General features: G+C 34.8%; 6 protein-coding genes and 1 long non-coding RNA gene across 7 annotated transcripts; 4 read left to right on the top strand and 3 right to left on the bottom strand.

Moving 5' to 3' along the window:
• The first annotated feature begins 23,634 nt into the window (after positions 1-23,634).
• On the top strand, positions 23,635-29,569 carry LOC138331398 (uncharacterized). Its single transcript, XR_011209690.1, has 3 exons — positions 23,635-23,807; positions 24,363-24,503; positions 25,881-29,569. It is a non-coding gene; the product is annotated as an uncharacterized lncRNA (long non-coding RNA).
• A 2,173-nt stretch (positions 29,570-31,742) lies between these two features.
• LOC138331397 (zinc finger protein 420-like) lies at positions 31,743-41,465 on the bottom strand. The gene is made up of 2 exons (XM_069278986.1): positions 41,358-41,465; positions 31,743-38,525 (listed from the first exon to the last, which is right to left on the bottom strand). The coding sequence occupies exon 2, from the start codon at positions 37,731-37,733 to the stop codon at positions 34,389-34,391; it is 3,345 nt and encodes a 1,114-aa protein (XP_069135087.1). The 5' UTR covers positions 37,734-38,525; positions 41,358-41,465; the 3' UTR covers positions 31,743-34,388.
• Positions 41,466-45,997: 4,532 nt separating this feature from the next.
• LOC138330518 (uncharacterized protein C1orf50 homolog) lies at positions 45,998-49,264 on the top strand. Its single transcript, XM_069278086.1, has 3 exons — positions 45,998-46,239; positions 48,617-48,732; positions 49,118-49,264. Exons 1-3 carry the CDS (start codon positions 46,209-46,211, stop codon positions 49,262-49,264), a joined length of 294 nt encoding a protein of 97 aa, XP_069134187.1. The 5' UTR covers positions 45,998-46,208.
• A 2,361-nt stretch (positions 49,265-51,625) lies between these two features.
• Positions 51,626-70,155, bottom strand: LOC138330517 (N-lysine methyltransferase setd6-like). The gene is made up of 8 exons (XM_069278085.1): positions 70,018-70,155; positions 62,551-62,822; positions 59,136-59,280; positions 58,191-58,338; positions 56,849-56,980; positions 56,241-56,472; positions 52,726-52,824; positions 51,626-51,793 (listed from the first exon to the last, which is right to left on the bottom strand). The coding sequence occupies exons 2-8, from the start codon at positions 62,686-62,688 to the stop codon at positions 51,626-51,628; spliced, it is 1,062 nt and encodes a 353-aa protein (XP_069134186.1). The 5' UTR covers positions 62,689-62,822; positions 70,018-70,155.
• Positions 62,772-79,699, top strand: LOC138331418 (WD repeat-containing protein 38-like). The gene is made up of 10 exons (XM_069279020.1): positions 62,772-63,065; positions 67,788-67,872; positions 69,247-69,391; positions 70,038-70,227; positions 70,712-70,820; positions 72,027-72,058; positions 72,365-72,464; positions 72,983-73,051; positions 73,745-73,837; positions 74,095-79,699. Exons 1-10 carry the CDS (start codon positions 62,944-62,946, stop codon positions 74,224-74,226), a joined length of 1,077 nt encoding a protein of 358 aa, XP_069135121.1. The 5' UTR covers positions 62,772-62,943; the 3' UTR covers positions 74,227-79,699.
• A 1,898-nt stretch (positions 79,700-81,597) lies between these two features.
• LOC138330826 (uncharacterized) lies at positions 81,598-85,730 on the top strand. Its single transcript, XM_069278334.1, has 2 exons — positions 81,598-81,730; positions 84,968-85,730. The coding sequence occupies exon 2, from the start codon at positions 84,976-84,978 to the stop codon at positions 85,708-85,710; it is 735 nt and encodes a 244-aa protein (XP_069134435.1). The 5' UTR covers positions 81,598-81,730; positions 84,968-84,975; the 3' UTR covers positions 85,711-85,730.
• A 1,001-nt stretch (positions 85,731-86,731) lies between these two features.
• Positions 86,732-97,927, bottom strand: LOC138331396 (uncharacterized). Its single transcript, XM_069278985.1, has 6 exons — positions 97,663-97,927; positions 96,456-96,608; positions 95,786-95,854; positions 95,064-95,258; positions 93,110-93,250; positions 86,732-88,679 (listed from the first exon to the last, which is right to left on the bottom strand). Exons 1-6 carry the CDS (start codon positions 97,819-97,821, stop codon positions 88,488-88,490), a joined length of 909 nt encoding a protein of 302 aa, XP_069135086.1. The 5' UTR covers positions 97,822-97,927; the 3' UTR covers positions 86,732-88,487.
• Between the last annotated feature and the right edge of the window lie 21,809 nt (positions 97,928-119,736).

Below are 119,736 nucleotides of genomic sequence, written 5' to 3'. Positions count from 1 at the left end.
ATATCGAAAATCTCGTATGGCGGTGTCGTCTTTTTCTTGGCTCATGACAAATGTATGTATTGTTAAGTAATTCTTTAATGGGTATTGGTTGTTATTTGAGTATTTTCATTTCCTTTCAGTGATATATCACCCTGAATAGAATTACGGTTACTGTTTGTGAATGCGCTTATTTATTTCCCACGGCAGTAAAAAAGGAGTACACTCTCATTCGGTTAAGTGAATGAATCTTTACCTCCGCATCAAAGAAGCGTCTCGCTTCGAGCGAAACAAAGTAAGGAACTGTCAATTTGCTTTCGTTTTGAAAGCCATAATGGTTGCAGGATAAACAGAATACACGGTTAGTATCTTACAATACAAGTTTTATTTTGGTGCTCGACACGGAAAGCCGAGATGACTCGGCAAAGCCTCGTCATCTCGGCTTTCCTAAGTCTCGCACCAAAATAAACCTTGTATTGTAAGATACTAACCGTGTATTCTCTATTTCTTTGCCTCTGTGTGTTGTCTAGTTCTCTATCTATGCGCGTATTTGCGAATGTATGATTTTGGCCATTTTTGATTACTGAAAAATGGCTGCCATATGACCCCCATGGGACATTAGTTGTCAATGGCAACAAGCATAAAATAAAACTAGACATCATACCGGTCCTGAAAAACCATGTTTCGAAAAAAAGGGTACATGGGAACCTATTTCTCCTCCCCCACTAGTAAGTATGACAGGCATCATAAACCTTAGACAATACTAAAGATGTTTTTTTCTTCTTACAAATGTTGCGGACCAATTAAAACACAAACTGAAGGCGGATGACTGCTCTATTGATATATATACTTCAGATCAACACGAAACATGATATAAGAATAACCCCAACAACCTAACAAGTCGATGACTCGAAGTCAAATTATTTTTCGTAGTGAATTATTTTCATTCTTACATTCTTACATTCTTAATGTTCTTCTCTACCAGTGTCTTACGCCTTTTCGACGATATTCATTTTCACGATTATATTCCTAATGTTCTACTGGACCTATGCCTGACGTCTTTTCGAGGATATTTATTTTCACGATTTACATTCCTAATGTTCTACTGTACCTATGCCTGACGTCTTTTCGAGGATATTTATTTTCACGATTTACATTCCTAATGTTCTACTGTACCTATGCCTGGGAACTTTTCGAGGATATTTATTTTCACGATTTACATTCCTAATGTTCTGCTGTACCTATGCCTGACGTCTTTTCACAGGTATTTATTTTGACGATTTACATTTCTAATATTCTTCTCTACCTGTATCTGACACCTTTTCGAGGATATTTATTTTCACGATTTACACCCCTAATATTTTATTGTACCTATGCCTGACGCCTTCTCGCGGGTATTCATTTTCCTAATGTTCTACTCTATCTATTCCTGAAGCCTTTTCGCGGGTATTGTTTCAGGAATTACATTTCTAATGTTCTAATCTACCAATGCCTGACATCTTTTCGAGGATATTTATTTTCACGATTTACATTCTTATGACCTACTCTACCTATGCCTGACGCCTTTTCGCGGATATTGTTTCAGGAAATACATTTCTAATGTTCTAATCTACCAATGCCTGACGCCTTTTCGCGGATATTGTTTCAGGAATTACATTTCTAATGTTCTAATCTACCTATGCCTGACGCCTTTTCGCGGATATTGTTTCAGGAATTACATTTCTAATGTTCTAATCTACCTATGCCTGACGCCTTTTCGCGGATATTGTTTCAGGAATTACATTTCTAATGTTCTAATCTACTAATGCCTGACGCCTTTTCGGGGAAATTTATTTTCACGGTTTTACATTTCTAATGTTCTACTGTACCCTTTTCTGACGCCTTTTCGCAGGTATTTGTTTCCACGATTTACATTCCTAATGTTCTACTGTTCCTATGCCTGGGAACTTTTCGAGGATATTTGTTTTCATCTTTTACATTCTTGATGTTTTACTGTACCTATGCCTGACGTTTTTTCGCAATTTGCATTCCTAATGTTCAACTGTACGTATGTATGACGCTTTTTTTGCGGGTATTTGTTTTCACGATTTACATTTTTAATGTTCTACTGCATCAGTGTATGACGCCTAAATTCCATTTGCATTTTTTTCACGATTAACATTCCAAATGTTCTACTGCGATTTCCTTTTGCCTGCGAAATTTAAAAGCCCGCATAGATAAGTTGGTTTACAGTATATGTAACCACAGTAATTTGGCTGTATAGACGTTTCTCTATATATATCAAATAAACAGTATTACATACATGTATATATAGAGAAAAATATATATGCAGTCAAACACCTGTGGTGTAATGTCTAATCCACTTATCATTCTCGTTATCCGCAACCAATATTTACGGGCACAGCTAGAATATGTATCTAGGTAGAAATTGTCGTCTATTGATCAATAGCAGTTTCGATTTAGTTCAAATACTCCACGGCGTGGATCGATTGGCAGATTTACATTTTCCAATTGCGATCTTTTTTTGTTTATGTCAAACAAAGGCTAAAAGTGTTATTTTGATGTGATGTGAATAGGTTCATTACGTGAAAAAATCACTTATCTTTAAAGAGGACACAAATATAGAATTTCTGATTATATGCATAACTCACTGAAACAACCTAAGACAGGACATGTTTTTAGGCCCAAGCATACACGGCAGAACGATTTAATAATAACAGTTCATCCGTACCGTTATACATTTTAGGCTAAAACATTGTGTGAACAAATGATTAAAGAAAACAAACATTTAGAAATAATAATTTTTTCTTTTAATTCGGGATATCAATTGACATATATCAGGGGTGTATATAACATCAGTGATAGTAACCTCTTAATTATCGATGGTGTCAGTACATTAATACATATATCCGTTGCTCGGGACTGATACTTTATACCCTTACCAAACAAAAAAGGGAATCTATGAGATCATAATTCTCCAATAACATCCGGTGGTGTAGTGATATGTACAATAAGTTTCGTGACGTCGTTCTGATTGTTGTCATGCCGTTTTGACGTAAAAATGTCGAATTTTACATCAGAAGACTTTCTAATGTCTCTTAATATCGGTAGATAAAACAGCGATTCCGTAAATGCAATTCAAATTACCACACATCTTTCTGACACAGTTATACTACCGGCTTCCAGTGCAACATTTACCGACTGCACTTATAACCGTATCAACTTCGGTCGTCGGCATCGGAAAGGATTACGTATTTCAATATATTAAAGATGATCCACCGCTGACAATAAAAAAGGAACAGACAAAATATATTTTTTCTTCAGTTACAAAAGCTACTTACTTTACACCATTACCACAATTGAAAAGTTTGAGCTTCTAATTTTTCTTCCAAATAGAAATATCAAAAATAATTAATTGCATCCCGTAAAAAATCCGTTTCACTATGTCTTATATGAAATGAAGTACTGATTGAGCATGCACCTGAGGCAAACTATTTTTTTCATATTATCTTTTATCTTAATTAACATATATATACCCTATTAAACACCAATTACTGTTCAAATGATGAGCATCATTTAGGATCTGCCGGCGGTGAATTATCTTTAATAAATTATACAATATATATATAACATAATTATAGTCAATGCAATGAATACTTATATAATAAGTGTTATTCAGTTTGTCAGCAATCCTGGGAGAATTTTAGGAACTATAAATCCCCCATGAAGGCATTTAAATGCTTGAATAAATATATCCTTATGCGTAAAATATCGTTAACACAAATTAACAATTAACATGTAATTTTTCATAATTCGTTTTCCTTTAAAAACAAAGTATATTACTCAATTTCATAAAACAAAATAAAAAAAACATACATTTAAATATGTTTGTATGTTAAGACGTGTATTTTCAAACAAATTTTTTTCTGCTATGGCAATATGGATTAAAATCGTTTACAGAAACTTATTATTGATAACTCAGTATCGACCGAGTTACCCTTACCTTCTTATCTGGTAGATCGACATTTCAGATGATCTCGATTTTCTTGCTTGATTACTCTTAGACGAACATGTTAGTGTATAACAACTGTACCATGTAATAACATTTATGAATATTTAATACTAAACGACCTCAAATGTGCTTCTAATTTGGAGAATTTTGTGATTCTAGAAAATCTAGTTCATAACCGCGCAGGTAACTTAGCCTGCTACATCCTGTAGTTTAATGGAAGATGGGAAATGTCCAGCTCACCCGTCAGATACTACTCAAACCTATCACATGGGTCTTTTTAGTTTTCCTGTTCTACACGGGTACGAAAGGTATGTTTATTACTTATTTTTACTTATAATTTTTATCATTTCAGAATAAGTAATTCTTTGATGATATGATTATTGGGCGACAGACCAAGCCTAGAAAAGAAATGCATATACATTACAATTGCATTACAAATGACAAGATAATAACATTTACAAACTAAAACTATTAAATACAAACATATATATAATTAATGCATATCTTATTTGTCCAGTGAGTGATAATACAAAGTAAATCTTCTGGTATCAATAGCGAATCTCTAAACGATATTATGAACGGATTTAATTCATCTTTACATCAACATTGAAGAACATTTCAAAAGAGTTTGAACGTGTTTAAGTAACTGATCATTGAAGATGAAGAATTAAAAATAGATTTACATTGTATTTCATTATCATAAAGCGGACAGCTGAGAAAGAAATGATGGCAGGCCTCTGCCAGATTACCTCGGCTATATGCATGGCTACATTTACTCACAATTGTTATATCATTTTCTTATCAATAATCGCTTATTTCATTCTTGATATTTTCGCTTCGTGGCATTGTAGCAGTTATTCATAAATGGATTATTTCGTTTGTTCCGCTTTTGGCCAACATTCCTCATTTTTATGGCAGCAATGCTATTTTGTCATCAATACTAGTTCGATATAAGACGACGCACAAATCTAAAACCTGATGCAACGATTACTGCATTATCAACTTAACTTTATATTTATTCATTATGGTCTGGTTGAGAGGGCACTTTTGCCTCATAGCATTGTCAAGGGATGGAATATACCATACCATCACGATACAATACAATGAGACAATAGTGCCCTCCCAACCAGGCCATAATGGGTTTAGTACATCACCCTCACAGGAGACTCGTTTTCATTTCAACGTAATAGAAGCACAAGGTACACCTCGCAACGCTATCTTCATTTTAACAACATGTTGTTACATTAAAATCACAACTTATAAATTGTCGCAGAAATCTGTTTTTCTTTAAAACGAGATACAGCTTTATGAAGATTCATAGAAGATCAATATAGAACATGGGTGAGCTGTCTTCTGTAGAAAAGCAACATTTGCTTCCGTCCCCGCACATATGCAATCTTGACGTCTTGATCGAAGCGCAACGTTTTAATGACGGCATGGAATGGTGACGTCACAATAGATTTACGTTCAATTTCGCGCCACTTCAATACCTATTGCAAATAGTACTTCTTTGTGTAGCCAATTACAATATGTTATTTTGTCATGTGATCTCCTAACGATACTTAAAATTATTGTAGTACATTTATCTGTAGCATGAGTTAAAAATGGATATTTTTATGTTATAGAGCTGGGGCATTTTTTTTTTATTAATTTCCAAAAATGATGTCTTATTTTATGAAAATGACAGTACCCATAAAAATGATGCGGCAAGGAGGCTACTGATAAATCAAATGTTTTTCGAAAGTAAGTTTAATCTTTCTTGAATTAAAGTTTTATGAATTATCTCACAATCGTGCCATTAATATCTACCAACGTTTAGTAACTATTTGATGATACAATAGGCATTTATCTTATACACTGTCTGTCTTAAGAAATGTATCGGATATATAACATTATTTAATTATCTCAATTGTTATATGATTTAATCTGTGGACTAAAACTTCCATTGGTTTAAAATTATATTGTTATCATCTCATAACCAAAAAAAATAGGATCACATTTTGAAATATTGCATCTGTTTGGCCATACAATGGCGTAGTGATATACAAAAGAAAGGAATCCCTAGAAATTTTTGAAATTTCAATGGATTAAATTAAACTTAAAACTTGTAATGGAATTTTAACACAAAATTTAATGGAATCTTAACACAAAATTTAATGGAATCTTAACACAAAATTTAATGGAATCTTAACACAAAATTTAATGGAATATTAACACAAAATTCAGAGTGTACTAGTGAAGCTTACTCTGTTTATGATGAGAGTTCAATCTGGATTTTGCGTTATACAATGTATCTTCATGATTTAAAAATCTATTCAATAAGACATGTTTTGAATAAGAAACAATTTAAGATAAATACATACCTGAGATATTTTATTATCCTAAAACCTTGATAATGAGTAGCGGCATATATTCGTTATTGATAGGAAATATCAGGTTTATTTTCAGGACTAGCCTATTTTCAAGTCCGTCATGAAAGACGTTATTGTTTTACAAATTCTTTATCTTTATATCGATTAACAAATATATTTCTTAGTCCTGTCATGCACTATTTAACATTAATTTTCATCTCGGATGCGCCCACATATTCAAGCATGACTTCAAACAGGTCACATACGTATGCCTGGCGGTCGGCGATGGATGGGTTAAAGGTTTATTTATTCACTCTGACACAAAATAGTATGTTAAAGGAGGTCACATGATTGAAATACATACATGATGCATGGCGTAAAGTAAAAAATAGAGTTCTTGAAGCAATATATACATGTACATGTACAATTGTTGAAAACTTAACAAGAACATTAAACTGGTAATGAATTACATGACTTGATATAGAGATTAATTTCAAATTAATTTACATAATTTGTCCAAGAATCTGCAATTTTTATATACGTTTTATCATTGAATATATTAAAATTGTCTTGCATTTTTTCTTGCCTGACTTGGATAAGTGTTTACTGGAATTAATTTGGAAAAAAAATAGTTTTTTTTAAAAGACCCCTTATTCGTATTCAAGCAATGATTTGAAAGATAAAATTCGTAACCAATAACCGATTTACAAAAAATATAAACATTAGTCTGTCACATAACGCAGAATATCAAATCCATCTTCCTGATTCGATATGTAGGTTAATTAAAGTGAACAATCGGGGCAAGGATGGCTAAAGTCGGTAAAAATGGCATATATGTGAATGTAACCAGTATAATTTCTTATGAATTTGGAAAAATAAAATCTCTTGTCGTCAGAAATCCACTCTGATCTGCGTACGAAGAAGAACTAAAATTTAAAGTATGGAAATTTCTAAAACGTCCTCTGCCTTTACTATATAAATCAAGGCTCACTATGTCCGTGGTTTTACATATTCCACGCTTATCTCAACTTTATTTCTCGCCTTCAATTTGCTTTTCAATATGCTTTCAAAATTAGGTTTGAACTTTTCATATTACTACTGCAGACAAGTTTACATTCGGTCAGAACTTGGGAAACAAGCATACGCAGTCGCCAATGTTTTACATTGCCGTCATGGCGTGCATCAATATGTGAGAACGTTATTGGAAGGCCAATAATTCTTTGAAAAAATATATTTGTGTGTAAAAAATATATATTTATGTGTGATTTTCGCATTTAGGACTGGTTTTCTTGATTTACAAACACACATTCTTTTTGCACAATTGTTTTTACGAATTTTGCATTCACTTTAACAAGATAGGAAAATATAGCAATAGTAGTAATTGAAACAGCGATGAAACTTTATACTTACATTCTAAGAGTCGGTTGGTAGATTACAGCACTCTACTGTTATCTACTGTAGGCCCTACCTGTGTTTGTACACACAGAGACCTGGCACGAAAATTTTTAACCAACAGTATACATTTATATATACTAAATTATATATTATTGTATCAAGGGTATGAACTTGGCGGTCGAGAAAAAAACGGACTTATTTTTTTAAAACCGTGATTATAATTTAATAAATGTGTTCTATACACCCTTGACGCATATCTTACCTTAAAGAGAATTAATTTATCTTTCCATCGAGTGCTTAATGAACAAAAAATGACCAAGTATTGACGAAGTTATGGCTTGATGAATCGGGAATTAACTAAAAAAATATGCTAGGTAATGACATTTCCCTGTCTGGTCGAAAATTGTCGTCTCGCCTACTAATGGGTACCTAAAAAATCCAAGCCAAAATCACAAAATCTACGCTTGTGGTGGTAAACAGTACCCATAACTGTGTTCATCCACAATCTCCTTTGGATGTGTCATGACCCGTACTTTGTAGAATCTCCATTTAAAGATGCTCCACCGCCGACAGAGCGTAAAGGATATTCATTATTTGAACAATAATTGGCGTTTAATCGTGTATATATATGCCTAATTAGCACAAAAAATGACATAAGAGATAATTTAGCTCGCCTTTGGTGCATGCGCAATCATTACTTCATTCCATATAGGATATAGTGCCATGGAATTTTCGGGAATTTTTTCGGGATGCAGCTCGTCACGGTATTGGTGTAAAGTAAGTACAACGTAATTAAGATAGGAATGTTTTTATAAATACACAAGTATTTGTAGTGTATATTTTTTTATTGCAGCTTTGGATTCGCGGAGATGTTCGTATGAAGTTTTCGAAGACTGCTTCCTACATCAAGATAGAATGGATAATTTTGATTGGACATACTCAGCGGTTGGTTGGTTGATTGTTTGGCCTAACGTCATATTAACAGTTCAGATCATTTAAGGCCTCTACTGTAGGCGATGTATGCTACGGGAGAGATTGTCTGTATGTATTGGGAGGCTGAGATGTATCCGTGGTATGTCTCTTTTGCTATAACGGAAACGTTTGTCACATTTAGTGATATCTCAATGAATCATGCGCCGAAGACACTGGCTAAGTATACCCCATCTGGTAACATTATACTGATAATGGGCAAACCAGTCGTCCCGCTCTCTTTATGTTGAGCACCACGCTGGAGGAGAAACTAAGAAAGTTGGGCAGTTATTCGTTGCTCAGAACTCCGAAACTTCATCGTTTTATTTATATTTGATAGCTCTATTCTACATAATTAAAATTCAACTTTAAAAAAATATGCATATATGATGCTCAATTCTGGATAAAGAAAGAAATGTAAATTAATCGTAAAAAATTACTGAAACATATCTGCTATTCATTCACAAGATTTATAGATAAAACCATGATATTCTTTAAAATCTCTAAATATATTGATGGTAAACATTATTGACTTTGACATGATGTATCATACCGCGCGTGTATCACAACTGTGCAAATATTTAAAATGTTCAGCAACTGATTTCCCTGTCAAAGGAGAGGGTCGGTGTGACTTGCTGTCAGTGTTATGAAGTAGGTATATGCCACTCAGATAACGGAGCATCTTTAAGAATGCTTCTTTGTCTCAGTCGGTAAAGCCGTAACCCGGAGACTCGGACTCCAATCTCGGTCGGGTCACTTCACTCGACAGGAGAATTATTTTACATGTTTTTCTTTTAATCATTTAGTTTGAAGACGGATCCATCTTTGCTGCAGAAGGGCAAAACTACGCCTATATCAATGGTACTGATAGAAAACCTAAGGACGCTGCAGTTCTTTACTCATATAATCAAGAAGGTGAGACAAATATTCTATATTTTGTACAATAATCGTACTAATTAATCGTGCAGCAGGTTTTAATTGCAAATATTTACAGTCAGTGGTGAATTGATAGTATAAACCTCGATGATTTAAACCAAAGGCTACTCAACTTTATTTCTCGATAGATTGAGTGTGTCACGTGCAATTTGGAGCCACGCGGATGGATATATGATGGTCCGCATCAGAAACTGTTAGTATCATACGGTCGAGGAACGTGTAGGCCTATCAAAATAGGTTTGAACACATATGTACATATAGTTGTGTACATACAACTGCAGAAAAGTTACATCGTTAATGTTACTACAGTCTCTCTTTTGGTACGTATGATAAATATACAATGTTGTACATGTACAGTAGTTCGCATACAATGTTTACATTCAGCAACGCTATGTTTATGGCGTGCCGAACGTTGCAAAAATTCAAGAAGTGGTGTAAAAGAAAAAAATTGTTTTGTAATTATATCGTTTTATATGTGTTCAATATGGTTTTAATTTGTGTGTAAAAACAATGAATGTTTTGTGTAATTTTTTTAAATATTTATATGTAAAAATAAAAAATCAGTTCAATAATTTCTGCCTCACATACAAAATATTTTTTTTACACACAAACCATTTTGTTCACACACAGATATCGAAAAAATTGAAATTTTGTTCAAAACAAATATAAAACAAAATATTTATATTTTTACACACAAAACCATTTTTTTCACACACAAATATTAAAAATAATGAACACATATTACGGTATATTACAAACACATTCTTTTTGCACAAATGTTTTTACTTATTGAATTTTGCAACGTTCGGCACGCCATATATGTTGTTCTTTACAAGATATACATCCTACATTGTATATAGGCCTATCTGTAACATGGAAAAGATACGATAGGAAAACCATAGTAGTAATTGAAACAGCGATGAAACTTTATACTTACATTCTAAGAGTCGGTAGATTACAGCACTCTACTGTTACTACTGTAGGCCTACCTGTGTTTGTACACACAGAGACCTGGCACGAAAATTTTTAACCAACAGTATACATATATATATATATATATATATTATTCTGTAATCTCGAAAAAACATTATTTTTTAAAACCGCTGACGCAAATGGACAATAATTTATCAGATTTTTGACGAAGTTATTGATGAAAGAAGGTGTTTGTCGTCTCGGCCTCTAATGGGATGACCGGAGCACAACTCTATATTCATTATTTGACACAATTAATTGGTGTTTAATCGTGTATATAGATGCCTAATTAGCACAAAAAATGACATAAGATATAATTTAGCTCGCCTTTGTGTGCATGCGCATATCATTACTTCATTCCATATAGCGATATAGTGCCACGGAATTTTTTCGGATGCAATTAATTATTTTTTCATATTTTTAACTTGAAGTAAAATAAGAAAGCTCAAACTTTTCAATGGTGGTAATGGTGTAAAGTAAGTAACATTTGTAACTAAAGAAAAATACTAAATCGTCTGTTCCTGTTTTTGATAGTGAAAAAATACCATTTGTCAGCGGTGGAGCATCTTTAAACATCGTGTAGCTCACTTACTTTAACCATCACCGCCATTTTCATTTTTTTTCTCGGAATGCTTCTTGTAACCATACTATGCGAACGCCTAAAATCAAACTTATTTGCACTGTGGAGTTTTTGACATCGGATAAATAGAACGTATTTTTATCCCCCGCCCAACGAAGTTGGCGGGGGATATACAAATGGGTTCCGTCCGTCCGTACGAATGGTTTCCGGAGCATAACTCTAAAACCAGTGGAGATATTTACACACGAAACTTCCGTACCATACACAGCATTGGTATTTCTACTTTCATGGTCTAGTAGTGTGCCTTTTGCTATTTTTTTACTGGAAACATTGCTGGTAACCAGGTTCGTTTCCGCAGCATTGGTTGAGATATATGCACGGAACTCCATAGACACATTAGTCTTATGGTCTAGTAGTGCCTTTTGCTATTTTAAGGTTTTCACTTTTTGTACTTTTTTCTGTAACCATGGAAACATTGCTGAAAATGGCAGATTTTTGTGTAAGAATCGTTTCCGGGAGCACAACTCTAAAACCAGCAGAGACATATATCCATGAAACTTCATAGACACATTGTTCTTATGGTCTAGTAGTGCCTTTTTGCTATTTTGAGGTTTTCACTTTTTGTGCTTTTTTTCTGTAACCATAGAAATATTGCTGAAAATATCATGTTTTTTGTAGCAGGTTCATTTCCGGAGCATAACTCTAAAACCAGCAGAGATATTTCCACGAAACTTCATAGACACATTCATTTTATGGTCTAGTAGTACCTTTTGCTATTTTTAGGTTTTCATTTTTTGCACTTTTTCCGTAACCATGGAAACATTGCTGAAAATATCATGGTAAATGGTAAATGTTACTTTGCAAAACTCCACCCATTTTTGTGTATAAAGTTTAATTTAAATGTCACGGCTGTATACCTGATTCAACAATTGCAGCCCCGCTCTACTTGAATTATATTCCATCTTTATTTAGCTCAACTTCCTTTTTCCTGTTTTTTTTTTCCATACACATAAGTCTCCACAATCAAACTTACTTCAGCTTTGATATCTCCATTAGCGGGGGATCTGAATGGGGAAACCCCAGATATATGCTTCATTATACGGAACTCATTTTAGTTGTATGCTCATTGATGAATTGGTGGGAATTCCCGCCACTTCGAGTGTCTGTTCCAAATGCCCGTCTGAACCAAACGATATAATTCAATTTTAACCTTATAAATGTCATAAACACTAAATTGGGTAAATATTGAGCTATGTAAATAAGAACTAAGACTGTAAATATAAGGATTAAAGTATCTTTCTGGTGGTTCTATCGAAGGATAAAGTTGAGTAGGGTATCGATATTTGTTTCATGTCCAAATATCGATACCCTACTCAACTTTTTCCTTCGATAGAACCACCAGAAAGATACTTTAATCCTTAAATAGTAATAAGGTCGCCTTCTAGCTTCGCGCTATGTTGAATTTCCCTGTAGCTAAGTCTTTAGAGCGAAGGACAGGTAAATCCGGAACTGCAAGTTCGAGTCCGGCTGGCGGCACATTTCTCTCTCCCTGTTACATTTGGTGTTGTAGACTACTCCAAGCGAAAGCTATACGGGATTGAGAGTCTTCTTTGAAGATATAACCTGGGTTGGTCTGTGTTCGAAGTCGAATTCGTTTGAATAGTGTAGCAGGTTTTATTGTAAACAGTAATACGGTCGCCTTCTAGTTTCTAGTTAGGGGGGAATCTCCCTTTAGCTCAGTCGATAGAGCGGCGGACCAGTACCTCATGGATCGCCGGTAGGAGTCCAGCTGCCTGTATACTACTCTCGCCCAGTTACAATTGATAGTGCGTTTTCTAAAACAACTTTACAGAATATATAAAATGGTATGTAAATGGTAGGCCACAGAGACCTAATTAAGCATTTCTCTTTTTAGCATAAAAAATAACTATTATGAGAAAGTGCGCAAAACTCACAATCCGGACGTAAATTTGTGGGAATGGGTGTAATAATTGACCAAGTAGATGGAAATCAGCGGTCCATGAAATTAATTATTCAGATGGTTTGGGCTGGAAACACACATGTCCGGATTATCGGGTATCACTTGTATTCCTGGCTTACCTTTCGCTGTATTTGTTTATATGTAGGGATTAATTTCTTCGCAACAGCTATGTTAATTTTACTAATATCAAATTATTTTAATTAGTTATTTTTAACAAGTATGTTTTATTTCAGTGAGCAGTTATAATTATTCCTGCATGACGTTCGCGTATTTCATACATGGAGTGAATATGGGATCTCTGAACGTCTTTGTTATGGACTACTTTGGAAACGATATCACACGTTGGTCCAAGTCGGGCAATCAGGGCAACAAATGGCACGGGACTGGGATAGATATACATATACCGCCAAACTTCAACATGCAACAGGACATACTATTTCACGCAGTAAGTTCAATCTTAAATTTAAAGATTAAATCTTGCTACTGCAATGGCAGCAAATGTGTAACATTGCTACCGCCATCACACCAAGTACAGTAACTTGGTGCCATCGTAACAACAAGCCGTCATGTAAAAAGTAGGAAATTCAAGAGTTTGTCCAAAATGAACATTGTCGGCTTTTCACTGTACTGTTTCGTGATTATTTTCTGTAATCGTTCAAATGGGCTTGTTTTCAAGACGATGAACACCGAAATTTGCAATTAAAGGCCGAATATTTCCATTTTGATCAAAACAACGACACCAGCAACGCCTCAGCACTAAAACAGTTATGCCCTTTCTAAAATACGTTCGCAAATTACAGTATTTAAAACTGGTTAATCGTCATACATCCCCACACCTCGTTGTAAATATTTTTAAAGCAATACTTTGTGTTATCCATGTGTATACATTAACTGTCATCGCTTGAATCTCACAATTTAAATAAACGTTTGAAATCAAACTTGTATTTGCATGTTTAAATAAAATATCTTCTAAAATATTGACTTCATTTTTAGAATACAATCTTAGATTGTGCTACAATATATGTAATGTATTTTCAGGTAATCGTTGAAGGTATTATTGGAGAGGACCAGATAGGAGTAACAGCTATAGACAATATCACACTGGCACCAGGACAATGCGGTAATATATAGATATAATTAAAATTAAAACTTCTAGACAGTTTTCATAAATTCTCACATGATATAAAAATTCAAAATTAAGACATTTCTGCTAGGATAAATCTGTTGATATACCTCTAATGTAACTAATGTAAGATCACATTTATACCCATCCTCGATACTCCATGGGTTCCGATCACTTACGATCTCTACACCCCTGGACTATCTCATAGAGAAACTGAAGGCAGCTCAGAGCAAAAAATCTGAACCAATCACAGGTAAGCTAAATTTTCCTTAGAAGACTACAGAGACAGCTACGTCCCACTTAAAAACCACACGATCAACCACATTGTACCTTTATATGGCTCTTTTGATGTGCATCTAAGGCTTAAATTACCTGTTCTTTTCTGTTGCCTCCAGTTTTCCTATGAAATAGTCCAGGGGTGTAGAGATCGTAATTGATCGGAACCCCTGGAGTATCGAGGATACTTTACACCGATCGAATCCCAGTATGATTCTTTGAAAAACAAACAATGGTGTTTCCGAAAGATCAAATTTTCAGATCTGTGGTGATCCGGCGCTTCATCCTTGAATACGTGAAAGGGACTTTTCTTATACAAGTATTGTACTTTCATATACATGTATATCTTTGCGTATTGTATACGTATTTTAATTACTATATAATGATAGAGTCTATACTTGTCCCTTGGTGAACCCAATAACATTTACAGCTACAAATACACCGTATTTAAATTCTTTGGAGTAAGATCGATTTGTCAGAGAAGGGTCGACAACTCTCATACACAATATGTATGCAAGACATTTAGACATAAATACTGTTATTAATTCTTCTGTTTATAACAGTATATTAGATTCGTTTAAACGCAAAACTTTGCCAGCAAATAAAACCATTAACACTCTTTCATATTTGAAAATCAAGGATAGCGATATTCTATCCGAGGGCATCCTCGATACTCCAGGGGTTACTATCACAGAGGTGATATCCAACCATGGACTGTCTCGGAGTAAAACAGAAGGCATCCTCGAAACTCCCGAGGTTCCGATCACTTACGATCTCTACCCCATTGGACTAGCTCATAGTATAACTGAAGGCATGTACATCAAAAGAGCCGTATGATGGTACACTGTGGTTGACTGTGTTGCTTTAAAGTTGGGCTTCGCTCTCTCTCATACCGTTATGCGATTTGTTTGTCAAAGGACCAAATAACCCGTATCTTCTGATGCCATCAGTTTTTCTATGAAATATTCCAGGGGTGGATATGACGACAGTAATGGTAACCCCTGGAGTACCGAGGATGATCCAAGGGTCACAAAATTGTAGTGATATCCGTGCTTTTCCGATAATTTCACAGCACTTTGTGATCCTGAGTCATAAACAGAAAATTTTAATCAGATTGAAATACGATTGACATTATCTTTCTTAGCTAAAGGTACGTGGGGAGAATGGGCCGGCTGGGGTCCGTGTTCGTCGACATGTGGCAACAGTTCGAGGACGAGGAGCCTGGCCTGCTCCGATATACCGGGTATGGGTGGTCCATATTGCTCAATTTCAGAAGCTCCATATGATCAACTTGAAACCTGCGCGACAGAACCTTGCCCAGGTAAGTACATATTTTAGGGCCATATTCTCCAGTTAAAAAATGTTCTTATCCGATACAAACAACTGTATACATTTAATTTGATCATGCATCCATTTTCAAATGTACAGTTCATATCCAGATAGTAATGGTCCATGTTCACTTCATATCAAACTATTTACGGTCCATGTACATTTCATATCCAACTATTTACGGTCCATGTACAATCAATATCCAACTAGTAATGGCCCATGTACACTTCATATCCAGATAGTAATAGTCTGTGTACACTTCATTTCCAGCTATTTACGGGTCTATGTACACTTCATATCCAGCTAATAATGATCCATGTACACTTCATTTCCATCTAGTTATTGTCCATGTACATTTCATATCCATCTATTAATTGTCCATGTACATTTCATATCCAGCTAGTAATGGCCCATGTACACTTCATATCCAGATAGTAATAGTCCATGTACACTTCATATCCAGCTATTTACGGTCCATGTACACTTCATATCCAGCTAATAATGATCCATGTACACTTCATTTCAATCTATTAATTGTCCATGTACATTTCATATCCAGCTAGTAACGGTCCATGTACACTTCATATCCAACTATTTACGGTCCATGTACACTTCATATCCAGCTAATAATGATCCATGTACACTTCATTTCCACCTAGTAATTGTCCATGTACATTTCATATCCAGCTAGTAATGGTCCATGTACACTTCATATCCAGCTAGTAATAGTCCATGTACAGTTCAAATCCAGCTGGTAATAGTCAATGTTCAGTTCATATCCAGCTAGTAATGGTCCGTGTACAGTTCATATCTAGCTATTTACGGTCCATGTACACTACATATCCAACTAGTAATGACCCCTGTACACTTCATATCCAGCTAGTAAGAGTCCATGTACCCTTCATTATCCAACTAATTTATGGTTCATGTACAGTTCATAAATTCATTCAGCTAGTTATGGTCTATGTCACACATAATATCAAATAGTCTGTACACTTCATTTCGCAAGTAACGGTCCATGTACACTTCATATCCAGTCTAGTAATAGCTCATGTACACTTCATATCCAGCTAGTAATGGTCCATGTACACTTCATATCCAACTAGTTATGGTCCATGTAACTAGATTAATATCCATCTAGTAATGATCATATGTAATAGTCCAACACTTCATATATCCAGCTAGTGTAATAGGTCCATGTACAACTTCATATCCAGCTAGTAATTGTTCAATTACACGTCAATCCAGCTAGTTAATGGTCATGTACGCACTTCATATCCAGCTAGTAATGGTCTATGTACACTTCATATCCAACTAGCAATGGTTCCATGTACAGCCATTATCCATGTAATTGATCCATTACACATTCGTATCCATCTAGTAATGATCCATGTACACTTCAATATCCAGTCTAATGATTCCATGTACACTTCATATCCATCTAAGTTATTGTCTGATGTACAGTTCATTTCCACCATATTTATGCTCCATAGCATGTTACTTCATATCCAGCTAGTAATGATCCGACCAATGTAATATCATATCCAGATAGTAATGATCCATGTACACTTCATATCCAACTATTTAATGGTCCATGTACACTTCATATCCAGATAGTAATTGACCCATGTACACTTCATATCCAGATAGTAATGATCCATGTACACTTCGTAATGATATCCAGCTAGTAATAGTCCATGTACAGTTCATATCCATATCAAGATAGCAATAGTCTGTGTACACTTCATTTCCAGCTAGTAACGGTCCATGTACACTTCATATCCATCTAGTAATGATCAATGTACACTTCATATCCAGCTAGTAATAGTCCATGTACACTTCATATCCAACTATTTATGGTTCATGTACAGTTCATATTCAGCTAGTTATGGTCTATGTGCACATCATATCAAGATAGCAATAATCTATGTACACTTCATACCCAGCTCGTAATAGTCCATGTACACTTCATATCCAGCTAGTAATTGTTCATGTACACATCATATCCAGCTAGTAACGGTCCATGTACACTTCATATCCATCTAGTAATGATCAATGTACACTTCATATCCAGCTAGTAATAGTCCATGTACACTTCATATCCAGCTAGTAATTGTTCATGTACACCTCATATCCAGCTAGTAATGGTCCATGTACACTTCATATCCAGCTAGTAATGGTTCATGTACACTTCATATCCAGCTAGTAATGGTCCATGTACACTTCATATCCAGCTAGTAATGGTTCATGTACACTTCATATCCAGCTAGTAATAGTTCATGTACACTTCATATCCAGCTAGTAATGGTCCATGTACACTTCATATCCAGCTAGTAACGGTCCATGTACACTTCATATCCATCTAGTAATGATCAATGTACACCTCAATATCCAGCTAGTAATGGTCCAAGTACACTTCATATCCAGCTGGTAATGGTTCATGTACAGTTCATATCTACCTAGTTATGGTCCATGTACACTTCATATCCAGATAGTAATGATCCATGTAGCCGTTGTATGATAAATAATCAACGTATCATTCAAGGTTCTCTCACCAATTTATTAGACATGTCTAACATCGACAGAGACACAGACTCGGAGTACGACTTCGACGGTTTGAGGGGCCATCTCACAATTCAAAACGATGTATTATTAACATACATTGTATCGTTGTACCTTTCTCTTACATATTCGCTAATTGCGGCGCATTTATACAAAATGTAGTAGCTACATTTAAAACTTTTGCAGCGTCTTAACGGAGAAGGTCTACAATAAATACAATGTATATATATAAATGTACACGTTTCCATGCAGGCTGAGTATTTATATGGAACTGTGCATGAAAGCACGAGGAACTATGTACAGACATAAATACAACATTTTGACACAGGACACTTACCAGAGAACCAGGTGCTCTTGGTTGGCTGGTCTGGTGCAGAATGACTGGGGAAAGGGTACGTGTGCGGGTAGACAGACGTTCGCGCATACGTCTTGCCACACATAATCTCTCACAGCCCGTGCAGCATACGCGCGCGCTGGCGACACCGTGTACCAAGTTCACCCGGTTACATACACTTCATATCCAGTTAGTAATGATCCATGTACATGTCCACTCAAACTAAGTATCAACTTCAGAACTTTTTCTAAATATGCCACTGATGGGTACGCTACTCTCCCTGAAACCCCAAAGCGTCAAAATGAAGTTGTAGCACTGCGACACCTGCTGGTTCACCGCAGCCGCATCTTTTCCATTTGCATAACAGGCAACCAATGATAAATCTCGTATCATTGATCAACCGATCGAGAAAATGACAGGTCACTTTAACAAATATGTTGTATTTGACATATCCAAAATGTCAAAGATTACCATATATGCGAGATATTTGTTCCTTAGTTCTGACAACAAGTTTAATAGTTCATGCTTGTACTTTTGATCGAAATGTATCTTTGCTAATCAATTTAAAAATTGTGAGACATGCAGAAACAACACACGTGTTCCTGTTTGGGGAGCAACGTATGCAAGTACATGATTTAGCTAGTCTAAAACATTTCATAATGTACTAAATAGTCAATATTTATAACCTTCGTGACTTTGCTAACATGTAAAAAGCGGGTTTTCACTGGTCGGCTGAAACTAGACGGAGCTAAACTAGCGGAAACTTCAATTGTGACGATGTGAGATCTGCGAAGGGTTTTGGTGAGGGTATCGTGCTGAATACACTAGGGTAGCAAATGTGAATATTTCCAGGTACGGTGGAGTCAATCAGATTCCAGTTTATATTATTCACTCCTGCTTCACCGACGAAAAATATAAATAGTCCACCCCCACTCGATGAAATGTAAATGTTATTCGTCAATAAACAAGGAGTATCCTCTATTGATTACATTGTTCAAGGTCACATTTGTGACATTTTGTCATCGGAGTATAATTTTATCATTTTTAATAATTTCAATTAATAAAGACCAATCAGGACACATCATTTACAGTTAGAATATCGTTTTGTGGGAATACATTGTACCTTTTTTAAATGTCAAACCAAACATATCATAATTCGTGCATTTTTGCTATTAAAGTTTTATGCATTGTGCAGAAATGTTTTACGCCATGTCTCTTACAGTCGTTCCCAATTGTACGCCGTGGAGTCCATGGGGCCAATGCTCAAAAACCTGTGGCTCCGCAAATGAGTTTCGAAAGCGTGTGTGCGATGGCTGGATTATAACAGTATGGCGTCACTGCTTCCTGACTCCATGTCCAAGTACGTAGAGCTTTACGCAATACGTTTCACTGTATCCATATAACTTTCAGGAAATCTCCTTTTGGGCAGATGATTTCACAGAGAGCTGAATGTTTCGGAGCCTGTTGTTTGGGTATTGAAAATGCAACCTTTCAAGTGTGTATTTTTGTCAGACAAGAGCATGCATCTACTGTAAGAGCAATTCGAGTAGCTCTAGACAAAAGTTGTTTTATACTGGCACGGCCTCGGGTTCTGTATACATGACGGAGATCGAAGAAGCCCTAGCATTATACCAACCATCCTCGATACTCCAGGGCTTCCGATTACTTACGATCTCTTTGTAAGTGATCGGAAGCCCTGGAGTATCGAGGATGTATACCCACTGATCATGACCATAGTGGGTATTTGCTATCAGGTCACAGTGATTCCAAATACCATAAGAATGGGTTTACTTCCGATATATCTGCATATTTCGAGTATTGAAAATTCCCTTCACATAATAATTTTGTACAATGGTTTACGACATTGTGTTGAAATTGTGAAGTGAAACTGCAAAATTGAAATTTAAAAAAATGAGAGAACGGTTTGTATTTTGGGCGGTAACCCATTTCATTTTTTAAATTTATACGTTTTTTTAAAACTTCCTTACGTACATGACAAAAACAGACTACATTTCGTAGATGGATCCAGGATTTCTACAGCTTCATTTCTTACCTTTTTGAAATACGTTTATGACATTTGCTTGATATTGTCAGTAACATGTTTCAGATATTGGTCAAAATGTTTTGAATTTTTTTTTATTAAAAGATGATGACTAGTTTCCAATGTAAATTACTTGTACAAGCTGTAGACACATATCGACATGGTTGTTTAGTTACAATTCTTTTATCGCATATTTTGCCAAAATTTACAAGCTGCACATCGATATGTGAGTCAACAGTAAAACCTAATTTAGCCCCGATACATACACACGTTTTATCAACTTAAATATGCTAAAATACACCAAAGAAGTGATATATGTGAATGTAAAATATCACTACTTTAATCAGGAGCTAATACCCTCAGGAGTTTGAGGTTATCGCGGTACAGCCAACTCACAATATCGCACACTCGCCATCTTTCTTAGTGAAAGTTGCTAGGCGATGTCTTGTTACCAGCAATATCAATTCTTTTAATACATAAAAATATTTACCAAATTATTAATTGTATTATGCTGATGTCAGACGGCTTCCTGTGTAATAATAATCTGCTTGGACCCTTTATTTTGATGCAATAAAATTAATTTTAATGTTAATAATTTATACTGTAAAGTGTATGACAATAAACAATGTCGTTACATGGTGATTTCTTGATGATAATGTTTGCTATAATATTAAGGGAAACAGATGATGATTTCTTTTTAAATTGCATTTAGGTTATGAGAGGTTATAATGCTAAGTGAGCTGTAAATTATGAAATACCACATCTTCGATATTCCAGGGGTTCCGATCACTTACGAGTCCAGGGGTGTAGAGATCGTAAGTGATCGGAACTCCTTGAATATCGAGGATGGAAATGCCAATGCAGACATTTTTTTCTGTGAATTTACTAGTAATCTTCAATATGCCCTTTCATATATGTTTATCAAGATTTTTCATAATTAAATCCGTGCTTAATTTGAAAGTATCGCTTTAATTTTCTAAAATTAACCGTACGTTATGATTTGGATAAATTTTCATATTTAAGTAAAAATTTCGTCTTGTAATACGGTTATCCATATAACATATTACGGTCAGCCGGTTTTGAAAACATGTTAAATATAACGGTCATCTCGGCTATATTTTTCTAGCGTCTCATGTGTTCAAATCATTTGTTTTCACAAATACAGTATCTGAAATTATGCATAGATACAAAAGGTACAGATGATTCTCTGGGTACCAATGGAAACACTTCGCTGTTATCATAAAACAACAAAATCAGCCAAAGATGGAAGCGATTATCTCCGACATCTATGTTTGATGACCGTAATATACCTTCCGGATGACTAGTGTATGATATTCCTTACGGATGACCGTAATATATATTACGGTCACCAGTGTGTGCACAGTAACCTGTGTCCGCATTTGTATCAGTATATGTGCATATCTATAAATTGGGTATAAATATTTTTTCGCTAAGTGATGATATAAATTGTATAATGTAAATTTGAATTTACTGGTTGAAAATAAAAACAAGTAATTATTCTGTGTGTAAAGCGCTAAACTAGCTTTTGCTTGATTTCAATGTAGATCTAATATTAATATATACCGCCCAAAATCACAATATAAAGAATAAATTAAAAATTAAAATATATAAATGAAAATTTATTTCAGAGCTTAACATTGAAAATTAAATGTCTACAAAATTAATGGTGAGCTATACATTGTATGTTTAAACAGAGATTACGTCACTGGTTTAAATATCAACAAAATAGAAAGTACTTGAAAATAAAACTCATGAAAAAAATCTTTTTAAAGCAAATTTTACGATTATTTGTAGTATTATGATTACACATGCTATAAAGTAAAAAAAAAATAACGCAGTAAAAATACTCAACTCCAAACAAAAGGTTGGCTATTGTCAAAGATTACGATAGGATGAAACATATCATTTTTAAAAGTCAGTCGCCTTTCCGATATACAACATACAAAAGAGAAAATAGACTGAATAATCGGCTTTACTGCCCAGTTTGTAGGGAAGACTACCCTATTAATGATCTCAGTTCCTTCCTGTATCCATCGGTCTATATCGCTGAAAAAAAAAACTTCGTTAAAGGTTTTTTTAACACTTTAGTAGATTAGAATAAAACAATGTGTTTATATCTGTTTTTCAATAAAATAAGAAAATGATATTTTTTGAAGTCGATGGAGGATGGGCATCATGGCGGACATGGAGCTCATGCGCAGTGGTCAACCAGGAAGTCATTCGATCAAGATGCCGAAAGTGTAACAACCCTACCCCACAACACGGAGGCACTCCTTGCCCCGGGGAGTCACTGCAGTCAGAGCAATGTCATGCGACAGTAGGTGAGTAAAGTTTTTCTTTTCTTTTATTCTGCAGGTGTGTACGTTTATTGTTAGGTATTTCGGTTATAAGGATACCAATTTTATTAAATGACAACATGAATTAATTAGTCAAAGAGGACGTGGGTGAATTTCGTTTCACGTGATCCCACTGTGCATCCTCTTATGTTGTTAATCCTATCGCTATTACTGTTTCGATTATTTCACTCAATGAAATCCACTAATTTCCAATAAGTGTTATCCAATGTTCGGCAAAACGCGTCGTCGTTAATTTTAATATATTCGCGAAAACATTTATTGGCGATAAATGACATTTGAGTATACATATATTATCATATGACCGTCATGTAATCGTATATCTTCTCTTTGTTACCTGTTACCTGTCCTCGAGGTTGTTTTGAATTTATAGGCTGACGCCTCTCTGACCCATCTCTTGAATGTCTTCCGGTTCCGGTTCGCCTTAGTAGCAGTTGGAGCAGAACTTTATTTTCTTCTTTTTTCAGAGATTGTTTAGTCATTGAACTCGTTCAGAGTACTGGCTGAAATAACACCCTCAGTCAGGTCGTTCCAAGTATTAATTGTTCTTTGGGTGAAGGATAGTTTCCTGATATTCAGCCTGCTGAACTCCTTGGTGCGTTTTTTGGAGTGACCTCTAGTTCTTGTTTGACTATTTTTGTCACATTGGTCAATATCATTTATGATTCTGAAGATTTCGATTATATCCATCCTTGCTCTTCTATATTGTCTTGTTTGTCCTAGCTCGATTAGTCTTTCAGTATAGGATATGTCTTTAATTGACTTCACAAATTTAGTTGCTCTTCGTTGGACATTTTCTATGGCCTGTGTGTCTTTTTTAAAGATAACAAACCATACCGGTGATGCATATTCTAGATGTGGCCTTACCAGCGATTTGTAAAGGACTAAGGAGCAGATCGCCTCGAAAACTTCTTTGCCCTATATTTACACCTTCAAGTAATTCATATTATATACAGACATATGTCTGTAAGGATCCAGCAGGAAACTACCGTTGACATTACTTCCGTGACCCATATATTTTAATTTTGTAATAACAGTTGATCCAATTATTTGGGAAACCGTTGTATTCGTGCTTGACCTCTCGAGCGAAAATACGCAAAAGTTTGTATCTCGCAAAATATGATATACTTTGCTTTCTCTACTTCTCTAGATGAATTTAAACGTAAACGGAAGCGATGTCGATGTCGACGAAGACAGGTCCCAGAGATCAAAAATCTGACCAAGGAGGAGTTAGCGACTGTCATGGAGGAAACAAAGAAAGAACTAACCGTCGATAAGAAGAAGACCGCGAGTAAGTTAACGTTTATGAACAGTATTGTTGACATTTTATTTCACATGTTTTTGAAAAGTGGGAAATCAATTTATACGTTTCATGCTTTTAAGATTTAATGCTGACATAATTATTTTTTCTGCTAAAATTATTGTTCATTTATGTAACTTTTACATGTATTAATTTTAGTATCAATATGAGTATCTATTCTTTGATAAAGCAAAACAAATATGTCTGTTTAGGGTTACCCGACCGACCCTAATGTTTTACCCCGACCCTGATATTTTTCCAATTTTCTACAAACAATATAAATTAAGTCGGGATTTCGATCTCAGACTCCGGTTCGGCCATTACTTTAGAGTGAAAGACACTGAAAAAAAATTTCGCGACCTACCGACCTTACTTTTTTTGCCAATTTAGCCCTAAACAGACAATTTTTTTTTGCCTAAATAATCACAATTATCTCAGGAAAAAACCCATCATGATGATGATAATAATGATAATCCATCTGTTTAAAAAAAACAACATAGTTACAACGAACCTACATGGACCAACTGCATTATAAGCATACGTTGTTACACTCTTAATACAGACATCTTATAGGAACAAATCGACAGGGAATGCAAACCACTACGTTATAGTCATGAATTTGTTAAAAACGTTATAATCATGAATTTATTAAAAACGTGTTTACTTACGTAAAAAGAAATAAATAATCAATAAATAGTTAAAAAAAACATAGATTACTATTGAAAGCCAAAATCATGCCTGACCAGTCGATATAAAAGTGTGCCTATAGCAATCTATACAATGTTTTTCAAACAGAATTTTAGTGAAGTCGGAGGAAACTAGTGATTGTCCCCGTCTATCTGTCTGTCTGTCTTGTCTTGTCTTGTCTGTCTGTCTGTCTTTTCTTGTCTTTTCTGTCTTATCTTGTCTTTTCTGTCTGTGTGTCTGTCTGTGTGTGTGTGTGTGTGTGTGTGTGTGTCTGTCTATCTGTATGCCTGTCTTGTCTTGTCTGTCTGTCTGTCTGTCTGTCTTTTCTTGTCTTTTCTGTCTGTTTGTCTGTCTCTCTGGATTTGGTTTCCGGATGATGACATAAGAACGAATTAATGGATTTTGCTCAAACTTCACACAATGGTAGCATATGTGAAAATAAAACTTGTGATTGAATTTGGGGTCAAAACGTCAACTACAAAGGTCACTGTCACTGAAAATAATTTCTGTCACAAGTTTTTGTTTCCGGACGATAACTTGAAACCGCCTCAACAGAATTTATTCAAACCTCATACAATAATAACATAATTAAGCAGCCACAAATTAGAAAATGTAATTGATGGCAGGGGACGTGTGCAATTCTTACTGTAATCTTGTTTACATAATATTATTATATTGTAGAGGCCATTAGAAAGAAGATCTCGGCCCCGGATGACCGGAAGTCGTCGGCAGCAATGGCGGGTGTCTTGGCATCCATTATGTTCGCGATTCCAGCTCTATTTATGGTGTGCGTGGATTTGATGAACATTCCCAAACGCCTGAATGAGATGAAAAGGAAGAAGAAAATAGCCCCAAGGCCGGGTTCGGACAAATAGAAGCAAAAATTCGCAAAACCATCGGAATCATTTCAAGGAATCAGAAATATTGAATCAATAAGATGGATAATGGCAAACCCAGGCCATTTTGTAATATCCATACTTATAATTAGAAACGTTAGAAACTGTATTATTCGCAAAAACATCGGAATCAGTTCAAGGAAATGAAAACATTGTTTGGCATTAATCCGAATCATCGGCAAATAGATAAGATAATGGTAAACACAAGCTATTTTGTAATATTCATACATATAATTAGACAATGTTTGAAACTGCATGAATCTCATATTTGATCATTTTAAATAATATCCGTCGTTTGGAAAATGATCAGTTAAACTTTGGGCTTACAAATTCAATGGTACATTGCCGTTTGGAAAACAAATCTGCCTCTTGTATGTTAGTTTATATCGAAACCATCGAAATCGCCTCTTGAAAAAAATATATTTCAAACCGTCAGTACGTTTGTAGTACTTTTGTTCTGGACGATGACTGGTTTGCTGAACTTAATCGAAATAAATCAAGTCTGCATCGGATAGAGGATAGTTCTCCGAAACTAAACTTTCGCGCATCATGTGTCTGTTCTAACTTTCTTATTAACTTGCACATAAGTTGTTTAAAAAGTCGATTTCAAAAGTCCAGATTTTCGTGAACGTAGTCATAGTTTCAAAAGACTATTTTAAATTGTGGAATTCCTTGATAAAACTTGATTTTAGTTTGATTACCATTGAAGAAAAAACGTTAATTCGTTTTGACCATTCTCATTCCAACTACGTTCTAGATACAGCTTCCCAAATCGAATTTCGATTTTCCTTATACAATTGTACATTTGTATATTGCGCACAAGTAAATGAGCGTTGTTTTTCTTAAGAGAATGGTTGTTTCAAACAAATGTTTCATATAATTATGAATTATTGATAAATGTGTACTGATATTAAAGTGAATAGTCGGGCAAAGAAAACCAGTCTGAATGCGTTCATTGGCCTTCCAAAAGTTCTCACATATTAATACGACGGCCAAGTTCTGCTTACGTTTCCCAGTTCTGACCACTGAAATAAATAAAGTTGAAAGCATTGAAAGCGAGGCTGCGTGTAAATGTAACCACGGACATAGTCAGCCGGGAGGACGTTTTAGGATTCCTATACTTTAAATTAATTTCTTCGTACGCAGACAGATTTTGGCGAGAGATTTTATTTTTCTATTTCATAAGAAATTATACTGGATACATTCACACCATTTTTACCGACTTTAGCCATCCTTGCCCGACTGTTCACTTTAAAAGTCCATTATCTTAAAAAAAAAGAAAAAAAAAAACACCAAAAGTTTCTTAAAATCAACATTTACATATGAAAATGCATTTTGATGGCCTAAGATGAGGTTACAACACTAAATAAATAAAAGATTCCCTCCGTAATCTTTGTATTAAAAGAGTGAAGCTTTGCCGTCTAGCGCAGTGATATTCAACTAAGACGTGGTAATTTGGACGACGGCGGGAACATAAAACGATTCGCGTTATAAAAATTAATATTTAATATATTTCAATTAACTTGTTCAGTTGAGTGTAGTATAAACGGCAAGCTTATGGTTTTCGCGACTATACAATTTCCAATTTCGTTTTACATTTCAATTTTTAAAAATTAAAAGCCGTTTTAGAAAAGTAGTGACCATTTAATGATGGAGGCTATTTGTTGACTTGTTGTTGTTAATTTTTAACGATTAAACATATGTAATGTCTAAGTGAATGTAAATGTGAATGGGATTAGAAAACCTTTTGGTTTTAATATGTCATATATACATTTTACATACTTATATTTACCACTCCATACATGTATATCTAAAGTGTTTCGTTTTCCATGCAATTTTTCGCGTACTTTTGTCTCATTCTTTACAATTAATCGTGTATTTAGTCCATTATGAATTGATGATTTCGTAATTTTGATTCTCTGGTCCAAAGTTCGCTGGGCTTAATTTTGATTCATGGCCCAAGGTTCGCTGGGCTTATTATAAATTTGTACGTACCACGTCCAACACACGTCATTTGTTTTTCATTTTCTGTCGTATGTTAGTTCGTCTTTTTCATATAAATACTTCTATTCATAAACTTCTCAATGGAGTTTGGCTATATCTGATCTTCAAATTTATTGATTTAAGAAATATTAATTTTTCTATCAATGAGATAAGTGATTAAGGGATTAAAGGTAAATAAATGTTTTATATGGATTAAAGGTTAAATACGAAATCGGAAAATTTTAGCAAATTACTTATGAAGTCTTAATTATATGCTTGATTATTTAACAGGAATATTGTATTAAAGAAGCTCCACTGCCGACAGACCATTTATGACATTCAACATTTGAACAATAACTTATAACTGTTATATACACAATGTGTATGTGTGTGTGTCTAATTTACAAGAATACATATGAAATCATTTATTTTGCTTTTGGTGCGTGCTCATTCCATGTAGGACATAGTGCCATGCTTTATTCGGGACGCAATTAATTATTTTTAATATTTTTATCTTGAAGTAAAATAAGAAACTTTTCAATGGTGGTTAAGGTGTATATAAGTAAATATTGTGTTCCTGTAGCATCTTTAATGTAGTCCACCATCTGTCACCATTTATCACGTGACCATTTAGTTCTATATGTGATATTTATCTTCATTCTGTGTTTATAAATTGTATAGCAAAAGCATATATTGTTATAAAACCTTTCAGGAATTATATATTAATATTTTCTTCTCTCAAATACATGGTCAATTATTTGTGTAGATAAATAAAGTTTCTGTTTAAAAATATAGATGGTATGCGTTATACATCGTAAGATAATAGTTGATATATTACAGTTATTGTAAATGAACATATTTTCACGAAGATTTAATTTCGCGATCTATTGTGTGGATTAACTTTAACTGGAATAGAAAAATTGTCGCTGAGATTTATTCCGGGATTTCTTATTGTACGCGAACTATGTGAAGAAATCGCTCTCTTAAAATGACTTGATTTACAGGGTAATCTGTTGCTATGAACAGACATTTATCGCAATGAAATTTCCGGTCGTTGTAATACTCGTCTTTGTCACGGTAAAATATCGAAAGACGTCGAATGGTTTTCCAAATACAAATTTATGAAATCACTTTTCTATGAGTCGGTCCAAAGGCGATTTGCGGAGTGTCCGAAAATCAACCCGTAGAGACCGAGCTCTCGATCCTAACTGATTACAAAATATGAGACATGATTCAAATCTGATTTGATTTAAATACGATTTTTTCCACAAGATACGCATAAAATAGTATAATTTTTGATAACTTTAGCTATAAGCAGGAACATGAATCTATTTTCAATATAACATTCAAATAAAAAATCTACATTAATTTGAAGGCCACATAAATAACTTGTTAATGAAGATGCAAATATTTAGATTTTTGTTTTAATATTTTTTAAACAAAATAAGCATGAAAAAAATTCCTGCGCATTATTCACGAGTGTGCACTATAGTAGACCAAACAAAACACACTAGCAATTTATATGCAGTGCTTTGTGGAGTCATGTAAGATCAGTTAGTTTGTATGTCACAGAAATGCAGATGGTTATATAAGGTCGCGGTGAACTATTTCGATAACCTTTTGCCTGTCGTCGTCCCTCTTCAGTTAACTTTTTCTTGAGAACATCATTAGTTGTCGAAAATATATAGCACTGAGCTTATTGATGAAACTTTATATACAGCTTAACATTGATAAAAAATTCGAACAAGTTCGAAAACTGAACTTTTTTGACAGTCATTTATAGTGCGTGTTGCTATTTCTTGGGTTGATCTGAAATTCCAGATGGTCGCCATCTTGAAAACACTATTGGAACTTCTTAAGCAAGTGCCACCAGTGCGATTTTGCTGAAAATTGTCCGAGATGATCCCAAGGTAATTCTGACACTGTGTTGTTGTTTTGGATCAGTTCAAAAGATGGCTACCAAAGATACCATCACATGTTATAATTTATCACTTCTAAAGTTCTTCAGTTCTAACGATTTATATGAGAAATTCTGATTGTTGTGTTCGACACCCAAACAGCCATTGCTTCGTTTGTCCAAAATCCAAGATGGGCAGATGCGGAAGTCACCATTTTTTTTTTAAATTAAAAACATATGAATAATTTAATTATTTCTTTTTTAACTACTGTTTGGTGAAAAATTATTATTTGTCGCCTTTCGTCCAAGTAATTATTACAGGTGCAATATCCAATCCCTGGTTTTCTTCCATTCACAACCCACCATCATCAGATGGTGGGCTATTCATGTAGCCATCGTCCGCCGTCCGCTCTACTGTCCGTTAAAGATGCTGCACCGCTGACAAATGGCATTTTTCACAATCAAGAACAGGAGGAGACGATTTAGTATTTTTCTTCAGTTACAAAAGTTACTTACTGAACACCATTACCGCCATTGAAAAGTTTGAGCTTCTAATTTTACTTCAAGTTAAAATATGAAAAATAATTAATTGCATCCCGAAAAAAATCCGTGGCACTATATCCTGTATGGAATTAAGTACTGATTGCGCATGCACCAAAGGCAAAAGAAATTACTCCATACTATTTTTTGTGCTAATTAGACATACATATACATGATTAAACACCAATTATTGTTCAAATGATGAATATCATTTTTGTTCTGTCGGCGGTGGAGCATCTTTAACAATTCCTGTTACTGCTATTTCTTAGAACGTACTGAAAGGATGCTCAGAACGTACCGAAGGGATCTGTCTGAAAATTCATATGTACCCCTAGGACCCTAGTTGTACATATTGCATTTTGGGAACGTTCGGTGAACAAGATGACCAAAAGGCAGCCATCCTGGATTTTGATAATTGAAGTTTGTTACCGCTATTTCTCAGAACATACTGAATGGATCTGTCTCAAATTTTATATGTAGGTGTCCCATCGACCTTATTTGTGCATAGCGCATTTTGAGACCGATCAGTCAACAAGTTTACCAACAAGTAGTCATCTTTGATTTTGATAAATGAAGATTAAGACCGCTCTTTCCCAGAAAGTATTGAAGGGATCTGTCTTTGATTTTATATGTAGGTACCCCTAGGAACCTAATTGTTTATATTGCATTTTGGCACCGATAAATCAACAGTGGAGCCATCTTGGGTTTTTGTCATTTGAAAATTATCACTATTTCTCAAAAAGTACAATGTACAGAAAGGATCTGTCTCAAAATTTATATGTTGGGTCCTGATCGGCCGTTCAGTGTAGGTTTGCATATTATATATATTGCAGGACAGATTTGAAGACAGATGGGCGTGAAGGCGTCATCTTTGAATTTGAAAATCCAAGGTGACGTCCTGTCGGCCGATTAATTCCAAATTGCAATATGCACAACTAGCTCCCAAGGGAACCTGCCTGTGCCATTTGAGACAGATCCCTTCAGTACTTTCTGAGATTTAGCGGTAACAAGAATTGTTAAAGGATCGGCCGATTAATTCCAAATTGCAATATGCACAACTAGCTCCCAAGGGAACCTGCCTGTGCCATTTGAGACAGATCCCTTCAGTACTTTCTGAGATTTAGCGGTAACAAGAATTGTTAAAGGACGGACGGACCACGGACGAAAGGCGATTTGAATAGCCCTCCATCTGATGATTAGGGCTAAAAATGCTTTTCAATGGTTTTGAAAAAAAAACAACAGCTTTTCATTGTTTGTTACTAAAATTACTTTTAATATAACAAAAAGCATGATATGTCTTAACAAAGTCTTTATACATAATATACATTCTTATACATAATCAAAATTCATACATGTTGATCCTCTTCTGAAATCCTCAGAATTGTATCAAACTTCAGTATGGTCTTTAATAAGTAACCAAAATAATATTTACCGATACCATGTATTTTAATATGAAGAAAACATACAAATAAAAAAAGGACAGTAAATTTAATTTCAGTGAACCCCCGGTAATCTGAATACTTGTGTTCTCGGTCTTAAGTGTCCAGATAGCGAATTTTCTGGACTGTCGGGTTCCATTTCCCCAAGTTAATGATAAAATCTGTTCCCTGATGATTCTGCCTGGATGTGAGTTTTCCACTGTCCAGATTACTGCGGGTCCACTATATCATTATCTAGTACATGGAAGAATACAAAGTTTTGAAGATCATGATCATTGCATTGTTTAAACAAGAGGCCCAAGACCTTAATGGTCATTTGACAAACTTGGCTTTAGTTAAAGATGCTCAACAGCCGACGAATGGTATTATTTCTCTTTCAAACGCAGGAGCACACAAAGTGTTTTGTTTCAGTTACAAAAGTTAGTTAATTTATACCATTACAGTTTGAGCTTCTTATTTCAAATCAAGAAAAAGTTATTAAAATCAATTGTGTTCCGAATAAAGTCCATGCTACTATGCCCTATATGGAATCAAGTATTTATTGCGCAATCATCAAATGTACTAAAATATGTAGTTTACACATATAAATAGGATTTTACATAGTTATTGATCAGATGATGAGTATCGTTTATATACTGTCGGCGGCGGAGCCGAGAGAAAAATAATTACTAGGTTTTTCAAAATGGTGACATTCAAAATCACCTTGAAATTCAGGCTGGCCTAAAAATAAAAAAAAACTTAGTCAAAACTAGTCAAAACTATCTCCAGATAGAATCATCTCAGAAAAGTTTCAGCTAAATTTGCACTGGCAGAGCTTGCACAGGATGGAGGTCAAATAGTTAAAAAAAGAGCAACATACTCTATCAAATAAACAAGAGATCCCAGAGGGATCTTGGCGCCCACTAAAGAAGGATCTATGTCTGACAACGAAAAGAGGGATGTTATCTCTACTTTTAAAACTTTTACTACATATGATATTTGAGAAAGATCTGTTCAGTACTTTCAGAGATGTATATAGTAGTATCAAACTCCAATCGTCCAAATCCAAAATGGCTACCTGTCAGCCATCTTGCTGACCAATCAATCCCAAAATACAATATGCACAACTAGACCCCTAGGGGAACCTGTACATGAAATTTGAGACAGATCCCTTCAGAACTTTTTGAGAAAAGGCGGTAACAAACTTTAACTATCAAAATCCAAGATGGCGGCCGGTCGGCCACCTTGTTGACCGATCAGTCCCAAAATGCAATGAGCCAAACTAAAGTCCTAGGGGAACCTGTACATGAAATTTGAGACAGATCCCTTAAGTACTTTCTAAGAAATAGCGGTAGCAAACTTCATCTATCAAAATCCAGGAAGGCGTCCTGTCGGCCATCATGTTCACCGATCGGTCTGACAATGCAATATACACAACTAGGACCCTGGGGGAACATGCATGCAGATCCCTTTTCTACTTTCTCAAAAGTAGCGGTAAATAGAAATGTTAACCGACGGAAGGACGGACCACGGACGAAAGGCGATTTAAATAGCACACCATCTGATGATGGTAGGCTAATGACAGTCAAAAATATTCAGTTTTCAAATTTTCTCAAAATCAAAATGTTATCGTTCTTAAAGATGCTCCACCGCTGACAAATGGTATTTTTTCACTATCAAAAAAAGGAGCAGACGAGTTAATAGTTTTCTTCAGTTACAAAAGTTACTTACTTTACACCATTACCACCATTGAAAAATTTGAGCTTCTAATTTTACTTCAAGTTAATAATAGAAAAAATAATAAATTGCATCCCGAAAAAAATTCCTTGGCACTATATCTCATATAGAATGAAGTAATGATTGCGCAGGCACCAAAGGCGAAATAAATTATTTTATGTTATTTTTTATGTTGATTAGGCATACATATACACGATTAAACACCAATTATTGTTCAAATGATGAAAATCATTTATGCTCTGTTGGCGGTGGAGCATCTTTAAGTTGCATACAAAGTTCCAATTAGCTCAGTACTATTTCATCATGTTCTCAAGAAAACGTTAACGGAAGAGGGTCGATGACAGACTAAAGGTTATCGCAATAGGTCACCGTGACCATATAAAACAAACATTTTTTATTTATGAAGTAAACATTTTGCATTTCTTTGACACAACGTAACTGATTTTGTATGACTCCTGTGAGGCACAGCTTATAGATCTAGTTAACCAAAATGATAGTGTTTTTAATAGGATTCATCTACTACCATATTTATGTTGGTATAGTGCATACCCGTATATACCGGGTAATGCACAGGCATGTTTTTCAAATGTTTCTAGCAAAACAATATTAACACAAATATCTCAATTTTTGCATCTGTATCAGAAGGTTATGTATGACCTTAAATCTGTGTTCTCAGAATATCTGCTTTCAAAAGCGTACTAAGTAACTTTTTTGAATTTCACATTAAAAAGTCTGTAGGTTCATTAAAGTTAATGATATTCCCAGACTCATTACCACAAATATCACTTTTCATAACAATTTTCTGTCCTGAATGTGTTCTAACATGTTTCTTTAAAGCAGCATTCCGTGTGAAGGCTTTACCACAGAAATCACACTTGTAAGGTCTCACTCCTGTGTGCATTCTGATATGCAAGTTCAGTGCATGTTTACTTACACCACGGTAATCACAATCTGTGCACTGATATGGCTTCACCTCAGCGTGTATTCTCATGTGTAATTTCAGATAAATCTTCAATTTAAATTCTTTCCCACACACACCACATTGGTAGGGCGTTTCCTTCGAGTGTCTTACGACATGTGCTTTCAGCTCAGGATTCGATAAAAACTTCTTATCACAAAAAATGCATTTAAATGTTTTCCCTACCGTATGTAACTTTTTGTGTAAGTTCAGTTCAGCAGAAGTTCGAAACGATTTGCCGCAGACATCACAAAGACAGGGCTTTACTCCCAAATGTATCCGGATATGTCTCTCACAAGATCCCTTCTCAACAAATGCCTTGCCACAGAACCGACACTTGTGTGGTTTCTCTCCCCTATGCATTTGTAGGTGTCTAGTAAATGTGACACTGTGTTTCATATTTTTTCCACAAATATAACATATGTATGTTGTCTTTCCAGCAGTGGTAAGTTCGCAATTGTGCTTTCTCATGTGGATTTCAAGTGCTGTCTCTGTCAATAGCCTATACCCACACACACTACAAGAGAACAAAGGATTTTGTTGGTAGTTTGCATCACAGAATTTGTCACCATATCCGTCGCCAAATCCACATGCTTTCCTCGTTTCTGTATCAAATCCGTCATAGCTCAAGGCATTTGCCGATACTAGTACTTCTGTTTCATTGTTAGATGTAGAAATACGTGCTGCATCTTTTTCAGTCAAAGTATCGGTATGGAAGTTCATGGCTGTTTGTACCTCTTGCATCTCCTCCTGATGCTCTTCAAGGTGGCTATTTAGGAGGCTTTCTGTGAAAAATATCCGGCCACATAAGCAACATCTCAGTGCATTCTGTTTTTGTGCACCTTCCAATATGTACTGTGCAACCTTTACCCTCTCACTGAAGTGATGTATTTGACATTTATACCGCTTTGGTTTGGCTGCTGCCAAGAAGTGTTTCAAATCTTTGCTTGAACTGCTCATTATAGGCTTCTGTTGTTCACTATCAGGAGCTTGTTGTCTCTGATAATTTCCTAACACAGGAGCCTGTTGTGTCTGATCATTTCCTAACACATGGGCCTGTTGTTTCTGATCTTTTTCTAACACAGGAGCCTGTTGTGTCTGATCATTTCCTAACACAGGAGCCTGTTGTTTCTGATCTTTTTCTAACACAGGAGGCTGTTGTTTCTGATCATTTCCAAACACAGGAGGCTGTTGTTTCTGATCATTTCCTAACACAGGAGGCTGTTGTTTCTGATCATTTCCTAACACAGGAGCCTGTTGTTTCTGATCTTTTTCTAACACAGGACCCTGTTGTTTCTGATCTTTTTCTAACACAGGAGCCTGTTGTTTCTGATCGGTTTCTAACACAGGGGCCTGTTGTTCACTTGTAGTATTTGATATGTCACTAATCTTTATCTTGTGTTCTTTTAAAGTACTTAACATGTTACCTGTAGACGTCTGTTGTTTCCTACCTTCACTGAAAACAGAGGTGGGTGTGTTTTCTTTGTCACATTGTTGTGCCCCTGTGTCATGTGCCTTACCAAACTCATCACCGCAAGTATCTCTATTCAATAGCTTCTCTTTCATATGTATTTTGCGGTGTTTACGCAAATAAGCCTTCTTTGTGAAGGCCTTATTACAGATATCACAGTTGTACAGCTTCTCTCCTGTATGTATTCTGTAATGTAATGCCAGTAAATATTTAATTTTACTGCTGTAATCACACACTGTACACTTGTATTTTCCTGCTTTATGTATCCTGTGTGTATGCGATTTTAAAGAACACTTTAGTTTAAATTTTTTTCCACACAAGCCACACTGGTAGGGACTTTCAGTGGAGTGTATTCCGGAGTGTGATCTCAGTTGATGATCCCCTAAAAACGCTTTACCACAAACCTTGCATTTAAATTCTTTCCCTACTGTGTGTAACTTTTTGTGAAAGTTCAGTTCACCCGAATATCGATACGTTTTGCCGCAGACATCACACAGATGAGGCTTTTCTTGATGTGTTCGTCGGTGTTTTCTGTACAAATGTTTATCATTAAATTTCCTTCCACAAACATCACACATGTATGCCTTCTCCTCTGGGTGATCACTCAGCATATGATTTTCAAACGCTTCCCACGACCGAAACGTACATCCACAGACTTTACAAATATTTTTATTTGACCGCACGGACTCTTCTCTTTTTCCTTTTGACACAGATAAGTCGTCTCTCTCTGTACATGTCAAAGCATTTTCCTTTGACATCAATGTGTCACTAGACTCGACAAGAAAACCATTTCTATTTGAGTCATCGCAATTGGGATACTTCACTTCGTGAGCTGTGTAATGTTTCAAAAGGTTCTTTTTAAAGAAAAACATCCGACCACATTCAAAACACTTCCACATTTTTGTCTTTTCTTTTTCATTAAATCTATAATGAGCCACTGTTACATCTTCATTCAACTTGAGAATGGAACATTCATATCCTTTTCCATCTTTCGCTGTCTTGGACTGTTTCCTCTTTATATATGCTGCATTGGCAGTGTTTTTTTCATTATCAAATTCCTCTAATTTCTCAACAGTATTATTATTTTTTCTGTCACCTTTATGATGTCCATTTGTAGAATTCAATGCCATCACATCACCATTGAAATCACCCTTGTCAGTTTTCCCTGTTGTTTGTGAAATGTCTGATTGGCCAAATTTCCACGTAGGATTTGAATGATGTTTGTCAACATTGTAACCAGTCGATTCTCCTTTCTGTTGGATAGTAACCATTTTTACTTGAGTGGAGCCCGCAAACAATCCTCCATCGTGATCACTCTTTATGTCCTCATGATCATCCCCATTTGGGTCCCGTTGGCCATAGCTATGATCATGAATAATAGCTAATAAATGGACGTTCAGTCCATCAGTCTCTAGAGAGTGTGAAAGATCATATTCACTGTGCCAGTGCGTTTGGGACATCAATTGATCAGACTTGAGAGAATATGAATGATCGTGTCCATTCTGACAGTGTGTTTGGGAGTTTGGCTTTACGTCTGCACAACCATGTCTAACAAAGGCTGACAAATCCTTAAAGGAGCGTTTACATTTGTCACATGTATACATTTTTGGTTCGTACTCAGAATTCAACTTCATACTCTTTATACTTTATGTTTTCATAAGTTTTCATTTTTAATGAAGGCTTAAATTTCACAGCATTGGCTGGATTTTCTTCCTTACCAATTCTTCATCTAATTTTTCAACATTAAAGTTATTTTCATGTCACCTTTATGATGTCCTTTTGTAAAATTTAATGTGATCACATCACTTCTAATGTCACCCTTGTTGGTTCCATTTGAATGACTTTTGTTAACATTGTAACCAGTCGATTCTCCTTTCTGTCGAATGGTCTTCCTGTTTACTTGAGTGAAGCTTACAAACAATCCTCCAGCGTGAACACTCTTGAATTCCTCGTCAATCTGTCCCACCTCACCGTTTGGGTTCCCCGTCTGAAATAACTATGATCATGAACAATGATAGTCCAGTATCCATCAGTCTCTAAAAGAGAGTAGGTATGGTCATATCTAGTGTGACTAAGTCTTTGGGATTTGACTTGAGAGAGTATGAATGATCATGTCCATTCTGACAATGTGTTTGGGACTTTATCTTACCATCTGCACAGCCATGTCCATTATAACCAGATACATCTTTGAAAGAGCGTTTACATTTGTCACATGTTCTATACATGTAGGTTCTTACTCCACTCCATGTTCAATCTTAATAACGTCACATTTCATATCTGTACATGTTTGTTTCGATCTCAGAATTTCACCCCATGTTCAATATTCAATAGTCGTTCAATCTTCAGTCTCACACATTACATTTTTCCATGTCGGGATGCAAGTTGAAATCCATCTCTATGTCACAACTGTCGATGCTCAGGTTTATCTGGAAAAAAAAAACGGAAAAAAAAATGATTCTACAGTGATTGGACCTCAAACCATACTAAAGTTGCATTTGATTTAGACACAAATTAAAGTAGAATACATTGTTGTACATAGCTACTTATTTTATAATGATAATATTGGGTCAGGAAATCACAATAGGAATATGGCAGTGCTGTATAATTAACAGTCAATCATCGGTCCAAATTGGATGACCTATCCGATCTGGTAATCGAAAAAAATGATTGGTTCAATTTTGTAGTCAAATTGCCTATTTATCTATGCCTACTTTTGTCTTCTTTGTAAGCAGTGAAGAGAACATTGAAGGTTTTTCTGACAAGTTTTTTTTACTATAAATGGTGAAAAATATGTATTGTAATGGAGAAAGGTATGGAGGCATTCACACTGTAATTTGTGTTTTTATTGGAAAATTGCTGAAATCACAATAAATTTTTAATCGATTATCAGATCAGTTGAGGGTCATCTAATAGTTACCGGTTTAATCACTTATTGCCAGTCATCAATACAACACAATAATATTGACTCATTTATGCAAGATTCTAATGATGTCTGAATATAATATCAGATTAAAATTCAATAATACAGATCACTGTTTCGAAAGAGGATCTCTTGATCACAGCATCCCTTTAGCAGTAGGGTTGGATAATGTTAAGAATGAAATGGTACGACACCATACTGGTGTAACAGCCAATCCTTCCCCCCTACTGAAAATTTTCCAGGGAAAAAGGGCTAGCTGATTCTTCCCCCACCCTCCCATTTCTAGGGGGGACTATTGGCTAGCCAATCTTTCTTTCCTCTCGACTTATTTCTAGGGGGGAAACTATTGATTATTCTATTCTTTCCCCCCCTTTGAATTTATTTGAAGGGGGGTAACTGTTGGGTAGTTGATCCTACCTCACTCTCAATTTATTTCTAGGGGGAAGAATCTGGCTAACTGAAAGTCCCCCCCCCCCCTCTAGAAATAAATTGAGAGAGTGGAAAGAATTGGCTAACCAATAGTTTCCCCCTTAGAAATAAATTGAAATGAAAAAGAATCAGCTACATGATACTTCCCCTAGTCGACAGAATTATTACTGGAGCAGTCGAATGTGCAGGGTTCCTACTCGAGTATGCTAAAATTAGATTTTATACGGAAGGTGAAAATCGTTTTCAAAACCCATCGCATTTGGAGAGTTTGATCAGAGTTTGAAATGGCAGAATGAGGATAACTATTTTCATTTATTTGGCACAACCTGTTCCGTCATTTTTTAAAGTTATTATTTCCTGTATAAATTCTGACTGACCTGCAGTTTTCGCTATAAGAAAGCTTAATAGTTATGAGAGTTTTGTCAAGATTCCTTTGAAATATTATATAATCATCAGATCCGTCTTTAATTCATAAGTTTACAAACAACTAGAGGTCCCACCGGTCAAACCATATAAACGAAAACAGTCATACTCTCTAACCAAGTAATATTAGACGTCGATATTGAGAAACTTCTGCTGGGCAATCAGGGGTTTCAATATTAGGGGGTACCTGGTACTTTTTGACGGATGTACCTGGCTGTGGTACCGCCTGATTTAGGCTTAATTACATTATAAAGCATATAGATAAGTTCCCCCTGAAATTGCAATTCTACCGCCTCTCCTGAAAGATAATGAATCTCCAGGGTAATATCGACATCGTTAGACACAACATAATGATCAAAAGTGTCGTGTTGTGTTATACCTCTAATGTTGTTGGAGTACATTATTCTCGAGAGAAAAGCATTCGACTGACAGAGAGTTTGACATTACAATGTAGGCAAAAAAAAATAAAAATGTCTGTTTAGGGTTACCCCACCGAGCATAATTTTTTACCCCCGACTTTAAATTTTGTCCCACTTTTCTGCGAAAAAAAAATCAATCATTAAGTCTGGATTTCCAGTGTTTTTCCTGCCTATATATTCGGGGCCGAAATAAGGCCCCATTCCCAATTGTATTTCTTGTTATTTTTTCCCAAATTTATGTCTAAATTTCCCAAATCAGTGAGATGACGCCTATTTTGTGTGACGAAACAAAAAAATTCTGGAAATCCCAAGTCTGAACGTGGTATTTTAGTATACATTCTTACACTTGATTTTTAGAGAAGGATAATTGTTTATTTCTACCTTTTCCAAAATTTCCATAAACACCATTAAAATTTTTCATTTCATACTTTTATCGCACAAAATTTCCCAATTTTCACCAGGTGGCAATTTCCCAAAATGCCCAGGAAAAACACTGATTTCTATCTCAGACTCCGCTTACGGAGTTACTGCCATCATTTTAGAGTGAAAGACACAAAAAAAACCCATAAAATTTTTTAAAAAATTCTCCCGATCGACCAACACTTTTTTTTGTCAACGCTACCCTAAACAAACATTTTTTTGTCTTACTATAAATAACACATACACGAGAGTTGCCAGTCGAATGCAGTCAATAATTTACTAGAGTCTACTTGCAGGGACGAAAGAGTTTTCAAGAGTTGTCAGAATCAGTTTCGTGAAATAGTCATTTCGCCCACAGAGCACAACATATGCAATAAGCACAACATATGCAATATTACTTTAACAATGTTAGAGGTATAGCCTGACGAGATACGTTTGATCATAACGCCGTGTCTAACTGCTAACTGTCTATGATAAGCAATATTATTGGATTACATTAACATGTATTTTGTGACGAAATGACTTTTAACGTTATATCCTAAACTTAAATCTGCTAGAACAGAAAGTTGTTGAGCATTGTGATAAAATTCAAACGTCATGTCATTTATTTGACATGATAGAAAAAAAACTGAGTTAATCGATAATACCTGGTGTACCGATTCAAGTATCCCGATATAACTCTTCTAATAAAGCAAATTTCACAGGTTTGAGCAGACGTTTCTTCTGATCATGAACCACAACGCGCGTTACCGGAAGTGTAAAAAGAAATAGTCATAATCATTTTGACGCTCCCTTTTAGATACGGGACATACTAAAGGTATGACATTGCAATGTGTACGCCCGGATTCTGCCCGGATTCGCCACGCGTTTTGTACACACTAGATACGAGCCCGATAACACAAATTAAAATAAACAGCGCTAGTGCTCATGTCTTCATAGATCAAATGGCAACGTTGACTTGAGTGATTATCAGCTGTCCTAAAATAATGCAAAATTTGTCTATGATGAAAAAAAGAAGAAAAAAATCCGATGTTTTCAGTAACGTAAATTCACTTCAATGTTACACGTGGTAGCCGACCTACCGACCCCTATTTTTGTATGCCAATGTAACCCTAAACAGACATAGATCTATATTTTTTGGCCTAATCACTATGGGCGAGTTCACGTGAAACCCTAGATTTAACACCAGCTGCGCGTGTTTCAATAAAACCACAGGGACCTGGCACGAAAATTTTTAACCAATAGTATACATATATATATTATAGTATCAAGGGTATGAACTCGGCGGTCGAAAAAAACAGACCTATTTTTTTTAAAACCGTGAGCTACTTTAATAAATTGGTTATATACAACATTGACGGATATCTTACATTAAAGAGAAATAATTTTATCATTTAACTTTCCATTGAGTGCTTGATGAACAAAATTGGCCAAGTATTGACGAAATTATGGCTTGATGAATCGGAAAAAATTTACGTAAAATATGCTAGGTAGACATTTCCCTGTCCGGTCGAAATGTCCGACTCGTCTCGGCTCTAATGGGTACCTCAAAAAACCAAGCCAAAATCAAAAAATCTACGCCTTGTTGTGGTTAAACAGTACCCATAACTGGATTCATCCACAATCTCCTTTGGAGGTGTCATGACCCGTACTTTGTAGAAATACATTTAAACATTGTGTAGCTCACTTACTTTAACCGTCACCGCCATGTTCATTTTTTTTCTCTCGGGAAACGCTCCAACGACTTAACATATCGTGACTACATTATGCAAATTATGTAGTGTTGTGCTTGTTGGTAAACTCGAGAAGCGTTCCGAAAAGACAAAAATGAACATGGCGGTGGGGTGACGGTTAAAGTAACAGACGCTACACGATGTTTAAATGGAGTTTTTACAAAGTACGGGTCATAACACCTCCAAAGGAGATTGTGGATGAATACAGTTATGGGTACTGTTTACCACCGCAAGCATAGATTTTGTGATTTTGGCTTGGTTTTGAGGTACCCATTAGAGCCGAGACGACATTTTGACCGGACAGGGAAATGTCTACCTAGCAATTTTTTCGTAAATTTCCCGATTCATCAAGCCATAACTTCGTCAATACTTGGTCAATTTTATTCATCAAGCACTCAACGGAAATATAAATTATTTCTCTTTAATGTAAGATATCTGTCAATGTTGTATAGAATCCATTTATTAAAATAATCACGGTTTAAAAAAAATAGGTCAGTTTTTCTAGACTGCCGAGTTCATACCCTTGATACTATATTATATATATGTATACTGTTAGTTTCAAAAAAATCGTGCCAGGTCCCTGTGAATAAAACGGCGCAGTGTAACCTCAAATTACAAAATGTACGTAATTTGAACTACTTGACTCAATTGCAACCCAAACATACAGGGGTTCCGATCACTTACGATTCCTACATCCCATAGTAAAACCGAAGGCAGCTGCTCATCGGAAAACATCTGAACCAATCACAGGCCTTCAAAGATTTCCTTTGAAGACTACAGAGACAGAGCGACGCCCTACTTCAAAGTAACACAACTAACCACATTGTACCGTTATACGGCTCTTTTAATGTACATTAAGTTGTCTGTTCTATTCTGTTGCCTCCAGTTTTACTATGAGATAGTCCAGGGGTGTAGAGATCGTAAATGATCGTAACTGACCTCTGGAGTATCGAGGATGGATTTCGACATGGTCACAGCAAATAAAAGTCAGGTGTCGGAGCATACACACCTTTTCATTTGAGTCAACTAAATGCAATGAAATTGTAGAGGCATGAGAAAGTGGCACCATAAATTTCCATGACCCGACTGAGGACATTTTTGTGTCATTTTTGTTGAAACGGGACTGTTACCCTCTTAGTGACTGTTGAGTAGGATGATTTGAAAAGAAAATTTGCTCTTTCCAACGGTAATGACCGTGTTCATGAAGAATTGCTAGAAGTGTTTTTTTTTTTTTTTTTTTTTTTTTTGCTTTAGCTGCTGAAGCTAAGTGGGAAAGACGTCTCCGGAAGCTTTCCAACCTACATGTACATATATACGTGTATACACATTTAAAACTGTCTAAAATACTCATCCAACTAGCCTCTTCTTTATAAATTCTTACTAGGCCGTAAAAACATATGTCTGTTTAGGGTTACATTGGGGAAAAATAGTGACGGTAGGTCGGGAGGATTCTTTTTAAGAGTCTTTCACTCTAAAAAAATGGCCGGAACTGGAGTCTTTGATCGGTCGGGTAACCTTAAACAGACATATTATTTTTTTGGCCTTATCCATGTTGAGCTATTTATATTTTACATTGATCCTTTTCAAGCCACCCCTATGTATGATTTAACAATAATATCACAGCTGATTTCATCAGTTTTTCCACTGCATTGCCATATGAAATATAATATGTCGTTGATTTATATATACAGTGTATATATTGAATATCATTAAATTCTCAGTGTCCGGTAAACATATAGAAATAAAAAATTGAAACACGTTGTTAGTTTAGCATTAGCGCTTTCGTCATGTTCTTCAGATGCTTAACAACATTAGATGACGTCATGACAGTATATTTCCATTCAACGTTCAATTTCCCGTTTAATCTATGTTAAACCAGATGGGCAATATCTGGCTATGAACTCCAATCTGGTCAAGCGTATGAATATTTGACGTTTCCGCCGCGTCACTGACAATGTATACACTGTATACTTACGCCTATACATAACGGTCAAATATTTTTAAAAGTGGTTTTACAGTTGTGCGGTCTATGAAATGCTAACGGTATTATCGTGTTGACAAAATAGCCTGTATTATAGAATACTAATCGCTTAAATTTCATTTGTTCGCTTGTTTCAAACCGTTTTTGTGTTGAACTATATTCAGAAGCTGATGCTATGGCTGTTCCGTTTATTGAACTTGGTGACGTCAACACTAGCGCAAGCGGGAAATTCAAAAGATATACATGTATAGTTTTGAATTTGAATGATCGTAATGGAAATATAAGTAATAAACTGTTACCAGATTGGACATACAGTTGATATGAAGCCCATCCGTCCGAAAGATAAATATTCATGGCGCCCTAACGGGCGCCATTCTATTTATCTTCCTTCCGGATGGGCTTCATATCAACTGTATGTCCAATCTGGTAACAGTTTATTGCTTAAATAGTCATTGTGTATTGTGACGTCATATTAAGGGAGGTAATTATACATATAACAATTGATTTATACAATTACAACAAACGATTCAGTTTCGGTTTCAGAGTTCTAATAAATTGTTTTTCTTGTTCTTTTCTTTGGATGGTATTATTATTTAACATTTTATAGAACGGAAATATAGTAAACCTTTTCTTTCCGCAAATGTCCAAATGTTCACTTAAATTTATTTTCCTGTACTCCGGTACATTAATATGTTGTTTGTGTACACGGACACGGGCCCTCGGTGTATTACTGGTCTCTTCAATGTAAAATTCCTTATATCCGGGGCATGTTATTACATAAACTGAAACTTCCAAACTGAAGAAAATTTCACCTAATATATGTTAGGCATAAAAAAGATTAAAAAAAATCCACAACAACCTCCTAATAATAAAGGCAGGTTTAGCGGACTATATATATGTATACTGTTAGTATAAAAAATCGTGCCAGGTCCCTGTGTTTTGGAATGCATGCAATTATTCCTTGATCAGTTTTACGTAATAGATAGTTCAGAATTTGAAAAGCCGTGATTTATTGACCTTACAAAGAATTAAGTGACCAAGGCCGTTTTCGATTATAAGGTTTGACTGTTTGGACCTTGTTGTTCGTTTATTAATTAAAGACGGACCTGGTGATTTTATATTGTTTTCAGACGAGCCTCGACAAAGCCCTCACAGGCCTTTATCAAAAACTGCAGGTCCGTCAGGTTTTATACTTGAAATAATGACTTTAACCAACGGTCGAACCGGTTGTTCCGAATAAATGAAAACGGCCCAGGTTGTTTCCAAAACACTTAAAAAAATCTACCGAAAATCCATCGGAACCGGGAAAATGGTATAAAAACTGCTTTTGCTTGTGGTTGATGCATAATCAGTACTTCATTCCATATACATGCATGGTGTCATGGGGATTTTACGGTTACATGTAGATATTTTTCGTGAAGTCAGAGATTTAAATAGTATTATATAAATCTCTGGTGAAGTCAAATTAGAATGTTCATCAAATGTTGCATTTTTAAAAATATGTTGATTTTCATACAGTCATATGATTTTTCTTATTCCATTGATAATTGGTATTGAATTCAACAGCTAATAACTTGTTTGTGAATTATGAACTTGACTTGAATGGACACTTCGTGTACGATTGGATATTTCCGTAAAACAAGTGGCGGAAAATACCGAGTGATCTAATGACGTCAGCGGGGAATACCTTATAAATATCGCGAATCCAGTGGTTGGTTCATTTTCACTTCCGGTAGGATTTCCTTCGGCCACAGACTAAACTTGTGCTGTCAAAACATAAGAAAATGGACCCGGCCAAAGTAAACACAATGGCAGGTAAGAAAATGGAGCTATTTTACACTTTAATACGTGGAATGTTTACCAAGGAAATCGAGAAAGTTGCTTGATCAGATGAAATGGACAATGTTTTATAACACTGATCCTGACAAGCGTTTCATAACCAACTAAAAATTCGGCACGTGTACTTGTAATGTGCATTGACCAGTGGACAGTTATATATTATATACAATGTGTACATATGTAATAATGTTTGTGTTGCGTTCGTGAAGACACATATCTTAGTGTATTAGAATTGATAAACTTAAAAAATGATTTAGAATCTACATTGTACAGTACATGTACATATTATATACATTGCACTTACTGTACAAGGTTATTAAAAGTTATGAGACTAGGGATTCCAACAGTATTTCAATTTTCAAATAAGGATTACCCATGAAATCGGGATTCAGTAATCCAATATTAATAGATACACAGTATTTAGAAACTTCTGATGGCAATGTTTTTAAGAAAGTACATTATGCAATGATTGTTGGAATACCCAATCAGTACTGTAGATCATGTAATCACATACCCTTTCTAATTCACTCCATTTCTGATGACGAACCGCGACCATCTGTCAAAAATCGTCCATCATTCTAGATCTGATTCAGAGCTGTACAACATCAAAGCTACCCAATCGATAGAGCATTCAATTGCAAAAGTTTGTGCTTTGAAGTGGTCATCACATTTTTACCTCTCCTGTTGAAATTTGATGAGCTTCCCAACCCTTCTTTTAAGCATTGAATGTACTCTCATAATTTAGTGGGGGATACATGCAAACCTATGAGTTATTTTGCCTGTGAGAGCAAAGACTTGGAGAAAGGAGGTAGGATTATACATGGTTCGTACAGAAGATGAAAAGTGCTTGAATTTGGGTCAGTGCTGGAAAAGTGCTTGAATTTTGGGTCAGTGCTGGAAAAGTGCTGGAATTTTTCTTTAAATCCTTGAAAAGTGCTGGAATTGAAACTTCATGCTCCCAGAACACTGACAAAAGCTCTTTTGTCAATCAATTTATCATAATTTCAGTAATCAGACATTACTTGGTATGACTTTGTTGTTTGATAAGAATGTGTAATTGAATCTAATTACTCTGACAAAGTTGTACTAACAAATTGCTTGAAAAATTGTAGGCATGTTTTCTGAAAATTCTGATTTCGAGTCCAATGTAGAAGAAAAAAGTAGTGCTTGAAAATCTAGAAAAGGTGCTGGAAAAGTGCTTGAAAAGTGCTGGAATTTTGGTTTGAAAATCTGTACGAACCATGATATAGCTGCAATATTGTAGCTCAAAAGACTTTTAGACAGAAAATGGTGTCGTCTTTAGAGCTACAATTGGTACCTATTACTGCTAGTGGAGCAAAGTAATGATTATGAAAACCGTTATAAAATGTTTATTTGCATTTCATCTTACTTGTTCGATATCGCTTACTTACTAGGCAATAAAACTGGACTAAACAGATTATCAAATTCCCACTGAGGCATTATTTTTTTACGTAATACATATGAAGGTCTTTCTGAAGGGGATTTTTACGGCAAGTCCAGAAATTGTGAATATGACGTCGTGTGAGCGGTAGGTAGATATTAAGAATGGTACACGTAGTTATGTTTGTTTTGGACAAAAATAATATGTAAATGCATGTATACACATAAAATAATTGGAAACCTACAAAAAAGTATAGAAAACCGTGCCCGAGTGATTTTCGGAGGCAGCGCTCCACTACGACACTTAGGGACCAATTCGTACCCGGCCGAAAGGTATAGCAGGCCGGGTACGTATATTCGTTCTAGAGGTAGGAATGTAACAGAATTGGACTGGGTCCAGGACCATGCATGTTACACTAATACCAATTTTCTAAAATCCAGAATTCTGAGTTTATTGCTTTCACTACAACAGCAAACATACAATGCTTAATGGCTTTTACATTTTATACTTTTAATATACTCACTCACAGATCCACTGAATGAAATTGATGTATATATAGACATGCACTCATTCGTCCATCCGCTATATATGTAAAAAATTGATATACATGTACATGTATTCCGTCTTTGCATATTGCAAAGTTAGCTCCCTTGTGGGTAGGTATCGATTGTTACGTCATTATTTTGTGAGCGCAATTCACGTCGTTTTCTCCGAAACGTATGACATTGCGCTCCCAAACACGTGACATCACAATCAATACCTACCCGCAAGTGCAGATAACTCTGTAATATGCAAATTCGGAAGATGATTGTCAAGTTTTTAGTTTCAGTAGAATGTGTGCAAAAATATTTTTATTTGAACAATATAACATTATATTTACACTCACAGCGCATTAAATCTGTCTTACCCTCAAGAGCAGACAACTCTGTAATTTGTAAATTTATTTTCCAGTCCAACTGGTGGAAGCTAATGAAGCTCCAGGAGGTGTTCAGCTTGTCAATAGTAGACGTACAAATAAACACTCATCCCCGATGGACCTCGTCGAGCTCGCTTCGTCAATCCAACAGGTAATTTAATTTCAAAACACTCCAAAAATTGGCATGAATGTAATAGAGTGTAGAATTAAATGTTGATTTAATCACTGCCTCTACTAGGGATCAAACTCAGGACCTATAGTTTACTAGTCTGATGCTCAACCGTTCAAGTTATTTAGAAAAGTTCTTTCTAGTTGACTGTTAAATTGCAGTTAGTATTGATGAAGTTTATAAGTTTGGACGTTTTTACATACAAATGAACATACAATTCATAAAATTTGTTGAATATCTCCCCTTCCTTGATTTTCTTATCAGTCCTGAATTTAGTTATGCATATGATGCCAGTTATATTAGATGTACAGAAAAAATCATGTCTTAAGTGTTGAGTGATATAATCATCTTCCTAAACTCTTTCTAGGCCGATGAGTTTGTGAAAGCTACAGCCGGCAGTAAGCTGACAGTGATAGCTGATCAGATCCGATATCTCCAAGAACAGGCCAGGAAGGTATGTGGGAATCCAAGATTTCTTTGTTATGTATCAACAAATGATATATATCTCCATTAAGCTTTTAAAACTGTGTTAAAGATGCTGAAAAGTATTTGATTTAAATTTGATGTGATTAAAGTTCTGATAATCTGAAGTATAAAATATTGTGATGATGATATGGTCTAGAGGTATATATGTATATGAAAGCTTTCAATAATTCGAGAAGTTTTCAAGAAGGCAATTGTCAATTGTGAATGGAACATGCCATGACACGACAAATGCTCACCTTATTCATAATTTCATTCTTTGCCTTCAAAACATTTCTTGGTGCTTGAAAATTTCCCCCGCATGCAACTATGGTTTTTACAGGTGGTTTTTACAGGTGTATTGCAATATCCTTCAAAAGTTGGCAACTGCATTAAAGTAATATGTGCCGTAACTTGGCGAAAATTTTGGCATGTTAATCTTTCTTCATTAATCTATTGAAAAACATAAGGCTTGATGAATTCAGCCGTGAAAATCATTCAAATGGCTTCAGATGCCTAACAAATGTTAATTACAACACAGAAATTATGTACTGTAAAATTCTTGTTTTTGTATGGCTTATGTATGTTTAGATGGCAATTCAACTTTCCTGCAGAAATTACTTTACAATTGAAGATGCTCCACCGCTGACAGAGAAAACACGATACTCATCATTTACACAATAATTGGTGTTTAATCGTATCTGTATGTCTAACTAACACAAAAAGTAAAACTTGTATAAAATCATTTAGTTTTATTTTGGTGCATGTGCAATCAGTATATAATTAATACTTCATTCCATATAGGATATAGTGCCACTGAATTTTTACGGGATGCAATTAATTATTTTTGATATTTTTATCTCGAAGTAAAATTAGAAGCGTAAACTTTTCAAAAGTGATAATGGTGTAAAGTAAGTAACTTTTGCAACATAGAAAAAGACTTAATTGTCTGCTCCTGTTTTTGACTTAAGCCATACTTTGTATGGCTTGAGTCATAGGCACTTCTTTCAGTAACCTTTCAACTCAGTAATTTAAATGCCGTTGACCTATGACATGCTAATTTAAATGCCGTTGACCTATACTGTGTACTACATCTCACCCCTCTCCTCTAATTTAAATGCTGTTGATCTATACTGTGTACTACATCTCAATCCTCCCCCCCCTCCTCCTACTCCCCCTGTGCCTGCATGTGTATAATGGCACCTAATACACAGCTAGGCTAGTACCTTACCTTCCAGCTGACTGCTGTCCACACAATCTATACACACTGGTGACTCCCCCATCTATCATAAACACATAATCTCTGTTACTGATCTTGCTATCTAAGTCTTATAGACCTAAAAGTTATAATCAAAAAAAGTAAATTAATCAGACTTTCTTTCTGTTTACATTAAATAATGCTTTTGAAAACAGACCTGAGTTAAAAGACAATATAAGGCTGCCATTATGTGTGCATGGTTTTACTTGCATACATAAGTGAGTAACACAAGAGTGTAGTACAAAAAACTTTTTTTAATGAATATAAGACTTTTGCTTTCTTTATTTTAAAATCTTTTCTTTTATTTATAAGAATTTTGATAAAAAAAAATGTCAAATAAACATATATATGGTTTTTCTGTGATCAGTTGAATATTGTTGAAATAATCTATATCAAAGTCGGTCACAAGACATTTGACTGCTGATAGATACACAAAGCTTTGAATTAAGCTTAATTTTCATATAACACTCAGTATCTGTTTTCTTGGGAATAGAAATCTGCCTAACAGCTTAATGTTTTTATTATGAATTAGTCATATATTTATCATTAGATAATTTTTTTTTACTATAATGATAATTGTAAAAAACAGAATGGTGTATCTTACACCATTGTAATGTCATATAATCGACATAAATTAAAACTAAAAATCATTTTGAAATATATTAGCATTTGTGGCAGTATTGCAAAAAACATTACATTTACATCTATGGTTATAAGTGAAACAAGTACATACATTCAGACCATAAGTCAAATTATGGTTTACAATTTCATTTCTTCTAACATTTATGTAAACTAATGTTCAAAATGAAATATGTTGTTTGTATCTCGCTAGCTTAACAAAGATTCAACTTTGGAGGTGTCACTAAAATCATGAAATCCTTATATACTTGTGCGGCATGATCATTTCTATGAATGTAATGGCCTTGAAATCATCTTTTTATAACTTTTCCTCAATGCATATGAAAATTATATATGAATAAAAAAACCCACTGAAATGTATTAGTTGACACCTATTTGCTTACTAGTTTTAAACATTTTGAAATAAGACCAGCAAGCAGCCTGATAGGCCACAGGCGCTGACACAAGTTTAGTGTTTTGCTCCTCGTGGGATTCCACTATTTTGTTATAACAAACGCTCAGCTGCAATTTAAAGCTTCAAAATAAACCAAGTATGATTAAGAGAAGTAAAAAGGATAGCATAAATAAAATAATCCTGACCTGTTCCATGAGAAATTCCCATTTCTCGTCCAGTAGAGTCTTGTCTGTCTGATTGGCCTCTAGATCCCCAGCCATGGACTTCAACACAGCAGCCGGGATATCAACCTACCGTACAAAAAATATTACAACACCTATTTACTACCTACATGTACATGTATTATCAATCTAGATCTTCTACAGTGATGAGAGAAGTATTTTAGTCTGATGTTTCCATAACTGTAATATGCCAATACATTCTTATCACTTAACTTCATTTATCACATAATCCGCCTGATATCCATTGATTTCGCCGGTGTAATATTTTTGCCTTTATGACCTGGAGCGATTTTCATTGGCTGGAAATTCATTGTGATGTCAGACAGAAACAATAAAATGATGTCAGGAAAAATGACGTGACGTTAGGATTAACGAGGACGGAAGAACAAAATGGCGGTCTCTGCTGGATTTTCGGAATACATTTTGACGTGAAATTCTTTGGTTTGTAAGTATTTGTAGTTATGTGATAAAAACTATCTTAAATTTGTGTTCATTTCATATGAATTTTTATGAAACTCGTCTCGAAGTTTTAATTTTTGCTTTCCAAGGCTCACAAAAATAAAAACTTCTTAGACTCGTTTCATAAAATCTCATATGAAATGAACACTCATGTAAGATCCTATATTGATCAATAATCTGCCAAAATACAGTTTCTTCACCTATATATGTATCATTTTTGCATGCGTCACTAGTTGATATTTGGAATGATTTTCATTAGCTGTGCTGGCAGGAAATCCATTCCAATGTCATGACAAACAATACGTGATGTCACGAAAAAATCTCGATTCAAAGATGTGACATCAGGATTTGAGGATGGCAGGACAAAATGGCTGCCACCATTTATATTTGACATTGACCTTCTTTGAAATGTAGATAGTTGTAGTTACATAACAATAAATGTAAAAGTCATTGTAAGCTAGGTTAAAAGAAATTCAGAACAGTGAAAATGAGAACGAAGCAGAGTTCATGTCATTATGTATTGTTACTTGTTCAATACTCACAGTGTCTTTGTCGTTGTTGGGGTACCTCTCGGAGAATCCATACATGTGTAGTTCATCCTTGTTGGACAACATACCATATGTGTTGAAAACTTCAGCACCCTGTAAAAGTCAGTCATGTTTTATCAAAACACTCACGCTGACATATGGCTGCAGCTCCCCTTAATAGTCAGATTTTAAAGCCATTTCAGCAAAGCTCCCATTTTGGACCTCGGTCATACTATCCCCATGGGTCTTACCTCGGTCCTTTATAAAATATGATTGTCCTTACCTAAAGTTCCCCCTTCTGAATCAATTAAAACCACTATAGACCAATTTTCATTGAGATCGGAGACTGAAACCTTAAAACAGGAAGTGGGCCAGCGGCCATCTTGGAATACCAAAATCTTTACGAAAATGTTTGCATGTTGTTCGGCATCAATTAAAACCCCTATAGACCTATTTTCATTGAGATCGGAGACTGAAACCTTAAAACAGGAAGTGGGCCAGCGACCATCTTGGAATACCAAAATCTTTATGAAAATGTTTGCATGTTGTTCAGCATCAATTAAAACCCCTATAGACCAATTTTCATTGAGATCGCAGACTGAAACCTTAAAACAGGAAGTGGGCCAGCGGCCATCTTGGAATACCAAAATCTTTACGAAAATGTTTGCATGTTGTTCGGCATCAATTAAAACCCCTATAGACCAATTTTCATTGAGATCGGAGACTGAAACCTTAAAACAGGAAGTGGGCCAGCGGCCATCTTGGAATACCAAAATCTTTACGAAAATGTTTGCATGTTGTTCGGCATCAATTAAAACCCCTATACACCAATTTTTATTGAGATCGGAGACTGAAACCTTAAAACAGGAAGTGAGCCAGTTAAAATTAAGAAAATTTGCCCTTTTGGGGCCCCACCCCTCAGTTCCTAGGGTTCAGACCAGACTCATTTATATAAAATATAATTGTGTTTCCCAAATGATGCTTCACACCAAATATGGATAAAATTCATCCAAGGATGGAGGAGGAGTAGGACTTTAAAGCTAAAATTAAGAAAATTTCCCCATTTGGGGCCCCACCCCTCAGCCCCTAGGGGTCGGACCAGGCTCATTCGTAATATGATAGTCCGTCCCCAATGATACTTCACACCAAATATGGATGAAATCCATCCAGGATGAAGGAGGAGAAGGATTTTAAAAAGCTAAAATTAAGAAAATTTTCCCCATTTGGGGCCCCACCTCTCAGCCCCTAGGGGTTGGACCAGGCTCATTTATATAAAATATGATTGTCCGTCCCCAATGATGTTTCACATCAAATATGGATGAAATCCATCCAAGGATGAAGGAGGAGTAGGATTTTAAAGCTAAAATTAAGAAAATTTGCCCATTTGGGGCCCCACCCCTCAGCCCCTAGGGGTTGGACCACGCTCATTTTACATCAAATATGATTTTCCTTCCCCAATAATGTTTTACACTAAATATAGATGAAATCCATCCAAGATGAAGGAGGAGTAGGATTTTAAAGCTAAAATTAAGAAAATTTGCCCTTTGGGGGCCCCACCCCTCAGCCCTAGGGGTTGGACCACGCTCATGTATTGATATAAAATATGATTGTCCATCCCAAAAAATGTTTCACACCAAATATGGATGAAATCCATCCAAGGATGAAGTAGGAGTAGGTTTTTTAAAGCTAAAATTAAGAAAATTTGCCCTTTTGAGGGCCCCACCATTCAGCCCTAGGGGTCGGGGACCAAGCTCATTTATATAAAATATGATTGTCCTTCATCAATAATTTTTCACCACCAAATATGGATGAAATCCATCCAAAGATGAAGGAGGAGTAGGATTTTAAAAAGCTTAAAAAAAATAAGAAAATTCGCCCTTTTGGGGCCCCACCCCTCAGCCCCTAGGGGTCACACCTATCTCAAATATATAAAATATGAATGTCCTTACCTAATGAATGTGTTTCACACTAAATATGGATGAAATCCATCCAAGGATGAAGGAGGAGTAGGATTTTAAAGCTTAAAATAAGAAAATTTGCCCTTTTGGGGCCCCACCCCTCAGCCCCTAGGGGTCGGACCAGGCTCATTTATATAAAATATGATTGTCCTTCCCCAATGATGTTTCACACCAAATATGGATGAAATCCATACAAGGATGAAGGAGGAGTAGGATTTTAAAGCTAAAATTAAGAAAATTTGCCCTTTTGGGGCCCCGCCCCTCTGACCCTAGGGGTCGGACCAGGCTCATTTATATAAAATATGATTGTCCTTCATCAATAATGTTTCACACCAAATATGGATGAAATCCATCCAAGGATGAAGGAGGAGTAGGATTTTAAAAGCTAAAATTAAGAAAATTTGCCCTTTGGGGGCCCCCACCCCTCAGCCCCTAGGGGTTGGACCAAGAGGCCTCATTTATATAAAATATGATTGTCCCGTCCCAAATATTGTTTCACACACCAAATATGGATGATGAAAATCCATCCTAGGATGAAAGAGGAGTAGGATTTTAAAGCTAAAATAAGAAAATTTGTCCCTTTTGGGGCCCTACCCCCATCAGCCCCTAGGGGTCGGACCAAGGCTCATTTTATATAAAATATGATTGTCCTTCCCCAATGATGTTTCAAACCAAATATGGATGAAATCCATCCAAGGATGAAGGAGGAGTAGGATTTAAAAGCTAAAATTAAGAAAATTTGCCCTTTTGTGGCCCTGCCCCTCTGACCCTAGGGGTCGGACCAGGCTCATTTATATAAAATATGATTGTCCTTCCCTAATGAAGTTTCACACCAAATATGGATGAAAATCCATCCAAGGATGAAGGAGGAGTAGGACTTTAAAGCTAAAATTAAGAAAATTTGCCCTTTTGAGGCCCTGCCCCTCTGACCCTAGGGGTCGGACCAAACTCATTTATATAAAATATGATTTGGTCCTTTCCCAATGAAGTTTCACACCAAAATATTTATTGAATTACTAGACTTGACGTTAAAATTAACTTTAAAATCGGTTTTATTTCTGAATTATCCATATTCCAAAATATGAAGTGATCGTACAACAAACAGGCTGACTAAAGTCGGTTTCAGCAGGAATTGGAAGAACTGACTAATTAGCTGGTCATGAGGCTTAACTGAAAAAACTTGATGAGAAACTTTCACTGCATATTTCAGTCAAGCATGTATATAATATCCATCGAAAGGTAAAAGTGGTCCACAAAGTTAAGCTAAGAGATTGCTTTCAAAAGATGGTTTTTTTTTTTAATTGTGATTGTTGCTTTTAGTTTTATTGTAATTTTGCTTGATTTGTGTACATATCAGTTCAATAAGTTTACAAATGATTTTGTCCATTTTTCTTTTTACCTTGATAACAAACTTAAACATTCCTTAAATTATTTGTCAGAATTTAAAATCTACAGAATATATGATAGTGCTAAGGGAACTCAAACTGGTGTATTCTTGACCTTTAAAATTTGATTTTAAGTTAGTAATTCACCAACACCAAGTTTATATGATATTTTTACATAAAAACAAACCTTAGCAATTTCAGCAGTTGAAACCATCTTTAAGAACTCTTTCTCAAAACGAAGCTCGGCGTTATTGTGAGCTACGTGGTTCAGTATGTCGGCCATCGGAACCATCATGGGAGCAGACTTGGTAGGGACATCTTCCTTCGCCTGGTCCTCGTCTGGGGCAGGCTCGGTAAAGCTGTAGGCCATCACAAAGGCTACCATCTTCTTGTACAAGTCAAGGCTTTCACAGGCAGGACTGATAATGATAAATATGAAAGGCAATAATTGACTAATCGCCAGGCGGTATGTATATAGCCACGCCTCATTTTTGCACCTTCATATATACCTATTCCATCTTTGCATTTTACAGAGAGCTCCCTTGCAAGTAGGTATTGATTGTTATGTCATTATTTTGTGAGAACACTTCACATCATTTTCTCTGAAAAGTATGATGTTACGCTTGCAAAAACATGACATCACAATCAATACCTACCCACAAGGGCAGATAACTCTATAATATGCAAAATACACAATTCAATGTCGAAGAGTGTTGTAGCAGACACAATACAAATGCAGAGTCACATGATTGATTGACTAGATTTACCAACATGTGAATGATTTGAGTACATTACCTTAAGACATCAGAGTGTTTCTGAACAAAAGGCAATACGATAGTGTTGAATTCGGCTGTTAGTGATTTTATATCACTTTCCACACACTTTAGGATCCCGTTGGCAGTTCCAAGTAATGATTCCCTCTCATTTCTTCAACCGAAAAAAAAGACAATGAAATGTTGTTGTTGCTAACATCGAAGAGCAGAAATTGGATGTCTGATTATATCACCACTAGCTAGTATATGGCCAATCAGTTTGGATCTGTATAAAATATCCCTTATGTTAACAATTAATCTCTTTAAAATTGGCAAATCTCAATGGCCAACAATATTTTTTAATGGCACTTTAATTTAGTAATTACAAGAAAAACACTCTATTGTACTTGAATCTTTCATACAACAATTTATTGACATGAATCTAATGTGTGAAAATACAAGAGGCCCATGGGCCTTAACGGTCATCTGACTATTGGCACAATACAACATACTCATTTAAATATTTAAGCCATTTTGACCCTGGTGATCCTGAATGAAGATCAAGGTCATTTATTTTAAAACAAATATGGTAGCCCTTCATCCCAATATCAGGTCTCTAGGGCTCTTAGTTATTCACAAAAAAAGTTATTTCAAGATTATAGTCGTGTAAATATTTTAGCCTATTTAACCCCTGTGACCTTGAATGAGGTCAAGGTCATTCATTTGAACAAACTTGGTAGCCCTTCATTCCAGCATGCTACAGGCCAAATTTCAGTACCCTGGGCCTCTCAGTTATTGAGAAGAAGTCGTTTGAATGAAAAGTTTACGCACGACGGACGGTGCATGATGACAATAGGTCATCCTGACCCTTCGGGTCAGATGACCTGAAAATGCACCCAAAAATTATACTGGTTTACAGTAAATGAATGATAGTGTAACAAATCAATTACCTTCTAAGGCATAAGGCCAATCAAACTTGTAAATTATATGGTCCCCCCCAGGGGGCTGTGGGAGGGGCCAAAAGGGGTAAAATTTACCAAAATTTCAAACATCTTCTTCTCCACTCACAAATGTGGTGGAATCAAATACATGTATTTTTGAGGGACTTCACAGCCTATATGGGTCACAGTGACCAAGTGGTTAAGATGTCCAGGCACATAACCACAAGCCCTCCACCTCTGGGTCGCCAGTTCGAAACCTATGTGGAGCAGTTGTCAACTTATGACTGCTGATCACTGGTTTTTCTCCAGGTACTCCGGCTTTCCTCCACCATCAATACCTGGCACGTCCATAAATGACCTTGGCTGTTAATAGGACCTTAAACTAACCAAACCAAATTCCACAACCATCAATTTGAAATGAGACCATATCTTATTTCAACTTACTCAGGCCAAAACATAGGAAGGTCAAGTTCTCTGAAGTCTGGTACAAGGTCAAGGTAAGGACGCCATGTTGATTCTGGGTTGTTGTACTCGTACATCAGGGCCAGGAGGAGAGGTACCCATCCACTGTCACTCGTCAGTGCTGCAGCTTCTACAAGAGGACAAGTGATTACAGTGTACTGTGCCATTTTATAAATATTTATATAGAAGTTAAAGATGCTCCATCGCTGACAAATGGTATTTTTTCACTATCAAAAACATGAGCAGACGATTTGGTATTTTTCTTCAGTTACAAAAGTTACTTACTTTACACCATCACCACCATTGAAAAGTTTAAGCTTCTAAATTTACTTGAAGTTAAAAATATGAAAAATAATTAATTGCATCCCGAAAAAATTCTGTGTCACTATATCCTATATGGAATGAAGTACTGATTGCGCATGCACCAAAGGCAAAATAAATTAATTCAATTATTTTTTGTCTTAATTAGACATATATATATACGATTAAACACCAATTATTGTTCAAATGATGAATATCATTTATGCTCAGTCGGCGGTGGAGCATCTTTAAATAAAAAATGTACATGACAAAAGTATATATTTAACAGATAGATTTTTTTTCAATCATACACCATAAAAAGTAAATATTAAATTAGTAGATTTTCTTATTGGCAAAAAAATAATTCATTGATAAACAGCATACATTAAAACAAATTTTACTTTGCCAGATTAATCATATAAGAATTGATTTCACTATACCAGTTTCTTCAGGGTATAATTTTTTTTTTTGCAAAATATGTGAATAATGATAATCACAAAATGTTTCAAATACATGTAAAGTACAACTTAATACGTCTTGAACGTAAAACGAAGACATCACAGAAATAAGTCAGTTTACAGTAGTCATGTACAGTATTAAGACATACATATGATACGCTACGGGTACCTTTTTTCAATAAGCGTGATATTGCAGAAGTTTTAGGATGAAGGAGCAATTTCCTTGGCACTTTAAAAAGACATTCTCCACTGTCTACCTTTTCTGTTGTTAGCATGCCATATTGTGCACAGGAACCTTCTTTGGTAACACAGACCTACAAACAACACATTGCTTTACGTATTGCATGATGTAACGCACGAGTCTAACGGTAGTATCAATCTGTTAAAAGTATGGAATGCACAAAAAATAAACTGCATGATGATACAATGTTCATATAATACTGTATGCATTGGCACTAGTACTGGGCATCACCACCTAGAATTTTGTCTTTATAATATACATGATCATACGGTGATCATAATGGTGCCTTGTACAAATTATGGCGCGTTATTTTGAATAAAAAATATTTACAACTTCTTTCATTTTTCTTTCACAGAATCCTACATTTGGGTAACCTATTGAATACTCAAATGGATAACTGTTTCACAAATACAAGACTGTTACTCATATGAAGGGTTGTATCAAACCTGGTCACAGTACCAATCACTTGTTTCACATAATTGTCACACACAGAGCCTTCAATTTTCATAGTCGGAGACAGAGATGGAGTGGTTATTGATATAAAATTCTGCTTGCTAGAAATGTCAAGTTTGTTGATTTTTTTTCATATAATAAGAGCAAAGCTCTTTCGAAGCTCTGTTTCCATAACATGTACACAAGCAAAAGTACATATTGAGATCAATAACCTGCATGCATGGATGCGGCTAAACATTTTTTCGTACTTCTGGTTTACCTGTATCGGTTGTGCGTTGCTCCGGTACTGCTCTCCCCAGTAAATATATATTAACTAATGCAAATGCATAACAGAAGTTATTAAAAAAAATCTTATTTTTTTAAAATTATAATAATAATACTTTGATAATTAAAAGCTAAAAAGAATGCAGTCAAAAATATCCACTGAGCGAACATGAGCACAAGGAATCATGACGTCACATTACGTCAACAAATGGTGCGAAATCATAGGATTCGCATACGCGGCACTCCAGGCCTTGCATGGACACAGGAGAAACAGAATCTTTGCGTTCATTTTTTAGAGTTTACAGTGATTTTTCTCCTTATATAACTGGGGTCGATAAAGGACCCCATTCCCAATGCCAAACCCCATATTTTTTTCCAATTACAATGAAAAATTCCCAAATCAGATTTGATTTGTAACTGAAAAACAAATAAAACCTGGAAATCTCTCCCCTCGTTGTCTAATCTAAAACAAACTACTCTGAAACTGTTTTGATGGTCGTCACCATTTTGATAAAATGAAACAGTTTACTGTTTTACAATATCTAATCACCTATAATAGAGAGCGCAGCGAACTCTTGTGATTGAGGTGTCTCAGTAACATTATTCTATGTAAATCATCCAATATATGAAGAGTTGAAAAACTTTCTCAAAAACCGGAAACAGAAAGTCAACACAAGATCCAGCATCGCGCAAGACAGTATCCAAAGTCCAATCTCCCGTGATTACAAACAAGTAACGCTTGGACAAATTCAAAATGAAAACATTAGTGAAAGATAAACCTTCCAATTTATTCTTACCTTAATCTAACAATTACATTTTGTCCTGGATCTTAACTTAAAGGCCGTTTTACATGAGTAGTTGCTTCGGAATTTTTACGCCTGGCAACGGAGAATGGCGTTGAGATATAATTTGTAGCCGCAGTCACGTATTTTTTGCAGAAAGTGAAAGTAGAAGTATTCTATGTTCAATATTGTTTTTCTTGTTATAAACTCAATGCCAGTAATTCAGCAAAGCTATTATTCTAATAATTAATAATTCTATAAATGGTTTCTAGCAGTACAGTTATTCAGCGCACCCAATAAGCTATAAAAACAAAACACATGTCAATATCGATAAGACTGATGGGTCAGGGGAGATTACTCTTTCGTCGTTGGATATCCTTTATTTACCTGGCATATTTCTATTTATTAACACATTAAAAAAACACACAAAACGAAAGAATGGATTAGCTGCTGCGCTCTCAGATAGGCTTTGCTTAAAATTATATTACCATGTTAAGTAATAGGTAACTTTTTCCCAAAACTGCTCTTTTTGCAATTAAAAATTCCCAATTTGTTACAAAAACTTTTCCCCCAAAATACCCTAAAAAATCACTGGTTTATGCTGGACAATTATTCAGGTTGGGCACAACCCTGCATATGGGTAACAGTTACCCATTTGAGTAACAGTTACCTGTTTGAGTAATCAATAAGTCACCCAAATGAGGAATATTTTGTAAGAAAAATGCATGAAGTTGTTTTAAACTTTTTTTATCAAAAAAGGGCGTAATAATTTTGACATGGCACCATTACTAACATAACATAGTACATTATTAATCAAAATGGGACAAACTTCATTGTCTCAATTTTGGTAAAAGTCACAAAATAAACCACCTCCATTGCTTACTATGGTGCTAAAAATAGAAACCAGGTAAAACTCATTCAACCATGACATTTGCACTGAATTTCCCTGATAGCTATACACTGAAGTCAATGGAGAGCACCTAAATTGTCATCTCACTACAAAGTTAGACAACAGAATTTGATATATCACCCACAGAAACATAGAGTCTTTGATCAGTTGTAAGGCATTCTAAAAATTATGACGCCCTTTTTTGATAATAATTTTTAAAACAACATTATGCGTTTTCTTTTCACATAATTACTCAATTGGGTAACTTATTGATTACTGCAAACAGGTAACTGTTACTCAAATGGGTAACTGTTACCCATATGCAGGGTGCCCAACCTGATTATATCATTAGACTGGTTCCCGCCTCAGTTACCTCCCTTGCGTATTCACTGAGGACCGGTAGCGAGTAACCATGTCTGAGTGAGAATTCCTACTCCAGAGTGCGCATCATTTCTGCGCATGATTGTCATCATGGAGACGGCTACTTCCGTTGAGAGAAATAACGTCATTAACGTCGTTCCCATGAGCACCCTTAACTCTGTTAGCACGAATGATTTCAAAACTGAAAACCTAAATTACCTTAAAAAAATTATTTATTCTTTAAATCTGTAAAGGGTTTCCTAAAAAAAGGTTAGCGAACCGTCCAATCAGAAAAATCATCACAGTGAGCGGAGCGCAGCCTGGCGGAGAGTAGAAACTAATCAAATTATATCAATGCTATAGTTAAAGAAAGTCCTTTTATTTCTAAATTTATTTTAAATTATGTCCTCTACATGAAATAGTTAAACAGTCGCTCTTCCTTGACCTATGCCGTGCATGATTCATATTTCATACTCAATCATATTTCAAATATATTTGCAGCTGGTGAAAAAAAATGGAAAAGAACAAAACATTCGACTGACATGTTGTCTGATTGTAAGTAATGCACGGATATCGTGATATTGTCACCGATTACCTTTGGAGATATCCAAAGATTGTTTTCTTTTGACCAGGTAAGAAAGGTTTCCAACTTTTTTTCGTCCTTACAACCAGTTGATAACTTCGATGAAATGTCACTGCTATCTTCACACGTTCTTTTCACGGGTGCCGCCATTTTCAAAATAAAATTACCTCCAGCACAGGAGAGTTCGTTACTCGTTTTGGTCCAATGAAATCTCCGTTCTGGATTACGTGCGAATCTTCAACGTTTACATGCAGGCAAGGTGACGGGATGTCGCCAGTTTTGCTCTGAAGCATAAAAAAAGTTGTGTGGGTCGAAGTTTAAGAATCTCGAGGGTATATTTATTGGATAAGTGATTTAGAATAGTGTCTCACGGTCTTACACGTGCATAGTGTCTGAAAAACAGACATGCAGCGAGTGGAACGACCGCGAAGTGGAATGTCAACATCGACAGGATACGGAGACCACATCCAACAGGAATTTAAAACAGGTCCATTCATCGACGGCAATCTCAAGTTGCTGGATACGATGTGAGTATACAAACATTTCTGTAAAACAAACGACTTGAAATAAAACTAGCCCCACAATGTCATTTATGATCAATATAAATACCAATGATAGAAAACCATCAGTTGATCACGATTTCAATCAAAACATCCCTATTCTGAAATGCCCATCACGATTATCAACAGTGTTATGTACATAAAATCTACTGTAGGATACATATGTCTTTGATCATTTAATGGAAAAATAACAAAGCCAAATTGAATAGTTAATTCACCACCGAGATTGTTATCAGCAGAATACATACAATCCAAAATACTTAATTAACAGTTTATTAGGCAAAAATAAAATGTTTGTTTAGGGTTAACTTACATTGGCAAAAAAAATACGGTCGGTCAGTGGGGAGCATTTTTTTTCTCTTTTTATAAAGTTTTTCACTCTAAAATGATGGCCGGAACCGGAGTCTGAGATTGAAATCCAGACTTAAATATTTTTTCGTAGAAAAGTGTGAAAAAAAATTAGGGTCGGGGTAAAAAATTAGGGTCGGTCGGGTAACCCTAAACAGACCTTTTTTTTTGCCTTATTATAAATATTCTTATAATATTGACAAATTACCAATCTCCGATGTGAACCTATCTTTGATACATTTATTATAAAATGTTCACATGTCATATATAACCTGTTTCACATCAATATCCATGTTAATACATTTATTCAATACTTCGAAAACATGGGCTTGTGGGATGAAAATGTCAATTATTGTTTAAAGGTCCACAATGTTTCCGAAATAAAAAAAGTGGTCTGAATTAAAAAAAAAAATAACATTAAAAAAAGTAAACGATATACGTACCGCTACTATAACCTTCGGCCGGTAAAATGGAGCATGCCTCCGAAATCACTCGGCACAATTTCTATACTTTTTGTAGTTTCCATTATTTTGTGCGTATACAAGCATTTATATTTTTTTGTCAAACAACATAACCACCATTCTTAATCTACCGTACGCTCATAAACGCGAATTCATACTTTGTAGACTTGCTGTATAATTCACTGCGAAGGTCTTCATATGTTATAGAAAACAAAATGTCTCGCTGAAATTGATATTTATATGGTTCATTTTAAGAGTAAGCATATAAAAATACGATAAATGCATGAAAAAATTCCATTAGAATAGGCACCAATTGGCTAAAGTTTTGAGCTTGATGGTTGAAGATGAGGTTACAATACCAAACAAATAGAACTTGATATTGCAAGATCATTCTCTTAATCAATGTAATCAATGTAACATTAAAGATTCATTTAGGGAAACATAAGATGACCCACTTTATTAAAATTACTATTTAATTTGATTATTTAAAAATAATGAAATCGTTCAGAGTACAGAAGAATAAATCTTGTTTTTAATTAATATTTCTATATTAAAAAATGATTATTGGGTTTACATTTTGTAGGTATATATATATATATATATATGCCTTTAAGTCAAAGATGAAGAGAACAAATTAATTAAGGCATCTCTTTGTAATGTTATTAATATAAAGAATGGTTGGACGTGTCGTTAGAAAAAAAATGTTATAGCTTTATTCATTCATATAAATTTTTGATAATTATTTATATTCTGCAGCAATACACAATTAATTGATACAATTTACAAATATAAAATATATACTGGTAATTTCATGTACAGTGTCTTTAACACTTTGTTTCTGTGCAATAACTGTAACAAATGTTAACCGATTTTCTTCTAACTTGGTTACAAGGCTAAATACCTTAAGGGCTCGGCCAGGTTCGATCACGACTGTCAATGAACCTTATTTAGTGGAGTTATGGCCCTTTGCTTAAACAAAAACATAATGAGGAAAAACGGTATAAAGCTTGTATTAATAATCCGAAATAAAAGGCTAAATTCAAAGTAAAAAAAATCATTTCTATGGAATTTATGCCACTATAGGGCCTTCTTCAGTCCGAAACAAAAAAAAAACTTTCTGCCACCTCCGTACATAACTGTAATAAATATTCACCGATTTTCTTCAAGCTTGGTAACAAGGTTGAATGCCTTAAGTGCTTGGCCAGGTTCGATCAACTCTTTCAGCAGATGTTATTTATCAGAGTTATGGCCCTTTAATTTACTACAAATGTCATTTTTCTGCAGTTTCTGTGTAATATCTAACAAACGTTAAAACAAATATTGTTTAAAACTTGATAACAAAGTTAAATGCCCTAAGGGCCTAGGCAGGTTTGATCGCCACTTTTGGCAGATCTTAATTAGCAGAGTTATTGCCCTTTGATTTAATGAAAAAAAAAAGTCTTTTCTGCCCTCAATAATGTTTACCTACAATATGTCCTGAAAGCGGGGGATGGAAATTTCACGAATTTGCTTGTTATTATTTACATTAGATCTATTCTGCATTTTTATATTTCAATTATATTTAAATATCAGTATTAGTCATCTTATGCCCAGAGAGGAAATGAAGGTTAAAAGTTGGTTGGGGGGGGGGGGGTCTTATTTGCAGACAAAGTCCTCTCCCTTTAATTAATACAACACACATATATAAACTGATGGATAGACAGTAAACAGTCTTAGGTTGAAATAAATTATAATTGTATACCAGTACTGGGTATTGTTGTTAATTTATTATAATAATAAATTACAATTATAAACAGGGTGCACCAAAACTATAATTACAGAATCCTTGCCAAACACCCTGTCTTACAACTAAATTGCATGTAAGATATTATAATGAAATCCATTGTTTTTTTTATTTTTTATTTTTTTTTTTTTTGCTTCTGAGAAGTTTCTTTTCATTTTTCCCTCTTAAAATTGAAAGAGGGCTTGATTGCAGATTTCCTACATTTATTTAACATCTCATTAGTTTTGAGTACGTCAAGGTGAATGTACATGTACTCAAATAGATAGGAAATTGATGACATGAACAACCAAGCCTATCAGTTCTTAAACCCTAACAAATAACCTGATCGCTGTATAATTATGTGTAAATGGTTGACAAGCACCTAGTGTCTGTATATAGGGTGGGTAATGTAAATATACAGAAAGCCTAGACTGTTGAGTTAGCAGATTGATGTATTGATCAACGATTATATTGGCTAATCTCGACTTACAGTGACATGGAAGACTAATTGACTTTTACAGATTTGTCCATTTAGTAAATTGATCTGATTGTATGTAGTTTTCTATGTAATAATATTGCAAACTTAAACCTCATGAAGACACATTTGGAATCTTCTGATTCAAAGCCTGGAATAGTTTATTATGAATTTTCAGGGGTTGGGTGAATGAGTTAACCCAGTTAGAGGACAAATATATTTTACATGTTAATAACTCATAGCTCAGCTTCTGTTTAACTATCCCAAACACAGAGAGTTTTACTTTGCTTTATTATGTATTCATTTATTTAGTTTGATATCATTTATGTAATCAATATTAATTCTTGTAAGAACTTGAGTATAAAATCAGTAATTTGATCATGAGCGTCAGCTTTTTAAATCTCAAATGAATAAGAACATTGTCAAATACATTGTATGGCTCTACCAGATCTGATATCCTTAACTATGCAGACATATTTATGATGGCTCGATCAATGATGAATCAAGATATATAGTATGCTATACACAGTCATGCATGATTTACAGTTTAAGTCAGTATTTATAACATTATTTTATAGACAGAACAGTATGTGTACATACAGATTGTAGGTCTACTTATCCCGGTTCAACAACTGTTTGTTAAGTCAATCAATGCCTTGTTGTTGAACAATTAAATTGATTTATGGTTTGCTTCAAGGTCTGCTTGAAATATTACATGCACTTTGGAAAAGAAAAGTTTAAATAGTCTCCCTTTTGAGTCTGTTTTTATTTCACGATTAAAGTTCTTTTGTGTCCGTGCACAGATTCAGCAATACTGTAAATCAGGGTTTGTGCTGGATGGTTCATAAATGGTGTTCTCCTCAGATAAAATGGACTCCCCTTTATATATATTTATGTAATTGGAAAGAAGTTCCAGAAAACAGGAAAGGAAGGGGACCTTTTAATTTTCTAATGTTTAAGAGGAAATGGGGTCACGATGGCGCGTAAACGCACAAATATATTTTAGCACTTTTCACACTGCCTTTAAAGTGAACAGTCGGGCAAGGATGGCTAAAGTCGGTAAAAATGGTGTGAATGTATCCAGTATAATTTCTTATGAAATGGAAAAATAAAATCTCTCGTCAAAATCTGTCTGCGTACGAAGAAATTAATTTAAAGTATGGGAATTCTAAAACGTCCTCCCGGCTCACTATGCCCGTGGTTACATTTCCACACAGCCTCGCTTTCGATGCTTTCAACTTTTCTTTACTTTAATGGTCAGAACTGGGAAACTAAGCAGAACTTGACCGTCGTATTAATATGTGAGAACTTTTGGAAGGCCAATGAACGCATTTAGACTGGTTTTCTTTGCCCGACTATTCACTAAGCACTAATTTTGTAAAGGGTATAATTTGCAGTATTGAACCACCAAGTTGCGCTAATATATATATGCTCATAAATCTTTATCTACTGCTTTTCGCATTTGCTCTAAAATTGGACTGCACTATATATAACTAACTTTTACATTATACAACTTTATAGTATAGCACTCTATGTAATGTTCTAACATACATTTCATTATGACTTTGTAAAGAATATTCATCTTTTAAATCTAAACATATAAACAAATTATTGTTTCAATCAATGCTATTTCTTTGTTGCAGAGAATGTACAAATGACATACTGTGTTGCCGGTTTAACTATGACGGATCTCTACTGGCCGTTGGCCTATGTGACGGATCCATCAAAGTAAGTATATTAATAATCATTAAATAACTTTAACTGTACCCTGTGTCACTCACTCCATAATCTGGATTAGAAGGATTATCTCACCTGTCAAATGATAGAGAAAAAAATACTGTTTTAGCTCATTCACCCCTGAAATTTCATAATGGACTTGTATAGTCTTTGATTTAGAAGAGCCTAAATGTGTCTTCAAGGGTGAATGGGTACTTAATGTGATTAAGATTCAATAAATCATTGAACTATTGAATGGTAAAATTGCATTGGAAAGCACTTCAAAATGCTTAAAACCTGAGATGTATTACTAGTAAGAATAGTGAAGTGGAAATGATTTTATAGTGTATTTAATTATGTGGCACTTATTCTTGTAATCTGTGCATTTAGACAGGTGTTGTATTATAAGACTCTTTCAGAAGTGGATATGAAGGATAGGGATATTCTACCCAAGGGTCACAAACTGTAGTAAAATCCGAGGCTTGCCAAGGGTTTTGCAACATTTTGTGATCTCGAGGGTAAAATATCCCTATCTTTCATATCCACTTCTGAAAGAGTATTTTTCTTTCATACTTCTACATTTTATTGTAATTTTACAACTATAATACCCTACTTGAAATAAATTCGAAGAAATTCATGCCGGGAAGCCGATTTTCCATACATGAAAAATCACATGATATTTTAAACACAATTGCAAATTCCGTTTTTGCATCTTTTAAAGTAAAACCAGTCAAGTTTGTAAAAAAAATGTTAAAATTTTACTGAGGAAAAAGAAATTTTGTTGACACCGTGACGTCACAAGGCTTTATTGCATGAGTAGCCATATACAATACAGCCTCAGGCGACATAAGTGTATTGCCCTAGACCAGCCAGTATTACACCCGTAGGTATGAAAGAATAAATACATATATTAGTTTCACCTGCCTTAATTTATTCCCTTATTCAAACCCTTTCCTGGGATCTCCCTGTATCTAAGACAAACTTCCCCAGGACCCCTTCTCCCCCTACATTAGAAGAATAGTATCCTCAGGACTTCTTTCCTAAATATAAAAGTTCACCAGAAATTCTCCTATACATAGCTTTGACAAGTGATCATTATGTATATCTCCCCTCTTATCATGTACCTTAATCCTCTTAATTTAAATCACAGGGGGTTGTAACAAGAGTTTGGGGGGGTGTCTGCTGTAGGTACTTTAAATTTATAAAGGAGACCCATCCCCCTCCTAACTCTCGTTACAAGCTCCTGTGATTTTAAAGGAGTTTATTCCTAGATCCTTTCTAAATACAAATGTAGTACACATGGATGCAATCTTCTATGGCTATCTTTATAAGAAAAAAATGGTCATTATGATATCAAATATAATACAAAATGTAAATCTCTTTTAGGTACATGATGCCGGAAATGGTCGCCTGTTATACAACCTTGCCGACGAGGACACTCAGAGGATGCGTCTCCCAGTCACACAAATACGATTCAGAATATTTAGTGATACCGACAAAGTGGAATATCAAAATATGCTCATAGCTACATGTAGGTATAGAATGATAATAAATTTGTGTATTATTATAACTAATTATAGTATTTTGCTTGTCAATAAAGGCGAGAGGTCTTATAGATTCACTGAAGCAGGATCTCCATATATAATTGGCACATGGTTATAAGGGTTTATGGAATTTGTGAAATTCTGTTTGTCTCAACTAACATTGTTGGATTTAGGTATAGAAAAATCATATAAAGGGGAGATAATCAGGATTTTATGAATTTCAAAAAGCCAAAATTAATTCTTGGTATTTAGCTTAAATTGGCAGTAGGGCTAATTGCTTTCAGATGTGAGCTTTGCTTGTTTCAAACAATCCTTGTTTGAATCTGTGGTTATATGAATATGAAACTTTTGCAATAACTCAGGATTTACACATGAGAATTTAAACAGAAAAATCATAAATATCATCAAGTTATGAAGACTCCCGGTAAATGGGAAAAATCAACAAACTATGGTATACAGTTATTTAAATTCTGTTCACTACAATTTCGATTTTATTGCAGATAATGTTAATTGCAGATAAGATTTTCTATTTATCAGTGTCTGGATTATTACGGGTTCATTGTTTTTCTTGCTGATTTACTTGTTTCTTTAAAAAAAAAATTCTAAAACTCACTCTCTGCCTTCATATAACAGATGCCTCAGGAATAGTAAAGATCTGGCACTTTACATCACAGAAGTGTTTACACACCATACACGAAGTACGACAAACTCTTGCCCTCGCCCTAAGTCCACTGGGGTCACGTTTCGTCACAGCAGGCGGCGATCAACAGATCCACGTGTACGATGAGGAAACCAAGAAAAAAATCAACACACTTGAGCCGAGGTGAGAAGTTATTGCTGGTTTGGTTTGATTAGTTTAAAGTCCGGCCTCTTAATGTTTAGCCAGGGTGACATTTTAGGAGGTACCCTATTCAATTTGGTTAATTCGAAGAGAAATTTAAAATATAACATGTTGTCTTGATCAAAAGCAAAGAGTATTGACATGTTAATTATCAGAAAATTTGCGAGAAATTTGTGTTAAAATAGATGTGAATTTGAGTGCTTATTAAATAGTAACAGTCCTTGATGACATTTACATTGTACATGTATATGGTATAAGTAGAAAAGATAAATTCAAATAATAGAAATTCGATATCTTTTTGGTCAACAGTAATCTTGGCATGATATATATACATATTATACCTGTAAAAAGAATTCATATGAAAAAAATTAACAGCAATCCAACTTTTCCAAAAGCCTTTATGCCTTCATAAGTGTCTTTACCCTAAGAATTCATTATAATTATATGCAAATTTTTTTGGCACCAGTGACTCTCGAGAAATAATGGACGGACACAGACAGCGTATTTATGCAGCTCAATACCATCCAAGTACTCCCAATGTGTTTATCACAGGGGGCTGGGACAATACTGTACAGGTAAATATACCCATACACCTCTGTCTATTATATCACAGGGGGCTAGGACAACACAGTACTGGTAAATACCCACATACCTCTGTCTATTTTATCACAGGGGGCTGGGACAACACTGTACAGGTAAATATACCCATACACCTCTGTCTATTACATCACAGGGGGCTGGGACAACACAGTACAGGTAAATACACCCATACACCTCTGTCTATTATATCACAGGGGGCTGGGAAAACACAGTACAGGTAAATACACCCATACACCTCTGTCTATTACACTGTATTTCACAGGGAGCTAGGACAACACTGTTCAGGTAAATACACCAATACACCTTTGTTTATTATATCACAAAAGGCTGGGACAACACTGTTCAGGTAAATACACCATATACCCATACACCTCTATCTATTACACCTATCCCAGGGGGCTGTGACAACACAGTGCAGGTAAAAACCTAAACACTTCTGTCCATTTTATCACAGGGCCTGAGACAATACTGTTCAGGTAAATATACCCATACACCTCTGTCCAATATATCACATTAGGACTGGGACAACACTGTTCAGGTAAATACACCCATACACATTTGCCTCTTAGTAAAAAAAAAAAATGAAAATCATTATTTCATCCAAGTACTCCAAATGAATTTATCACAGGGGGCTGGTACAACAAATATCCATAAACCTCAATATGTCTGTTTTAGCATAGTGGGAAAATCCAAATAAGTGAAAAAGCCACAAAATCTATTAGGTAAATATCTATGTATTTCATCTCAAACATGATCAAGATAATTAAAAGATTTTCAAAGCAAATGTCAATAACCTTTACCTTCATAGTTGTAGTGGTCGAATATATAATATAAAATCTTTAGATCCCAATTTTTTTTTATTTGATAGAAGTGGAACCATTTGTAAAGTTTCCTGAACTAGCACTCATTTGTGTCTTTAATGTTATGCTGTTTGCTAAGCCTTCTGCTATTTAAAGTTTGCAGGGAATTAGAAATAACAAAAATTAATTGCTGTTAAATGTTTTAAACAAATTAGTTAAAAAAGCAGAGCCTTTAATCAAAGTCTGAATTGTAAAATTGTTTTGTTGAGAGAAATTCAATAGGCACAAAAATTCAAAATTTACTCACTGTGAAAAAGTACAGTGTATATATATATATACAAGTTCAGCTCACTAAATGTACAAGTAAATTTGGTTTTTCAGTATTGGGATGACAGAGAAAGACATGCAGTGAGGTAAATATTTGCAACTTATAGTTAAAGAATTTTTATGTTATATGTTAACTGATGGAAGTTAATTTTAGTGAGTTAATTACTACATTGAAAAAAAAAACCAGAAATACCGGTAGGTTGATTTTAGTGAATAGAGTCTCTTTAAATATAATCAATAAATGCATTTGTTTAAAATAGATCTGATAGACATCCCAGTATTTTGTAGCATATCTGTGTTGAAGGTTGAATGTCAATCAACAATAGAAGGTTTCATCACTATGCACTCAGGTGAAAGTTTCCTTATTAATATAATTTATTATCTGTTTTTAGACATTTCAATGGCCCACATATTTGTGGTGACTCTCTAGAAATTGATGCTGAACACAATCACATATTGACTGGTTCCTGGAGGAAGAGTCGTGCCTTACAGGTAAAATGATACAAGTGTAAAACTGTTTCATGAAATGGTGAAATAAAAAAGATGTTCAAAAACTGTATACATACTTATTTCAGTGCACTAAAATTTTAGTGGAAATACAATGTTGAACTGGGTAATTAATGCAAAAATTAATTACCACAATAATCCTCATGAATATATAAACAATTAATGCACCAAATAAGTAAAATCATATTAGTGCAGTATTTCTCGTGTAAAAAAACCCATTAAAATTAGTCTACAATGTACCACTAAAATATTTATGTTTCCTGTATTTCCCTAGCCATGCTGCCAGTCTCTAAGCTGAGAATGTAATGGTTTTGTTGTTTAAAAATACAGATTTTGTAACTACATATTTTATGCCTAAACAAATTGTGCTGGATTTTTTCTGTAGAAGAGGGTGAAGGGGTGATTTATTCTCATTGGTCAAAAATTAAAGGGACCGATTTTGGGTGGAGTCGGGGATAGATCATCTGTGCTTTTTCAATATGCAAAATTGTCATGATTTCCAGATTTGGGACTTCCCATCGATGAAGCTTATCAAGGATGTGCCTCCGGAACCACTCAATGAATGCAGCCTGGTAAGTAGTATCAATTAACATATAAATCAAATTTCTCATTGGATTTGTGCTCCTTCTGTTCTTATCAATAGAAAGATACAACCATTCATTGAATATGACCTAATTTATGCACTTGACCTAGCCAATGTGACCCTATGATGTAATCATCTTAAGGAGGGCATGTCAAGATCTTTGTGCAGTACTAAACATCAATTTCAAACTATCAAATCTTTAAGATACCTAGTTTTCAGCAAAAATGTTTTAGTTTTTAATGCTAAAATAGAATAAATGCTTAACTAGGTCATTGTGACATACTTTTTGAACTTTTCATCAGTTTTCTGAACTGAACTTCACAAACCCAATGTTTACGGGCAAAATCTGCAAAAAACTGTAATCTCTATTTTAAAAAATATTGAATTAATTAGTACTGAAACAATGAAAATGTTAATTTTCTCCCTTTGACCTTTGACCTCTGAAATTACCATGAGCGCAGAAAAAATCAGATATTCTGAATAGCATACAATATGCAGCTGACTCTGAGGTATCTCCATGTAAAATATTTTGCTTATCACTGAACGGCCCAAAGTGATATCCCCTCTTTGCATCCCCCAACCACTCCAGGTGATCTTTGTCTGGATCGAGATACAGGAAGAAGATCGCGATTGAGGCAGGCTTTTACTAAAGTAATTTATAACTTGGACATCTGTTACACAGGTATACTGCTGTCAGTGGCTCGGTAGAGACAGTATCATAGCTGGTGGTTCCTGTATGCATATGGCCAGAGTGATTGACCGTGGGACACTAAATGTAAGGATTTCTGAATTTTCATAATTTTGCCTTGAATTATACATTTTTTATCTATGTTTGATGCTTTTTATTCACTGTGATAATACGATTAATTAGTTTTTTGTGTTTGATAAAATTGATCAATCATTAAGTCAAGTCCTTGAGTATATTTAATGTTTGCTCCTGAACTTTCATGCTTGTCCTTGACCTTTTATATTTGACCTTTGTAACCATTTATTTTTGTCCTTGACCTTTGACATTTGTCCTTCACCTTTCAGACAACAGGACAGATTGTGGAACTCCCACAAGGTGTGTACTGTCTTGACAATGACAGACAAGGTCACCACCCGAAGATCGCCATCGGAAGTAGTAAATTTATATATCTTCTCCGTGGCGAGAAGAAATCGTAAATTTCTGTAACAGTTACTGCTGTCTAATCCGCATTTTGATTTACCAGATTTACTTCCCTTCATTTTACTCGGTCAGCACAGAGCTCAACTCGATTTGCACGCCTCTAAGAAGAGAAATTTTCCACCACATAGATGGAAGAGCTTCCAGAAGCAGAAGAGCTACAAATCAAGTGTCCGGAAGTTATGATCTAGAAGAATCAAAGCAAGTTAGGCTCTGAAGTATTTCAGGAAGATTTGGTAATTAAAAGAAATGGAAGTAACTCTGGAAGATCAGAATATTTAATTCCAGGGCATATATTTATTGTTGATGTCAATAAGGAGCTTTAAAATAAAGGCTCTCTAAAATTGCCTGTATGAAATTCTTTTTAAAAAACTCGGCTATTCTTTAGTTCGAAGTAAAACTGATATTGATGTATCAATTCAAACCTTTTTGATATGTTGTCATGGAAACTGCAATGAAATTAAGTTCTCGTTTAAATGACATTTATTTATAATAAGGAAACTATTTTTTATGGACAATGCTGGTCCTATTCAGATAACAGTCTTATTTGTTGTATTTTGGGCTTTTTAATGATTTCATCAAAATAATATTATTGAGTGATTTTGGGAAGAGTGACATAACATTTAAGAATAGCATTAAATTGTGACCATGTGAATGTTCTGCAGGTTATCATATTAAACTCAATGTTAATTGATCAGCATTAAATATTCCCATACAAATAGGTCCTGGTCTAACATCTCATATTGCTCTTGATTTTTCATCTAAACTCACTAAATTTAAGTAAATATAGTTATATTACTCCAGTTTTTAAAACTGATCCTTAAAACTTTGAAATAATGAGAATGATTAATCTTTAATAGAATTTCCTGCATTCTGAATGTCACATATGAAATTTTATGTTTGCTAGTAGAATTTTGTTTGTCTTGAAAATCATATTTACATATTAAATTTTCAAAATTTTTAATTTAAGTCAAAGAATTTTTCAAGTTTGTGATATGACCATAAGCTTTAATTCAGTGTATACCATTGCTTTATTATGAGTAAGCTCGCCACCCTCTTTGTTGAGAGAACGAAGTTCAGTAAAATAAAATGCAGGTTTAAACTGATTACTTTTAAGGTACATTTGAGAAATTATTAACCAAAAATTATAGTTGGGTTTTCTTTTTATTAAAAAAAATATTTCCATGTCAGTAAATGAATTCTAATGTTGATGACCCTGAACAATTACCTGAGTTTGGGCTTCATGCCTTTTTAAAATATGTTTGTATAATGTAAATTTAACTGTATTTCATGAAGAAGAAAGATATCTGAGTCAACATTGCTCACAACAATCAAACTGTACAAGCTATATAATCTCAAATTAAAGAATTGTAGAACGTTTTGGGAAGGAGTACTTATTTTGATATTTAATTATATGATGTCAATTAGTTTTAGAAGTCATGTGATTATGATCTCGTAGAATGTGATACATTGTATGCTTTGTAAATGTATATCATCTATTGATAATGGATACTCTGATAAAATGGATGAAGAGGTTGTTGAGGTTAGACAATCTTTAGTATACTTTAGCTAGTTAAAGCTGAATTTTAAATCTCCATGTTAGAGTTGATATAAACACTGACATTTTTGACGAAAATAAAAAAGACATTTTATAGTATATTTAAATTTGCTTCGTCCATTTTGAAGCAATATGTGTTTGATGACATAATGATTATATTTCATAAAGTGATTTTCATTATTAAGTGAAACGTCATCTGAACTTGTTAGTTGTAGGATTTAATTTCTGACCGCATTAAAGATGAAATTATTTGCTGTGATATTGTAAAACAGTTACACAATATTTGATACTATCGATTGAACCTATTGAATTGTCGAGTTATCTGTCCTTGCGATAAAATTTTGCTTGATTGTTACATCATTACTCAGTGTGAGAAAAAAATGCTGTCAAGGGTAGATAACTCTAAAAAAGATTCGGTTTAATACTGTAAATGTACTCATGGTAAAACAAAATCGATTTCAAATAAGTTGCCGCAATGAATGAATTTGTCGTACATTTGTGATATTATGTTTTATGAAATAATTAACTTCATTTATTGAAAAAAAATACATATAATAATATTTATATTGTTACATGAACGAATAACAGAAAGGAGAAACCAGCAGCTAAATTCAAAACACAATTTAATTATATATACAATATTATACAGAGATGGTTTACGATATCTAAAGTAATTGGTGGTGGTACAAGACTAGTACGATGATTTAAAGTGTTACTTATCTGTATGCGAATGTCCTGGTATAATCCTTGATCCTTCCAGGTTTCAAATTAACAATAATCACAAATCCACAAGGAAAATTGAATGTCCACAGATGATTTGTAAAGTTCCAGGCAATATGAATAAATCCACACAAAGTGTTGTAATAATCCACAGATAAAGTCACAATAGCTCTCCCAATAGAATCTTATATGGCGCTGTACAATTTCTTGATATGTCTTATTACAGGTCTCATTACAGTTCTGATTAGCCTTGGGCAGCTGGAGTATATATAGCTAAACCGTAATTCAAGAATATTGGAGAACCTCCTACTTCTAGAAATATCTAACTAAAAACAGTAAACAAGTAAACACACATAACTTTCTGGAAATAGATCATTCTAGATATCTACTTAAAATCAACATGTTTACAAACATATTTGTTTATACATGATTATATTCTAGAAAGTTCTATAACCTAAATCAATGATATGACCTTCATAGGATGTATTGATAAAAAAAGCTATAGGAGTTATCTCCCTTATCTCATAACTACATGTATTTAGTGTCATACATAACAATATAAAAATCTGTTTAGCAAAGTTAAATAGGTTAGGAAAATGGTTTTAGCGGTGTCGATCAAATTAGCGTAAAATTAATTGACACGAAAAGTTCAAAAATGATATTACCTCTAAAAATAAACACTTACTGTACAATAGATGTGTAAAAGAGAATATTTGTAGGTAATATATTGATGACATGAACATCACAGAGATAGATAATTGTTTTATAGTTACATTGTATTATTACACAGCTTATAGACAAAGGTTAATGAAAATAGTAAACAAAATCAAATGAAATGTATTTAATCAGAGGTGCTAGATTAGAAAACATGTTAGTAATTTATTTATGTCGGCCAACTGCTGTTACTTCTGATTTATTTGTCTCATTCCTTATTTCATGTGAAGGTACGTTGTATATGATAAATTGACACTCTAATGTGATAAATTACCCTTGCTATGTTGAAACCATGTCTATAAAGATACAATAAAATGCGATTATAACGAACCTCTATGGACAAATAAAATCACTCCCGTTATAAGCATAGTTCATTATAAATGTATACATATTACAGATATACTATAAGAACTTTGGACGGGGAATGAAAGTTACTACGTTATAACCATAAAGTGTGTTTGTTATAAACGTGTTTTACTGTATACAATACCCATACAAGGACGTATATGAGAAGGATAAGTCACACTGGGTTTTGGGGAAGTCCAAGGCAGGCGCTTTTGTGTTTGTGCACTGACCGTGACGTTGGGCGACGACTGATTTTCCTTTGATATCCGCCGGCGCAGCCTTTGATGTAGCTTGCGGGTGCGAGGGTTACCGTCTTACTTTCTGAAGCGGTGCCATCATTTCATGAGCTGTCGATTTTTTTTAACGAATATTTAAGACATATCCTCTAAATATTCCGTCTTTAAAGCCAGTAATACACATCGTGAAATTTAATAAACTTTACAATGGTGTTTCGTTTGACTCGATAAGACAAGTATTTGTTGAGAAAAACGGTTTTTATTCCTGGTTCATAGGCGTCTCGCGTGGTGTTTAGTAATATAAAGAGACAGACACGAATCCTTCTCACTTATAAATCCTTGACGCATATAATTATCTCTGTAATATGCATATACAGTTTATACTGAATTTCAAATGATCATTAGGCCAAAAACAAAATACATGTCTGTTTTGGGTTACATTGGCAAAGAAATAGGGTCTGTAGGTCGCGATTTAAAAAAAAAAAAAAAAAAAAAAATTTAATTTTAAGTGTCTTTCACTCTAAAGTAATGGTCGGAACCCGATTCCGAGATCGAAATCCTGACTTTTATTTATTTATTTTTTTTTTTATAGAGGAAAAAAATTAGGTCGGGGGTACAAAATTAGAGTCGGTTTGGTAACACTAAACAGACATTATTTTTTGCCCTGAATCTTCATTATTATTCATTAAAACCTACAAATTTTGTTAGATATTTTGCAAATAGTTCTTATCAAAATAGCTTGATATTCAAACCTCATTTCTTTCTTTCTTTTATTTTCATATTTACACAAATTTTACATTCCTCCAGAAACATTGATTTCTGAGATGTAGTCCAATGGATTCTGTTTGAAGATGGGTTGGAATCGGTTTGATGTGCCATGATTGAAAGTTGTGTATTTTTTTATTATTGATATTTTTTCCATACTAAGGTTGATTAAATCTATCATATACTCCCATCACTACTATTTTGATTTTTCTTCCTTCTTTGAGATTTTTGGATGGAATTTTATGTTTACGTTTAATGTATCACATTAAAATCTTCATAAATGATTTAAAATGTCTACCTCACTACAGTGAAAGCCTATACCACTTTTCTTCGCCTTCAGGAAAAAAAACATTTAGTGGCATATTTGTTGCATCTACCCACAGCTGAACCATCTTTTGGTGCTTACACAATAATTATTACACTGCAAAAAGTAATTAATTGATACCAGATTTTTGTAAGTTTTAGGTATAAATTGCAAAATTCTACATTATTATATATGAACAACGCAGAACATGTACTTTTATATATTTCACAGATTTGATTATACCTACTTAACATTTTTTTTTTTAATTTGAATCAAATGTATCAATATGATGGTGTAGTTTGAATAATCCTGCCGTTTTATCACCATTTACATAGACTTTGAGAACATCGGCTCATGGCATATTCCGTCTTTGAATATTACAGAGTTATCTCCCTTGTCGGTGGGTAGTACACAAATTGTGCTGTTTTCTCTGAAAAAAATATGACGTTGAAATGCTCACAAATAAATGACGTAAATACCTTCCCACAATGACAGGTAACTCTGTAATATGCAAATGAAGAATAGAAAAATGCTGATTTGAGCGCCAGGATAATTCAGACTAATGACGGCGCTGACACTATGACATTATGATTTGTACAAGGATGACCCAATGTAAATGATATGCATTTTGAAGATCAAAATGACTTAGTATGTACATTGTATATTCCTACAGATCTGATAACCGCAATGCACCTAAGCAATCAGAATTGTTTGGCATTGCATTGATTTCTGAAGTTCAATTTACGAAGCACATCTGATATGCTAATTTAAGTATTTATACAAAGTGGCCTGTAAGAAGTTAATCAATTAATAAAATTTATTATTAATTACGTATGTGTTTGTCATAAGTTTCGATACCTTGATCACAGACCCCAGTTTCATATCAATAGTCCTTAAATTTAATTGAGGAATTCCAAAGCATAATTTTTTGCACAGAAATAATTCCAGATGCTAAGGGAAATCTTAAGTTAAGGAATTTAGGAATTTAACCTTCCTAACTTTTGTAATGCTTTCCTTTGGATAATTTTTATGTTATGCAATATGCACAATTAGAGCTCTAAGGAAATCTAAACAAAACATTATGAAATTTGAGATAGATCCATTTAGTACTTTGAGAAATAGCGGCAACAAACATCAAGTATCAAAACGCAACATGGCTTGTCTGTTGAAGAATTGGTTCAAAAATGAGATATGCACAACTACATACAGGACCCTAGGGAGACCTACAACTGAAATTTGATATAGATCCCTTCAGTATTTTCCGATAAATAGCAGTTGCGAACTTCAACTATCAAAATCCAAAATGGCTGTCTGTCGACCATCTTGTTGACCGATCGGTCCCCTAAAATGCAATGTGCACAACAAGAGTCCTAGCTAGGAACATACATACCAAATTTGAGAAAGATCTCTTCATTACTTTCTGAGAAATAGCGATAACAAGAATTATTAACGGACAGACGGACGAAATGCGATTTGAAAAGCCTACAAGTCTTACGAGTAAATAAGCATAAAACTCGAGTAATGTGCGCTCTTTGCTCAACAATGTTCCTGTGTGATTTGCACGTGTACGCGTGGACAGAAAATTCACAGAAAACATTACATCGATGTTTTGCTCAGTAAAGATCATAGGCAAAAAATGACCGTATTCTTAATTGAATCACGTACAGTTTCTATGACAATTGAAATTAAGAGGGATCCTTTATCTGCTTTTCAATTTTTGACTATCAAAATCTAAGATGAAGGCCTGTCAGCCATCTTGTTAACCGATTGGTCCAAAACAACTTCGCTAGCCAAAGGTAATCAATACTCTACCTGAAACTGTAGGGAGAATATCGTACTGAATATCCTTGGCTGGCGAAGTTGGGTTCCAAAATACATTAAGAAAATCTAAGGCCTATGTGGAGCCTACAAAATGTATACATATGAAATTTGATACAGATCCCTTCAGTAATTTCTGATAAATATCGTGGTAACAACCTTCAGCTATCAAGATCCAAGACGGCGACTAGTCTGCGATATTGTTGATCATATTGCAATATTCATACACATGGTAGAAATAAAGATATCTATTTATCTATGGAATTTGAGAAAAATACCTTCAATGCTTTCTGAGAAATAGCGCTAATAAACTTTTACTGCCAAGATCAAAGCCTTGTGGCCAATTGTGAACAGATTGGTCCCAAAATGCGATATGTATTATGCGATTCATTTTTAAGTCTAAAGGTCGAGTTTTCCATGGCGATATATATATATACATATATCTCGATTTAGATTCATATATTATATTGCCGCTGTTCTTGAAATATTGTTAACGGACGGATTGACCATGGAAGAAAGGCGATATTGTAACAACAACAAAATCCATCGCAACTATGTGGCAGAATCTGAACTCAGAATGTTGTTTATTAAATTGGTTTTTAATGAAGTGTCAGGTTTCTAAAGGCTAGGCGGTGAATGAAAGTCGGAATTCCAGGAGAAGACCCACGTACAGGTCAAATGGGATTCGAACTTGCGATTCAGAGCTGGAGGACAATATGTCCGGACATCTTATCGGTTCCTATATAATTATATTCATAAATCAAATTCATTTGCATAATTGTCTTATACATTCAAATATTACCTTCTGATTGGCTAACATATGCATGTGTAAAATATCCGGTATCAGTCGTAATGAATGAAGATAGGGACACTGCGTGGTAAAAATATGACGTCATAAAGGCCTTAGTCCCATGACGTCACCTTCATTATTGCGCACGATCCTGGTAACCGTGGCCGAAGAATGCTTTCTTTGTGGTCTCTAACTATGTCCTGATAACAGAGCGCTCACAACTCATCTTTGGCTTTGGATTGGGAAGCCCCGTGTAAGTATTCTGCGTGTACATGTTTAGTGAAATATATTCCTATTATGAAATGTATAAGATATTTTATCCATTGATTTAGGGGCATCCAAGCTAATTTAATGTTAAATGTATAAAAGGAGCGGGTTCATGGTCTCTGGCACTCAAATAATATGCTTCTTTGGCTGAGTCGGTACAGAGTCGTGAATATTTTACGCCGGAGACCCAGATTCGATTCCAGAGCCTCGCCGGGCCACTCGACAGGACTTTGTTTCCCAGCTGAATATATTTTTTAACTTGAACATAAATGTACCGGGTAGTAATATATGCGAGTTCAGGAATATCTTCAGACAATGGAAACAGTAACCACAATGTACCGTATTGTAAGAACTTCGTATACTGACAGAGGAAAATTTCAAGGGTTAATAATGCCATGTGGAATATTGTTGCGAACAAAAATTGTAATGATGACAAAGGACTTATAATTTACATTTACATTTTACATTGATGACTATTGTTATGAATGAATGATAGAGGAAATCAAATTTAATTATTAATTAATCATAAAACAATCTACAGCAATATTGTAACGTGGATAATAAACGTGTTTTTAAAATTTAATCTAACGTCCTCCGAATGAGTATATATATTATATCTTCGTTAAACTACTTTTATCACTGTGTTTTTACAAATGTATTCAATACACCTAAGCGTTTGCGTTGAATACTGGTGACCAACAAAATCTACACTTAATCTGATCTTATTTTGTTTGAAATCAGCAAAGCCTCTATTGTAGTCTTAGGCCAAAAAAATATGTGTGTTTAGGGTTCCAATTGCAAAAAAAATAAATAAAAAATGGGTCGGTAGGTCGGGATTGTTTTTTTTTTTTTTTTTTTTTTTTTTTTTTTTTTTTTTTTAGTGTCTTTCACTCTAAAATAATGGTCGGAATCGGAGTCTGAGGTGGAAATCCCAACTTTTAAAAATATCAGAGAAAAGTGTAAAACAAAATAGCATCGGGGTAAAAAATCAGCGTCGGTCTGGTAACCCTAAATAGACATATCATTTGTTTGGCCTTATAAGTTAAGGAAACTAACTGGATTCATCGTTGCTATATTTGTCTTCGATAATTAATGGAGATTCTTCTGAACATATACAAATATAGTAAGGTAATCTAAATAAAGTTTACTGTGAATAGATAATGAACATCAAATTTTAATTACATCGATAGTAAGTACGCCATCATAAATAGTTTTAAAATATATGTACAAAAGAGCAAGTATCCGAGAACCGAACCTTGGGGAACACTTATTTCTTTTTTTACAAAGAATCTTCTGACAGTAACTGTTTCCCACAGAAACTTGCTGTCATCTGTCACTAACAAAGAGAAACTTGCTGTCGTCTGTCACTAACAAAGAGAAACTTGCTGTCGTCTGTCACTAACAAAGAGAAACTTGCTGTCATCTGTCTCTAACAAAGAGAAACTTGCTGTCGTCTGTCACTAACAAAGAGAAACTTGCTATCGTCTGTCACTAACAAATAGAAACTTGCTGTCGTCTGTCACTAACAAAGAGAAACTTGCTGTCATCTGTCTCTAACAAAGAGAAACTTGCTGTCGCCTGTCACTAACAAAGAGAAACTTGCTGTCGCCTGTCTCTAACAAAGAGAAACTTGCTGTCGTCTGTCACTAACAAAGAGAAACTTGCTGTCGTCTGTCACTAACAAAGAGAAACTTGCTGTCGCCTGTCACTAACAAAGAGAAACTTGCTGTCGTCTGTCACTAACAAAGAGAAACTTGCTGTCGTCTGTCACTAACAAAGAGAAACTTGCTGTCGTCTGTCACTAACAAAGAGAAACTTGCTGTCGTCTGTTACTAACAAAGAGAAACTTACTGTCGTCTGTCACTATAACAAAGAGAAACTTGCTCTCGTCTGTCACTAACAAAGAGAAACTTGCTGTCGCCTGTCACTAACAAAGAGAAACTTGCTGTCGTCTGTCACTAATAAAGAGAAACTTACTGTCGTCTGTCACTAACAAAGAGAAACTTGCTGTCGTCTGTCACTAACAAAGAGAAACTTGTTGTCGTCTGTCACTAACAAAGAGAAACTTGCTGTCGTCTGTCACTAACAAAGATAAACTTGCTGTCGTCTGTCACTAACAAAATCACCTAACTTATGTAATAATTTGTCTGAAATTTAAATACACATCGTATTGTAACATTGTAGTTAACAAAGATATATATATAACGTCCGAATGAAAAATGTTGTGTAACATTTACATTTTATAGTGGGGTTTTTAAAAGTCTGTGGGCAGTTTCATGAAAATTCCTGAACTTAAAATTTCCACAGAAAAAACATTACAGAAGTTTAGGATAAATCTTAAGTAAAGAGGGCGCTTCTATAAAATCCTTAACGTTTTCATATGGAGATTTGTAAGTTAAGGGATTCCTTATAGTTAATGAATGTTTACGAAGCTGGACCATGGTTGAGTTTGTTTGTTCTGCATATAATTGTTTGAAAGGAGTCCGGGTGTGCATGTTTGGTAGGGCGAGATGGGGAGGTAAGAAGACTATACATTATAAATCGCCCGATCTCACCGTCGGCGAAATTGAAATTATACATACATGTACATGTTTATTTTGTGGAGGGCTGAAAGTCGCACAATTCTCCGTCAGCTGCAATATTGTAGCTCAACAGATTTTTAGAAGTAGTGATGAACGACTGAAAGGTGTAGTATGCCGGAGACGTATGTTTGTTCCAAGTTCCCCGTTTGTATTCAAAGGATTGCCAGTTTAAGTCTTGTAATATGTCACTAACACCAGAGATGTTTTGAAATGTGTTGGTGACAAATCTGGCTGCGCTGCGCTATACCATATTTTTTTTTAAATTTAAACATATTTTATATGCATGTAATATACAAATGGGATTAGACACAAGTTCAAAACTTATAATCGGTCTTCTCCCGTAAAAAATAATGATGATATATACATCTGACCGCAAATATTAAACAAAATGATGATTGAATAACGCACAAAACTAGCTTATACCATCTCTATCTTGTTTACTTTTGATATGATGTTAGGGTCTCAGACTAAGCAGGCATACTCTAATTATGGTCTCCGCAATGCTTTTGTCAGTATTCGACAGCAGAAATGGCGCGTGCAACGCTTTTTTGTGTCTTATGCTTTACTAAATAAGAAACCGTCATGGGAAACCCAGTTTCAGGAATACATCATGAGAATTTTTATATCATTTTAATTTTTAGGTGTTACAATGTCTGACATCAGACGCTGGCGACCGGCAGACGGTAACAGGACCACCCGGGGTGAAATTGTTTTCTACGATGTGAAAGCAATGGCGGAGAAAGCTGCAATGGACGCTCACAACGTTTACAACAGCACACAGCTGCCGCCGCCGTCGCCCGATCTCACCGTCGGCGAAATTGACCGACGCAACTCCAAAATTAAACGGATCCATCAAGAAGAGAAAAAGATGTCCCGGCAAATGGAACAACGGTTAAAGGACATCTCCAATATATATCGGGTAGCCATACCATCTATGTCCGATAGTTTCCACAACGGTCCAAATACGAGTTCTGTAAGCCGTCTTCCGCCACTGTCACCTAACGGGAGGATGGTTTCGGACGCACAGACACGTCCCGTCAGGACGACCCCAAATCCAGAGCTAGCGAAAGGCTCCATGTTCCGGGCAACAATGGCCGGACGTACTCGTACCTCGAGCTCCTACCGAGAATTTGTAGGCCGTCTTTCATACCTAATTAACCAGAGCAGAGAGAAGATGACAAAGCTATACGGAAGTTCGGATCTGTCGATGGTTATGGAATTCCTCGGGAAAGAATGCCCCGATCACTGTGTGTATCTGGACTCAAGTCCCAGTGACAAAATGGCGGCATTCCGCCAGCAACAATTTTGCATCAGTACAACCGTCAGGAAAATACTTAACAATGAAGCTAAGAAGAAACGAATGTCACTTCAGTCGTCAAATTAAAGAATAAAATTTAAAATATTTAGAGAAAGATTTGTTTTCTTATTGTTTAAAGACATTCTCTCTGCAGCCGCACATGAAATTCAAATGATAAAGTCAACTGAATAAGACTACCCGAAACACGCACGTGTATGCTTATCTTCATTTATGCCATTTTTATAGAAACGATATCTTATTAGAGTTACTTCCCTTACATGTAGCCTCCAATTTCCACGCGAAAAAAGAATATCTGAACAAAAATTTAAATACAGACTGAAATTAAGAAAAACGTTAAGATTTCTCTTTTTGATTCTTTTGCTTTATAAATGTCTTATTTATGCAATAATTTTGTGAAAGATTTGCCCAAATCTGGTCATATTAATTAAGCGCCCGTGCTTTTTTTCATGCTATTGCACCGGTCGGCTTCAGTTCAAATCACACCATTGATTACTTCACTAGTACTGGGACCCAACCAGTAGTTGTGACAGAATAGTAGTTGTGATTGTGTTCTACTGTGCGTCCAGATTTCCGAATGTCTAGATCTACTGATGAAAACTTTATGATTGTGCTGTTTTGTTTTTGTGGAAATAATGTCTTTCATGAGATGCAACCATTAATTTTTTCCAAAGCACAACTACTGTTCCTTCACTGCAAGTAGGGTCCCAGTAATATTATAGTTTAAAGTGAATAGTCGGGCAAAGAAAACCAGTCTAAATGCGTTCATTGGCCTTCCAAAAGTTCTCACATATTAATACAACGGTCAAGTTCTGCTTACGTTTCCCAGTTCTGACCATTTAAGTAAAGAAAAGTTGAAAGCATTGAAAGCGAGGCTGTGTGGAAATGTAACAACGGATATCGTGAGCCGGGAGGACGTTTTAGAATTCCCATACTTTAAATTAATTTCTTCGCACGCAGACAGATTTTGAAGAGAGATTTTATTTTTCCATTTCATAAGAAATTATACTGGATACATTCACACCATTTTTACCGACATTAGCCATCCTTGCCCGACTGTCCACTTTAATATTAAAGTAAAAGTCGGAAACACATACTACAATCCTTTATTACAACATGAGATACAGTTGTATCATATTTTTGATTAAAATATGGCAATTTCATCAAAATACAGAATTGATCGTTTTCCAGAGCCTATTTGGTAATTTCCCATGAATTACAAGGTACATGTATATACCATTAGACTGCTCCACTTATGTAGATAATTTTCTTTATTTACAATCAGTTTATATAAATAATTAATTACTTAATAAATTGATTATATAACCTTTGAATGATGATCAGATCAGTTGAGCTTCATCTAGTAGTTAGCCAATTCTTGCCAATGAATAATACTCTTCTGTCTTCACATATTACAGAGTAGCCTCCCTTGTGGGTAGTTATAGAGTTACCTCCCTTGTGGGTAGTTACAGAGTTATCTCCCTTGTAGGTAATTACAGAGTTACCTCCCTTGTGTGTAGGTATCCATGGTTACATTATTATTTTGTTTGTGCAATTTACATCATTTTCTCTGTATCCTCAACCAACAAACCTGGCAGTGCTGGCACATCCTTACATGACCCTGGCTGTTAATAGGATATTAAACTAATAAAAAACCCCAGCCAATCACAAACACACAAAGTCACAATTAATACCTAGGCTACCCACAAGGGCAGATAACTGTAGTATGCAAATTATATCATTTTATATTTGACCACTAAATACATTGAGAAGAAATGACAATGAATTGATACAATGATTATTTACAAAGTGACAGCACACACACTCAAAATATACTATAATTTCATCATGTTGATACTACTAGCAGCACTGTATTAATTTGTTATACACTGTATACATAAACAATTTGTGTGATATTCAATATCTTCACAGGTAAAAATTGTAAAATATATAAGCTAAAGAAAGGTCAATTGTAAAAATAAAATCGTGAATTCCATCAAAACATATCAAAATCTTTTACAGCATGGAAGTAAGTTGTTTCTAAGAGAATATATTTACAATGATATAAAAGGTTAATAAACAATCGGTGAAGACCAGGAAAATTGATTTGTAAAAACATGGTTTATCATACATAAGCAAATGTAGAGAATCAAAAACACTACATTCGTTGTATCATCGTTGTCAAGACTTTTTTCACATAAGGAGACTTATAAGGGACCTTTTGAAAATAAAAACTAGTAAATTGAGAAGATAAATTATTTTTGTAAAATGTACAGTACTTTGGAAATTTACAAAAAAAAAAAAAAAAAAGTCATCAAGTCCTTTGAAAAAGTCCTCATAATAATTTAGATCTAACTTTTGATACTCGCCAAAGCTGCTAGGGTAAAGAGACGAACATTTGCACTTAGCATGTAAAAACCAACAGAAAAATTCCCCTGAAAATTAACATTGCACTTATTTCAATGAATGCTGCCTGTAACATTGCTGCTGTGTAGTTTTCTTCCTTATACCATATCCCTGTACTCTAATAGTGCTGTGGGTCCTCCCGTCTGAACTTGTGCATAGAGTTATCTCCCATATATGGTACCATACCACAATTATGTGGTAGGTTTTTTTCCTCCTAATATTTGCTGTTTTGGTATCCAAAATGCTAGAATTGATAAATAGTGATTTTTTTTACAGATTGCTCAAAAATCAAACCCTTTATCAAACATATTTAAATGTCTGTCACTTCAAAACATTAATATTTTCAATTGGGAATAAATTTTTGGGGGGAAATACAAGACAGCCAAATTTGTTAACTGTGCAAAAATGTGGGAATACATTTATATGCTGTCACTGTCACACTATGAAGCTTTTGACCTTGTGTAGTATGTCTTGGAGGTCAAAGTGGCACGATCGCCCTCGGACAAGAGGTAGAGCCCAACTGCAGGCAGGACTGATGGAATTGCCCAGAGCAGGAATACTCGGAGTCGCTCTGCATTAAGTGTTCCATCGTAGAAGGCACAGGCTACACATCCTAGGCCGAGTAATGTACACTACAACAATAAAGAAAATAATGTTTTCTTTTTTTTTCTTCTTTTTAAATTATTGTTATTTTTTGTCTAGATTTCTGGAAAAACAAATGACCAATTTTAATGAAACTTTTCAACCCATTAAGGGCACTAAACAAATTGTAGCACTTAACATTGAAGGCACTTAATAGAAACAAATTTGGATTAGCCTTTTATAAAATTTATTTGTATACTAGTCCTAAAATGTGTAAGAATAATAATGCAATTTGAGAAAAATCCTTTTCAGGGCTTTAATTTGTTTTGTGCTCATTATCTAATGAATATATTTTTGGTTAACTCATACAAAAATAACATTGGAAAGCCCTACAAATTTTCAGTCACATTTAAATTAACTTAAAGTGTACACGGAATGGTTTGGTATATAAGGCTTGATCAATGCATCATTGGATAAAATTAAGAATGGGGAAAGTACGAGTCTCATAGCAATTACGGTATTAGAGATAATGCGACTTTTCTCTATAACACACCTGAAGCCCCAAGCCACTGACCCCGATTCGGGACCCCTGACCTGTGACGTCACGAGGACAATGGGATCGACTCTACTCGCATAAGTTAGAGTGGCGATATTCGGTGTCTGCCATCTAATATAAACTATCTGTTTGTAAACATCGATTTTGAAGACACAAATACCTTTGTACATGTCCAATACCTATTTAATATTATCTCAATCACAGATATGAATTTGAAATACGCTTGGAAATACAAATGTAGGGATTTATACCATACATATATTGATGTACCTGTCGTAGATAAATGAACATCTCTGCGCGATTACTGCATAATTATACACAATAAAATGTACATAATAACCCATGAACGTTGTATATCTGAGGCGTTTGGAACCATATATACATACATGAATATGATATCAAGGACGTATATGTTCTTGATTATGTTACCCAAAACCCGACTTGGGTCGTCTTATGTTACCCAAAACCTGACTCGGGTCGTCTAATGTCTATACTACTGGTCAAATAAATCCTTGAACCCACTTCACAAAATTCTGACTTTTTCATAAAACCTGCCCATACGACTTAAAGTACGATTCTAAAAGAATTTTTTGCATATGTGCAAGTGCATCTACTAATTGTGTTATGTCTGAAATCGTTTGTGTGACTTAATTCACTAGTGGTGCACGGTATTATCGGTATACCGACATATCCAGGTTCAATTTGAAAACGATACGTATCGCGGTACGATTTAGTTGTATCGGTTCACTCGGAATCATTCGGGGATTTTCCGTATATTTCCGTGAAAATTTTGTTTTTGACGGGAAATATTTTTAAAATGAGAATTTGTATAAAAATTTAAACTGAAATATATATTTTAACAACATTTCAGACAAATGTATAGGTTAAGATGGATTTTTGGGATGTTATTATACGTAGATTATGATTGATCTTGTGCTTAGTAACGTTTCAAAATGGCGACCTTCATAAGCACGAATGATAACCTTGTAAAAAATCCCAAGCTAAAGCGGTTGTATGGCAGCATTTTGGCCTTATAGTACGTAAAGGGGAAAGAAATAGCGAGGAAAGCATCGCTTGATGTCGATTGTGTACGGCAATCGTTAAATGTAGTGGCGGAACAAGGAACCTGACGACTCACTTGCGTCACCATCACCCAGCTACTGAGTCCCGTCCAGTAGTAAGTGTTTGCAAAACATCGAGCGGAAGTAACACAGACATTATCTCGCATTTTTTAGATAAAAACAAGAATAAAAGTGATATATTGACAAAACATTTATACCATACTCTATTTAGGTGATTGACAGAAAAAAACATGCAATTCTTTTTGTACAAAAATAATACCAAAATATCATGATACGTATCATAATACACTTATGATGTATCGCGATACAAAATTTTTCGCGATACCCATCCCTATAATTCACATTTAATATCATTGCTAAATTACCAGTAAATATGTTTGTCATTTAATTCTACTGTGATTTGGTGAATTTAATTCTATATACCAAGTTTTGAAAACCGTAACAAATATTTAGAATTTAGACGGAGTGATATTTTCCAATCTAATTGTTTTTTGACGAAATACATTCAGCTTTCACACATCTGACGACTAGGTGATATTTCGCTTAAGTTCATTCATTAGTGTCTTTACTTGAAAAATAAATCATGCACGGGTCAGACAAGCTGAAGATGTCTATGTCTAATACAAATAGCAGATATCAAGAATCAAAATCAGAATACTTCCGAATAGCCAATGTCATGCTGCGTTAATCTCTATACCTGTATACCGCAGTAACTATACTGCATAGTCAACCCTGGCTAATGAGGGGGATACGTAAGAAAGGTGTTTAGTGACCAGTCACGCTTTGTCGATTAGCACACGTCACGTATCATAATATCAGTCCACAGGTAAGTTAGCGATAGACCATCATGTTATTGTTGTATAATGTCATATTTGTAAATAAAAGTAAAATATACTGTTTGTACGTAACATATAACAAGTGTATCAAGCACTACATGTATATACTTCAGAAACACCCATGTATACATTTGTACATCATAAATGTTTCTGGTTACATGTATATGTATCTTTATAATAGAAACTGCAAAATTATTTACAAATGACATGTCGAGAAAGAACAATGCAAATATAATGCACAATGTCAGAATTTTGATATTTCTGATAGTTACTAGATTTCGGATATCCAATTCTTGGTCAATATCGATCATTACATGATACCAAAAATGATAATCTATATGATCAATAAATGTACTGTTGAAGATTGTTTAAATAACACATGTCAACATATATAGCTTAAAGGGGAAGAGAAACACGTTATAGCTATAAATGAATTTTATATTATAACTTCAAACTCTCAAGTCGTGCATATATAAAAGTTTACACAAGGTACACAAGGTGATGCCTTTAGACAGATTATACATAAATTTCAGTTGCAATATTTCCTAATACAAGGTTCATACAGAAATCAAGATATGAAATTCAAGGCTTTTCAAGGCCTTTTCAAGGCCTTTGATGATAAAATTCAAGGCCCTTATAGCCATATTATAAACATAAGAATTTCATATTGACAGGAAAATAAAAATGTTTCTTTCATTCTTCTCGCATTAATCCTTTATATTGATGATATCTGACGAATTTGCAGACAGTTTTAAGTGAATAAATAATTTGAGAAATTTCAATCTAACCATCACATCATTGTCAAATAAAAACTAGAAAGCCATGCTCTTAGTCTTCCGTTATAACTTCAATTTGCTTGAACAAGCTTGACATTACAGATGCTTCAATTCCTCTAATTTTCCCATACATCGCTATATCTAACTCATAACCATCCCTCTCTCACCCTATCTCAACATCTGTAAGAAGGTCCCGATCTTTTTGGAGATTGTACCGTCTCAAAATACCGATATTTAACTATGATTTTACCATCTCAAATTGCCGATCTTTAACTATGAATTGCCTTGAACAATATCTAAAGAAAACCATTAAACTAATCCAATTCACTGTCAGAATTTAAAATGATATTAAAATGCAGTCATCATTATTGTCCTCACCTTCTGACGATAGCCAGGCTCCCCGCCATGTTTTTGTAGCCGGCTAGTGATGCTGACTGATCCAGCTCAGTTATCTATCTATATCTTATTATTACTTAACCCCTCATAAATAACAAACCCACAGGAGACCCTGATTCTTCTTTTATTAGATAGTGAAAAAACCAGATGTGTTCCGAGTATCATATTACCGATAACAGGTGGTACATTCTAGAGATTCCACAAACGTCATTTTCATTTTGTTGTCAATATGCCGTGATAAGCGTGGTAAGGGTTAAGAAAATTTTTAACGATTTTTCTGCAATTAACCACCAAAATTAGAAGATGTCTGTGATAGATTAAGTAAATTCAAGGCCTATAATTATGTTTTCAAGGCTATACGACCATTTTTCAAGGCCTTTCAAGGCCTTATATCAATTTCAAGGCCTTTCAAGGCAGACACTCAAAATTCAAGGCCTTTTCAAGCCTGTGCGAACCCTGTAAATATAATATGATAAAATCGTCATCATAACTGTATATATATTGGTAAAATTCTCGTAACCCCATTTCAGAAATATATATATGTCCACCTTTGTGCTATAACTCCACAACCAAACATGTACAGCTCACACTGCCGTTGTCCTCATGACGTCACATCCGGTTATTCCCCAAATCAGGGTGAGCGGCCGATACCCTGATTAGCAGTCGTTATACAGGTAAAAATCGAGCACTTCGGAAGGCGGTATCTCGGTACTGAAGCGGCCGATTTTGATGTGGTTTTCAAAATTCTTGTCAGGAGATCAAACAAAATAACATATCAAAATATAATTTTCCGTTCCGTGTACACTTGAAAATGAATATTTGAGGATAACTTACTGTGAGCTTCATGCAGAAATATCTTCTTCTGTCCTCATTATCTCTGAAGCTCAGGGCAAACCAGGCCAAGAAAATCTGACTGAAGCTAATGGCACCAAATAATCGCTCAAGGTGTAGCTGGAAGTTCTTTGGATCAGCAATCTGTAAATAGAGTTAAATAATTTATAGTATTTATCATGAAGGCACCATGCTAAAATATATTTGCGTGTTCAAGTAATCATATACACGAAGAAAACCAAAGGAGTACAAATGTTTCAAAAATAGGCTTTGCAGGGGTTTTAATATCAGGCGGTACCTGGTACTCTTTGCTGGTTGAACCTGGCTGTGGTACCACCTGATTTGGGCTAAATTACATTAGATGGTATTGAAAAGTATCCCCTGAAATTGCAATTCTACTGCCTCTCCTGAAAGATAATGAAACCCCTGGCTTAGTCCGAATGATTCTGACTATCTATCCGCTTTTTATATACTGACGTGGGCGGATGATAGTCAGAAGTCTGTGCTCTTTCAAAACGCCAAAAGTCAGCGACCCTCACCAGGGTCGCTAGTTTTTCAAGGTTTTCTCTTTTCAGGTTTCATGTGATTTTTTGACAATTGCATAGTTCGATAGAAAAATTATTTTTACACTACCTTCCATATCAATTATATGTGTAAACGACTGTTAACAAATGCATTTCCTCCAGTTTCTTCGGACTTCGTCATTTTCAGCACGTTATTTGTATATGGCTGCCAAAACCAATCTCGCGAGAATTTGAGTGACGTCAGAAAATGAAGGTTAAAAATGCATTGATGAAAAGGATATCCCTTGACTTCCGGCAAGATTTTAATCATGTGATAACTTCAACCAATATGGATGATCTAGCCGGGAAATTTGAGAAGTCTCAAAGAAATACCACAAGTTGCACGCTGAGAGATATAATTTACCTTTTTCAACATGTCAAGGTAGTGTAAAAATCATTTTTCTATCAAACTATGCAATTGTCAAAAAATCACATGAAACCTGAAAAGAGAAAACATTGAAAAACTAGCGACCCTGGTGAGGGTCGCTGACTTTTGGCGTTTTGAAAGAGCACGGACTTCTGACTATCATCCGCCCACGTCAGTATATAAAAAGCGGATAGATATAGTCAGAATCATTCGGACTACCCCTGGATTTGTTATACAAAATACTTTACTGGCTTAAAAAAAGCAACATTTTCCTTTCTATGATAGACAATTCTCATTACATAGATGTAACACAGGTAAGGAAGTTACAGTACTATACTTAGCATTTAATCTAAAGTTATAATAAAAAGAAAGTTCTGATGCGATTATTTTACAGATAACCTGGTATTATAATCAATTAATATTTGACATCACTAAATTCTATGTAGAAATAATAAAGAGGATGGAGTATCTCATATGCTTGTTGGCTGATCATTGGTTGGTTGTAGCCAATTTTTTTAAAAATTAATTTATCAGTCTAATGTGAACCAATTAAATTCCATGTGTGATTAATTTCACTATAAGATATCACAAAAATAAATCTTTGTTTGAAATACAAGTAAAGTAGGACTCCAGAAGTCTAGATTGCAAAATTAAGTCGTGACGAAACTATGTTGATTTAACAGTACACAGTTGTTGACTGGGGGTGAGGGCAACAGACAATTTGTTGGACCCAAAGACAACAAGTTTGTGTGAGGGTCCAACAAATCATCTGTTGCCCGAACACCCAGTGGATACATTGAAGTCATGAATTGTATTTGTGACGTCACTCCAGTCCAACAGCACATTTTAACCGTCAATTTAAACAGTTCTTTGGACTGCTCGACGGAACAGTTCATTTATTGACATTTTTGTTCATAGAGTTTATATATAGAAACGATTGTATAGGGGTATCACAATATGGTTTTCAACTAATTTGACATAACAAGCAGCTACTGCGTAAACTTGTTCTCTGACTCCAAATACTTACAATTGAAGTCAGACATTGCTTCGGGAAAGCCATAGATGCCAAACCTAAAATGAACATAAGCAGGAATTCAAGTCGTAGGACAACACTGACGGGTCCTTTCTGTTCTCGTCTGCCAACAGATGGCTTGGTTCTCAGCAACTGAGCGACATTGGACACAAAGGTACAGCCGACGAACAGGATAAAAAACCACATGTGCTACAAAAAACAAAATCAAATGAAAATGTACAAAATATCATAATTGATAAAATTAAACTTATAAATACCATTTGTATACTTTTATATGTACTATCAATTTTTTTTTTAATTTATCTTGATTTAGAAACAATTACTAATATTGTTTAATGACCAGTCACATTTATTGAAATTCTGTAACTAATGTTACTTTGTATTGAATATTAAAATAAGAGGTTTATTTAGACAAAATTCAAACATCAATTATTTAGAATATTTCCATCTAGTAAATGACCCTCATTTAATGGAACTTGTTGATTTTTTGTCTGTTACTTTGTTTTTACTATTATTGATTGAAATGAAGATTTTAACCAATCCCTTTAATTGAGTTATTAAGACACTAAAAAATACAGAATAAATTCACCCCTGAAGATTCATTTGAACTCTTCTGATTGAAAAGCTTGAACAGTTCATTAAAGTTTCAGAGGTGAATAAGTTACCACTATGTTCAGGCTAATATTTGATGATATTTTTTATCCACAAGTACTTACTCTATCGGTGAACGTCTTGGCATATGTAAAATGTCCATACAACATCACCATCAGCATTGGGAACAGACCCTGGAATAAAAAAAACCAGTACTTATAGCTGTAACAAATAATTACACCTTATATACATGTTGTTTGTAATCAGTATATATTATCATGTATGTCAATGCATGGGACCATGTAAATATGATAACCGATTGTGCGGGACTAGTATCTCCATTGGTGATGGAATGTAACTGATGAAATGACATTAGTGCAGCCAAGATATATCATATTTTAGAGTCATTTCATCACCAATTGAAACAATAGTCCCGCAAATTTTACCATATGTTACATGAATTAGTCCCTTTGTCATATGACCGAAAATATGTTTTGATGATAAATGATCATCAGCACTAGTTCAGTGGCATCATATATCTCCATGACAATATTCACTAGTTTTCAAAAAACTTCTATTGATTATTTTCAAAATGTGTAATTATAACTCTGAAGTGGGATTGGATTAAGCCAATCATCGATGCTCAATCGGTGGAGACTTCTAGATAGCATTCAGAGGGTCCCGCTTCGAATTCCAGTCTGACTGAGCTGCTACATATCCTCCTCTCATGTTATAACTTATACTAAGAAAAAAATCACTTTCTTTCCATCTCAAAACTAAATGTGTTAAAATTACCAGTGATCTAGTCCAAAGCATAGCTCCAATGACACTTTCATCTCTAGACTTTCGGCAGGAGTACCACAGCAACATGGGTGCCAAAATATGGACACCAAAGATGCGGTAAATCAAGATGTTATCAGGATCCTTAATAGTCTTGTCACTGAACAGCTGTGTAGAATAGAAAATGAAAAGTTATTATTATTACACAATAAATTCCAGATAGAACGAGCACACAAGCTTGGCATTCTATCAGTAACAATAATATATATTAATATTTAAAAATGATAGCATGAAAATAATTACTCGAGCAATGTAAAGAGGTATAGCACAACAAGACACTTTTGAAACATTATATAATGACACTATTAGTGACTAAGTAAGGAAAATAACATTTGATTAAAAAAAAAAACCGCTGACCAGTCGACTCTCATTTAGTAGTAATTTTCTTTTTAATAATTTTTTATATTTTGTCAAACAATTTATCAATTTTACATTAATCATACAATCATGAAATGTGAATATAGTTATCACATCTTTCACTCTGCCATTCTTTCATTCGTCAGTATAATTACCTTGTTGAGTTGTTTTGATAGAGAGGGAGGAGGGAGCAAAATAAAACAAAGAATTAATGGGAAGGAAAGAAGGGATCATTGGATAAACTAGAAAGGAGAGATTGTGAAATATAAGATTTAAATGTAAGCTTAGATATATTCGTATATGAAAAATAATGAATAAACCAATGAAAACATAAACTTGTAAAGAAAGAAAGAAAAAGAAAGAAGGGGAAAAAAAGCTGACCAGTCGCGATCGACTCTCATAGTGGTAGTAAAATAATTTAAAAATATCCCCTTTTATAAGTACATAAATTGTGCATCTGGAAGTTCACTCATAATAATTTCTTTCATTTTATAAATAATTACATTTAAATGATTGATTTATACTGTTTTAGGCTTTGAAATCCCTACAACCAGAGTGGTGGCCCCAAAAAAACCGAAATGGGAAGGCATCAGGGAGATCAGTATGGGACTTGTTTGTGTATGTGAGTGAAGGTTGTTGTTGTTGTGGTGGGGCGAGTTCTACATCAAATTCAGAGCATGTTTAAAGCCGTCAAAAGTACACAAAACATCACAAAGTTTAAATGTTCAAATGTTTAAAATATATTGCAGTCTAGGCCTACGGGAGTGTGTCAGTTTCGACATTGTACTTTCGGGACACAACGCACCTGCTGGCCCATAAAAAATTGTGGAAAGAAGATAGCTCCGACTCCGAACCACGATGTGAATGCCATGTCTGCAAACATTGCAGTCTTCCTATCCACCTGACTGACTGCAAACCCTGCCACAAGGGCTAATGCACGTATAACATCAAATACGGGAACCATTTTGCAAATCCTTCAGTTTGAAAAGTGTTTGAGATTGAAACGATATTTTCAAACAATGCGCCGCTTTTATCGATTGTTGCGCCACCTGGAGGTCGCGTACAGAGGTTACACCGGTGCGTTCGTTTACAAATCTAAATATGAGTGCATTCGAATAACTCACTGTCGCTATTTTTATAAAAGATATTTTGTCAAAGTTTTTAAAATCTAATAATCAACCGAACAGACAAATTTAAGCGTATATGTATGATCTTATCTCCATTTTTTTCTAATAGTTTTCAAGTAACAATAATCAGTTCACCATGAAAAGTGCGCATGGTGATTTTTTTATGAGATGTCCATGAAAGAGTTACTTCCCTTAGCACACGCCGATCTTGCTTCTTACATCGATATCAAACACAAAAAAGAATTTAGATGTTTAATGTTTTAATTACTTGAAGCTCTATGGCTCATAAGTGGCACAGCAATAATACAATAAAAGATATTGGCAATATACATGGTTTTAATTGGTCTAATAAAAATTCATATATCAGCTTACAAAATACACTTACATAATTCATTTGTCGTTTTTTTTTTTAATAAATTTGGCCTAGATCTATAAGATTACTCCACATACAGTTAGCATCAAGCGTTACTTCTATGTGTTTATGACTATCAAATTCTACACTAACAGGATTAAACTTTAAATCTATGAAATATTCATATTCAATTGTTTTCTGGAGATTGAAACTTTATCATCCTTATTTTGCCCAATTTTTATTATTGTTTATTTTGGTTTCAGTACAAAGAAATAAGGGTTCAGAATAGCAATGAAATATCATCCTTAGATAGATTTGAAAGACTTTTAAGATGGTCAAGATATGTTATTTATATACAGAAAAAATAGCATTGGATCTAAAAATGGCCCTTGCAGTACACCATCATTTGTACTGTTAGCGAAAGACCTACTATTCTCCACAAACACTTGTTCATTGGCATATTCTACCATAATTTGTTATTAACACATTACGTGCCACACACAATCGAACGCTTTTGAAACATCACAGAAAACAAGACAAGTCGACTGCGTTTTTTTCTAGATTAATTCCATGATTTGATGTACAGTACTAGACCAGGCTGGATTGATATTGCCACTGTGCCTTGTGTTCGATATGCTCAAACCCTAACCCGTTATAGTAAAGACAGTCACGAATAATACTAGCAGTTCCCTGATATTTTTTGTAGAGAAAAATATGCCACAGACCTGTGTAAGGTATATCCCCCCCCCCCCCCAAAAAAAAAAAAAAAAGTTTCAAAAATCTACATTTGCCACATATATACATGTTATTTACGTATCTCCAGTGTTCTTCAATTCTGGCACTTTTCTCTCTCATACACTAGAAATTACATAGGTATGTTTTATTCAAGTAGTGAGGATAAACATACATGATCACATATTGGTGAGGGTGAGATTTTTTTTTTCAAAAGTTCCCTGTGGCCAATATGCTTTATAGAGGAGAATACCATGACGCGATCACCACAATCTCATGCTTAATATAGATATAATAAAAGTAACAAATGCCGTTATAAACAAGTGTTTATAATGTTACACAAGACCATTCTTTTTAAAATTGTCCTACATCATAACATGTGTGTTTAGTCAGTCAACTGCATCCGTTAGTTACCAACGCTTAAAAAATATCACAATTTGCATTAGCGTTAATAAGACATTAATGAATTAATATATGCTGCAAATGGCGTTTCTTGTACGTTTTTCGAAGTTGAAATCCTCTATAAATGACCATTGCATTACTTTGTAATATCATTTTTCATTTCAATTTTCTTTTGACATATCAGGTAAGTGAACTAGTCAAACGTGTATTGTTTGTTTTAAAACCGAACACCTACGTCTAGGAAAAGGATCGGCTTGCCCGCTATCAGTATTATAGGATTTAATTAATTGGACGGACTGTTTGATGCTTTTGGTGGCATGTTTCAGTAAGATAGCACTATAAAAAGATAAGAGTTCCGCTATCATAAGGAGACACAAAACGAATATATCGTATATAGACATTTACACAAACACACAACACATTGCACATATTATTTTGTTACATTTGTAATAGGACGTTGAATCTAATAAAGTAAAACAAACCTTAGGATAAAATATAACCGAGTTTTCCGGAATAGAATAATAGAATCTTTCCGTACCTAGAGGGTGTGAAAACAAAATCACAACCAGAGGGGTAATTCATGAACGTCCAACCCGAGGCTTGCCGAGGGTTGGACATTCAGGCATTCCCCCCGAGGTTTGTGATTTTCTTGTCACCCCCGCATAGCTAGGTAGGGATTGATTCTTTTTCTCCCATATAAAAAAGAAAAAGAAGAGATAAAAGCCTAAAAACAAGCATTTTCACCGCGACATGAACATGGTTCCATCGTCTTCACGACAATATTGATGACGTCATCGACAATGCACGCCACGGTCACGCGCAGGAAGTTATGACGTCACCTAATTGTCTTCAGGTTCAATAGGTTAGCGCGCGCAATCTGTCATACCCTAGGGGTTGACAGATAAATTTCCCACCGTGCACGGCTAAAACCGGTGACAAATCAGTGAATGTGCACGGCTAAAACCGGTGACAAATCAGTGAATGGTGGGAGAAAGAAATGTCAATGACTTTCTCCACAAAATCACTCTATTGTATCACACGTGTGGAATTGAAAATGGCAATCAAGCTGCAACAGAAGAAGCATTTACAAACTGTTAACCACGATATGGTAGAGAGATACACATTTTCGCAAAATTTCTCAAAAAATCTTAAAAGCGATGTCAAATGTTTCGCGAATAATTGTACAAAATCTAATTACAAAATGTAAATAAACTTATCAGCCATTGATTGCAGATTTAACTATTTGGGATTATATTGAAATTAATGAAGATATGGAATATAGTATATGTGATAGTAAAGTAGTTTAGGGTATCTATAAAGTTAGAGTTCTCATTTTACTAGGAACGAAATATTTTCTGGCTTCGAGCTTAGATCAAAGTTTGTTGTTGTCTCTGTTTGTATCATGTAAAAATGTGAGTCTATAACAATCAAACACGAAACTGGACTTCGGACAGCAAGGCCATCCCAAATCTAGCGTAGCAATTAGTAAGGAACTTAATATAGCGGTGACCAGCCAAAATCATTCGCGGGTTGAAGCATCAGGGCCATACACGAAGCAATGTCATGTGAATTCTATCTGGACTAATAATTGGAAGAATGAAATGATGATAGATGTCACATAATGTGGATACAGAAGGACAATAAAAGTCTATATTGACCGGCATTGATGGATGGAAGGCCTTCACGAATATGAAATCTAAAGTACATTCCCGTGGACATTTTGTTGATTGGAGAGGTCGCGAGAGTTCAGGAGGATAAACATCAAACGAATGTGGTCGATATCTGTCAGTGAAGATCATCCACTGAGGACGTCGATTTGTATCAAAAGACGCTGATGGCTGATGTCGCGTGCTTCGTTTGTTATTTTTGATGATTGATCTCAAATGAAGTACATGGATGCGCATTATATACAATAAGTGTCGTCCAGCTATTTGCTTATTACATGTCTTGATAAATTGGCTGATGAAAATGTGTCTCGTAAGAAATGACTAACTACAGAAGTATTCACTTACAATTCAATATAACGAGTAAGAATTTAAAAGAAATTCGAATACATGTCCACATTCTTTCATAGTTCCAATATACATGTACTAGGTTCTCGGACACTTCTTGATTTTACTAGAAAGTATTCTTCAGTGCTTTTGGCATTTCAGAATACAAAATGTAGTTGATTCTCCCCCTTATGAAAATAAAAAAACCCAACTCACCCACCTTAAGATTCAAGATGCTCCACCGCCGACAGAGCATAAATGATATCCATAATTTGAAAAATAAATCCATATAGGATATCGTGCCACCGATTTTTTTTCGGGATGCAATTAATTATTTTTGATATTTTTAACTTGAAGTAAAATTAGAAGCTCAAACTTTTCAATGGTGGTAATGGTGTAAAGTAGGTAATTTTTGTAACTGAAGAAAATTACTAAATAGTCTTCTCCTGTTTTTGATAGTGAAAAAACACCATTTGTCAGCGGTGAAGCATCTTTAACAAATATCCAATCTAATTGAAATTCAATGTTCAGTTTCTACGCCGTAAACCTCGTATAAACGTTTATACTGAGTTTACGGAGTAGATAATGAACATCGAATTTTAATAAGATTGGCAAATATCTCGCATGTAATATGAAACTAATGTATGATTGGTAAAATGGTCACATTTCTATAAATTCGGCCTTCCACCGTTGAGCTAGACGAGAGCAATTTGTTTCCAGTTTTCACAGCGACGTAATGTTTTACATATAACAGTGATATAATATATAAATGGGCGCTCGAGATAAGTAAAACAATCTATACAGGAAATGGAAAAAAAATGAAAAAAAATATATTCACTTCTGAAAAGTCCTATAAATCTGTTATGGGAATGTGACATAATGCGTAAGTATCAATTAGATTTAGGTAAAACAATTTCTTTTAACTTCTATTACTGACTAAATGGCGATAAATGAACTGACTATTCTAAACCCAAGGCTGGGCTATTATAATTCGACAGAAAAGCAGTCTATACCCATAATGCTTTATGAAATATAAAAGAAACACAATTTAACAAAGCATGACAATTTATTGACTCGTGCCCTATCCGGGCCTCGAACTCACGATCTACGGCACCCAATCGCCTAGCCAAACATACCTGCGCCTTCTACCACTGCGCCACACCCACATTCCCATCCCCAGAAAAGGATGTTTCTATGACGAAGTGATAGTCGGTTCGATATGCTGACATGATCACAGTGGAAATTGTCAAAGTAAATCTTTGGATCAACAACACATAGTGAATATGATACTCTGTGTTTAGTAAATATTAAATATCAAAGAAACACATTTAACAAAGCATGACAATTTAGGGTCAATACACCAAAATACAGAAGTATTCACTTTCAATGTAATGTAACAAGTAGTAAGAATTAAAACTCAAAAGTTATATGTGACATTTTGACTTGTTATTGTTTCTTTTATTAAAAATTAAAAACCATAAATTTCGATGAATTAAGCTATAAAAATTATTTAAAAGCACGCATAAACATATGTCTGATGATTTATAAACATTACCAACAAGACAGAATTTATGCACTATAAGACAATAATAAATCGATTCATCATACCACACACCATGGGCCAATATCACATTCTAGAAATACCATTTTGTCTGAATACTACCCATGTTACACTATAGAGCACTTGTTTACCGCCAGGTCAACCTTTACGACCTTTCCGTTTCCCTATCACAGGAGAAAACCATAAATACAATAGCTTGTTTCCTGGTCCTAGCAGTTTATCTTACCAGTAATGACCATTAACTCTCCCATTTCCTGTGAATATTGCCCCAGGTCATCTCCATAATGTCGTGATGCCCTGGATACTACGCCATACAAAGGTCCTAGAATAGTAAACGCAGCTTCCCATGAAAACTTGTATTATCGATCTGAGTTCTCGAATTGATTTTGTCGACAAAAGCATTTCTATAATGCTTTGATGATTATTTTTTGTTCAAGTTATAAAGAGAAAACATCAAATTTGACAAATAGCAAACAAACAAATAGAAGGATAAAACGGTATCATCGACCATCACACCCAATGGAGTTACTGAATGCAAGATTCATGGATTTTAAATATAATTTTTTGTTACAGTGACCCTAAGAATTCCTTATATTACAACAGAAAAACTTGAAAGAGAATGTAATTGTTGTATAATATATCTTTACTATTTTAAATAAATATGAAAACGCATTTTAAAGACAGCCGCCATCTACATTTAAATTTGTTTTGCTGAACTGGCTAAGAAAAGCAAAAACTTGTTTAAAATGCCTTATGCCGTTTGTTTTTTTTGCATCAGGATCAGACATGATGAAAACGTTTTTCCCAAACTAAATATATTTTATGACTTCAAAAGGACAATAGAATTGACAAATGAAACTCGACTTGACTCAACATAAAGAAGTTTGACCAGGACTTTTAATGACTTCGAAGAAAGGACAATCGACGCGATTTATGAGAACCGACTTACTCAACATGAAAAACTCGACTTGACTCAACCTGAAGAATTTTAACCAGGACAAACTTGACTCTATAATCATCCTTTAAGAACCTCAGCGTTATCCTTGTTGGGGTGATGACGAGAACCTTCAAGGTTTGTTTTCCATTTTCTTTGATCGATGAAGGATGCCAGGACAGCCAACTTAAATGTATTTCCGGCGTATCGGGTTGACGATTGAGGATGTTTTCGCTAAATCTATCACAACTGTCGTTCGTATTTCAAGATGGAAGCATTACACGAACCTAAGATGGGGATGATCAATTGTTATTTTGGGAACTATCCTAAAATAGAAAACTACATTAACACTGCTTTAGTAATTATAGTCATTATATCGAGCGATGCGTCTATGCTCTACAGCACAATATGATGTATCACCGTTAAATGTGATCAATATCAATTTTAATCCTACTTTAAGAAGGGAAAAGTGGAAGACAGAGTTCATTGATGCTATGAATAGGATGATTGCCATCATTTTGCATTAGTAAACGCTTTAAAAGTATCAGTTATATTAAGATAACTCGCTGTAAGTAAAAATATATCTAAGTTGCATGTAGTTATAGTTAGAAGCTGCTGTGTATCATATTGAAGATAGCAAGAATAAGAAAGCAAATCAATAAGGTGGCGATATTTCTGAAGGGAAATTACTATTAAATGATGCGCTATTTTAATGCGTGTTGCAGCGAGTTTGTGCATGTAAGTGTTGAACATCCGATATATGTTCGGAGGTCCCGGATTCGTCTGTCAGTTACACAGTTTGAGAGAGGAGTGTAGCGGGATTGGACTGGGTCTATCATAGGTAACCATGCATGTGGCTGAATTGGTAAAGTATCCGGCAAGTGTTCAAAGTTCCCGTGTTCGATCTACACTTTACCCTCTTTTGATACATTACCTGTGAGTCATGCAACCATATCTTTTACACATATATAGCTATACCTCGGTACCATAGGCCATGGAGACGACTAAGATACTTCAGATTATTGATAGAGTCAAGCGACTTTCAATGTGATACGTGTATGTATTGACGTTGTCCAAGCTTCTTTAAGAGTGTAAATATATACACAGTATTTTCTAATTTTTCACATCAAAGATCAGAAACTGTCATCTGGTAGTATGGTATATTTAGCAACAACAAATAATCTCATATTGTTATTTCATAATAAAGACAGTGAAGTCAATGTATCATCACAGTTCTAAGATTGAAGTCCTTTGACGTAGGGATTCTCTTTTCTCTTACCCCAGACAAAGATATCCACAGTTTTACCGATGTGAGAATTTTCTTTCTCTTACCCCAGACAGGGATATCCACAGTTTTACCGGTGTGAGATCTTTCTATCTCACTCGGGTAAAGACAAGCTGCACGAGATCTTTGCACGTGCTCAACAATTGTATGATGTCACGACAACAGTATCATGACGTCGCGGTTATAGTATCATAACGTCACGACAACAATGAAATGACGTCACAAAGACGGCGAAGAGGACGATTAATTTAGGTTACATCACCCTCGCCTGCATAAGTGACTCGTTTATTAGAGACGCAAAGTGGTACACGTACGGGGAAAGAGAAAGAGAATATTCACCCTCTTTGGGGTGAGACAGGAGATCTCAACTCTCGGGATAAGATTCTTAAGCTGTCAAACACGAGGCTTTGCTTTACTTAAGAATCTTACCCCTCGGGTTGAGATTCTCCTGTCTCACCCCAAAGGGACACCCTCGGAAACAACACTGCCTAAACTCTACTACGTAGGCTGATTACGTCGGTAACCGACGATGGCCAAGGGTTGCAATATGATAGCCACATTTTTTTGTGAAGGGGTTACTGAATCGTAACTCTTGGCAAGCGACGGTGGAATTGTCTGGTAGACAATTGACCAATACCTTACGTACACATTGGATATCAAACCGTCACAGCAGCTTCACAATTGTTTTACCGTTACCAAGCCAATAACTACAGCCTGCCATAATAAAAACATGTAAACACGACAGTCAAAAACCTCTAATTTGTTTCAAGTAAGATTACAGCATTGCCATGTTTGAGAACGCGTCTATTTCCCACGTAATAAAACTGCCCGTTAAGTAGTTCTTTAGTATGGCACACGGGACTGGTGATTAAAACTCCGACTGTTATGACACTTTATGTGGCTGTTGACATAACTAACGTTAACACATGGTGTGTTTTGATGATCATTGCGTTCGTCTGGGACCAATCACATGTTTCTTTATTGTCTTGTTTATACGAACCAGCCTCTTCAATTGATAAATAGAGTTAGAAGCAAACAGTAGACTTTCTTTTGTTTTCTTTAATTCGTTCAAGTAAATATCGACTCTTGCGAGTTCGGACTGGGTTGATCATCGGCGACCAGCTCAATCGGTAGAGCATCTACCTAACGTTCGGAGGTCCCGGGTTCGAGCCCGAGTGTGGCCATTACATTTTCTCCTCTGTTACACAACACTATAAATGATTCCCTAGACGTTTGGATACAATTGTCGTTTAAATATGACAAGAAGTCAAGCTATATGTGTGGTTTTATCATGTCAAATTTTAACGATCATTGCGAATTTCACAACAAATAACAACATGTTTAAATCATCTCCTTCATGTGGCACGAGAATGATTAAAAGCCAAATCTCAACACACGAATTTTTTTTTCGTTGAAGACAAACCATTTTTCTGCTCAGAGTGAACTCAAGACATGTATGTGGACGATCAATAATTTATTTTCTGTTCTATTCATCTGCCCATCCTGATATTCTGGTTGTTGACATACAGTTAGGTCCTCCCCCAAATCGTCACGATTGTAGCATTCTGTGTAAACGACAGCCAATGCTAAAACTCCGAACCCATGAAATTGTGGGTGGTCACAAGAGGTTAAATTGTGATCAAAGCGCAGCAGTGGAATCTAAAGATTTCAAACGCCATTTTAATCAATGTTCTTTAAGAACAATATCTTGAGTCGCATTCTAATAGGAGTTAGTTAACACTGTTGTCTCAGGTTCGGTTCAGGTTTTTCGTTACATTACCAGGGGCCACGTGGGCCATATGTTCTGTGCAAGAATCTTAAATCTGTTTTTGTAACGCTCGATTGGCTAAACTCTTGTGTGGCGCAAACTGATTTGACTTGGCCACACCCTCGTACCAAAGATTTGTTAGCATACACTTGTAGATAAAAAAGGGTTAAAATATGTTTTTAAGTCAATCGTACCACATAATCATCGAACGACAACAAAACTATATCTTCGTAAAACTGTCCCTTGAACATACACGGTTGTAGTTGTATATATGTAGATGTTTCATCCGGAAGCAGACATTCCACCTCTAATATGTATTGTTAGTTTTATGAATTGTAATAGTAATGTTTAAAAGTGTGCTAAAACCTGTGATTAGTTGTGCTAAAAACATGTTCCGCTATTGTAGTTCAAGAAAGCATAATTTGACTTTTGAATACACTACATAACATGGACTGACGAATAATTATATACATTTACATGAATAAAGTAACGACTTTCTGGCTTCTGTGATTTCAAATAAAATAGTATTGTAAAGTTAAGATACCGAATAGCAAATTTCCACACACTGCGTAATAGTCTGTGACTATGGCTTACGAGTACATGTAGTTCATGACTATATACATGCATGTAATATATAATTGTTTTTTTTTACGATTTTGTATACCAAATTGTTGCGGTATTAATGATTAAAATTGCGTAAGTTTTTGAATATGCAACAGCTATAACAGGTAAACTCCGCCCTCAGTTAGATTATCGCAGTTACTGAACTCCGCCCACAGGTTGCATTGACTGACGCTATTCCCGAGCCGATAAACGCGCATACGTTGTGGTTTGAACGATCCGAAAGCCAAATTCGGACGCTTGAACGCATTTCACAGTACTCCTACCATTTTCATATTTTATTTTCAAACTACTAAACAGATATATATATGCTCACATATTATGTATATGCATATTATCTTAGATGTATCTGCACTTGCGGGTAGGTATTGATGGTGACGTTATGTGTTTGCGAGTGTATCGTTATACATTTCACAAAAAAAACCACGTGATTTTCGCTCACAAATTGATGACGTCACAATTGATACATACCCACAAGGGAGTTATAATTATTTTTTTGTGCTAAAACGGAAAAGGTTTGTTTCGATAATGTGCATTTTGTATTTGACCAATGATATATCTAAAATATTCCAGGACGGTTGTTTTATGTTTCATATGGACTTTATTTCTAGACATACCTGTAGCCTGGAGGCCCTACCCATAATTCCTAGCGGTGGGTTACCCATCGCTAGGAATTATGGGTAGGGCCTCCAGGCTAGACATACCTGATGGTAAGAATTGTTCTGTATAGACTTTTGTTCGAGACTACACAGTTTTGTTGTCTATCCTAGAGATGACATTGTTTTGAGACCAAACATATATCGTCTGTCAAATGGACGATTTTACGAGCTTATATTATTTTTGTTTCATCGAAAACCCTATTTCGATATGTGTCATTGCGGATTTTCATGTATATTATAAACTTTCTTTTGTGCTGCAGATTCTCATAAATATTGTAAACTTTCGTTTTGTGCTTATGCAAATGTGTGCTTCTGATAATGGATTATAATTACCTAACAATTACATTCCTGATGATGAACTACCAATAAAAATAACCCTTTATACCACAAAGTAATTATATGCCACTCCGTATTGTAGCGTGTTTTTGTAATGAACAGAGAAAGCAGTTAATAACTTATCAAAAATTCATACTTGTTTCCGCTCTTCCACGAACCTAATTATATCATTACGCGCCTATGTAATGATCTTATAGTTCAGTACGTGTTGCCATAATTCCGTTAATGTGAGGCCATGTAGTATGTCCCTCGTCAAATATATGCCACGTGATTATTTATTAAAATTTGTGTGAATTGATTAACGTTATCACGAGAAAGCAAATTTCAATTATCTCTGGAATAGTCTATTTCTCACGGGTGTCATTGGGTACACGTTTGTTTAACTTAATGAGGCACTTACCGTAACTATTCTAATTATCTAATTAAGATTTTTCCTCTATATTTAGGTACATTGTGCATTTGAAAATTACTTTGTCTTTGTATGTTCCATAGTTACCTCCCTTGCAGGTAGGTATTCGTTGTGATGTCATTGTCTTGTGATCAAACCTCACGTCGTTTTTTTTATAAAACATATGACGTTACTATTACAAATAGAGAACGTCATGATCAATACCTAAGTAAGTAGTAGTGTGGAAAATTTGATTTGTATTCATTAAAATACTTTTAATTAACCCTTTTTGCGTCGGTTTAAGTTTGCAATTTACAGTCATGGTCTTCTTTAACTGTAATTCAGTATTTCGCAAATTCTACTTACTGGCAAAATATGCGAAATTTAATCGGACACAACACTAAGTTTGTTTGTAGTTAAATAGAATCTAAAAATGTCAACAATAAGATAAATTCTAGGAAAACTACATTGCTATGATAAATAATCAAGAATGTCATTAAGAACATGTGTACAAGAAGCGTGTCCGTAGGGGTTATCAGAGACCTAGCTTGATAGCGGATATACATATATTGTGAACACCCAATGGTATAACACATAATATAGAAGGTATCGCAGATCTTCTGTCGTATTGAAGTGGTGGCTTAGAGGTTAAATACTAAGATTCTATGTCATTACGCAACTTAAAATATCAATCAACACTGCATGCTAGATTAATGTGACTTTTACTGCAAACAATAAAATGCTAGATGTCGTATTCTGATTGTTCAGTCAGCTGAATGACATTAAAAACTGCTGTAGAATATCGAGTTGCCTCACATTATCACATAGGATGAACCTTTGAAAGTGTAATTATTGTAAAAGAAAAAAATATTTATATACAAAATGTTTGATTTTTATCGATTTTCAAGCTGCATAAAGTCATACAGAGTTATTTAAAAGTATGATATAAACACCTCATTAGTAAGAATTAAAATGCTGACCTAATTAGTGTATGTTATATTCAGTAAGGTGACATCAAGGCAGGTTTTATTTACTTTATACTGATATGTATTTACGTAACTGAAGCATGATATGGTCAAAAACTGATCTTCTGTTGAAACACAAAATTATTTCTGGTTATATACATTGGGAGTAGAAATAATGAATGTGCATAAAAATGTTTATTGTAAACCAAATTTCATTCGCATGCGATTTCGTGAGTTTCGTGACCCAAGTAAAATTCGCGAAAGTTTGTCACTCGAATACATATCTACATCATCTATATTGATAGGAATTATCATTCAATTGTAAAATCCGCGAATATTTATCTTCGCGAACTCATTTTGAAATTGGAATGGCGAAATTTAATTGTCGCGAAAGAAAGTTGGTCTACAGTGTATTTGCGACCAGGTAAGTACTTTATAATAATTAGGATATCCTAACAGCAATCCATTCACGTACAGAAGAAAATAACCACAAAAATTAAGATACAACATTATTGGAAATACACGAGAAAAAGAAATGATAGAAGTCTTCATTGGGAGAGGTGGAAAACATATTTTATTGTTTCTTTTAATAAAAATGGTAGGAATATAATTTGGTCTTAAAAGGTATATTCTAACACTGACACGGGGTCTTTCTGCTTTTGCACAGCGTGGATATCGCTGTTCACCAACTTGATTTTACGTTTAACTACATTTATGGCATTTCGCAAGCGATAAAAGATCTCGGAAAAAAAATCGCCGCAAAAATGACAACAAATAGAACCACAGAAATCTAAATTTTAGATTCAGTCGCCCAGAAAATGCTTACAAATACAGTTAAAATAGAACCACGAAAATTTAAATCAAAACTCAATTCGTTGTCTAAATGGTATGAAAACGCTTAACTAAGTCGTCGAGGAAAAGTTAAAGGATACAGTAGTGCAGTGGGTCTAAACATCCATGACTTGCTTCTTTCCTCATACCATCCTAAAACATCCTACTCATCACGTTTGCGCTAACCAGTAGTACCGCGGGGAGGCAGATACATAATTAATGATGCACTCCCCCGCTATTATACTGATAAAATACCTCAGAGATCGTGACTAAAGCTCACTTCTCCCATAAGCTAACTACATTTGAACACTAACTACAAACCACGTAATTGAATGGCCATTTTCTGTATCAGCATTTTCTTGTTTGGTAAGTGAGTAATATCCCCCGGGATCATGATTCCGTGTCGAAGTTGTTTACACAGAGAAGGTCAGACTGTTCCACCAAGTTGTTTTTTTTCTATAATGTAGGGCGTGCACGGTCATATATCTTAGGCCAATAACTCTGTGGAACAGACAATGTAAATTTATCTGCTAACTATATTCCCCATCCTTTGTCCAGAACTGACGGAAATAATCGTCTCCATCATAATCCCGACGTAAAACCATGTAGTTGTTATTGTCTTTAGCAAAGAGGTGATTTGAATTTACAAAAGTTGTCTCTGGTTTTCAATAGCAATTCTACTGGTATAAAATGGTACCTATTTTGCATAACATGATGATCGTTGAAAGATATGTTTTTCTAATGTGTTTTGTAATGTGTTCAGGTTATCGAATATTTCCCATAAATCAAGGAAATTTCCCAACTTAAAAAATTCCCATAGGAAATTTCTGTTAGCTCTGTAAAGCTTTCCTATTAGAAATTTTACATTGTAAGATAAGAAATTTTCTGAAGTTAATGCAAACATGGAAATTTGCGCCTTCGTGATAATTTTTTGTGTAAAGTTTACAAAACACAACGCACAGGGGAAATTTTCGCGATTAAGCGTGCATTCCCCCCGCGTAAATTTCCTCGTTTACAGTAAATAATGTTCATGAAAAAAGTTAAGTTCCAGAATGAATTAAATAATTAAAGATGCTCCACCGCCGACAGAGCATAAATGGTATTCATCATTTGAACAATAATTGGTGTTTAATCATGTATATATATGTCTAATTAACACAAAAATAATATAAAATAATTTATTCCGCCATTGGTGCATGCGCAACTAGTACTTCATTCCATATAGGATATAGTAACACGGAACTTTTTCGGGATGCAATTAATTATTTTTCATATTTTTAACTTAAAGTAAAATTAGAAGCCCAAACTTTTCAATGGTGGTAATGGTGTAAAGCAAGTAGCTTTTGCCACTGAAGAAAAATACTAAATTGTCTGCTCCTGTTTTTGATAGCGAAAAAATACCATTTGTCAGCGGTGGAGCATCTTTAACCATTTTCATTGAAAAAGACAATTATGAAATCGTTGGCATTAATAATATCAGTATGACTGTGTATTGTTATTCTTAACCGTGTCTGTTCGATGGTGTACAGTCCAATAACACTATAAACAATTGTAATTGTATTATGCCCGTTCTGAGGATAACGCCAATTTGTTACTCGGTACAAAAAGTGCACAGTCTATTTGTTTACCCCTTCTTCTGTTTTTTTTTCTAGACGGGTCCAACAACATTAATCAACCTTCAAATAGTGCGGACAGTTTTGAGAGTAAAGTATCAACAGTATCGCCATTTTGGTCTCAAGGGAAATACCACAAACAGGCAGTAAAATTACCATCATCACACCATTTTGTTCCCTTTGGGAGGCGCCGAGTTAACATTTTCGGAATCAGTGGGCGGCATTGAATCCTTGCCAACAACACTTTAAGTACCTTTGTTGCACTCACCATACTTTTATTCATCGGTTATGAAATATGATTCAAAAATACTTTATTACATAATCCGCATGATATCCAGCAACTTCGCCTATGTTTTTTTTTCGCTCGTCACTAGTGTGATATAACCTAAAGCGCTTTTCATTGGCTGGGAATCCATTGAGACGTCACGACTTGACGTCACGACTTGACGTGACGTTAGTATTTGATGACGTCATGACAAAATGGCGGCCTCCGCTAGATTTTACGTTCAGATTCTTTTAAATGTAGCTTAATTATTATAATTATGCGATAAAAATTCGTATGCAGTTTTAGGATAAACGTCTCAAAGGTTTAATGCTAAATGCAATTACCAAAACTTTACAATTGGCTAAACAAAGTCGCTTTTATTAGAATTAATGGTACATAGCCAAATTGTACGATTAAAAATCAACATCTACTAACAATTTAACGTAAAATCAGAGCATATTTTATATCTGTCATTGTCCCTCAAAGTACCACCAATTAATGCTCTGGTTTTCAAGATTTTGAGACTTGCATATTTATAAGCAGCTCTTGTGAATAGCATTCATTCCCCCCAAATTAGGACGCCAGACTATTTCACTGCTGTTTAATAACCATGTGCATGAAATATACCACCTTGTAAATGTATTATTTGTGATCCTCATGAACATTGAGGAGAGCCTAACATTTATACGATGGTCGATTGTTTTGTACAGCAAATGTCGTTTTAACATCTAGGACCATTGTACGCGACAGCTTTGTGCAACGAGTGCCTGTTTGTTTAGGGAGACTGGGGTGTCCACTGCATACGATATGCTTTGTGCAATGAGTGCATGTGAGTTTGGGAGAGACTGGGGTGTCCACTGCATACGATATGCTTTGTGCAATGAGTGCATGTGAGTTTTGGAGAGACTGGGGTGTCCACTGCATACGGTATGCTTTGTGCATGAGTATGTGCATATTTGGGAAGAATGCGGTATTTTTCCTTGTAAATAAAATCAAAGAATCAATTAAACTAGTTATTGCATCTTGTGAATTACACTAGTTGTTACCATTACTGCAACAACAAGTATTTTTAGGTACTAATTGCTCTAAAAGTACTAAAAGTTATACAATTATTTGATTGACTCTAGAACACACACGATGTGAATCGGGATTTAAACATGTTTTACATGTTTTTAACTGTTTTATCACCAAAACCTCTCCACAAACAGATATTTAGACTAATGGAATACGAAACTACGACAATTTCTTCACTGAAAACATCACTTTATTTCTATATTAGGTTTTGCACAAAGTCGGCGATGTATGTTAAACCACGAAGGTACAATAGAATGCGAACTGTTGTTAAAAATAGATGAGCATTGCACTGTCGTTGAACTAGAGGAGAATGACCCTATCGTTGGATTATGCTTTTTAAGTAGGTGTTCAGGGATACAGTCAGAAAGGTGAATGATAGTATATACATGTATACTAGACAGATAATACAAATAAGATATAGTAGGCAAAAAGAGTAATGTAATATCAATGCCTTAAAGAACAAGCCAGAGCCTCATCTCTTGTGAAAAAGTCACGTGCTAACGTTACAACTGTCGCTCATGATAGCGACGTACATTTATCATTGGGTTGCATTATTTTGTTTTCGCTCTTGATTATCTGCTCTAGCGAATAGGTAATGGATACATCGTATTCTTAAGATAACTCCAAATACAGATAAGCTAGTAACTGTCAATGTCCACCAAGAAGAAATAATTCTTAGATAAGGGCGTTGCCCATTGTGCCCGAGTCCGAAGCACTTCTAAAGTAAAACATACTCAAAAATATAAGTAAAAACCTTATTTTCAAAATCCAATCCTACACAGTGACAGTTTCAGTTTTCGGCCTCCATTTTTTATACATATGGGGAGGGGAATCATGGGTAATCACTATGGATATGATGCTTGGAAATAAGTTCATTATATAATCGAGCGGTTTAAACACTCTTATGATCTGGCAAACGTAATCTTCATCCGACAGAGCTCAGTGCTATCGCTCTTTATTTGTAAACGTTCAAATGCTTTAGACAACCTTCCAATATAATCAACTGACCAAAAACGGAATATCTGTTACGAAAATCAAATTTCTTCGTTCTCTAATAGCGGTTTCCTTCTCAAATGCGTGTTTTGGAATAGAATAGAGTGTGACCGTATGAATGAAAAATAAACAGGAAAGTCAGCCTTGTTATTTTCATAAATTGCACTTTTTAACATTGTATGATTAATGCTTACTAAAACATCTGGCTGACCCTTTAAGGCCTTGTCATCAGTCATATTATGTATATTTCAATTAGTTTCAAAATAAAATTTAGTAAGATAGACTTAACTCTTAGAGTAGTGTGACAAGATTATATGCGCTTTCGAATTACAATGTTCGAAGCAATAAATTTACAAAAAGCTTTTATGAGTACTGATATTTGTTTCCATATAGCCGGTTATTTTCGCGAGCCAAATTTTATTCGCTTTGATCTAAACCTGAGAAAATCATTTGTTAGCGATTTTTAATTGAAATTTGAGCAATTTTGAACTTTTTCGATATGCACGGCCTTAATGTAACATTTTGATGAAATCATTTCATAACATTTTGCGGATCAATTTTTGCGATAATAGCAAAATAGCTAAAATAACCGGCTACACAGTGTATTTTCTCTATCAAATTTAGCTCAAGCGTATTGGCAAAGTGGTAAAATCTTGCTCGTTCTTTATTCTTTGTGCTGTTCTCTTGAATGTGCATTCTTATTATCTTATCGTGTATCACACCTTGTTTGAAAATAAGCCCCCACTTCCCAAATTGTTCTACTATTAAAGAAAATCAGCTGCGTATTTCTTGTTTTAAGGCAATCTTACATGCTTTACGCTTACAATTCTCCAGTTTTGTTTTGTTCTTGACCTTTCTGCTAATATGGTCTTGCGGATGTCCCTTTATATTACGTCTTTGCTTTAATGAGTTTTTGGTGCTTTTGCACTTGAATATCATGTCTGAATAGAAGCGACAGATATTGACATATCTAGGCCTTTAGGACACCATGCTCTCTAAGGGGGACTTTCTTCAGACAGGTGGTGTCTGACCATGAAATCATGAACATTTTACCAGAGAGATGACTAGTGTTCTGTTAGCAGGATATATTAATTCCTCATTCCCATGAGGGTAAAACGAAAACAAAATTGAACTCGAGAATATGAGGCTTCAGTAGACAGTTCTCAAGTGTCTGAATGCTTGTAAAACTAATATAATCCATATTTTACTGTAAATAATAGTGTATTTCCGATATATTGAATCACCAAATTGCGTGAATATATATCCTCGCTAATAAATCATAATTTACTGGTTTTCTTTTTTCATTTGCGCTCAAATTTATCTGCGCTAAAATAAGAACGTTTATAGTATATCAGCCCTAAAGACAATAACAACACACTGTAATTTCTTAATCTTCACTTTTTTCACTTGAAACACATTCTTATTGATAGTTTTTTCACAGTACACAAAGATACGTACAAAAGAAACATTTCTTTCACTCTCAATTTCTCACTTAAAATATTTAGTAAATTTTAAATGCTTTGGTTTCAGCCAGCAGTAGACATTACAATTTTAGTGTATGTCCACTGTACAATGATTTTGTATACAATTGCTCTGTCCAAATAGTAGTATTCAATATTTACATATTATTAATCTTCAGCCAGGTTTTGTTATCATTTCATATTGACACAAATCCTAGCAATTGTCATAGTCATGTAAGCGATAATAAACCTGTAACCAAATAAAAATCATGTCATATCATGTAAGCCAACTTTTTTTGGCGGATACTTATTTTCCAGTCTTTGTGACAAACGATTCCTTAATGGTGATTCGCGATAATGAATCATATATATCTGTGTTGCGTGTATTTTTGCGACGACTAGTTTTCGCAATTTCCTGTCGCTCGCTAACTGCGCGAAATATAATCTCACGCGAAAAGAAAATGGTCAAATGTATCAAATATCTATCAGCCTTGCAGTACCAATCTACGCCACACAATAAATTGTCAACGCAAGGCTCTCATGACGTCGTGATGTTATAAAAGAATTACCTTAATAGTGAGGAAATTGTCTGGCTTATCAAGGGTCAACTGTAGAAGCAATTTTGTAAGCGTAAGATAAAAAATCGATCAATACAAGAAGAAACGAGGATATCTATCACTTCAACATCAACAAATGATACTGGTAGCTGGGTCTCCATTGTCTATCGATTCATCGATGAGTAAACATCAGATATTTATTACATATAAACCAATTTGCAGTTACTACATGTATTAACGAAATTTCTTTCGCGTTCTATTAACTTTTGCGAATTTCGCGATAACAGTAAATTCACAAATATTTATCTCCCGGAATGCATGTAAATTCCGCTTATATTGATATAGATTTGCAATTAATTTTCAAATTCGCGAAAACTTTTTTTTGCGAATTTTTTTTATAAATTGCGAAATTTAGTATCAGCGAAAGAAAGTTGGTTAACAACATTTTCATATATATCAGATTTTCGAATTGTGCGACATAATTAAAAATGATTCAAATGCTAAAGACGTTAACAGATATACTATAGGAAAACTTAATGAATCTTGACTAAATGCAAACATACGCTTACAAAAAACCGATAGTTAAAATTAACATTGACACAAACAAAGATTTATCATGACAAATCTCATTAAAAAAAATTGCTTCGGTGCTGTACACATTCAATCAGAATTCAATGTAAGAGATATAAATAAACATTCAATATCCCATGATGGAGAAAGATAATTGGAAATCGCCTGTTTTTGCCTTAGCTATAAGTTAATATATTCTCTGTGGCGTACGATGGGTGACCCACAATCTTCTATATCATAGCCTAATGTCAAAGTCATGCTCCAAGATCGTATCCATCAGTCCGTTTTCAATTTACGTCAATTCCCAATAGTGATACCGCCACCATACGCCTGCAGAGAGGAGCTTCTACAATGTAGTATAGCTGGAGGAGTCAGTGACGTAAACTGGGCAGTATTGTTGTTGTACTTGTTTGTGTCATTTGGTTTATCTTCTATTTGTCGTTGACGTTGTAATGTAGTAAACAACCTGAACACCAGCAACATACTGTATAGCAACTATTTCTTGGGCGGTTTATTTTCTTAACTGTATTATTGTTTTGTTTGTTTAATTTGTTTTATATGTTATTTGTTGTTGACGTTGTGATGTAGTAAACAACCTGAACACAGGCAACATACTGTATAGCAACTATTTCTTGGGAGGTTTATTTTCTTAAATGTATTATTGTTTTGTTTGTTTAATCTGTTTAATATGATATTTGTCGTTGACGTTGTGAAGTAGTAAACGACTTTAAATAACATCAACATACTGTATAGAAGTTACATTTCGCGGTTTATTTTCGAAAACTGTATTGTTGTTTTGTTTGTTTAATCTGTTTTATCAATAAATTTTGAAAAAATAAGCTATAAAATAGATGGTACTGTCGATCTTCAAATTAAAACGACAACATGTGTATTTTTCATCTTGTATCTGTCGTTGTAGAAAAAAGAAAACAACATTTTATTAATTTAATACAAACTAAATTGCGTTGTTTCTTTTCTGGTTTCCTGTATTTCATCTAGTATTTGAACATCTTGAAAGAACTGCGACATATACATTTTTTCTGCATTGTTTTTTGTGGGTATTTTTAATCTGTCGCTGCACAGAAGTAAACAAATTGCGGGAACAACACCATGAAATTATAAACTGTCGAGATATAGTAATAAACTACTTGGAAGAACCACAAGTTAAATGTAAACAGAAGCATCATAGGTGTAGTTTATATCAAACGTGCAAACTTTACATAATAATTGACTATATTGATCATACATGTACCGGATCCACCCATTCCTGTGTCACTTGTGACGCTGAGAGTGGACGAGGACAAATCCATCTGACGTGTACTGTAGGTCGATGGATAACCAGATCAGAATCTGTATCCACAGAAGTAAAAATATTTTCATGTATAATGATGTACAATCATAATTATTTTGCGCAGCTCATTTTGATATCGCTGTATTTAAATTATAACAATATATATTGTTGTTTGGAATGGTTTTGTGTGATAACACATGTTCCATTAGCGTGCCGATGATGCCGAGCATATTACAGTATTTATAACCCAAGCTATTCTATTTTCTACTACAATATGTCGTATTATTTCACTTTCAGTCCATTGAGTAAATGTGCTTGATGTTAGATACATGCATTAATTTCAACTGTTGAATTATGACCTTCCAGTCTTTTGATTGGTCGAGATTTTAAACTTTGACCCAATCTATTTTTATTCATTGTCACGTCACAAATTGTTAACGTCATCACTAATCGAATGAACTTTGGTTTGTTAGAATTAACGTATCTACGCCGGCCTTGAATTTGGTTACAATGGTTTGGTGATTTTTTGTCGGAAAGTAGAAACATTTGCCGTAAAAATGCCCGGATGTAGTTCGACATCAATCAGTTTATTATTCAAGTACCTACATTCATTTATCGAAATTTAGATTCAAAAAGACGTTTAGTAAGTAGGAATGCATGGAATAGTTGTTCATAATTAAAATAATTTGTTATTAGTAAATTAAATTAACGTTCGTGTCTATTGTATAAATTTTTTTTTTGTAAAAATGAACTCGTGTGATACCAATCACGTAAATAATAACCATTTGTTTTGTAACCTCTATTTATTCAAAATCTGAAGTTTTGAAATACGGTCCCATTAGGCATTTTTGTAAAGCATTAGAAACATCAGCACTTTTGCCAAAGAAATAAATACCGTATAGCGGGCTATTTCCGCATTATGATGCGCACTAGCGCATTGTGAATTTATTGCCTTTAAAACTCTCTGAAAACAGTGTATTGACGCCGATTTAATCTATTTAGGACAACCATATTGACGATTCCGTAATATTATTGACGTCATAATGGTCAATTTTTGAATGGCAGTTTATTCATTTTGGAATGATTAGTTTATACAGTTATAGT

Source organism: Argopecten irradians, chromosome 9, assembly GCF_041381155.1.
Source record: "Argopecten irradians isolate NY chromosome 9, Ai_NY, whole genome shotgun sequence".
NCBI classification, from domain to species: Eukaryota; Metazoa; Mollusca; class Bivalvia; order Pectinida; family Pectinidae; genus Argopecten; species Argopecten irradians.
Note: the sequence above shows the minus strand (reverse complement) of the source record. Positions and strands in the feature narration are given on the sequence as shown.

Bases quoted from the DNA above. Each gene is read 5' to 3' on its own strand.
- LOC138331397 (XM_069278986.1), bottom strand. From the start codon at position 37,733: ATGAAGTTGAATTCTGAGTACGAACCAAAAATGTATACATGTGACAAA.
- LOC138330518 (XM_069278086.1), top strand. From the start codon at position 46,209: ATGGACCCGGCCAAAGTAAACACAATGGCAG. The intron at 46,240-48,616 runs GTAAGAAAATGG...TTTATTTTCCAG, and splicing joins CAAAGTAAACACAATGGCAG to TCCAACTGGTGGAAGCTAAT. The intron at 48,733-49,117 runs GTAATTTAATTT...AACTCTTTCTAG, and splicing joins TCGCTTCGTCAATCCAACAG to GCCGATGAGTTTGTGAAAGC.
- LOC138330517 (XM_069278085.1), bottom strand. From the start codon at position 62,688: ATGGCGGCACCCGTGAAAAGAACGTGTGAAGATAGCAGTGACATTTCA. The intron at 59,281-62,550 runs GTAATCGGTGAC...TGTTGTTTGTAG, and splicing joins ATCTTTGGATATCTCCAAAG to GTCTGTGTTACCAAAGAAGG. The intron at 56,473-56,848 runs GTAATGTACTCA...TATCATTATCAG, and splicing joins AAACACTCTGATGTCTTAAG to TCCTGCCTGTGAAAGCCTTG.
- LOC138331418 (XM_069279020.1), top strand. From the start codon at position 62,944: ATGCAGCGAGTGGAACGACCGCGAAGTGGAATGTCAACATCGACAGGA. The intron at 63,066-67,787 runs GTGAGTATACAA...TCTTTGTTGCAG, and splicing joins CTCAAGTTGCTGGATACGAT to AGAATGTACAAATGACATAC. The intron at 67,873-69,246 runs GTAAGTATATTA...AATCTCTTTTAG, and splicing joins TATGTGACGGATCCATCAAA to GTACATGATGCCGGAAATGG.
- LOC138330826 (XM_069278334.1), top strand. From the start codon at position 84,976: ATGTCTGACATCAGACGCTGGCGACCGGCAGACGGTAACAGGACCACC.
- LOC138331396 (XM_069278985.1), bottom strand. From the start codon at position 97,821: ATGGTTCCCGTATTTGATGTTATACGTGCATTAGCCCTTGTGGCAGGG. The intron at 95,855-96,455 runs GTAATTTTAACA...TTTTTATTCCAG, and splicing joins TGCTTTGGACTAGATCACTG to GGTCTGTTCCCAATGCTGAT. The intron at 93,251-95,063 runs GTAAGTATTTGG...CTCTATTTACAG, and splicing joins AGCAATGTCTGACTTCAATT to ATTGCTGATCCAAAGAACTT.